General features: G+C 40.6%; 5 protein-coding genes across 5 annotated transcripts; 4 read left to right on the top strand and 1 right to left on the bottom strand.

Annotated features, from left to right (window-relative positions):
• The first annotated feature begins 25711 nt into the window (after positions 1 to 25711).
• Positions 25712 to 45236, top strand: tbca (tubulin cofactor a). The gene is made up of 4 exons (XM_030066063.1): positions 25712 to 25908; positions 40598 to 40703; positions 42844 to 42930; positions 44857 to 45236. Exons 1-4 carry the CDS (start codon positions 25856 to 25858, stop codon positions 44935 to 44937), a joined length of 327 nt encoding a protein of 108 aa, XP_029921923.1. The 5' UTR covers positions 25712 to 25855; the 3' UTR covers positions 44938 to 45236.
• Positions 45237 to 50373: 5137 nt separating this feature from the next.
• Positions 50374 to 55391, top strand: otpa (orthopedia homeobox a). Its single transcript, XM_030065702.1, has 3 exons — positions 50374 to 50410; positions 51009 to 51415; positions 54870 to 55391. The coding sequence occupies exons 1-3, from the start codon at positions 50374 to 50376 to the stop codon at positions 55389 to 55391; spliced, it is 966 nt and encodes a 321-aa protein (XP_029921562.1).
• A 10117-nt stretch (positions 55392 to 65508) lies between these two features.
• On the top strand, positions 65509 to 74266 carry wdr41 (WD repeat domain 41). The gene is made up of 14 exons (XM_030064633.1): positions 65509 to 65745; positions 65975 to 66035; positions 66212 to 66327; positions 68193 to 68241; positions 68453 to 68581; positions 69246 to 69308; positions 70479 to 70590; positions 70689 to 70751; positions 71315 to 71419; positions 71553 to 71737; positions 71869 to 71990; positions 72849 to 72934; positions 73580 to 73713; positions 73985 to 74266. The coding sequence occupies exons 2-14, from the start codon at positions 65988 to 65990 to the stop codon at positions 74123 to 74125; spliced, it is 1353 nt and encodes a 450-aa protein (XP_029920493.1). The 5' UTR covers positions 65509 to 65745; positions 65975 to 65987; the 3' UTR covers positions 74126 to 74266.
• A 1235-nt stretch (positions 74267 to 75501) lies between these two features.
• pde8b (phosphodiesterase 8B) lies at positions 75502 to 106169 on the bottom strand. Its single transcript, XM_030064598.1, has 22 exons — positions 105741 to 106169; positions 105579 to 105635; positions 99727 to 99917; positions 96966 to 97025; positions 96697 to 96754; positions 95818 to 95906; positions 95555 to 95633; positions 94556 to 94696; positions 94360 to 94448; positions 94210 to 94264; positions 91750 to 91801; positions 91491 to 91568; positions 90665 to 90741; positions 89147 to 89311; positions 87994 to 88039; positions 86794 to 86923; positions 85744 to 85942; positions 84605 to 84822; positions 83734 to 83872; positions 82303 to 82470; positions 81365 to 81494; positions 75502 to 79447 (listed from the first exon to the last, which is right to left on the bottom strand). Exons 1-22 carry the CDS (start codon positions 105765 to 105767, stop codon positions 79338 to 79340), a joined length of 2358 nt encoding a protein of 785 aa, XP_029920458.1. The 5' UTR covers positions 105768 to 106169; the 3' UTR covers positions 75502 to 79337.
• A 27371-nt stretch (positions 106170 to 133540) lies between these two features.
• LOC115369265 (myb-related transcription factor, partner of profilin-like) lies at positions 133541 to 134763 on the top strand. Its single transcript, XM_030065839.1, has 2 exons — positions 133541 to 133928; positions 134307 to 134763. Exons 1-2 carry the CDS (start codon positions 133541 to 133543, stop codon positions 134519 to 134521), a joined length of 603 nt encoding a protein of 200 aa, XP_029921699.1. The 3' UTR covers positions 134522 to 134763.
• Positions 134764 to 144179: the final 9416 nt, after the last annotated feature.

Genomic DNA, 144179 nt, shown 5'->3' with positions numbered 1-144179 from the left:
TGGTAAACAGAAAGTGGGTAACCTATGGTCCTCTCTGCAAGCAAGCAACCATCAGTGCAAACAAAACTCAGTTAGGCCTGTATTTTCACATTAAATATTAATAAATGTTTTCCTTAAAAGACCTTTATAACTTACAACAATTTGCTGCTACTAATTACTTCAAATATTTTGCTAGGTGTGCCTGAATTCTTGGGAGAGAATATCAAGTATATGCACTTTTCAAACTGACTGCCCTGCTGCGTTCACGGGCCCAAACTGAGTGTCACACGCTATAGGATGCAAATTGGCTGTTTTGAACCGAGTTATATAATGTAGACCATTTGTTGTATAAATTATAATTAGCCGAAGAATTGGGTCCAAATTAATATCAGCCCATAATTGGTCGACTATTAGCACATCAGCCTCAGATAATGGACTATTGCTTCAATTACACTGCTGATCAATTGATTTAACCTGCAGGTGCAAAGGCTTTGAGAAGCGACAGGATGCAATGTAGTAAACACACTATCTGCCCTGCCTATATAGTGTGTGTGAGAGAGGGTTTGGGACGGGTGTGTGTGTGTGTGTGTGTGTGTGTGTGTGTGTGTGTGTGTGTGTGTGTGTGTGTGTGTGTGTGTGTGTGTGTGTGTGAGAGAGAGAGTAAGCGGGGGGGTAGCTGAGTGTGAATGTAACAACATTGGGCCGTATGATTTATCGCAATGGGAACGCAGCTCCAGTTTTTTGGGCCTGGCCTGTCCTAACGCATTTCGCTCCAGCCATCAGCTATGATTAAACACCTGCTGTTGCGGGGGAACAAAGCGCACTAATCCAATATGTATTTCTGACATCTTAAATATCACCCAATCCCCTGACATCACGGGCCGCTTTTTCCGCGGGATGGAATTCTAAAACATATTTTTCTAATTTATGGACGGACTATAAATCAAAATTAAGCCCGTGGACAACGAAATATACATCAGTGCAAAAACTGACGATGAAGAAGGCTCATAGCTACAGCAACATGCTCACACAGACGACTGGAGCATATGCCCTTGCCTCTCTCTCTCTCTCTCTCTCTCTCTCTCTCTCTCTCTCTCTCTCTCTCTCTCTCTGACTTTTGATAGATTCCTTGATGTTTCACAGTGAATTTTGGTTGTGATTTGCAACATCAAGTCATATTTCCAAATCACAGCAGCATCAACGCGACACAACAGCACCTTGTAAGTGAAGTGCAAGATGATCTCTCAAGATCAGCCTCGTCCTGGTGAGGGCTAAAAGGGTCCACAGCCATTTCAACTCTCAAATGTTCATTTACTTCTATAAATCGAATCAGCACTGGTGATAAGTCATTCATTCGCGCCTTTTAAACGTGCTCTCAGTCGATTAGACACAATTTAAGGCCTAAACTGGACAGGGACCTGTGGGGTATTCCTAATTGGTCAGCGATTTACATCCCTAACTGTAGCCTATATACACGATATTCTCCATGGGGACCTGTCATTGATGGTGGTGGAGACAGATAATTTTGCACTCCTGTCCATTTTTTTTTTTTTTTTTTTTTTTTGCACTCACCACGTTTGGGCTGTGAGTCGGAAGAGGACAGCTGCTCAATTTCAATTCACATATAATGTGCTTTATTGGCTTTATTGAAAAACAAAAACAGCATTTCCTGCCAAAGCAAACTCACCAATATGAACAGATTTACCTGCAACCGTGAAGACATGAAACTGACAACCAATAATATCAAATCAAGGAATCAGGTAATCAGAGGACACATTTATCTATAAGGGTTCATCTTCCTGTGATGTGTTAATACATATTTTGCTGTGTGGCACGCCTCTCTGTGAGTAGGCTGTATTATAGCTTTTAATGAATTTATTTGTGGAAAATGTTTTAAAACTACTCTATAGACAAGTTTCTCCTTCTTCTTTAGATATTACACTGTATGAGGAGGTGCTGCTGTCTCTGCACACCCTCCTACCCCGTCCAGGCCACTGTCCCCCGTGAGGTGACGCTCATTGTATGTGACTCCTCAATTCCGCTGCTTCCCTGCATTTACAGCACATTTCTGGAGCTGTATTACCGCGCTATGAACTGTCTGGACAACCGGTGTTTGCACCAGATAATGGATTTTTTTCTAGAGTGTGCTGAAAAGCCATTTCTACTGATAAAAAAGAAACATAAAAGTCCTGACGTTATTCTATTGGTTCATTCCTGCAATTTTGCAGGAATCCACCCTCGGCCTTTGTACTGTCCTAAGTGGCATTATGTAAAATTAGTCCTACTGCGGTGTTTATTTTATCGGGACAATGACCCATTACAGGATAACTGAAAAACTAACCCAGATAATTGTTTATAGTGGCCTTAATGAATGCACTAATGATTGCATTTCATGCCTCCTAATGAAAATAAAGTATATTTTCAAGCATATAAAGTTTATGACCAATAGGGCGGGTAATTGTCATAATGTTTTGTTATTGATATTTATGTAAATAAGCGAGTGTCCTTAATTAAACCATTTGAATCAGGTGAAAACGTTGTGAAAAAGTGCAGGAATTCATTACAACGCGTGGAGAATCAAGGCGACATTAATTTTTAGCACCATGGACAGCGCCGCTTAAGACCGAGAACGTATTGGCCAATTTGCATCTAAAATGACTCTGTCAAACATGTTTTGGTAATGCGTTTGTGAATGTTATTCAACCATTAGTGCCTTTGATAAAGAGTGATATTTCTGTGGGCCTCCTCTTTCCCATAATACAATGGTATAGTTATATACTCTGCAAGTTACGGACAATAACTCTGAGGTACAAGAGAATATCACCAAATAGCTTAAATACATAAAAAGTAGGACTAAATTATGACCTCTTAACGTGATATTTGTATTTCAAGTTCATTCTGAGCTTCACAAGCCATTGGCAACATATGTCACACGGTAACCCTCGATTTGCTTGTGAAATTATTCTGAAAGGTAAACGGGTTTGGGAGGGAAACAGGTTGCATTAATTAAGAGGAGAAGAGTGACAAATGTAGACATTCCTATCCATTCAGCGACTTTTATGTAAGACAGCACAATTTAACGGCAACGTCAATGTCCAGAAAATGAATGCTTCCTTTAACTATAATTTTCATCTCCCTGACAAATTGGTTTCCTTTGCCTAACATGCCTCCCATGGCTGCCACTTACCTCCCGGGAAGCGGACTCCCGTTTCCATTTTTCAAGACGGGGCTACTATCATCAGCCTTTCTTCTTCATAAAGCTCCTAATACGAAATTAATGAGACGACATTTTACTCATCTCATATTTACAAAGCAGCAACATGTCTCACTGTATTAGCTTTATTGTATTCTTGAGGTAATAGGAAATATGGGCAAAATTATAATTAATAGTTTACAAGTGCCACAAGTGATAACACTGATATGTGTAGTTTTAAATGTATGTATATCAAGATAGATAGATAGATAGATAGATAGATAGATAGATAGATAGATAGATAGATAGAGATAGATAGATAGATAGATGTTATTTTGTGTATTTTCTATGAGTGATAAGTGACATAGTGTATATATGCAGGATATGTGTATATGCATATGTATAAGGCCATGAATTCTTTAATATAAAAAGAGGGTAGACACATCATATGAGCCTATCGGTGTGCCCACATGTATTATGTAATTGCTCACAGTGTTGAACCTATACTGTACACACACGCATGTATCTGTGTGCAAGCAGTACAAGAGAAATAGCGCGCAGGGAGATGATTTTTCATTTTGTGTTTCGCTTCAGCTCTGCCCCTTCTACAGAGGATCTAATCAATCTGCCAGCTATTAAGTTTGTTAATTGATAATGCATACTAATTAGGCTGTGCGCAGTTACTTTGGAGACTCCGAGGAGGTAATTGTAGGCACAAGTCCAAATGGAGTTTAAAACAGTCTGTGCCAGGTAAAAATTCATTAAGCAGATAGATTGGAGAGGACGAAGAGAGGGGAGGAGGTGGAGAGCAGAACAGGTGGAGGGAGGAGAGGGGGGAGGATGGGGGAGGATGGGGGTCAATGCCAATGCCAGTCTGTGGAGAATTTTTCTAGTAGGATCTAATCATTATTTCCTTATCATGTAACATTTCACTTGCGGAATGCATTTGTTATTGTTATGCCAAATTTACGTCTTTGGTGTTGAGCACAGTGATTTTATGGACCCACAGCTGCAAGGTCAGGTTTTTAAAGCAAACAGACGCCATACATTATGTTGGGTTTTCCATTCTGCTCAGGCGAAACCTCTTATTCTAACAATCTTATTTATTGATTGATTTATTTCCCCCCACAACCACATCCTAGCTTCTAGTTACCACACAAGTCGCCCCCTCTATGTCTTGCAGCCGTATGTGTTGTGTGTTGTCCAGAGGCTGCGTGATTGTCGTGCATTTAACATAATGAGACCCATCACGTGGATTTCTCTGACGGCTGTGAATCAGAGGCCCCGGGTGCTAATTGAGACGGTTGTGGTGCGTTTGGTGTCCCTTCCAGTGTCAGCCTGACGACCCTTTGAACTGTCTGTCAGTCTTCTCTACAAATGAATGTGTCCCTCACTGTGAGAGGCATGCCTGGGGATCATGTCAAAAGCATGTTTTACAGCTCGCTTCACCGTCTTTGTCATTGAGACTGAAAGAGAGTGACAGATACACTGTATGCGGCAGAGGAATGGAAATACATGTGGTCAGAAATGTTTAAAAATCCCTTCTTCATTTCCAGGAGAAAGAGAAGGAAGAGTCCCAACACTTCCTGCAGTTTTACATCGGACAAGAGTGTGTGCGCATATCAGCAGGTGTGAATATGCTGTTTAAAATGTTCTCCCTTATAGGACAGATTTGTTCTTTATTATAAGTAACTGAAGTGAAAAATTACAACATAGCGCGTCGTCCTTTCCCAGTATGAGGTCACCAGAGGGTTTTTTCTTCTTCGACGCTGAGGAGTACAGTGGCTGGTGTGTAAAAATCTGTCCATGTCCATGTTTCGAATTTGGTAGCTGACAAAATGGATTAGTTATTCCGTTTCGGTAATATGAAAAAGCAGGACAATTTTTGCCATTTCAAACTCAATGAAGAGAGACTGTAAACTCAACAAATTGGTTTGATGTTTTGCCGTTGTCACGTTATTTATGTTGCTGTATCCCCCGATTTAAACGCTGCTGGCCGCTTTGTGGGATTGATAATAATTTATGGTGAGAAATTTCACTTGCAATGTGAACTTATCCTTCACTCACTTCCCATGGCCACTTGTTAAATAATCTCTCTCTCTCTCTCTCTCTCTCTCTCTCTCTCTCTCTCTCTCTCTCTCTCTCTCTCTCTCTCTCTCCCTCCCTCTCTCTTTCTGTGTGTGTGTGTGTGTGTGTGTGTGTGTGTGTGTGTGTGTCGCTCTCTCTCTCTCTCTCTCTCATTCTCTGTCTTTCAGTTTTGTTTGTTTCCCACTTGCCTCGTGGGACACCCAGAGACAGACAGCCTTGCCAGATTCATTTTCTGATCAAAGCTGTTTGATTTGGTCAATTTTGCCACATTGGAGACGTTCTCTATTACTGAGATAAATAGCCTCGGGCTAACTGTCAACGAAAACTTGTAAGCTAATAAATTATTCCAATTTCTTCCAGCTGGATTTCTCTTGGGAGTCAGCCTCTAGGAAATACACTTTTTGATTAGTAAATTTCTGTGTGTGTGTGTGTAGACTATGCGTGTGTGTGTGTGTGTGTGTGTGTGTGTGTGTGTGTGTGTGTGTGTGTGTGTGTGTGTGTGTGTGTGTGTGTGTGTGTGTGTGTGTTTGGTTGTGTGAGCGTGTGCGTGTGCATGGTGTGTATGTCTGGACATTCGGATGTGTCGTTTTTGATTAGTGGGCAGGCTGCTGGAGTGGAGGGCGGCAGAGGGGGCTGTCAGTAGAAGGAGCCCTCTAATGCATTATGCATTGACAGGGCTTGGATCCTGCCACCTTCACTGGCACGCCTGGGAGAGGAGGCTGAATTGGCCCTACCTGAGGGGCCTCTGCTCGGCTCTCCCTCTCAGCTCCGTAGTCCTTGCCCGCACTCCTGGGAGAGGAAACTTTGACAGAAGCCAGCAGCCCCCACCATCTTGCACACTTCTCCCTTTGGACGGCCCCCAGGTGCGCTCTCTCTCTCTCTCTCTCTCTCTCTCTCTCTCTCTCTCTCTCTCTCTCTCTCTGTAACAGACACACAGACACAATCAGGAGAAATACACACATGCACACCGCTCTTTTCGCTCTTGGCCTGGAAATGGGCCGACGCACAGAGAAAGTGTGTCATCAGCAGAAACGGACAGAGTGAGAGGACGTAACTGATAGGCTGCAGGGGAAAATTGATCGGCTCCATGTCCCCTGGCCAGGCAGTCTGTCCTCCTTCCACCCCTCCACCTCCTCCTCCCCCCTCTCCTCCCCATGGCCCGTCTCTCCGCTCAGCTAGCCCTGGCGACTCAATAAGGCCCAGCATGCTCCACATCTCCAGCCCTGCTCGGCTGCGCTCGGGCCAGAGCAGATAAATAGGTGTGCGCGCGTGTGCGAGCACCAAAGCCACACACACCATTCATCAACCTACCAAAACTGTCCCTAGATGATTACCTCTTCCAAGCTCTCCAAAACCAGGGGGAGGGAGATAGAAGGGGGGGAGATGGTAAATGAAACTTTTGAGGGGTCAGTGGTTTTGTACTTTGGCTATTCATCTTCTCTCTCACCTCGCAGGGGCTGCAGAACGGCGGGAGTGCTGCTGGGTAATTACCTCTCAGCATGCTGCACTGCTTCATTATGTCCCGCAACTCCAATCCACTGAAACATTTGTAATTTAGTCTGGGAAGCTTCGCACAGGCCATGCTGAGAGGAAGATGGTTGTGTGTGTGTATGTGTGTGTGTATCTCTATGTGTATGTGTGTGTGTGTGTGTGTGTGTGAGTGTGTCTCAGAGGGTAATATGTGTATGCATATTATTGGTTGGGATCATTTCTATCTCTACCTAGCCCATTTAGGAAATGAATCGAAATTTAATCCATCAGCTGCAGAGATTGCTCATTATTTTCAATAAGTGTTGTTTTTCATATCACGGATTGGATTTGGATTGTTGACCCTAGTTGAAGGTGGTACACATAATGCATGCAGAAATCTGCTTGCTGTTGAATACCGTGGTGTCTTGACATGCAATGCGGCAAATAGTTAAAGAAACTGTCCAACAAAAAAAAAAAAACTGTCATCCCTTATTCACGCTTACTGAGATCTGGAAATGGAGCTGAATTGGAACTATGTCACCTATCTGTGTGTCTTCTGTGACATGACCTCTGTCTAATCTTCCTCTGTGTCATTTTGTTGGGCTATAATGCCACGGTATGTTGGAGCTGAAACTGAGGCCCCGGCCAGGGATCAGACAGACAGAGCAGTGACAACACACGTGTATGTCCAAACCCCTCAGGGCCATCCAACACACCAGGGATGACAACGTAACGTTTTGTCCCGACTGAGGCCCAGTCTCTCAGATGTGGAGTCAGATGAGAGAGAAAGGATGGATGAAGAGGCCTTTGTTTTGACGGAGCCTGTGGGACTGGGGTTACAGTCCCTGGCAAGATGTGTTTTCTGATCTTCCATACGCACCTCTCCTACGGAGAACAGGGTACTGTCACTCACATGGCTTTGGCTGGATGACACAGACATCTATTTTAGCTCTCACTTCTCTCTCAGCTCCAGTGGCGGCTACACTAAAGTCAAGAGTTACCTCGTTCAAGTGTGCTGTTTCATTTTATAAAGCACTTTTAAAGAAGAGAGGTCAAGCTTTATACTTTGAACTTGAAATTTTATAATTCAGATGATCCGTTTTGTGTCTGAATTTATATTATTTCTACTGTCTCAATAATGCCTTGCAATTTCCTCAGTTTTTTTCCACAATGGAGCTCTCACAACCCTATTCAAAACGGGAATCAGCGGCCTAAAGCTCCCTGGATACAGGTTACACCATCACACAACATAATTTAGTCTGACAAATACCAAACAGAAAGGATTTTTCAAAGATTATATTACAAACTGTGTGGAAAGGAAACACTTGGCACAAAAATTCTTGACTGGGAATGTATTTTTATTTGATTTAGTGTACACTGAATCAAGAATGAATGTATTAATTGAATTTAGTATAATTACATAATAAAGGCATGTGATGAAGCCAGATGATCAATCAAACCAAATGATTAAAAGATATCCTTTTACAGAATTTATTCATTTAATAATTGCTGGCTTAATTTAGGTATAATCTGTATAAATGGGATTTACAAGCTTTTGGCCCCTTGGTGAAAGCACTCTACCTCATATAAAAAATGATCTCTTATAAGAAATAGTGAAAAATATGTTTTGGTAGATTTGGCAGACTGATTCCTAATAAATGTTAGATTTTTAATTGGTTCTTCAGGCATTACGTCACCATTTTCACACATTCTCAGAATCATTAATAGTCTTATAACAGTCCATAAGTTGATACAACTTGCCTGTGTAACCATTCAACAGACATGTGAGCATCACTACACCAGGAAACCTACAGATATCCATAATTTATGCGATAAGCAATAATATGTAAACTTGACACTGGCAAGTTTTACACACAGATTTCAACAGAAGGAAAGTCAAACAAAATCACATTCTTGGCATGTTGGACTTTATTTGGGGAATATTGTCGCTTTCCAAGCAGAAAGGCTCCTTGCCAGTTTTGGTGCAGGACAGTTATACATAAAACACCAGCTAGCCAACTAAAATTTAGCCAGCTTCTTTGCATCCCTGAAAATAAATAAGGTGAGATAAGACGTACTTTTACTAATCCTCCATAAGGGAAATTAGAAACAATGGACAAATACTTGTGTTGCCTGATGGGCAAATGAAGGGTCATCACCTGTTAACAAGTAATGTAGAAATGTACTTCACATCTCCCAACTCAATAATAACCCCCCTCCTCTCACTTTGTTTCCTCTAAAAAACAGAGTTTGCTCTCAAACCTTTTTCTTACTTTTTTCTTTTTCTTTTTTTTTTCTTTCTTTCTTTTTTTTTTTTTTTTTTTTACATGATCAGTCTATGTCGGAGAAAAAAAATAAGACCACTGATGTCTTCAGAAATTTTTGGATTAAAATTAAGTTGTGTTTTTTTTTTTTTTTTCTTTTTGCATTACGATTTAAAAACCTGCAAAAATGGACTGAATTCTTATTCTTATTCTTACTACTACTACTACTACTGCTACTACTACTATTAACAACAACAACAACAATAATAAAACATTTATTTAGTTGAAGGAATAAGTTTTGACACAGGGTAATGCAGTTGGCTACTTCATGCATTGGCCTTCCTGACAAATCAAACATTGAAATGTGTGATTAGTTTTAAATATTTGATCAAACATTGAAAGATTTGATTTTTCTGTACTTTGGGTTGTGCTGAAGCTCCTTACAGACAGGTGCAAGTCTGAAATCTGAAATCTCTGATAACTGATGGCTGCCCTGATTTTTTCTTCTCAGCCAAAACAAAATTTCTGAAATTATTATTCCGGAGAGTAAAACTTTTTGATGAAAGTTTGTCCATCCACAAATGGATTTATTCAATTCATTTTGTAGTCTTTGCACAATTATCATTCAATGATTTTAATTTAAATGATTGCTTTCAAACTCAATATTAGTAAAGAGAACAATCATATTCCAATTCCCAATAGTTTCCCCTCCTCACACATTGTGCTTACACATAGTCTGTTTATTTATCAACTGGTCATTTTCTCACTTTCGTGTTAACATGGGAGCGACTGCCCTGCCCTAGTCTCACCTGCAGGACAAGACGCGGAAAGATACCTGTGCCCCTTGTTATTCAGTCAGTTCTTCATTTAAAAAGGCCCCTGCATCCCATTTATTTCCTTTTCTCATTGCTTCCTTTTCCTCCCCTCCTCTTTTGCCATCTGAGAGCCCCCTCTAACTAACCAGCTTTTGGACAAGTCCCTATTAGAGACTGCTGGCCTCTAATTTGCTAATCAGAAAACTCATTTTTTCCCTATGCACAAACTCCCAACAGGCCACAAGCACACACACACATTATGCTTGTGCACTTCCATGTTGACGCGCGCACACACACACACACACACACACACACACACACACACAGCGGTATCCCTGTAAGAGGAGGGGCCTTACAGTAGGAAGAAGACCCCTATCCCCTCCTCCTCGCCTCCTCCTCTCCTCCTCCCCTCAGTGGAGAGAGAGTGTAGGGAGGGCAGGAGCAGCCAGCTGGGTTGTAGGAGTAATAAAGAAGGAGAATCAATAGGGCATGCAATGGAGCCAAGGTGCTGCCATTCATCACGCCGCCTCCCTGACTCCCATCATTCATCATGCTCAATGAGGCAGCAAATAGGAAAATGACTATTTGTATCAAACACATCTGCACTCATCCACCAAGGTATTTTATTCCCATTAACTCCCAGAGTAAAATACGCACAGGGTTGTTGTTTTTTTCCCCTCCTTGTAGTGATTGTGTGTGTTTGAGTGTGTGTTGTCTTTGTGTCGTAGGCGCTTTCTGTTTGTACAGAGCAGTGGTGAAAAATTTCTCCGGCAAAGAGCGTATTTATGGTGGTGTACTTTTTTTTTTCTTTTTCTTTTTTTTCAGGTGAACATTTTTACGAGGCTCTGTTGAGCCATCCAAATACCCCCCCACACCCCACCTCACCTCCACCCTCCACTCACCTTACTCCCTCCCCACCCATGTCTCAGACCCGCCTCCGATCAGCTTGTATGTGCTGTCATTGGTGAATTTTTGTGCATGTCTTCATTCAGCTGCTTTGCTTTGAACGCTGTAGCACCAACATGCACACACACACACACACAGACAAAAGCAGGCCAATTCTATTTGCCTTTTGGGTTTACACTGCTGTCATAAATCTCCGTGGTTGACTCTAAGTGTGGGTTGTATTATTCCAGAACGGCTTATTCATGCCTTTGCTCTATAAATTACCCGTGCCAGGTAAGATGGAGGTGCAGCTCACTAGCTAAAGGCTGGATGGGATGCAAATGTAGAGGACTATCATCATTATAGTGTAATACCCCATGAAATGGCAGGATCATTACAGTCTATGGCAGGATCATTATTGTCTATGAGCTTTATGAGGTTCTGGGGAATGGGGGAGAAGAGCGACTATATAGGAAAATGTGCCCGTGTGCACGTGCGCAGGCAAACGTGCACATACATGCCTCTTCATGGCTCTGTGATCTCCCCCCTCAACCTTTACATTAAAGCGGTGCTGTTTGTTTTGAAGCTGCTCCCCTGGTGGCAAACCTATTATATCATTATGGGCCTACAATTTTAATTGGATCTGTCAAATTCTAATTAATGTGGATGATCCTCAAAACAAAAACATAAACAACCAGATTCTGATTAAGATAAAAATAAAGCAAGTTAATTTTTCCCCGCATATCAACAGAGAGGCCAGACAGTGAATTCAATTATACTATTGAGTGAGGTGGTGAGCAAACTGCCCTCTGCCATGGATAGGCTTTTTTTTCTTTGATTTGAAATTATTTGATTTTCTTTTAATGCTGTATCTTTGTGCTTTGTTTTGTATTATTCAGATTTTGTTATTTTGTCTCTAAACCTCTTATAATTAGAAATCTCCACTCTGAATACGTACGCTCGGTCGGATGAATCAAAGTTACCTCAATGGCCATATTATGGCTGCTAACCAAATTGGCATGGCAATCTGTGGGCCTTCATCTAGTCAGGAGGACGCATCAACTCAGTATCTGCCCTGTTATATGCAGGCAAGGTGAACACAGTGCAATTTAGGTCAGCTGGACGAAAAAACACCATGATTTTGGGAAAACTCCTGAAATTGGACTCCTATCAGCTGAAATAGGCAGACATGAATCCCAAATAACTATGAAGCACCTGTCAGCCTAACTCAAATATGATGTCTTCTTTTCATTCATGACATCGTTCTTTGATAACTTGCATCCATATCTGCTTTTTATCTGTGCACCATGCAGCTCTTTTTATTAGCACCGTAGTGCTTAATACTGTCTGTACATCAGGAACCTCGCTTTTCAAAAAATGTAACTATTTGTTTTTTCTTTTTTTTTTTTTTTCTTTTTTTTTGTGTAAGTGGAAATGGGCTCAAAGCTGCCCATTTTTGATGGCCATAATGAGAAATAAAACAACTTTACAGTAGGCTAAATATGTATAACAAGCTCGCAGTGCTGTAAACAACACTCTAAACAAGACACACACACATGAGCAGAACTAAAGGAACATAGCTGACTGCCAGTTGCTCAGCAGCAGCACCTAATTTTGCAAGTTTTGATAAGGAGACAATGGAAAACTAAGGACTAGTTTATGTAATGTAGTTGGAGTCTAGCAGAATTCATCTTAATCTGTTTTATGACTAATTTACAAGGATAATTGTGCATTTTTGAAACTGCATATTACCCTGTGGTCAAGGCCACTTCTCCATTTAATTATTTTCAAACCAATTAATTGTTAAATTGGTCCAAACTCAAGTGGCCTTAAAAAAAATCACGCCTGAGCAAAATAGTTTTTTAATCAGCTACAATGTTACTTCTTCTTCCTTTTTTTTTTTTTTTTTACCAACTTCTAATCTCACATAATAGGTGCTAGCTGATTCATTTTGTGCAATCACTTTGATTCTACTATCAGAGCTGACAAGTTGTTAGGGCTGCAATACTGAATTTTGATTGCTCGCTAACTTTGATGTAAGTATCACTTGGCGGAGTGAAGCCTATAATGTTCATCACACACCAATTTGTGATTTGTACCACAGCCTGCTGCTCACTGCACGGCTCCCAAGCTTCATGCTGAAGCATTACAGGCAGCTCCTACAAATAAGTACAAAAATGGAAACTAGCCGAAGAGTTAAGCTCCAAAACCCAACATTTGAACAGGTGACTCCAACTCTTAATGATTTATTGTGCAAAAAATACAGTGGGCTGACTTTTAAAACAATATTTCAGCCCGGGGTAAAGGACAAGGGATAAATGTCACACAGCCAATAACTCAAACTAAAAGATTTAGAGCAAAGAGTCCAATCTAATGTTTGCCTTTTGAGAGAAGGTTAAATGTACCGATTTTAACAGTAGTTCATCTTTCAGTATAGATGAGCATGCTTTGGGTTTATAAAGCCACAGAACAAAGAGCTTATATGATTTTGTCGCACTGACACTAAGATATGATTAAGATAAGAGGTAGAAAAGAAGATTATCTCTCTAAATCATGGTAATAGTATTTACAACTGCATCACATCACAACCCATCATTTTTATGCTATTTATTTAGTATATATAGAAAAAAACTTTAAAATAATAGGTATTTTCCTTGAAATTACATGAACACTTTTACACTGTTTTAGAAAGTGTAAAACTAGTGCTCATGTAATTTATTTCATTGCTTTAATTTCAGACAGCTCACTTAAAAAATCATTGTCACATAACATTAAGTCAAAGTGCTGTTAAAATAATGATTTTATCCTGTTTCCTGACATCAGAGTCTGAACACATGATAGTGAGAGATAACATGTAATTAGTTGGTTTTGAAAAGATTCAAAGATGATAATTGTAGGAGTTGTTTCTCTTAACAGCTCAAATTAGCCTCACTGCCTCAACATAATGTGAGACAGTGTGGCGACGAGACAAGTTGTCAGAACGAGTTAAAAAGTAATGTTTTGTGTTTGCAAAAAACTTATGAAAAAGATGCCCATATCAATTTATACACATCAATAGAAACAATTTATTAGCCTACTATAGAAACAAGGTCTCAGAAGTTACCAAATGCTAAAAGTACCTGAGTACAAAGCGCCACATCTCCTCAAATAACAGCTAAGATCAAACTTGAAGCGTAGCGCAGATGTAATCCAAGTCCAACAACAAATCCTACAATTCTGAAAAATAACCTGAAACTTCATCTAATACCCAAAGAGACCCCGAGGTGCAGTTACTTCAAGAGACGGATGCCACTCCACTTCTTATATTCATCTCTTCCATAGCATCTAAAGGCATTAATGACTGAAATCAGGCTGTTTTTAAATCCAGCAGATGTACATGAGTCTTGTCTTAATCACTTCCAGATATAAAAGATTTTTTTAAAGGCATGTGGAGGTGTCTCTGTTACCACTGGCACATTACAGGCCTACATAAATACACTCTGGTGCTCGACCGCAAACACCAAGTATTAGAACCCCCCCCTTGTTCTGTCTTTGCACTTTTTCCTTTCTTCTCCCTTCCCTTCCAAATTTCCTCCACTTGGCCAGATGCCTGCGCCACACTTTCCACAGGGCTCCTCAGGGAGCAGCCGGCAAAGTCACAGACTGCAGGAACAGACCTTTCAAATTCATAAAATTCATAGGATTTTTCACAAATGAATGAACACAATTTTCTACCAATTTCCTCATTATGCAAATATGCAAAATATCGCATTTAGGCCAATTATGGTTCCGCACAGTTCCAAATTTAACCGTTTAAGCCATAATTGCAGAAACTATCAAATAATTACTGTCGCTAATTGTGAATATTTGTGACAGATACAACAAATTTTTGCACAAATTACATTTTATTCAAGGAGCTGCCGAATGCCACTGCAACTTTTTTTCCCTCTGCAAAGTCTAATTTAACTTACATAATAAAGTGAATTGAGTGCTTGTTAACAAATTTGAACAATTCATAAGGCTCTAATGTGGAATGATGAAGTAAATTGGTCCGAGATCCACACAATATTTTCCTGATCTTCTTCACTGGCCATTCTATTCACAGGAAAAAATGTCTCCCACCATTATTGTAGGTGTCATAAAGTCTTTCTAATTGTGATAGAGGCTGATAAAAGGTGATGGCCTGTACCTCCACATTCATTTCTCGCTGGATCCTTTATATAGGCTAATAAAGAGGAAAGAAGCTGACTTTAGGGGCAGCCCATTTTCTTTTAAATGAGAGATTTATAACACAATGACAGTGTTTATTTTTTTGTGACATTGTCTCTAATCTTTTTCTTTCTTTCTCTCTTTATTTCTTTCTTTTAATGGCAAGGGCTGGTGGACACTGCATTCAGGGAAGGTCATTTTTGGGCATGGACATCTATTCTACCCCTGATACTAGACACAGGCATTTATAACTGTCTTGCTGGTGACCCGTTAGCAGATTATGAATGTCCCCCTCAGGCAGTGATTTGTTTAATCCGTGGAAATGGTCCTGGTGCTATGTAAACAAGCCAAGTGCAGAATGAAGGTGGCCACCCAAGCGTGGCAGGGAGGCCCTATTTGTCAGGGACCCTTCATAAAATACGTGGATGGTGTTGGAGATGTGATGTCTCCATTTCACACAGAGGGCAAAGACTATTCCAATTCGTTTTAACCCCAGGAGGATTTTAACCCGGTTATTTTAGGTGCTGCTGCATAAAAATGAAGTTGTACTCAGTGGACTTAATTTTACTAACGGTGCTGCAAGGGCAAACTTTAAAATTTATCCACTTAGACCAATGGCCTTTTGTGATATTTCCTATCACAAATGACAAAAATTATTGCACATTTTTCCTGACTTGTGTCGCCATGTTTAATAGGTTCCTTTATAACAATTATAGCAATATATCTGGTTGATCCCTGTGTTTCAGGATACACACACACACACACACACACACACAGTTGAAGCGCTGGACCCTTATCAAGCGTCATTTTGGGAGTGAATAGAGATGAAGGAGGCGATATTGAGTGACTCTATATAACATCCAGGACACAATGCCGGAGTGATTAATGGGGGACAAAGGACAAGGGGGGGGGGGGGGGGGGGGGGGGGGGGGGGGGGGGGGGGGATCCTAGGAGGCAGCAAGGGGTGTAAACAGGAAAGGAAAGGAAAGGAAAGGAAAGGAAAGGAAAGGAAAGGAAAGGAAAGGAAAGGAAAGAATATGTATCTCGGAAGGGATCAGGCAGAATTTGCAGTCTATTTGTATGAGTAATCAGCACCCATCTACCCCCTACTGCACATACACACACACACCTCTCCCTCTCCCTCTCCTCTCTCTCTCTCTCTCTCTCTCTCTCTCTCTCTCTCTCTCTCAACCGTGTTTACTCACTGATTTTCTCAACAAGACAGCCATTGACACTGGATGGATGGGGCTAATCCGACACAGAGAGGAACGGCTCTGCCGGGGTTACAGGTCTGAGATAGAGCACCCCCGACACACTCCCCTCACCTAATCTTCCGGCAAATATTTATCACTATCAATTTGGCTTGACTCTGTGACATTAAAATACCACGTATAGATAACCTCTTACTGGAGAATCGATCGGGCTTCCAGCCGGCCTGTCCGGCTCCATCTACCCGAATAGCAGACCAGGGGATCAGATGGAGAAGGTCACTATAGTGGCACATCACACCTGATACCAACCAGGTCAGCCATGTTGCCTTGGCTCCCAACTAAGCCTGTGCAGTTTTTTGTTTTACAAGGTAGCCAGTCCAAAAATGTTGTGCGAGGAATTGCAAGGGAACAGCCTGAAACCATAGGGAATAGTTTTATTTCACTACTGTTTCATTGTCCAAATTAGAAAATGTATAACTTTCCTCAGTGCAGCTCACACATTGTGGACAGTTACATAATCCACTACTAAATCAACAACAACAACAAACAAAATTCTCTCCAAATGGGGGCCCCTATAGGATAAAATGCTATCATGGCCTAGCATGATGCGCTTGTTGGAGGGTCTGTCTTATGAATACATTAGAGGGCCCCTGTCTTTGCTTCAGGAAATAGGACCAGATGGCAGATGATGACACCGCTTTTCTTCTGCCACAGTGATGGAATCGGAAATGCTATTCTCCCAACTTTATCACTATTTATAGGAAATCACATAAAGCATATGAGATAGAGGAGGCAGAAGGCTGGGCGTTGTGTTGTTAGAGGAGGGGAGTCTCTCCAAGCAAATCTGCTATGTGAGAGTACAGCTGATTTCCTCGTCCCCCACTTCTCGCCTCTCGCTAATTGACCGACTGCGTTCATGCACACATTTCACACTAATTTCACAATTGCTATTCCAGCAGTGGCCGAGGCACGTCTCAAGGAATACATCCCGCCCTCAGAACTGCAGAGTCCATCAACGATTTTTCCCCCCTTATAAATTAGCTGTTTTGTTTGATAATCAAATCTCTGTGATTCAGCCTTGTTCTCCCGCATGAAATAGGCCCCAGGATACGCGCGCACGCACACACGCGCACACACACAGACACACACACACACACACACACACACACACACACACACACACACACACACACACATATACATCTGATGGATCCTTTGAGAAAATTGTAAAAGGTGCGCGAGTTGGCGAGCTCTGTGAGTCAATGTCTGCTTTTTATGACTAAATCCCCTTCCTCTCTCAAATACACACACATTCATGCACGGCGTGAGCGCACACACTCACTCTACACGTACGCGTACACACGCACGCACAAGGCAACGCATTAGAAAACTCCAAAGTCATCCAGTTTGCTCTAATCATTACAATTAGTCGTGAATTATCACCGGACTCTGACAGACGTTCCTTGTAACTCTCTTTTATTTCCACCCTGTGCTAATCAGCGGCTCTCATTACAAACGCTGATTAAACTGCAAATTACCCAGCAGCGGCCCCGTCCGCGCCTACCAGTGCCTCGCTCAATATCAATTAAGTCTAGCAGCCCGTCTGTAGTCTCACAGCGCTTCCAAATGCTTGATAGTGCCACTTATTAGTTTGGAAAACTCGGAAAATACCAATAATCAACGGCCATGAAGCTAGAAGGAAAGAGCCCAGGATTTTCCCACAATTCAGAGGCAAAGGCATATGGCCTTGCCCAATATATATAGGATTTCTCTGTCACTGCTTCTACACAGACATGCCAAATACACTAGTAGGCAGGTTGGACATAACCCACCAAGCATGCACAAACTGACATGCACATAAGCCTTTGCCATCCTTTATGCATTCCTGCAAATACTGCAGAACAGGAAAAAAAAAACAAAAACAAAAACAAAAAAAAAAACATATAAAACAAAGAAATATCTTATGCCACTGGAGTGTTTAAAAAAAAAAAAAAAAAAGAATCACATTATTGCATGGCAAATCTAAAAATCAAACATCATTAGGTCGTTCCGGTGGCAGAGAGAATGAATAAGTCTCTCCCCTCTCATGTTAACCTCTTTAGCCTGGGTATAACAGAAATTAATAACAACTTGTTGTAATTATTTACTTAAGAGGGAAATCTTGCTCCTTTTCTAACCCTCACCACATGTTAACACATCTTCTCCATCTATCTTAACATCAGTCTGAAGTATGTTAGTGGAACTGACACACTTGCAGTAGGCTGGCACTGTAGTGGGAATTACAAATATCACTATAACAATATTGCAAATGGCTTTGTAGCCTAGAACCTCTGTTGACATTTTGCTGTAGTCAGAAAAGGTGCCGGACCTGGAAACTAAGCGCTCTGTTTAATGCTACTGTCAATAGAACTGCCGTTGATGGCAATTTTGGTCAGGGTTATATTTAACAATATTTAGTCAGCTTCAACTCAAAAGAGTATGTGTGTTTTGGATTGTGTATTTGCTTGTACTGATGAAGTGCGGTGTTTATGAGTGAATACAACTTTATATAGGGATTGTATAATTTTAAAGATTGCGACTGAAACAATGTGCTTGTTGTCTAGTTTCACGTCACCAATTGATGAATTAAAGAAGTTGCACCCGTCAGAGACTCGGCATTTCCTCTGTGAGATTGAGGGCTGCTACAGTGAAACTTGCAGCTGCTCTTGGAGGTATCCACCAGCCTGCACCAGCATCACTCTGTGGACACGAGAGCCGATGCCCCGCACATCCATGCATGGATGCAATGGCTGCAGTGAGAGACTTTGGCTGATAAGAGGTTAAACACAGCCACAACGACTCACACATAGAATTAAATTCACCAGATGTATCCAACTCCTCCACAACAATATGATTCCATCTGCACACCATCCACTCAGGCAGTTTCTTAAGGAGCTTGTAATTTTCCAAGTCCAAGTCTTGTTAAGTTCACAGAGTTTATACAAAAAGGAAGCCCGAATAGCTTGCAACCCCATTGTCTCCCCCCTTCTGATGGTCTTTGAGAGCCAAGACATTTAAAACCAATATTCAAATGGGAAAATCCAGGAAAGTCCTGGAATCAGACTTTAATGATAAGAGCTATGGAGAAAAGTTGGTGACTCAAGATGATCTTCACTTCATACATCTCCTGAGCAACACCATCAGGCAGAAGGAAGATGGACATTTTGAAATGCCCCTCCCCTTCAAAGGCAGTGGTCCACCATCATTTCCAAACAAGAAGAAGCTGGCTAGTGTTAGAAATAAGGCCAACCAGCAATATTATTACCATTAAACAGCCTTCATGGAAGAGACAATCAGGAGAGGTGATGCAGAGCCATCCCCTCCAGCCGCTGACAGAGAGACTTTTTGGTATATCCTGCATCACGGGGTGCACCACCCCAGTAAGCCAGACAAACTATGAGTTGTTTTTGATTGATCAACAAATTTCTGTGGAATCTCCCTGAATGACACTTTGCTGAAGGACATAATTAACTCATTTTGTGGGAGGTCTTTGTTGCTTCAGAAAGGAATCAGTCGCCGTCGTCTGTGACATTGAAAAGATGCTACATGACCGTTCACCTCTTCTGTCCTCCCCTGCGTGTGCCAACTTTGGTCTCAAGTATTTGGCTCGGCAGTGAAAGACCGACTGCCCTTCAGCATCATCTTTTGTTGAAAGGAACCTCTTTGTGGATGATGAGTTAACCAGTGTTCCAACAGTCAGAGAGGTTAAAGAACTGATTGCTGAAGCTTGGGGGCTCTGCAAGGGTGCAGGTCTACATTTGCACAAGATCAGCTCAAACCGAAAGGAAGCGCTCTCCAATGTGACCCTGTCAGAAAGAGCAGTTACCACTGATTCCCTCAGCCTTAACCTGGATGCAGAATCAGAAGGACACATACTTGGTATCCAGTGGTCAGTAGTAAATGACACTTTAAGCTTTAACATCAACATGAAAGAGCACCCTCAAACTCACTGTGTTCTCCTCTCAGTTGTTGCCTCTCTGTACGACCCACTTGGGTTTCTGGTTCCATTCACCCTGAGAGGAAAGTGCATCTTACAGGAAATGTGTCATAGGAGCATCGGATCAGATGATCAAATTCCTGAGGCCCTGTGTGCATGGTGGGAGAAGTGGAAGAATGGCCTCCAAAGGTTGAATGAAATCGTCATACCCAGATATGATCACCAGTATTATTTTGGCACCTTTATGTGGGTGGAACTGCACCACTTCTCAGATGCCAGTAATACAGGATATGGTCCATGTTCCTACCTCAGATACAAAAATGACAAGGATGAGGTCCATTGCAGTCTTGTATTGGCCAAGACAAGGGTAGCACCTATGAAGACCACAAGCATCCCATGGCTGGAACTTTTAGCTGCAGTCACCTCAGCGAATCTTATCCTCAGAAGTGCATTTTGTCAACTCTGTTGTGATTAGGGCACAAACTTTGTAGGAGCAAAAAATGAGTTCAAGGAAGCTCTCAAGCAATGTGACATCAAGGCACTGGAAGCTTTCCTGGGAGATAAGCAGTGCAAGATTGTTTTCAATGATCCTTCAGCAAGTCATGCAGGCGGCATCTGGGAGTGACAAATTTTAACCATCCGCAGCGTACCGGATGTTACAATCACACAGTGTCCAGGTCGACTTAATGATGCCTTGCTTAAAACGCTGTTCTGTGAAGCCATGGCTATTGTGAATAGTCGCCTGTTAAATGTTGATCGGATCAATGATTCCAAGTCAGCCCTTGACTCCAAACCATCTCATTTTGATGAAATCTAAGGGTGCCCTACCATGCAGTCCGAAATTCATGAAGGCAGTTGTGAATGCCACAAAAAGGTGGCGTCAGGTACAATACCTGACTGAGCAATTTTGGAGTCGATGGAAGAAAGAGTACCTTCTGGATGCTTCTTTGACACAAAAGTGGCATGTGTTTCATCGCAACGTGAAAGTGGATGATATAGTTATTATCAAGGAGGACACCATTCCAAGGAATGAGTGGCACCTGGTATGAGTGGTTGAAACTATGGAAGGGACCAACGGTCTAGTTCAACGTGTCAAGGTTCAAGTAGGGGAGCGGAAGTCAAAGACAGAGAAAGACTGTTGCTCTAAATTCTCAATCATTGAACGGCCAGTCCAAAAGCTTTTAACAATACTTAGTCAAGTTCAACTCAAAAGAATATATGTGTTTTGGATTGTGTATTAGCTTGTATAGATAAAGTGCGATGTTTATGACTAAATACAAAATTTAAGGATTGTATAATTCTAAAGATTGTTGTTGTGCCTGTCAGAGACTCTCTGCATTTCTTTTGTGAGGCCAAGGGCTGCTGCAAATATAAATGTAAAACAGACATAAGTTCCATAATATGGGAGTGACACTGAACTATTTAAATGGAGGGTTTAAAATTTTGACACTGAAAACAGCATTACAGTACCCTAATCCTGCTGACACTGATACTGTACTGCTATCAATAAAGAGCACTATAGCCACTACTAATTCTGCTACTAACAGCAGCAGCAAATACCAATACATTTAGAGCTTCCACTACTGAAAACATTAGGAACAAGAAAACAGACAGAGGAATACAGAAGCCAACAATGTTGCCATCTGTGACATCAGCAGTGCAACTTATTATGCATTCAGAATGAATTATATCAGTATGTGTATGTCTTTAAATTGTCTGGTTTTTGAGCACTTATTTAGTTCTATGGTATTTATTTATTTATTTATTGTCATTTTGACACAATTCAGAATAATGACATATTGAATTTCCCTCTATTTATAATTAAAGAACAGCCTATATTTCAACCATTTCTTTTTCGTCATATTTTTAGCCAGATAAACAACAACATGATTATCTATAATGAGACAACTGCTGCAAATGGTACTGTATAAGAAGGTAGACTGTTTTTTAAAACTTTTAAGATTTCTGTGAGTTAGAAAGAATCGCTACAACGATGGGCCTCTTTGGGTGAGAATATATTTATAGAAATGTGCTGCACAAAAGTTTCTTCCATCCATCAGATGAAGAAAAATACAAATGCTTTTACCAGGCCCTCTTGCTTAAACTCAACAATACATAGAGCTCTGATTGTTATAAGCAATTATAAAGGCCTGTAAGAATCACAATGAAGTGTTCCAAATACATAATAAGCATTATGTCATTACCCTATAGATCTATGAAGATATACAGGAGATATAGATCTTTCTGTGTTAAAGACGTTGTATGAACAGCTGTTGTTATTATTAATGTGCATCTGTGTAGTTGAGTAATACAAACTTTTAATAGTATTGGCAGGCCAAAGACTGGATGGTAATAAAATGTTTGCTGACTGGTTGTTTTCTTTTTAATGCAAGCGACCTTGGAAAATACTATGAAATTGAATTATTTTTCATAGATAACACAAATCAATATCAGATGCACAGAGATTCAAATGATATTTAATGTGCTGTCTCTCTGCCATGGCTTTATAAGCCATATCAATTGTTTAGCTTGACTGATATATTGTGTGAAAACACAGAAAATGGCTAAATTCTAAGGTTTCTAAAACCTTAACTTACGCAGAGGTAAGTACCATATTTTTCTATGGAGTTTAATGGTCATTGCAACAAAATGTCAAAATTCCAAATAAATACAAATCTATGTGAATACACTGGCATGAAAACAGAGTTCAGGTGTACCATTTACGAGGACACCCAAAAAAGTAAGGGATTTTATATTTAATCCAGTTCTGAGTCTATAAGTTCCATCTTTTTTTGAAGATTTTGGGGATTCCCTTACTAAAATAACACTCCAGATCAGATTGTCTATGTTTATACTAAGCCAATACAGTTTTGCCAGGAGTACATCAAGCTCAAAGCGCTTAAATTATCAGTTTGCTTTTGTTCTCTTTGATCTTAGGAGAGGTTCTGTTACCTGAAAAAATAAGGTCCATCAGAGCAGCAAAAGTGTGACAGTATTTAAGTGCTGGGTGAACTAAAGATTTGCATGTGGAGTCAACAGTACCAATTAGGGATGCACCATAATATCAGCATGACATTGGTATCAGCTGATATTGGCTTTAGAAATGAAACATCGGTATCAGCCTGAAAGAGTTCTGCCAATATGACATGCCGGTATGTGAAACAGGTCCAGTTTGCCCTGGTTGTGGCTGTTGTCAGGATTTTCTCAAGTAAAGCATCATCCAAGCCAGTTTCAATGGGATGACTCTTACAGTTTTGTTTGAATGTTATATAAAAATAAATATGGCATGTTTTACATAACCTAAGTTGAAGTAGTTTTTTGTAGTTGAAGTAGTTTGCCCAGTGGAAAGTGCACCTTTTGAAAAGCATTGTAGTTTATGTCTGCATCTGCCAGTGGGCCTTCAAAATAAGAAGAGGCATAGTAAAATGTTCATTCCACTGCAGGAGAGGCTTGATGTGCTCTGCAATTAGGTGGAAAAAATGTGTATATATCGGTAACAGCATTGACCAAGAGTTGGAAAATATTGGCATATTGGACGTCGGCAAAGAATCTAACATTGTGCATCCCCAGTACCAATAACGCTATTGTAGTTGATGCATGAGCCATGGTTGAAAAAAAGCTATCCAACAAGTTTCTAGTTCCTTGATAACCACACTCCACAGTCAAGAGACAGTTACATCCCTGCAACTTTTTGGATGGTGCAACACTCTGGTATGGGATTGTACTATTCATATAGAAATGGGAATTATAAGCTGTGACTTATTATGAATGTCATTCCAGATCCTGAGGTGAAAATATAAATCAATAATCTGTCTTGTATTCTGTGTTTGTAACCCCACACATTACACTGAAATGAACCATCTATAAAAATGTTCTCTCTGTGCTCAGGTAGCCTACTATAAAGTGCTTTCATTAGAAATGCACTGAAAGGGACATAATAAGAAAAGTTATCAAAGAAAAAAAGATTTCATTGTTCTAGGTATTTCTTTGATATATTTGTACTTTCTGATAAATTTCTTGAATTCCCTCTGTACTTTTAATAAATTAGAGTAATCAAACTTAAGGTATCCGTGAGGAGAAACTGCGTCATTGCTTCAGTAGAGAACAAGACATAGACAGAAACAGAAGAAATAGAAAATATGAAGAATATTACAAGTAATTAAAATCAGAAAAACATGCAGATAGTAAAACAAATGAATAAAGATGCAGCTTTTTCTTTAATAGATTTACCATGGATATTGAGATGGAAAACCTTGGCTCCCTGTAATTGGCTCATAAAGAAATGCACAGACAGTTCAGACAGAATTAAATGCAAAATGATTGAAGAAATTCTAAAACTAATACACTTTTTTTAAATATTTACAAACGAGGTGTATATACTGCTCTCTCTTATGAATAGTCCTTTTTTACTATTTAACCAAAAGAAATGAACAGAAATTAAAAGCATTTTACTATGACACATATTGATCAGCAAAGGAACAGAGAAAAAATAATGGCAACACAGTTCCTTATCTATTTCTGTATGACCAAAAATCTAAAATGATATACAATTATGTTAAATAATAATAAAAGGTTAAAGGGTTGTCATCAGCATACAAAAGGATATGCAATCCTATCAGTAGCTTAACCACAAAGTCCCAGTTCATTAAAAACTGATAACCTTAGAGAAATCAGTGAAACATGCAAAAGTTGATTCACAATTTTTAGTTGTGACTGTAAATCTGAACAATCTGCTCTCAGCTGCTTCCAGAAGTTGTTTTGCTTATCAACCAGTAAATACATTTACTCATGTTACTGTTATATTTGCTTTGAACTAGCACTTTTTTGTGTATGTTTATTACAGTCAATAAATTTACTTTATTAATGTTATTTTTTACTGAGGCGTTATATTTCACCACAGCACAAATTTTGTTGACACCATAAGCCTCAAAAACTGTCAGTCAGCAATGAAGCTGAAGGCAGAGGCTTAAACCTCGCCATGAAGCTGGTCCAGAGTGGCATATCTCCAAATCTATTCAGTAGATCAACATGAAATTTAGTGACAACATTTACACTGGCTAGAGGATGATGGCCCACTTTGCAACTGTGGTGAATCAATGACCTGTCCATGAGCAAGATCACTTTGCTTTTCACCAACCGGATATATTTACATGCACTAACAATTTTCCTTACTCCTGGCATTTCCATAGCAGCATATTGTTAATTTAGCAAGAGGAGAACAAAGAGTAATTACATGGGCAGATAATAATATATTGCACATACACTGTACACAGAGACTGGATTTCTGCAAAATAGTATTGCATATGCATATACATACAGACAGACACATGCATACATACAGAGAAGGAGAGGGAGATGTCAGACTGTAGATACTAGGCTATATCTATATATACTGCTATAGTGTACTGACATTGTTTAAGCTCTTGGAAAGTGGATCTGAATAGCATTTCAGTCAAATTTACTTACTTTGACAAAGGCATAATAGTAGATGTAAATGTAAAAGTTAAAAAAAAAAAAAAAAAAAAAAAAAAAACGAGGAAGAAGGGTTAGGACCAGATAGTGAAAGAACACGTTTTCTTGTTTTGCTGCCTGTTTATCTACATTTGGTTGTTGGTCGGTTCGATTCCCGTCCAAAAGAGTCGTTCAAAGTGATCGATTCATCCGGACTGGGGCTCGCGCGCTGCTGGGTAACTCACGGTCCCGGACTGAATGCGCTCACGATACGCCGTTACTGAGCAACAACTCGTTAGTGTGACATTTGTGAAATCCGACTAAACCGAACAACCATGGCGGATCCAAGAATACGACAGATTACGATTAAAACCGGTGTCGTTAGGAGGTAAGCCCATTGTTTGTCCCATTGAAACGTGTATTACCACTTCTAGTCGCGTACAAGCTAACAAGATAAAGCCAGGGGAACGAGTTAGCTTAGCGGTGTGGGTTCACCGGCTCGACCGCACGGAGAGCTGTTTTTTCCCGTTTAAATATCACGCTACCTCGGTGCTTCACAGAGGCCTAGGGTCAGTGAGTAGATATGTGATTTCATTTGTTGTGATGGTAATATATGTCAGTGTTATTTGAGTTCATTGATAAATATGTCGTCACGTCGTGCAGCGCAGTTAATTGCAAGTCGAGATGTGTTTTGTGTAACTTGGAGAGGCAGCTAGCGTTAGCCTGCTGATGCTTACTCACTGCAGAGAACAGTTATAGCCTGTGGCGAGAGGGCATGCTAACCCTAACCCGCAAAATGGCATGGGTGCTGATGAAAGGGGCCACTTTCAGTCGAGCACTAGCAACATTTTATCATTCAGATACCATGTTTAGTCAGGTGGTGGAAGAAAACGAATCAAACCCACATTTTAAAGCTGTTGTTTGTGTATCAGTTCCTCAGTAGATGGATGATGCTAACGTCTCATTGCTGTCTTAATACAGTTAATATTGTGCTGTCTGGCTTGTGGTTTGTTTTACCTTCATATCATAGCGCTTTTGCCCACCCAGACATAACTAATGATAGTCCTTTGTGGTCGTTTTGGTACAGAATGTTTGCAAACTCATTGGATTCAATGGAAAGCCCGTTTAATTTAAATAGTGTGGCCTAAATGTCAGTCCATCATAGGTAAGGCATGTTAGACATTGGCCTGCAACACATTACTGTCCGAACATGGCAAGTTTAGAGCACTTATGTGCATAATTACGAGCTTTTCACTATAGACATATGTGACATTAATGTATGTTTACTCTGTTTTCTTAAAAAAAAAAAAAAAAAAAAAAAAAAACAGATATTGAATGGTCTGTACACATTTAACACATTTGACATAAAATCTCCTTCCTAATGTTCCATTGGCTCCCTAGTAAAATGTAGATTATTAACATTACTGCTTTTGCAATAAATCAAGCCAAGGCTTGGTGATATATCGATACTGTGAGGTGTTTTCTTTGCCTTCCCGTGTCTCACTACCATAGTTTGCCACTCTCACAGTGAAATTATGGTTTCTGTCACAGTAATTATCTGTGAACGCCAAACTCCGCTGTAGACAGTCTTCCATCTTGGGTACAATGAGGTAGAATGGAATGTTTTTTTTGTTGTTGTTTTTTTTTACTATTTAAAAAGTCAAAGTTTCTCAGTGTTTGGTATGTTCACCATTTGCCTGACACACAAAGCTAGTCATCAGCAGTCAGATCTTATTGGGCCTTCTATGATTGTCTGAAGGGGTGTCCCACATAGGCATAGGTGATATATCGGCTATACTCAATGTTTGGCAGCTTGTTCTATGTGGGATGTAGTAAATGACTGTGATGTGAACATTTTTTTAAGCTGCTGGCATGAGACACACTTTAATATTTCACTTCTCTCGCTGTCTCCTAAGGATCTCTCGTTCTCACAGACACAGATACACACGTCACACACACTCGCCTGGTCAGTTAAGGACATATGTGCCAGTTTTACTCCTGGCACCAGATTGCGACCTCATTGTAGAGCCTGCATCATTGAAGCCAACTTGTGGTAAAAGCATAAGTACCCAGTGTACAATGTTATATTGAAAATAACCACTGTTGGTGTCTGGGGATCTGTGGTAAAACGCGGAGTGGATTTTTAAGGTGTTTTTATCTTATGTTGGTGAAACTGGACTTAACTGATTTGGGGTCGTTGGGAAAACAAAGTGGACTGTATTGGTTTAAAAAACATTAGTTAAAAAATTAAGCCTTGTAGTAAGCGCATACATACATCAGTATTTGAAAGAAAGGGCCCATATGCTGTGTCAACAATTTGAAAGAACCTGAAGGTCAGTTCCATACAAGGATTTGTAAAAGACCCAAACATCTTTATTTGCATCAGTTCTAAAGAATCTGTTCTTAAAAAAAAAACAACAACAACTATCAAGTGGTTAATTAAAAATCTGTTTTTGACAAATGATTACAATAGTTCTTGATTATGACTTCAGACATGTTGAACCCACTACACAAACTGTCCATCGATGTCAATACAGGGGCGAGTGCATGACTGGGGATTAGACTGGCTTGATTTCTATTCCTTACCAATCAAAGCAAGGAGTGGGATAAAGTTTAAAACAACAGCAAAACCTGATATTGGCATGAATTTGCCATTAGATTTCTTGAATTTGTACCAAGTGTCTTTCGTATTTGTTCAAGAGTTGAAGATGCACTGGTCACGGGAAAAAATGGGAGGAAATGCATCACTGTGACCATAAACCTGAACCAAGAGAGAAGGACAGAAACACCAAGCAAGACCCTAAGGGCAGTGAAGAGAAGCTGGCCAAATCCTCCTTTGTCCAGCTGCATAGCAGACCAGTGGACTGAGACAAATCCCAGTTAGTCGCAGCATTACTGAGGCAAGTTTCTCTGGCTTGCATGGTATTTCACACTTTTGATGTTGATTTAACACTTGACAGTTGAGGAGTTTACTTGCAATAGCTGGTAATTGCCTTAGAAAGCTATTTGTGTCATCCATATACCTGCACAACCAAGAACATCTGTGTATACCATTTAAATCTAGCTGGGAGTTCACTTGACTTGACTTGACTTACATGTAACTTAGACCTCATCCACTGTGATGCCACCGTCAGTTCCTGCACATGTTGGAGTGTAGCAAAGCAGCCATGTTTTAGGGCTTCCAAACACAAGTGAGTACTGTTGATGCCATTGATCATGCCTGCGTTTGACCCCGAGCTGCAGTGAATTTATTCCAAGCCAACCCTTTTTAGCTGGTCCTTCAGAAGTTACTACAAACGGATAAACTGCCCTAACAGGCAGACGTTTTTCTATCTATACCTTCGTGAGTTAGAGAGACTAGTTGGAGCCAGTTTGCAATCCACCAAATGCACTGTTCCCTAACAAGCCTGTAAAAGTGTATGTTGGATTTTAGTAAAATTCTGGCTATATTCAGTTTCTTCGTAAGTGGTACAGTCATAAAAGTAGCATTTGTCTTTCCATCCGTCATTGCTTCCTCTGGACTTAAGACTTTGTGCCGATTTTTTTACGCCGTCATCCAAGATTTACATGTCTACCTATTAAAGGAAGGTAATATTCATATTACTTGACTGTCTCCTTTTCAGTGTCTTTTTATTCTGATAGCGGGCCTCTGTTAGAATTATTCTATGATCGAGGAGTTCTTGGGGAGTTGTGCACATTTTTTGATGAGCACACAGAAGACTCTGTAGCACAATGTGAGGACATCATCTCTTAAATCAATACTGTGTGAATTGAATAGAAAATTGTTACAAATATAGAGGAGTAATATAAGAGGATGATCTGTGTGTCCCTGGCAGATGAAGAACAGTGACTAGCAAGTGCTTGGTGATTCACTTCTTGCCACCGGTCTTAGGTTTCCATTTAGATACTATAGGCTATGGAATTCATAATACAGCAGGGGCGTCACACTCGTATTAGGTAGTGGGTCACATTTGTTCAAATGAGACCTGTACGGGGGCCAGATTCATTTTTGCTGACGTCAATATGACTTGAGTCGACACATGGATAGTTAAAGCACCTTTCTGATTTCTAAGTTTAAATCTATCAATTTGTAGCCTATACCAATCAATGAGAAATTGCATGTTAGCTCATGAAGATAACACTAATAACACTAATAATAATGCAGTTACATTATAGCAATATATAGCATACAGGTTTGCCATTTACCTCCCAGAAGAAAATAATTGCTCTTTCCATCTTTCTTGAAAAATTCTACATTCCATGTCAACCTTTTGCTTTTTTGACAGCATGTTTGCTAAACGAACAGAAAGTAGCAACTTGTGCACAGTGCCGCAGGTTTTAAGTTTACTTCTGGCCAATGGATAGTTTGTAGTGCTAGGTCTAATTTATTTATCATAATTTGTCATTAATTATTTACTTATCAATTTATCATAGAAACCTCTTATTTTTTCATATTACACATCAGTGATGTTGAAGGATTTTCCATGTACTGAGTCCCCAGGACCCACAAGTGGTCATTTGAGTGCATCCCAGGGAAATTTAGTTTTGCGTCATAAGTGCAATTTTTCCTTAGGATTAATGAATAATGAGCTTTCTCACAGGTCTTTGGTGAACACAGCTGATGTGTGATGTTCAAGTGTCACCTTAGTTTAAAACAGTGAGGAAATTGGTTGTTGCTCATATTTCACTACAACTTGTAGATTCCTTGGTCACAGTGATATTGTCTTGTCCTGCTTTCAAAACATTTTCCATCTGCTTTGTGTTGTAGTCTGGCACACTTTCATTGTGCCATTTGACTTGCCACTGCATCATCATGTCTACGTCGACTTAAGACAGAGATGATTCAGATGCACAGTCGACATCAGATGCGGTCTAAACATCTTTCCCATTTAACTTGTGTGCAATGGTTGATCGTTCCGCCAAATCTTATGGGAGCTCCTTTACCATGGAAGCAGTTCCACATAAGGTGTTGGAATCCCCAAAGGAGTTGAAGTGTGCTGAGTAGCTACAAGTGCTCATAAATTCTCATATTGCATCATACAACCATCATCCATCAAGTAGAGAGCAGTTGCTGACAGATTTTTCGCCGTCAACATCATAATGAAGACTATCTCAAACGGTAGCAAGCATGCATCAGGACTGGTTATCTGATTGTCCAAGATACGTATATTCAGACACGTGTCAACTTTGTATTTCTTTTTTTTTTTATGCAAAATTTTAAAAATGACCAGTGGATTACTGAAATTCGAATGATTTTCTGTTAAGTAAGCACGCATGAGTAAACAGAGATACTTGCCTTCACACAGTACATCGTTCTTTCAGTTACACATCCCACTACCTCAAAACATCATTGACATGTACTGATAATAAATGTATGCACATCCAGCCAAATTTTTCAAGTGCAAGACAAAAAACTGCAGCATAGTATAAAGAAATAATGTCTGCACACTGCATTAACTTCCCAACAACCAATAATTTTATTCTCTTATATGTTTGGGCAACATTTCAATCAGTGAGATTTTCCTCATGTACTAAGCAAGCAATGAATTGAACAGAACTTCTGTTTTTTCTATTTTTTTAACAGTAAGGATGACATGGGCAATTTGTTTTTGTCATTAACATTATATAATCACCTTTGCCACTGGAATTGCAATGGATTTGCACAAAATGCAGTGGAAAAGTTGGCCAAGGTTGGTGATTAACTTGACACTGGCCAAAAAGGGATGTGGTGTGACAGTGGACATGGCTGGTCAATAAAAGAACACCATCAAACTTTGTGTTCTTGTCATACTAGTGATGATAAGCATGGAACACTTTAACTTTTTGGATGAAAATTGTACATGTGAAGCTGGCATGATCTTGACATTTGCAAAGCATTGGCAGAGGTATGCGCTCTACTGAGTGCCATTTAGTTTTTAATAGGGATTAGTTTCAAATGAACAGTTTTAGACATTTGATATTGGGTCCCTGTGGTGAATAAGGAGGATGCTGATCACCCCAACCAGTGTATCCTGTTCTGTCAGCTTATGTTTCTGTCCCTGACTTTTAGACTGTTGCCAAGTTGTGTACTGTTTTTAGCCAAATTGTTTGGCTTTGTAGTGTGTAGTCTGCATTCAGCTGCAATTCTGGCCTTGTCCTTTATTGGTAAAGAGTCAGAGAAAAGAATGCGTACACTGAGGAAGCATTTACCAATAGCAGCAAATATGAATATTAAAAAAAGATTGGTGATTAAAATGATAGATACAGCTCTTACAATTATTGTGCTTGACACTTTGTTTGGCCTACTAAATTATACAGAGGGTCAGGGCCAGATTTACTAATGTTTCAAAATGTGTCAAACCTGTTTTAGCACTTGCCCGATTTTACTATGGGGTTGCAAAAGCCCCAGCAAAATAAGTGGAGGTGACTAATCTTTTGTGCTTATGGCCTTAATACATGTGCATTTAGAGGTATCTCCCTAAGTGCAAAATTCTCAGTTGACAGTGGGTGGATCAGCAAAATAGGAATTATCAAACCTGATGGTAGTTTATGTCTCAGTAATTCTGGGCACTGACTGATGCCTGTGTCTTACTTGTGGAGCACACATGGCTGTGTTCTTGCCCAGAGACAGTGGCTCAGTACCATGGACAGCGTAGTGCTGATCTCTGTAGCTTGTAACACAGCCTTGCCTTCATATGCTCCAGTGTAGAAACCTGTAGGGCTCATGGCTGCTCACTCTAATTTAGTTATAGTATCAGTTGTCTCATTTTTGTCATAGCATGAGTAAACAGGGCAGACAAAAAAAAAAAAAAAAAAAAAATGACAAAGCAATATAAGCTCCCCCTTTCTGCATCATCCCTCCCAAGCTCTGGAGAAGTGTGTGAGTTCTATTATAATGGAAAAATAGGTCAACATTGCCATGAGAGCTCAAACTATATCTGTATCTTGCAGGCAGACATCCTTTTACTCTGCCAGTTTCTTTTTACAGTGTGCCAGGGTTATGTTGGTCTTTGGGTGGAGGGGTTGGATGGGGAATGATAAATGATTGCAGGTTGTGGAACTATGTTGACATGGAAGACCCCAACCTATTCACACCAAGGCACTGTTGTAGCACAGTTTTGTAACAAAATAAGTAACAAAATCTCTGAACAAAATATTTAATTCATGTGTTGACTAGGGGTGCAACGGATCAAAAAAACTCACGGATCGGATTGTATCACGGTTTTGAGTCACGGATCGGATCATTTGTCGGATCATTAAAAAAAAAAAAAAAAAAGACAAGACAAATATAACTTTGTCCTCCATTTATTTTGTAAAACACTTATGCCCATTAAATAAAAACATTCAACTAAAAATGTCCATCCAGTGTTTAATTAAAATTTTAAATTAGCCTATATAAAAACAACTTAAAGTGCAATTTAAGGCATGATACCTTCTAATTTCGCATGCCACAGTGCCTATACACCGTAATGGTTTTGTCCACCAGTGATGTTTTTTGCTATGGGCAATGTGGGCAACCGCCCAGGGTGCAATCTACTAGGGTTGCATGAGCGCCCTACAAAAAAAAAAAAAAAAAAAATCGCCAGTTTTCTAGACTACCATATAGACCCGCATAAAAGACGACCCTGATTTTAAGACAACCCCTCTTTTTTCAAGACCCTTTTTTGGAAAAATAGGCTACTTTTTATATGGACAAAATCTTGTTTGAATAAAAAAGCCACCGGCCTGCATCAGGCGCGTCGGCCGCGGCCACCGGTTCGCATCAGGCGGGCCGGCTGCGGCACCGGCCGGTACTGCACCCACCCGGTCAGGTCTGCTGGATCTGACAGGTGAGCGGCCGGTGCCGCGGCCCGCCTGGTGCCGCGGTCGACTGGCGCTGAGGTAGGAGTAGTAACATGGAAGGGCGCAAGCCAGTAATTTCGCCTAGGGCGGCAACATAGGCAGAAGTGCCACTGTTGTCCACCATCCACCATCCAGACCACGCCCGTGCCAAACCGTGGAGAGGGATCCGTACGGATCATAGATCAACGATGATCCGTTGCACCACTAGTGTTGACCTCAGACTTGTCACTTACACCATACTGTCTGGTGTATAAGTACATATTGTCTTTCCTTTAGGCAGGGCTCCGAGCAGTCTCAGCGGCTCACAGAGCTTTTTCCCCTTATCACTGCACTTTACGTTGAGCACAGAATAAAAACATGGAATTGAACTAACTCTTGTGCAAATGAATGCAAACATTTACATTTATCACCACATCTGTGTGCTCTCTCTAAGTCAGACATGGTGCAGGTGTTGGATGTGGCTGTACGTATTTTTGTGTTGCACACTGAGAAACAAGCTGAAATTGAACTGTTGACCATGGAGTTGGCAGGGAAGTGGTTGAATTGGTGTCAGATTTCAGTAGATACTTGCTCAGTCTGAAACTAAAAGTTTATCTTCCTGGGTGTGATTTTATTTGGTTGTGGCACCTGAAATCGTGTCTAGGGCTGTGGGGGCGATTCAGCTACAAAATTCAGTTTTTGTAAAATGATTCTTTTCTTGCCAGGCTAACTCTGAATTAATACTTTCTCCTTATTTTGGACATGCCTCTATTTCATTTAAGGTGGAAAAAATGCTGTTCATCATAATGCAACAGATGGCGGTGTGACCTATTCAAAAAAACATTTACTTTGGGATTTCAGATTTTTTTTGTACAGTCTTAATTGTCTTCAGAAGAATGAGTCAGCCATTTTCTATGGAGTTCCCCTGGGGTCAGGTGAGGAGAAACAAAAGAAAATCTGTACTCTCAGATTAGTAATCTGTGCACACGGTTTACAAACTGTGATCTTTGATTTATAATCCATCCCCTCAGATTACTAATCCATGCCCTCACAAATCATGGCATGGATTCATAATTCACATGGCTCTTTTTTAGCTTTTCAACTGACCCCATGCGGGCCCCATAGTTTTGTGAGTCATGAATAGTTAAGTGTCATGAATTGTATCTTATCAGGGGCCCCTGCTGAGTCCATCGCTAATATTTAATTTTCTTTCTGACGTAATTTTTTTTTTTTTTACATGATTTTTGCACATATTTTCATTTTCTACACTCACTTATCTTAATCAGGGTCATGATGGGGCTAGAGCCTATCCCCTCATGCATAGGGCAGAAGACAGAAAACATTGACTTTTAAATGGAAATAAGATCATTCCATAACACAGACCTGTTATATAATTATGCACACAGAGGTGAAGAAGTGCTTCAACAGTGGGGCACACCATGCCCCACTTTGTGCTTTCCTGCTGTGGTTCTAGTTCTTTTTACACCACAGCTTATAACTCCTTATCTGTCTTGTTTTCTGTTATTTAGCTTGTATACTCCCAAGATGTAATTAAATATGATAAGGGGCGTTCAAGATCATCAGCCTGTGTTAGCCAGCCTATTAATTAATTGAGCATTCATCATGACCTTACATCTAAATTTGTGTAGTGGCCAAATTTACCATCCTGTAATAGAAAATATAGCCAATATTAAGAAGTGTGGTGAGATAATGTTTTCAGTACAGCATTCTGTGTGGTGGTCTAAATGTATGTCTCCTCTATAAGGCAGACCTCTAATTCCCTATCGTCAATGGCCTTTGTGTAATGTGCTATCGATTGTGTTTTGAGTAGGGTCAGATTACTAACGGGCTTCCTGATGATAGCTGGTTATGATGGTGGCTGGATTTCCCATAGTGGAAGATGTCACAGACAGAGTGTCTGATGCAGAGAAAACAGCAAGCTTGGGCAGTGCAGTGGGGTATGATATTTTATCAGCCTGCACAAACCTGTTCAAACTGAGACATCTTAATGTGTATTTTTATCCTCATGCTCATTACCTCACTTGATTTTTTTTTCTTTCTTTTTTGGAGGGATGTATATACCATTTAATCCTGGGAAAGGTGACCACAATTACAAGTTTAGTATGGGCCCTTAAAATCGCAGTTAAGGTTAAATGTACACACTGTCATAGCCCTCTGTCTCTTCATAATTTCATGTTCCTCTCACCCTGTCTCGATCTCCTGTGTCTCCCTACTTCCCTGTCCTCTTATTCTAGTCACCCCCTCCTCCCTTTTTATATATGGGAGTTGAGAGGAAACCTGCTTGCTCTTTTAGCCAGGCCTCTTTCCAGTGGATTTTGCACATTCCAGTCAGTGCCTTTCTGCCCTAGCGAGGCGGATGCCCTTAATAAAATGACAACAGTAATTTGCCTTTGTCATTCCGGTCCCGGCACAGGCTACATCGTGGCTCAAAAATACAGTGCTAGAGGAGGCGGCCGAATGTGTGTGTCGGCTGGCTCTAATTCCCTTTTTTTCTATTTTCCAGAGAGCTGCCTTTTCCATTAAGCTTGAGGTGGCAGGTCTATTTAAAACCAGCCACGACCCCACCCCTCATTCACAGAGCGCTCCAAGTCTGAGAGAAATAAGAAATTAACATCAGGACTGGATGGGGAGGAATGGACATTTTGTTATTAGACTGTCCTTCAGTTTTATTCAAATTATTCCAACCTTCCTTCCTCCATTTTTTTCCTCTCTTTGCCGCCTTCTTTGATTCTAAACTAGTGATATCATTCATTCTGCATCAAGCGGGAGGGAGGAGGGCAGGAGCTGCTATTGCATATGGTCCTTGTTTAAAATCGTCTTGATGGAAACGTATTAAAATGAGCGGTAATTGATGTAAAATATGACAGAGTGCTGTTGGCTTCCTTGGCTAAGCAAGGAGCTGCGCAACACAGAGGGAAGGATCTTCAGTAATGTGACTGATTAATGAAGGATCACTCACTCATGCACATGCAGCTGATTTTATGAAAAATGAATTTTGTGTCGTCATTCCGACAAGCAAGCACTGCCGGAAAAAGACTATTAGTTGGAAATCATTATCAATAGCGATATTTTCAAACTCCATTATGCCAATCAGGGTCGGAATGTATTTAATAGATTTAGTTCCATTTGGCCCGTAATTGATAAATAATCAAAATTTATCAATGTACTCAAGCCCATTTTCACTAACAATCAAGGAAAAGTGGCCCATTTACCACCTGACTTGGTCCAAATTAGGGACTAAATTGATGATCAATTAATCTCTAAAAAGGACTAGTAGTGTGTGTGTGTGTGTGTGTGTGTGTGTTGGGTAGGTGGGGCATGGGGAGCAGATATAGGAGTCAGATAAGCATGGTGATAAGGCAGGAGCTGGAAGACACGTTACAGTTAAGCACACCGGATGATTCATAACGTGTTACTGTAGATGGGCGTCCAAGTTAAAGTTGAAACTTGCCATTACCAACTGAGAATGAAACCGTCCTTAAATGCATTTATTTGAGAAGCATATTGGTAACAATAAATTGTATTAACATTCAATTCACTTCACAGTAGGGATGTTCATAAAAAATCAATGGTTGATTGTTGTCTGTTGAATAATGACATTGATCAAGCTCATTGAATTAAACAATTCATAATCACTATTGTTGTGGAAATTATCCTGACTTTAATTATGTTAATGCAGGGTGTCTTTTTTTGAATAGTCATTATTTTGGGGTAAAAAGGGATGACTTTTAACTATGCAAGGCAGCCATATAGATAAATGCAGGGACCATTTTTACGTAGCTCTAGCACCCGAAATGACCACACTGAATTATGGATTATTAACATGGACAAAGGCAACATGAAGCATGGTCACATTCTGTTGTTTACTGTGAAAAATATACCTTTAACTGTGCCAGTGTGGCAGGTGTAAAATGCTGAACTCTGACTTGACACAGATGAACTAAACATTTAAACCTAAACACTTTTGTCCCACCTTGCTTCCTCCCTGTTTATATCACCTGTTCTCCATTTGTGATTCTAATGTGTTTCTTGGATCTAACCTTACCCCCCTTCAGCTTTCACTGCCCACTAGGAAAGTTCATGGATTGAATTTTATCAAAACTGAAGCCAGTTACTATTCCTTTTTCATGATTCTCATTTCTTATGCTTTACAAGATTTTGCAAAAATAAGATTGCAGAGTGCAAGAATCCACATACTTTAAGTGATTCCAAAAGAAGGTTTTAGCTTACAGTGAATTGGAGAACACATTTGCTGTAGTGATCAGTCTACTTTACATTGATATGCATCCATATTGCAGCTGCAAATAATGAGTGTATTCATTATTGATCGACCTATCGAACATTTTCTTGATTAGTCGATTAGTTGTTTTGTCTATTAAATGTCAATAAATGTTTCTCTATAAAATCCCAACCAACAGTCCACAACCCAAAGATATTCAGTTTACAAGAAACCAGAAAATATTCACATTTGGGAAATAGTTGCAGGAATCACAGAATTTGCAAATTTTCTTCTTGAAAATTACTGAAAACGATTTATCAATTACCAAAGTAGTTGAAGATTAATTAACTAGTTGGCAATTAATCAATTACTCAACTAATTGTTGCATCCATATGCCTATTAAGGATATGCTACAGGTCCAAATGGCACACAGTGTTGGGCTTGGCTTCTGATTAGATTGTGTGCTGTGCATCTAAAATGAGTTACCCAAAGCTTAGCATTATAGTTGTACAACCTGTTGAAGAACTTATTGGCCGGCTTAATTTGTCTGTAGTTCTCATCAACAACAAATAAACAAACAACATACTGATAGAGGGGATGTTAAAAAGTATTTTTTGAATGAATTGTTGGTCCTAAGAGAGGGCTGTAATTAACAAGGCTGTATTGAGATAGGCTCAAGAATGAGTGATTTTTGCTAGATTGATAATCAGTGTCTAATGAACTTATTCTGAATTTTAGGGCAAAGGGCAAAGTGATGCCAAAGATCAAGCTGTTTTTGGTCTTGCTCAGTGCTTGTTTTTAACATGGACCCTCAGTCTTGGTCTGCTTTACACTCTGTGAGTAATAACATATTTTAGATGAATGTTGAAATTTTAAGGTATATTTAAGACAACTTTGCACAACCTTCATAACATTGAGGAAATGAGGCAACTTTTAGTAGTTGACTGTTGGCCAGTCAGTCAACTGTTCTAGCTTGTCACTAAAGCAAATATTCAACTTTTACAAACAACTATTTTTCATTTTTTTACCCCATACTGTGTCTGGTCATCAAATATTAAAAAGCAAGGACAATAAGCCATATTCAGCAGTCAGTCATTTTGTATTAGTACATTTTAATTTATGTTTTTGGCTGGGTGAAATTGGGAAAACTACTGCGATTGCATCACAAAAATTTAGACAGATGTGGGTAGACTCAACCAGCCAGCCAACTGAGGAGAGGACAGAGGGTGTTCTGCTTTATTGGATGACAACAATAGCCACAGAGCATGGTGAAAAACAATGAATAAAAAAAAGAAAAAAACACATTGAAATAAAAGTGCAGTTGCTAAATCAAATCAACATTCAAAAAAATATTTGGGCCTGAAAGGTTAAAATATAGAAATTGAATGGGAGTAGAACAGACACTCTCATTCAAATCAACATCGCAGGATGTTCAAAGTGGTGGCCATTGTTATTAGAGTTGCTGCCATTGCAAAGAATTGTGACTGTTGTAGTGGGTCAACTTCCGTATAACCCTCCATATAAACCAACGTCTAACTAGACTGGTGGGTTTTACAGAGGGCTTTATTGCCACTCTGACATGAGTTGTCACCATAACAATTAACAACAATGGCCATTTTCCATTAAATTTGTGAAGTAACCACGCCTAACAGTTCAATTTCCGTTCTACTCCCATTCGGTGTCTATGGGTTTTTCGTGATAGCTTCTAGCATCTGTGGACATTGACAGCAGAATCATTGTTAGATGACGAATAAGAAGATAATAGACAGGCCGAACAAAGAGTAATCATTAATTGTTTTCGTCATGAAATAACTTAATGATCATAAATTGAAGTAAATTGCTAGTTTGTAAGATATGGCTTACAAGACGTTCCACCTGCACCATGAAGCATTTTTTGTGCTCCATGTTTCAAGGCAGTAAATTAGGCCAAGACTCCATCTCACTGATCAAATTACCGTATTGTAATTGTAACAGGACATAATATAGATAATTACCTGCCAACTAAGAAAGAACTGTAATGAAAGCTGTCAGATTATGAGAGGACCTTCTGCATTTTCATAATTCCTATATGGTGAACAATCAGAAAATATTTACAGTAGCAGCAGCCCTGAAACGAAACAGGTCAGATTTTTAGTCCCTACAATCAGAGACACAACAGCAAACAGCATCAACAGCATGTGCCTCGGTCCTTTTCGCTGTTTACTATTTAAGAGGTAGCATGACATAAAATCTGTTTTATCGTACCTCCATGTTAAAGCCAAGCATTATGATTATTTGTTTTAACAGAAATATTGCTCTGCATGATTTCTCTTTTGAACAATTTGCGTTGTCATTTACTATTATTAAATAAATGTCATTTACTATTATTAAATAAATGTTGTTCATTATTATTAAATAAATTAGATTCCATATACTCTTGATTGGACAGGCTTTATTCATAATTCACAAAGAATTGCATTTGTACATAAAATTGTATTAAGTTGGAAAGTGAGAACTATGCAAAAAGTAGCAGAAACCATGTTGGAAAAAATATTTTTAAAAATTGCGATTTTGGTGTCAGAGTGAAAATTCTGTCCCAAATAAAACATTTTAATTTCAAATAAATGTATGTAAGTGCTCATTTATCAAGGCTTTACATCTAAGATTGTTTTCTAAAGTGCATTAGATCACAATAATGTATCAAAATTCACATTGTGGCGTGATGTAAGGCTACTTTCCACTTGAATTCCAGTATGCTGTGTACCCGCACACCAGTGAGGGAGGAATGATGTGTTCAGCAGTTGTTATTGAGGTGTGTATCTAGCCCTCCTACGGGAGATGATCTAACTCTGTCCCCTCACTCAGAGAAATGTTGAAGAGAATGAGGATAGATGGCCTCGTCTGTAAAAGGTGACCATCACAGGCACCTTTTTATGGTTCGGCCTATATTGTCTGTCTGAGAGGCTGTGCATTTATGTTTCATGTTTGACAACACTGTGTGTCATCGGCTTTAACTTTGAACTGTCTTTTTCTTTCTTCCTGTTATTACTGTGTGTAGGCTGGCCAAAGAGGAGATTGCGTACATAACAGAGGCAAAACAGCAGGAGGAGAAGGTCGAGCGCCTGAAAGCAGAGGCGGGAGACGAGTATGTTATCAAGAAACAGGTATGCTGGTGAAAGAGACAGTAGTTTGAATTGACACACAGTTTTTGTCCATGTAAAAATGTTTGTCTGTAAGCCATTTGACAGATATTACCTAAAATTAGTGCTTTGCTGTGGATTTCAGCCACAGTTTAAGTGATAGAGGTTTTGCCCTTTACCCTCTTGATGATTTGAGAAGCTCCTCTTCCATATAATGAGGTCAGTCCACAATGATAATGAAGAATTAGGTTTTGAGAGAGAATCATTAGTGATTTTGTAATTTACTTGATGCAAATGTAATTATAGCATGTAACTTTGGAGGAGTTTTATAATTACTGACACATGCTGCTAATTTAGAGCCCCTAACAGATCACTGGCCCATATCCCGCTCTCTCATTCTCCCTCGCTCTGCCTCCAGCCCTCCATCATTTCCCCAGGCTGCTGTACACTGGAGACAGCAACAGAGGCTCTCAAAATATGAACGGCACATGGTGACTTTTGTCCTAGCACTACTCATCTCCAACACAGACGTCATGAAGGACCATGCCAGAAATTTTGAATGTTGGGCCTGATTACTACAATTTACCCACATTTTACATTGCAACAAACTGTTTTGCAAATCATGCATGGGTACTAAAGATTTCACAACATCAAAATACCCTGATTTTGAGATTTGAATTTTTGTTTGAAACACCCATTTTATAATGTTCTGCTTAGGCTAACAAAGTCGTCTCCATCATGATAATTTGGCTGTGTAAAGCAAGCATATCCCCAGGGACTATTTTCTGACAGAGAGACCCAATTTCAAGTCATCAAAACACAAGAAGAAGAAAGTTTGATGTATCTGAAAGTCCATTTTCATATCATAGTGGAATGAAAGGAAACCAGTCACTGAACAAAAGGTAGAAAAAATGATATCAGAGATAACAGACTTCTTGCTGTGGGAAAAGATGAGCAGAAACATCAAGTAGACATTTTGTAGATATCACACTAAACATGCAGAATGACTGGTGTGGTCCTTTTAAGTACTGAGCTGAACAGTTTGTTCTTGCAGTCCTGCATGTATCAAGCAGGGGGTGGTGTACCAGCAGAAATGGCAGCATAGGCAGCATTTTTATGTTTATCTGATAACATTAAAATTCTGTGTGTGTTTTGTTTTGTTTGTTCATTTATAGAGCTATGGCTCACACTGAGCGGTAGGCTTGGCTGGTGTTAAATGGGGGGATTGGGAGGCCAGATGGATTATGGTTGGAGATGAGAGGTCTGAGGCAGGATGGATTAGAGGTTTTTATTTTAATGGAATCAATACGCTGTAAGTGTCATCTTTATCCAGCGCTGATGGGATCATTCCACTGCACTGGGAGGGCACCATGACTTTTCTCTTTTTCACTACTCCTCTGCTTAGTCTGTCTCACCTTGTCACGTCGAGATGGAAACCAAGCCTACTAGTTGTCTGCTTTTCTTTCTGTGTGTCTGGTAGTGTGCCAGCCGCGGTCTGTGTATGAGTTCATCTCCACATGCCTGTTTGTGTGCACGGCCGTGTAATGTGTATGTGTGCAACGGTGTCCACATTTTGACTTTACAGGCCGACAGAGGGATAGCCGAGGAAGCATCTGTCATGAGTGAGTGTGTGTCTGACAGTGTTAGTGACTCTTCTCTGCTCTTTAGGGTGCCAGTTGGGGGAATTCCACATTAGCCATGGCTGTGAAAGTTACCCAGGCTGTAACACAGTTTCACTCTAGGCGTAGTAATACCTCTTTACGCCTGATCACAGTGTCCTCGGCTCAGGGTTTTCTTCATTCATCCAGGTGTGCAGTCAGAGCGAGGCGGTCCCCCGCTGCCCAACTCCCTGCCCGATCAATAACTCAATAACATTTTTCATACCGCGAGCTTGTTGGGGGATGTTAACCACAGCAAAGAGTATGTGGAACACACTGCACATTTTGTCAGGACTAGGTTGCATCAAAATTCAGAGGATGAATATGCCTGTATGTAGCCATTTTCAATCAATATGTCAGACTTACAAAATACATGTGAACAACTGCTCAATAATGTGTTGATTTTATGATTACACATAATGAGAAATGGTGACTGGGGCAGTGGCATGGGTAGTCCAGTTAATAGAGGTGGTGATGATACTGATGTGGTCTGTGTATGGTTTCAGATGGAGGTGCTGCAGGAGTCCAGAATGATGATCCGAGACTGCCACCTCCGTCTGGCCAGAGCACATGCAGACCTGCTTCAGATACTAGTGAGTATCACCAATAAAATCACTATCAAGTCAGTGTTTTCATGTTGAAAATTTCTCCAAACTCACAACAGACCAGAAATGTTCAGGGAAAACAGTTATTATTTCCTATGTGAAGCCCTCTGGGCCTCTTGAAGAATTGCATTTGCAGTGTCGGGGTCTGTGTTGTAATACACTCACAGTGACCAAAATGGCTTCATACATTTCAACAAGTCTGAGGTCCTCCTTGTACTTCACTCTATTACATACAGTACTTAAGTAAATAATACAGCTGATCATGTAAACAACTTTTACTTATAATGTTGAACACTCATTGGGGAAAGCTGGTTGCTCCTTGCAATAGATCTTTTTCACAGCAGCCATTGACATGGAATAGCAGGGTAAACAGTGCTAATGGCACTGAGTAAGGTTCCATTTAAAGTGATAATTAAGATTTTTACCCATATAGTGGTATTTGTTGGTCTATGCGAGTGTCATGCACCCACAAAGCTTGGTCCATTAAATCCTTCCCTGTCATGAGAGCGAGAGCTTCACCAGGACTGCTCCAAAACGAATGAAGATACAGACTGGAAAACATCATTTTGAGAGGCAGTACAAAGCTGAGAAATTGCTTTGAAGGATGCACAGCAATACATGTTTGTATTAGACAAACATCAAAACATCTGTATCAGAGTCTTTCCAGTGAGCCAGCATGAACAGCAGCAGGACCCTGGCTCTGTTAGACTTAAATGAAACACAACGTTCATTAATGTCATTAGTAACACCTGTGTTTGCGTGCTCTTTCATGTCAAAATGTCTGCTGTGAAAAAGGTCTGTTAAGTGTTGTTCTCTGTATTTCAGTAAATGTAGCTTTGAAATTGATCTTTAACTATAGACAGTTTCCAGATGTCAAAGTAACAACTGCCCTACATTTGTTCTGTCAAGAAAAGATAGAGAAGCCATGCAGCGATAACCAAATGCTTATGCTTAAAGGCATATTTTTTTAACTGAGAGATTGAAGAAAATGCTAAAGGCTTTGATTGAACAGTGACTTTACTAAAACATATGCAGTACTATATTTGTCTACAAGTATTGGATGACAGACAAATAAACACACTATTTATGGCAAAATGTTGTTGTTAAACATCCATCACCTAAGCAGTACCCACACCCAGAACTTGAACAGTTTTCTTCTAAGTAATAGATAATCTGGAATTGTTCCCCACATTTCTGTCTTTCTTTAGTCTTTATATAGCACTTGGTCTTAAGCTTATCCCTCCAAGACTTATGTTGATGGATATGGAGTAAAGCGAACATACGCATGTGTGTCTTAGGGTCATCCTAATTAATGCAGAGCAACAGCCGGGCAGCTGGCACTACAGAGCGAGTCACTCAGACGAGAGCTGATTGGTAGGGAGAGGGAGCTAACCTGGAATTAGTTACATGTCCCCTTCCCTATCACTCACCCATCCTTCTTTCCTCCTTTAGACACGCATGTATATGCACACACACTCATCACAGTTCATTAGCAGTGCTGTCACTGCAGTGACCACCACAGGAACTCACACACACTTGATTAGCAAAGGATGTGACCCCATACAGTCCCATGTTACCATGGCGCCTCTGCCCCCAAGCCAACTCTTTGCTGTTATATTCAGATCTCAGTAATGTAATACTGACTGAGATTAACACTGAAATATGCCACAAAGGTTAAATATATTACTTATTTGTATGGTAGCCTGGATGTATACAGTGTACAAAATTAGATAGTGTGAAAGTAGTGGTTAAATGTAATTTAATACAAAAAGAAAAAGTAGTGGATTTATTCTCGAGGGGTTTGCTGACTTTCTGCATTTTAAGTTCTCTTAGGTATTGGCAATCATTTTTTTGTTTTTAAACAACAATAAAAACAGAAATCTCAGTTCCTTGTGTGTGTTTGTGTCTTTTCAGGAAACAGAAGAGGATTTGGCTGAATCAGAGCAGTACAAAGAGGCTAGAAACATATTGGACTCAGTGAAGCTTGAAGGATGATGTTCTCACTGTGAGATTCGCTACTTAAATGTCCATTCCTTTTGTCAGGCCTTGTTTGGAACCACGGAAGCAAACAGAGTCTTTTCAAGCTTCTTGCTTTATAAGTAGTAATTATTTCTACATGTTAACGTGCCACTGAATTTTAACATGCTTCTCCTGTGTGTACAATCTCACAAGCATCTAAGTAAACATTCTCTATTTCTTACAGAACATGAGTAGTGGGTTTTTGTTGTTAGTTATTTTGTCATACAGTTCACATTTACGATTTCATTTCATAGATGTGATTAAATATACACTCATGTCTGTCTGTCTGTGGTCTTTTCTACAATAATAACAGTCGACTACCAGTGTTGGTTTGATTTGATGGATTTGGAAAGGGTTATGGGAGAAGAGTCATAACAAAAAGCATATATTCCAGCTGCACCCCTCAGAGATCACTATGTCGCTCTTACTATGTAGATGCAAGATCAAGTGACAGTTTTTCTCCATTTTAACATTCCCTTTATTAATATTTCAGTTGGGCAAGCTGTGGAGCTGCGAAATATTGCCTGCAAGAATACAAATCCTTAATAGTAGCCTAACTGGAGGGCTTAATTGCGCAGTGACTTCACTTGCTTGTATGCATGTTACAGTAATGAATTGGATTGTGTCTTCCTACCTGTGAAGACAAGACCACCTTGGGCAATCCTGTCAGCCGAGCCACACGTTGGTTGTGGCCATGAATGACAAAGTATTGCTGGTGCAGCATTTACAGCAAATAATTCAAATGGTCCAAAATAACAGCACCCTATCGGGACTCGGAGGCCTTCCAAAATAGTGTAGGCCCTACTATTAAATAAACTCAATGGCCAGACAAATTAAGGTTACATTTGGCTTGATCCTTATTTTACAGATTTCGATAATTATCGGGATCACCCCAAAGTCTCATTACCGCCCTAATGAGGCGCTGCTACTCCGTGACATCTATCCCGCTCCATCTCGTTAAGGAAATCGCTCTTCAATGCTGATTATTTTATTTGGAAGCATAATTATATTTCTTTCGGATAAATCACGGTCTAATCGAGTCCATACAGAGGGCAGCGGCGCTAATTGAGGCAGGGGATGCGGCGGCGGGGCGCAACACCTGGGTTTGTGGCTGGAGGACCGCTGCCGGTTACTTGTTACTCTAATAAGAGTAACGCCATTACTCCTTTCAAAAGTAGCCCAGTTGCTGACACTTAATTGCTACACTGCAGGCCTATTAGACTGTTTTTCTATCAGTGTCACATCCTGTAAACGTGGTGGCTGGCTTCCTCTTAACTAAAAAATTATAACCAGTAAATGATCTGGCGAATCAAATGTGCCTTAAAGAAAAAAAATCGACTTCTGCAGCTCAGAAGGCAGCCCGAATTTCTATTTCTAATACCAATACCCCACATTCAATCTGGTGTGCAGATCTTGGTGACAACAAAAGTAACGACAGCCTATTATTAGGTCTACTGAAATTGAAATAGTGGTGTAATGCGTTACAAAGCAGCGCAATGCCACCTGACGCAGGCTGGGGAGCCTCTCGCCTCTCTCCTCAAACACAATAACTTATTAGTCCACTTCTAATCCCCCAGACTGTCCCCATATCAAGTGCACGAAACAAGAATCTCATTTGTTAAACTGGGGCTTGTGCAGATGGAAGATCGATTGTTTTTCTCCTTAGAAATCTCTAATTGAGTGAATACAGACTGCACGGGCGGGCCTGGGAAAGAGGGAAAGGAGAAGGAGAGAAAAAAAGTCAACAAAAACCATCCCCTTGTTTCAGACGCACATCATGGGACAGAGAAATGGAGGCAGCGAGAGTGATGGATGACGAGGCGGAAGGGAAGAGAAAGTCACCGAGGTGGCCTGTGGGTTGAGAGAAACTGCTGCAACCTGAAGGTCCCGTGTTGAATCCCCATCCGCGACCTGGTTGTGTCCATCACCACCCCTGCGTCCCGCAACACCCCGGATCTGCTTTCTCGCGGAGGAGCGCGTCAGTTCAGTGCCTAAATTACACAAAAACACACGAGCTCAGATATGTATAATCCTCCAGCTCCAATCCAGCGTACAGTATTACATTTGTTTTTCTTGCACTTTTATTAAAAGTCACTCCTCATCTCCAGAGCGCGTGAAAATGTCTACTTTCCACTCAGATGCACCGCATTAACTTGCAGGGGGCGAATTTGTTTGTTTGTCTATTTTTATTTATATCATGGATAAGATTGATGCGGGCATGTTATTGGAATCTGCCGGGAGGAGGATGTAGCCTAACCGTGCTTTGGGTCCTTGTTTATTCTAATTACAGCCTGATCAACTCAGCAAAACCAAGACCTTCATCACAACGCGCGCGCGCGCGCGCGCGCACACACACACACACACACACACACACACAGTCACAGTTTCATGTATGTATGAGTATGGCTTGGTAAAATGACGCCTTGGAGTTAGTTGAGCTAATGTTGAGAGTTAGAATAAAAAGAATCACAGCTTTCTAAAAAAAAAAAAAAAAAATCATAGAAATCCTAGAAAATACATAAATAAATAAATAAACATTCAAATCCAGGGCAGTATAGCCTAGCCTACATAAAACTGCTTATAGGCCTAATTACAATAACAGTAGAATAACATTAAACACAAAATACTACCACTATTACTACTACTAATAATAATAAGAATAAGAATAATATTAACGCATACCCTATGCTTGGTGACTTTAAAAAATGCTTAGAAACGCCCTGTTTCCAGATGAAGCGAATAAAGTAGGCTTTTGTTTGTTTGTTTTGTTTTGTTTTGTTTTGTTGTTTTAATACCCATGTCCTCCAAACAAAGCTTGAAATCTCGGAGCTTAGTTCAGCAGCTGGTATTGGCGTCAACAGATTCAATCTATAGGTGTTGTACGAACTAAACCAGTTAAATAAATTGTATTACAGGGAGCCAATGTGTTCTCACCCATCGCTGTCTTCCCCTCTCCGTTTGGAGCAATCGGAAACTTACTTATTAGGAGGGGTGGGGTCGGGGGGTCAGTTAATCTACCATGAAAAAAAAAAAAAAAAAAAAAAAACCTCTGTATTACTCCCTTCTCTGCAACCTAAATATTATGCAAAGTTATTATTATTATTTTTTTTTTTTTTAAATTAAGTTAATATTGGTTTTTAGTAGCCTACCTTAGTTTTTTGTTTTTGTTTGCAACATAGCTCAAACTGCTTGACATCTCATGATTCCCTCTCGTTGTTTTGGATTAAATATGACCCACTGCCACGAGAGGAGTCATTCACTTTTGTTTGTACAGCTATAAAAGCACTGAGCTATTGAAAAGTCGTAAAATGAAGCGCGCGATCCATCATTCCGCAATGGGGACCAAACATTGTGATGGTTTTAAATGATCCTTTATGGTTTCAGTGCGCCAGGCGAAGCGATAGTTTAAAACAGCACATGCTATGACAAATTAAACAAGGATGATGTTTTTAAAAAAATAAATAAAAGTAAATAATAATAATAAATAAATAAACTATTTAGAATAACCTATAGTCGTCGACAAATGCCTACCCTTTATAGTTTAAATAATTTTCCATGTACCGCAGGAACGATCCAGCAAATATATTCTATAAACACTCACCAGAAAACAAAACATAGGCTAAATACAGGCTATATATCTTGAATTAACCACGCTCTTCTCCAACCTTTTAGCCTCCTTTAGGCCAAGTCCAAGTTCTTTGAAAATTTCAGATGCAATAATAAACCCAAAGGACAAGAAATTATTTCCATGCGCTCTCTTGTTCCTTTCCGCAGGCGTCGGCGCAGATCAGGGATTTTCTGCAGATGCGTCCGAGACAGACTCCAGTGTAGTGTACGCTACAGCCTTCCCGGTCTGTCGTACCAGCAGATTGCAGACAAATCAAAGATGAGCAGAGGCAATTGAAGCCTGGGGTGGATGGAGAAAGGGACCCAAAAGAGCCCCAGGTTCACGCTCGGACGCCTCCTTTGTGCTTCTATTCACTACATAATAAATAAACCTGCTTTGTCAAAATGTCTCGACATCTGTCTCAAGCGTGTCTGATTTTTTGCTCTTATATAGACTATATTTGGGAGGCTGGTAAGTGTCACAACACGCTCTTGTGCTAACTAAGTGTAAAAGTGGTTTATTTAATGACAATAAAACCTGCTTTTTAGCCGGGTTTAAAGGGCTTGCTCTTGCCTGACTGAAAATGAATAACCTTAATTTGGAAAGATTATGAAAAATCAATAATATGGGAGAAATTCTCCAGCTCGCAGTGTTTAAAACACGATTATGTGTTTCCCCATGTAAGGCTGCTCTGCTCAGGCGTCAGGTTATACTCCATGCCAGTCGTGGGTATTAACTGTGTCCCTTTATCAAAGGCAAACATTCACAGCTCATGTTAAACACCAACTCTCTTTCCATTTTCCGCCGAATTATGCACTTAATTTGCTCACATATCATTTACAAGTCGCTCCCTTCTTGACAGTTGGGCCTAAACAGTAGTAAATTACCACTAATTTATACTGATTTTACTCTGATAATTGCAATAAAAGCTTATAGATTTGGCACTAATTATATAAAAGCCTAATGGCCTTGAAAATTACCCTGGTTAGAAATATATAAACTTTGTTGTTTGGCTGACTAGGAAATCAGAGATATTAGAAGAGGTTCACTTCGTCTCAAAAAAAAAAAAAAAAAAAAAAGAAAAGAAAAAAAGACAGCTAGTGGATACATTATAAAGAGGACGAGTGTATCATTATGAAAACTGAAAATGTCATAATAAAAAAGGAGTAAACAAAGTAAACAAATGATATCAAGTTCATATGCGCCTCTTAACGAGGTGTTACACAATATACTATCCACTTTGAACAATGTAATGCCGTGTGCCATTGAGGCTTAAGTAGTCTGTTTATGTAGCCATGTGGCTCCTCGTGTGAATAACCTCACCTCTTGTTCAAAGCTAATGGGCAAAGAAGCTTACTATAAGAGAGCGCAGAAACAGCATGCACAATTAAACAAATATTGTGGTGATCCAACATTTCTTTGAACGGGTCGAAGCTCTCACACAGATATTAAATCAGGTTATTTTATTGGATGTAATTTGGAGGAGAAATCAAAGCCAATTACAGGAATGAGGAGGAATGAACTTGTGGATGTGGGAGGATGGGATAGCGGGGTTTGACTGGGGTCTCGGGGTATAGCTGACATACCTCAGGCTTCAACTCTGATTGGTCCTCGTTTGGAGAAGCTCATGGGTTCATTCCGTTGTTAAGCGCCTCCCCATTTCTCTAAACTACATTATAATGCAACGAGCCTTCCTTTTAACCACAAACCGAATTTGCTTTCATTTAGGCTATATATATTTCTTAAATAGGTTAAAGTCATAGAGATTTTTTTTGGAATAGCATTTCGCCCTGGAGCGGTGCGCAATGCTATCTCATGCCGACCTCCTGGATGCTCGCCTCGGTGAGTTATCATCACCAAACTCCGGTCTTCAACTCTACTGTAAGCTGGAGGCACTTCTAATCTTAAATCAAGCACAGAAAATTGACAATTTGTTTCTTATATTATCTTAATATGACTGAAGTGAGCTAAACTAGCCTAATTCATTGGAAAAGTAATTATTATTATTATATTACTGCGTAATTTGATTTAACAATTTTCGAAGATATTGGTGGGATCGAATTGAATTAAGGGTGTTTAAGGGGCAGATTATAACGTGCATGCTGTAGCCTGTTTTTGCTCGGAAAGAATTCCGTCCTGATTATCTGCATGTTGCCTTTTTTACATTTCGACGGGATCAGTTTACGCATGTTCATGTGGAGCATTTAATCAGCCTCTCCATTTATGATAAACTCACCTTTGTATCGTTTTCTACTGCAACCAAATAATGCTTCCACCACTCGCTATTTTCCCTGTTTTCCTGTAAAGTATAATGTTTGAATAGACTACAGTTTATAGTCTGCATGAATATTGCTCTGCCACTAACTTCTTCCATTTTCAGGCTCGCAAAGCAGCTTAGAGTGCACTTTAAAAATCTCACAGGGTCTTTTTGTCTGTACAGGGATGAAGGATGCCGCGGCGGAGCTCCTGGGCCACAGGGAGGCTTTGAAGTGCAGGCTTGGCGGAGGGGGACCCGACCCGGGACACTCCGGGGAGCTCGGCCCGGGTCCGGACGGCGTGGAGGGGGCCACGATGCTCCCGGGTGATGATATCAACAACGGTGGAGGATCCAACCAAGTGCAGGTCAACAGTAAAGAGCAGGAGAAACAGCAGCAACAGCAGCAGCAGAATAATAACCCCAACCAGTCTGGAGGGCAGCAGTCCCAGAAACAGAAGCGGCACCGGACCCGGTTCACCCCGGCCCAGCTGAACGAGCTGGAGAGGAGCTTCGCCAAAACGCATTACCCAGATATCTTCATGAGAGAGGAGCTGGCTCTAAGGATCGGTCTGACGGAGTCTAGAGTGCAGGTAGGACGGCTGGGCTTTTGCGGATTGTTATTTCCCCACGGCAGTCACAGTGAACACAGTCCATCCAGCAGCTTTTCAAAGGATCCAGTGGAGGACGAACCCGCCTTTAATTCCATCCATGGAACACAGTTTATTTACATTTCTCTCCCGACACAAATCTGCATCAGATAAAAATCCATAATAAACAACGTCACTGATATTTCCTCGGAATATGACAATTTCTATTTTTTAAGCGAAAATTTAAAAAAAAAAAAAAAAAAAAAAAGTTTTATTTTATTATTATTTTTTGGCATATAAGCCTGTATAGCTGGCATTTTTATTTTTGACTGACCACAATGTCCGACTTTTTTTTTTCTTAAATTTACCACTCAATAATGATAATAATAGGCTAATAATAATGATAATGATAATAATAATAATAACAAGCAAAATAAGGTAAATGTGGTGGACATAATTTGACCATCATAAAAATTTAAAATTCATTCGCCTAAGTAAAAGTATGTGCTATTTTAACTAATTGGATTATTCCCACCATTGTAACTGAACTGCAGACATATTTTGTTCGCTCATCACTTGACAGAACGTTTTGATAATTGTAATATTTATCTAAATTATCTTGCTGTAAATAAGTCTATTTCACAGCGAAATGCGCCCCCGGTAGAGATAACAAACTGGATGCATTTCTTTTCACAATAATTATTCCACTGTGCCCCATGAAATATCTTTCCCATAGCCTGAACCTAAGCTGAAACTGAGGTCTTTGATTTAGGCGGTAGGCACACCGTTGTCCGACGGCATAAAAACAATAGGTTGTTAAAGGAAAAAATTAGAAACCTAAATCTTATTTTTATTTATTTTTTTTTTTTAATTACAGCGAAAATAGGCCTAGATCCGATATTATCCGGTAAGCAGAAATTAAATATTCATTCTTTCATGCGCCTTCACAGAGAAATCTATTTATCTTTTTCATTCAACCGCAGAAATTATTAGCCTCCCACATAGCCTATATGCATGTTTAATGTGCAAAAAAATACATTTTCCACAGATCACACGATTTTAATGTGCATCCTGCAAATAATTTATTGGGCATGGGGCAGTGCTGTATAAAAATGAAATGACTGAATACTAAAAGACTTTGCATTAATGATACAGCTGAAAAAACGTTATTTTTATCAGGTGATGATATGGATCTCACAATTATTTTTAGCCCATTAAACCATGTGAACTGACTACATACTACAGCGTGTGTGTGTGTGTGTGTGTGTGTGTGTGTGTGTGTGTGTGTGTAGTTGTTTACGGAGTTGGCTGCTTTTTTTCCACTTTCCCACCTGGACTCAAACAGACTGATTCATTAGGTCTATATGGAATAAAAGGCCCAGATTACTTTGACTAATTCGTAATCCGTTACACGTTACCGTTTCCTTCCTTTGCTTTGAATAATTTGAATAATCGTGCACAAGGAGTTGACCTCCAATATTTTTTGTTTTGTTTTTGTCAATTCAGCCTCTAAACTTTTCTTTTTCTTTTTCTCCTTTTCTTTTTCTCTTTCATTCTCTCTTTTTCGTTTGAAAGGCATATATAAGGCATGCACATTTTAATATAGGCTGCATTTTAACTAAAATTGAAATAGCAGTAACTACATAAATATCGTTACAGCAACGGCATATTTCCTAGCTGGGTGATATTTTCAGAGCTACCATATTCTGACAGATCTGCAGCTGTATGACATTGTAATTGTGCAGTTGCGCGTTCTTACAATGGATCTACAAATGTGATACTATACATTTTGTTGTTTGGGGTAAAATTTGTCTCCATGGTCATATAAAACAGCAAACTTTGTATTAAACTTGAATTAACGATGGAAGCCTATAATGGTGTAAGGCAGTCCACAGCTTGGCAAAATTAATAAATCTGCTTTGTGATATAAACCCACCTGCTATTTTTAGTGGCTGGCGCACGTGCAGTGTAATATAGTGTCGACCTAAACACAAAAGGCTTTACTACCCTGAGCCCATAGTAAAAACAAAAGTTAACAGCTAAATTAAGAATTACGGCGTCAATGCCTTATTAACTGGCAATAGGAAAAAGCACTTGGCTCGCTCACTTGTGAAATATATCCCTAATAATCATTATTATTGCACGGGTCAATTCAGTTTCGATATATTATTTACATAAAATAAGAATTAGTGAAATGATGCTCATCAACAATTATGATAGGGTTGGAATAAGCAGGAATAGGACCGCTGGTGCTTTTTTTTTTTTTTTTTTTTTTAGCGATGGGCCTGTCAGTGGTCTCTACATCTTAATGGCGGACCTGGCGAGAGTGTACTCTGTCTTTTAAACGGAATGAGAAATTGCATTTTCTTTCCTTTGAAGTGTAATGCATTTCAGGCCGGATTTCACGGCTGGCTACACGGAGAAAGAGAGTGAGATTGGTCCGCTCTTATTACTGCGCCCCCAGTTTCTCAGCCAAATCGTCACATTAATCATTGACGCCTGCTTACTACCAAATCTATAGAATCTCAAGGACTCTCGGAATAAAGTCTGCTTGGCAAAAGACTACACTGTCATCGCCGTAACAATGCCATTTTATTATCTGTCTGCATCATTTTGGATGGCTACACCGTCCCGTGCAGCAGTATAAACAAACTCACTAAATGCTGATAGCATGATGTATTTTATTTTATTTTATTTTATTTTATTATTTTTACACTTTTCACACAATTTCTCCTCATAAATGCATGGGCGTCTTTGAAAAGTCATAGATGAAAAATATGGATGTTTTTAAGGAAATGCAAAAAAGCCTCGCTGAGCCCAAATAAACGATCCCTTAATTTAAATCATCATAATCTAAATATTTTTGTCGCTCTACTGCAGCTCGCTAAAAGTGCTGAAAGGTGCATATGTGAGATCACTAAGAAAACATCTGAAAGGCCAGTGTGCTGTCAAGTGGTTGGACGTTTGTTAGATGAGTGATTGTTGAGTGTGCAAGGCTCAGGTCCTTCTTGTAGGCCACGCTGAGAGTTTATTCGTCGTTTTAGGGTGCCATAAATCCTAATACAGAACAATAGCACACATCATAGCCTCATATTATAGCCCACTGATGTAAGCCACATGAAGATGGGGTCTTTTATGGTGTGTGTGTGTGTGTGTGTGTGTGTGTGTGTGTGTGTGTGTGTGTGTGTGTTTTCTTTTTTGGGGGGTGGGGGGTGGGGCAATAAAATAACCCCTAAATCAGTGATTGGTGGTTGTAGGTATTATATCGATGGATGTCTTCAGTAGGCTATTTACCAATACAACACTGCTGACTGAGCTGTCTCAATAGGCTACTAGCAACCATTGCACCTGTCCTTTTAACCTCTCTCTCTCTCTCTCTCTCTCTCTCTCTCTCTCTCTCTCTCTCTCTCTCTGTGTGTGTGTGTGTGTGTGTGTGTGTGTGTGTGTGTGTGTGCAGGTCTGGTTTCAGAACCGACGCGCCAAATGGAAGAAGCGCAAGAAGACCACCAATGTTTTCCGGGCTCCGGGGACTCTTCTGCCGACCCACCACGGCCTCCCTCAGTTCCCCTCCGCCGCGGCGGCAGCAGCAGCCATGGGCGACAGTCTTTGCTCATTCCACGCCAACGACACCCGCTGGGCAACGGCGGGGATGCCCGGTGTATCTCAGCTCCAGCTGCCGCCCGCTCTGGGCCGCCAGCAGGCCATGGCGCAGTCTCTGTCTCAGTGCAGCCTCGGCGCCGGCCCGCCTCCCAACTCCATGGGTCTATCCAACATGTCCTCAAACGGATCCGGGCTTCAGTCACACCTCTATCAGCCCACTTTCCCCGGGATGGTACCCGCCTCCTTGTCCGGCCCTACCAACGTGACCGGCTCGCCTCAGCTGTGTAGTTCCCCGGACAGTGATGTCTGGAGAGGGACCAGCATCGCCTCACTGCGTCGCAAAGCGCTGGAGCACACAGTATCCATGAGTTTCACCTAGTAACCCGACTCCGACAGGGTCACCTGGGGTTTCTTTCACTCACAGCGATCTCCTGATTTTAATTTTTATTCATCCATGTCACCCCAACGCTGCACCCGGAAAATTACAGCCCGGGATAGCTATCCAAGTCACATCAAATCGCAGAGCTACAGACCTGGCTTTCTTTTTTCTTCCCATATAACGGCCAGTCACCAACAAGATGGAAAACTGCAGCTACTGAGCAGGCCTATAGGCCTGGACTAGCGTAAGGCTGGCTCTATTTTAGGCTATGATTTATTGTTTCGCATGTAGCCGTTGACAATTATTTGTCTATTTTTTTTTATTTATTTATTTATTTATTTATTTATTTAGGCACATAGGCCTACTGCCCTTCTTCTATGGACTTTGAAATGCAAAACTAGGTTACAGATCTCCATGTCATCTGCTGCACAGCATGCAACTCTGACGGGCCATGGCATGCACAGTGGACGTGCAGCCACTTGGAGGTTTATTGTGAGAATGTAAAAGATTTAGCCTACAATGAAAGAGATGAAAACGTGGGACTGATATCACAAAAATCAGGACAACCTGGAAACGGACTTGACTGCATGTGCTGGCCAAGGCAAAAAATAAAAAAATAAAAAATAACGGAAATATTATAAATTAAGACACTGAAATTGATTTAACTATAATCTGTTATATAGAATGTTTTGTGTAGCGGAAGCACTCTTGTTCCCATTTGGTCAGTTTGTGATAACCTATGTTCCAAACTCTATCGTCTGTGCTTATTATTATTATTATCAAATATGAATTTCTTAAATGTTTGAACAAACCATTTCGTTTCATGGACATGTTTATATCAATTAAATGTAAATGATCAAATAAAATCATTTTCAATTATGTCACACCATGAATCAACCCTTCTTTCTTGGAGCAGTTTCTACTGGACCATGTGAAACATGCAGGTGTGTGTTCACACCTGCTTGCAGCCTGCATGGGCATCTAATTAACCCAAACAGTGACTGTGAAGAACAAGATTCTCAAAATGTGATCTGGAATTCAAACAAAATTACATTAGGATACATTTTCAATGCAATTTTCTTGGGCTCCAGCGCACTTTAGAAGAAGTATGCTGGATATTTTTCAGTAAATGAAGAGAACAAGGTGGTCTTGCATGTCTTGTCCATTAATGTTCCCTCTTCCACTTGTCTCTGACAGAATGGTCTCACACATGATGAATGCTAGCATATAGGTAATGTTTGATTAAATAGCCATATATTTTTCTATGACTAGGCGTGACCTCACCTAAGCCAAGGCATCAAGTTAATATCCTCAACAAAATGGTAAAAAGCCCTCTACAACTACAACCCATCAGTTATACAGGGCAAGCCCAAAACCACCATTTCAGCACTGGGGGGGTTAGGGTATACTGGAATATATTGCTAATATATTCCAGCAATATATATTTTTTTTTTTTTTTTTTTGGGAGGGGGGGGGGGGGGGGGGGGGGGGGGGGGTGCGCCTGAACATTGGGGGGGACTTCTTTTTTTTGTCAAAAGCAAGATATTGCTTTCAACAGTGTTACTGTAGGCATCCAAAAGATGATCAGGTTATCAGGAACCACCTGCACACTAAACACTCAGATTCATTGATCATTAAGGTGAGATCAGAGGTGTCAGATTAGGACAACATTGAGAAATTAGTCAAGTTGATGGCTAGACCTCTATTTATTTTATTGAGATTTAATCAAACAAAATATTCACTGCAAAATAAAGCCCATATAGACTACAAACACATATGCTGCTTAATGTAAAGCGCAGAAAAAGATGGCAAGTAGGTGGCTGTGTACTCTACATGTCATTTACTCAACTAAAATAGTGAATATTATTATTTATTATTATTACTATTATTATTATTTATTAGGGTTAAGTTTTTACATACCCCAACTGCTAATATGGTCCATTGGCCTGCATTGGATAAATGGGTTGTTTTATGCAACAGATAATTGCATAATGAGTCTTCCTTAAGTAAAAAAAAAAAAAAAGACAAGAAAAAAAGAAAAGAAAAGAAAAGAAAATCTCAACCCTGTCACAGCTCCCACATAACTACCACTGTAGTCTCCCTCCAAGCCAAAATATCACACATCAGTGGATGCAGATATGTAATCATGGGACAGCATAGTTGTTCTCTAATAAGTTAGCTCCCACCACAATCGGCATCTTCTTGCAAGCTGAAGTCATGTTGTGAAAGTTCATCAAATTGGCACTTGGGATTATTGATGCTAAAATAACCTCAGGAGGATTTGTTCACATAATCTGCATATGGGTGACCATGAATGAAGAGATGCAGGGTACATGACTGGGACAAAAGAGGCAAGACCGCTTGCCGAAAAAGTTGCAAACTTTGCCTTTAATGTGTTGTTGTCCTGTAACTGTATAATATCTGCATATATTTGGGCAGTGCCTTGACATCTAGCGTAATAGAGTCAGACTCTTGAAATTGTTATTGTTTTGTGGTCAGATTTTGTGCATGAATCAACTTTGGGAAAGTTGAAAGAAAGAAAGTTCAGGGCTAAGATTCAAGGGTTAAAGTTATTCCAGTTATTCCACAGGTTTTCCAAGGGATTCAAGTATGGGCTTTGGTCGGACTACCAACCAAGGGCTTTCACCTTCATGTATTGAAACCATTCCAGGGTTGATTTAGCTGTTTGCTTAGGGTCCTTGTCCTGTTGAAATAGAAGTGATTTATCTAAGGCCTACAACACTCTGATGTAGGCTCTTCTGAAGAACTTCCTTGTATTTGGATCCATTTATTGTTCCCTCTGTCCTCACAAGTATCCCTGGACCAGGGCAAAGCTGGGTGGGCAGTTCAACTGCCCCACCACAAACAATGAACTCTTCAAAACTGAACTCTACAGATGTAATGCTTTTTCATATGGCATTGAACTTTTTGCATCATACTCTGAGTTCTGCCTCCTACAGAAGGTTCTTTGGACTTAATGGTAAAGATTTTGTACTTACAGGTGTTGTCTCCGGCAAAGGTGCTGAATAATCATTGATGCAAAACATCAGCTTTTTATTTTGATAAAATCATTAACATCTTAATATTTTTTTAATATAACTTTTACATGGGTCACTGTGGTGTAGATCAGTGAGAAAAATCCTCATTATACCATTTTAATTGAGGTTATGACTCCACAACATTTTAAAAAAGTAAAGAAGGGGTTGAATACTTTTAAGATAGTATTCAAGAAATTGTAGGTGTTCATGAGTAAAAGGCAGGTTACCACTTTAAGTCACAATAGCATTATTCCAGTGTGTGAAATTCTGTTAAACTATTGAGAAGTATTAGGAGCGTACAATAGTATCTTTTTTATGGACATGAAAATATCTCAAACATATATTTACAAAACTATTTAGATACAACTATCATGTTTATGTACAAAGCATTTAATTGCATTATAGTGAGCTTCAAAAAATGTAGTCAGTCACTCACCTGAGAAAGATCATTGTTAAGGAAAGTGTTACCCTTGGTTAATATAGACCAATTAGTAAATATTAAACAGCTAAGCTTATAAGTCTCTTTGATACAAAATCCTCACTAATTATTCTGAACTAACTACCAATTAATTTGTTTATTAATTATTGTAAATTCCAATGTCTTGCAGTTATTTGAGAGACAGTGTTAGTGACTTAATTATTAATATCTGTTAGTAATTTGATATGACTTTGTCACTGTAGAGTTGGGATCTAATGATAGAGCTGTACTATAAACTGTCACCGTAAATTAAACTGTAGAACTGTCACTTTTGAAACACTCCATATGTATAATGAAAATAATTATTCGAAGACCAAATGATGTCAGTCTTGTTAAGCTGCATGCTCAAGATGCATAAAAAATAATTAAACAATAAACTATGTTCCTTTGTCAGTCCTATGAACAGGGATACAATCATTAGTTTTAGTGACACTGACCCTTCGTATGACATGATGATGATTATAAGGGCTGACTGGTTGGCTAGTCTTAGTCATTGGGTTCTTGCTCTACTAGGTCTTTTTTTTTTTTTTTTTTTTTTTTGGAGCACCAATGCAGAACAAGGCAACATAAAAACATGCTATTATTACCAAAGCTAATCACATATTTGTGTAACCAGTTACAATACCAAAGTGTGCTGGGGGCTCCAGGACATGCCCACTCCAGGATGTTGCACAGCCTCGTCTGAGGTGTGTCTGGGGGTCTGTTGAAGGTGTGGGACAGGAGGCAGGAATCTCAAGGAGTTCTGCCTTGGGCCAGGCTAGAGGCTGGTAGGGTGCCAGCTCGTCTTGGTGGAGCACCACTGAATCTGAATCACTTTACCAGCTGCATCCTGTAATCCACATCCACATTTCCAGCACAGAGCACAATTCAATCGACCGTCTATTCTGTTTGGGTGAGTGTCCCTACTTCCTTGCAAATTCATGGGTCTCATGCAGGATCTCAGTAGTTGTAGTCCAGTCCCATCCCATTACCCAAAACTCACGTGGCGTCCAAGTCCAACACCAAGTCCATGGGGTTTGCAGCTCATGTCCAAACACGAGAGCAGCTGGGTCCACTTGGTGGACTCCTACCCTGCAGTCTGGTGTGGCCACAAGTTTCAGGGGAAGATGGGGGTCCCAGCTCTGCTATCATGGGAGACAATCATGAGCAAGGTGGCCAAAGCATCACGCTGGGGATGGAGCGGGCTGTGTGTGTCTTCTTAAAGCCCAATGTCAGGGAAACCCAGCTGAAGACATTTGCCTCCTACTTGCAATGCTGACACTGTGGTCAGAAACGATTCAGGCTATTTGGTGAAGTAATCCATGGCCACAAGGACAAAGTCATTGCCCACATTTGTCATAAGGAAGGGGCTGGGGTTTTTTACATCCACACTCTCCATCAGGGCCTCCACTGCTGCAGGGGAGCATGCAAGCACCAGGTGGACCTCTCTGGGTTGCACACTGGTCATACCAATGGTCATATCAAGTGGCTCACCTCCTCCGAGCCATGCACTAGCTAAATCACCTGAGACTGAAGTGGTCAGATAATCAGGCACTGGTAGAAGTCTGGCTGACCTCTGCTATCTGCCGACATAGGCCCATTTTTTGGCCCATCTTGGTTGGTTTCTTCTGGTTTCCTATCTGCTGTCCAAGCTAGGGTTCCAGCTGGACTTGGACATCAATGCATGTAAGTGTAACATCTTTCAGTGAGCTAGTTGGTCTCAGTTAACTCATATTAAGTTGTTGTTGTAAGCCCTTGTTTAAGCCCTTGTTGCTCAGCCCTCAAAAACAAGGCTTAAGCGTATCATAACAGAGATGCTGAGGTAGCCTTGTGTTAGTATTAGCTTTGTAGCATTCTTTTACATTGGCTTAACTTAACTGGGTTTGAATCTGGCCAAAGAAAAAAAATATTTGCACATGCTTTTTTCTGCTTAATAGTGTAAGTTTGTACGGTGCAGGTGTGGAAGTGTATGCAGTATTGAATGACAGCAATGTAGTGAACTTTGGTCTGCTGAGATTAAGGGAAGTGTCCTGGGATGCTGGGATACACTATTAAACGTTGCTGAGGTGTTGTGGGCTTAATTCAGCAAATTATCATGCAGAGAAGGTACAATGACTTGCCTACACTCTCTCATGCTCAAAGTTATGTATGAGCATGTAGCTGGTAAATGTTGCCTGTTTTATAGTCCTGTTAATTATATAGCTTGTTTTTTTTTTCTGTGGGACTTCTCTGTGGGATTTGTCAAGTGGTATTTCATTCTTTTAACATATGAATAGGGCCTCCATATGATGTTCACTTCATGTCCTTAGTGTGTCAAACCTGAATTGTATAACTGTCTTAAAATGTGTCAGCACTAGATAACTTGATCAAACTCTTTGTCCAATTACTGTATGATGAGAATCAAAGTGATTTCAATTCAAAGTATTAGTGTAATAACCAATCTCAGATTTCTGTTAAAAACTGGAAATGAAGTGAAATCTTTGTAAATGAAATTACCTTGATGCACTAGCCTATGGATGCATATGTGTTTATAATCACAAAGAAGAAGAAATAAGGGGGTGGGGGAGCATGGAGATAAAGATTTCTGTAGTCTAGCGACAGATGTGAAATAATATTACATAAATGTAATAATTTGTTTCACTATCACCCAGGTTAATTAGTTTGTGGAAATGGGTAACCTATTTCTCATTGGGTAATTTGTCACACACTGACGAGGTAGCCAATCAGTGACCCTGCTGTTGGTGGGATCATTTCTCCCAGAATGCTGTGCAGCGAGTGTGTCGCAGAAAATGTGGGAGCGAGCCAATGTTTACCTGCTATTTATTTCACACAAATAAATGAAATCAGTCAATAAACCATCCAAGGGTGAATATGGCTCTCTCTATCCCGGATTATGAATGAGAGCTCATTAATTTTCCTGTGTGTATGTGAGTATGTGTGTGTGTGTGTGTGTGTGTGTGTGTGTGAGAGAGAGAGAGAGAGAGAGAGGGAGAGAGAGAGAGGGAGAGAGAAAGAGAAAGAGAGAGAGATAGTGCATGTTTACATTTGCATGCACATGTGCCTTTAAATGTACTTGCATGTTTTTGTTTGTGTATACATGTGTTTATCTCCACATGTTTATGTACATAAGAAAGGCAAATGCAGAAAGTATGCCTGAGTGAAATTATGTGAATATGTGAATATGCAAGATTAAGTTAAGTCAAAAGTTTAAAAAAAGATATGTTTTTGCAACATGCATCCTTTTCTCAATAAGAAAGAGTAAAACTGATTTGGGAAGTTAATTTAGGCTACACAACCCATTATCGATACAAAATCTAATCTGTCAGGTTGTTGTGTGGGTAGTGGTACGTTGGTTTCTTCATTATGAGTACAAATGTATGAGTTATTGAGGAGAACTTTAATTTTATTTGACAGGCAGAGTCTAGGAGTATCTTGGTGATTGTTGTTCCAGATGGCGGTGAGAAAATTCCATTTGAAGGTTTTATTAATTTTACTTTAAATTGAGAAGCTAGCTGGTGCTGTCTTTGGTTCTCTTCTGACAAGGCTGACTGACATCTCGCTGCTCCCTCCATCCGTCATTGTTTGAAAATGTCTTAATTGTATTACATGCAAATGAAGAGATTCGATTTTTGCCCATTATCTATTCATAAGAGACAATGAACAGAACATTAGTGGGTCGCCAAGTGAGGGTGCGGAGGGAGGGAAAGGTGAGAGACAGACGCTGACAGTCAGACGGAAAGACGAGACAGAGAGTGAGACAGGCACAGAGACAGAAACAAAGAGCCCGGGCAGTCTAGAGCATATTACTGCTGTCGGGTCACAGTTTGCATATCCTCTAATTTTTGGGAAGGCAATAGGACATTCTCAATCCCAGTGTGTGTATGTGTGCGCCTGTGTGTGAATTTGTGTGTGCACGCGCATGCATTGAATAGGTCAAGGTTGATAATTAACCTATGATGACTGAAACACTGCAATTACAGTCATACTCATGTGACAAATCAAAGTGACAGAGGCTTGAATGTAGTCATGCATCCTCCCTGGTCAGCTGTAGAAGGTGACTCAGACCATACCATCATCCTCCCGACCATGCGTCATCTATATTCTCATCAGATCCACACTGTCCGTTTCTGTTTTTAAAGTATCAATGATGTTATGGTATAGCTAGCACGGTACATGTCTCATTTCATTGCAGACCTGTCCTACTATACAACGCCGATATGCCACTATAGACACATTGGTCTTGTTCCAGCTGTTAGGAGGTTTAATGTTGAAGATCTTGTAGAGTTGACAGCATCAGTTAAGCTACACTCCTTGAGTTGGAGAGCAGCTTGGAATTTATTAAAAGACCATACCATTGATTTTGAATGTTTGGTCTGTTTACTACAGTTTATCCACAGTTTATCCTGCTTCTGCTGCTAACAAAGTCGTCTCCATTCATAAACCACAGAACTAATGATTGTTCTGAGTAAAGCAAACATTCACAGGGGGACTATTTTCCCTGACGGAGGGATCATTTCACTCTGCCCAATTTCAAGTCATCAAAACACAACAGTGCTGCTGCTTTTAGGAAAACTAATGTGGATGACTTTATTACGGTGATGGAAACTGGTGTGAAGAAAGTTTCTCTCTCTGAAAGTTCATTTTCATATCGTAGTGGAATGAATGGAAACCAATGACTGGATAAAATAGGAAAAAATATTTTGGAGTTCTGAAATATGACTGCTTGTTTTGAGAAAAAGAAATGTGAATGTGAAGTATGAACATTTTGTTGATATTAGGCTAAACATGCAAATGTTAAGCACTGGTATGGTCCTTTAACATACAAAATCTAACCGTGAAATCCAATACTCTTAAAAGGGATGGGACCTATAAGTCAAAATACAGAGATAATGTGAATCACGAGCCACATACCCTGTGAAAGTGCTTCCCTATGTGCACAAGCCTGAGAGCAGATCCCATTTGGAGGCAGCGACCAAAGTAGGTAAAGCAGAACACAGTGAAAGCCTGATGAAGAAGGACAGTGAAGTGTGTTGGTCAAGAATGAGCCTCTCTCTTCTACAAGACCCCACCAATACAGTGAGGGAGGGCCACTTATTGAATACTGTTGTTGGCCCATTGTTAAATTACAGCTTAATTCCTTTTCCATCATCATAACCATTTGTTTTCCTTTCGGGTGGAGATAGGGAATGAGACGGGGCACTCGGGGAGGGTGAAGGAGGAGGCAGACTTTTGCTTTCCCTGACTCTCGGTTGGTCTTTAGCGCTCGGTGGCTATCGCATCATGACTTCACCCCTCAGCTGATTCCCACCATTGGTCATATTTGACACCTCCAGACCAACGCTGCTGTTCTCAGGAACCACCTGCCTTTCCTCTTGTCCACCGCAGTCCTGAATCACAGATCTCTTCCCTAGTCTATGCTCTCTGCTCCTCTTCATATTTTTCTCTCTTCTGGACATTTTCATAATCCTGTTTGTCCTACCTGTCCCCTCTTTGTTCTTGGGATTATACCCTTCTCATCAAATATGCCCTTTGCTCTCAAATTCCTTCACATCTTTCACATTACAATGTTACTTACAACTAACTTGCTGATGTTCCTTGAGACAAACACATCCCACCCTCCAGAACCTCTGTGCACTTGACCCATTCAGCTCAGATAGCTGACAGATAGTTAAACACCAGAGCCCCATCCACCCCACCCTCCTCCTCCACCCCCACCTCTAAAACCCTTTCACTCCACCTCGAGCAATCCCTCTCTCTAACCCTCCTCCTTTCTCTAGCTGCCCTTGAGCTTTTCTATTACCGCATGGAAAGCACCTCGCAGCCCCTGACAAGCGCGGCGGATCGACACTAAATCAGAAATCAGTGCCAGCCGCGGATCTGAGCCACCATGAAGGTCACAGGCCCTACACTGCATGTCGTCTCAATCTGGAGAGCAGGAGTAGACACAGCCAGAGTGGTGTGTGTGTGTGTGTGTGTGTGTGTGTGTGTGTGTGTGTGTGAGAGAGAGAGAGACAGAGAGAGAGAGAATGTAGAATGGAGGAAGAGGACATGGATGATATGGATGCAGGGTACTGGGTACTGAGGAGCAGCTTAACATGAATGCAGAAGCCATCTGGAGGTGTAAGAGTAATGAGGGGCAAGAGAAAAGGTAAGGGTCAGGTCACAGTTTGTAGAAGCCATAACAGGCTTTTCAAAAGGGCATTGGTTAAAAAAAAAAGAATTTGCTTCCAAGAATGATGCGTAATAATAATAATAATAATGAGGTAAATGTAAGGAGAAATACTGTGGGCTGAGCAGAAAATGTCAAACTACCTCCTTTTTGCAGCCTGTACCTAGGGTGGGCATGATGTTTGGCTCGTCCCCTCATTTCATAGGATTATTATACACTGCCATCTAGTGGTAGAATAAAAAATAGAATGATTATGTGATAAAATAGCTCTTCTAAGATAAGGCGCTTTATCGTCAGAAAAGTAATGTTTTAAAACGAATAAGTAAATTACTACGGACTAAGTGACTTAATGCAGAAAACCCGTAAAAAGCAATAATCCTTATGAAGTAACCAAATAGGCACTTCCCATTCTGGGTATGCGTGTACTGTAATTTTGTCTGGCTAGGGCTTCCGTAGTTTGAGTCACATGAATATGTTGTTATGGTTCTGCATGTCATTTGCCTTACTTGGTGAGCGTATACGAGATTAAAATCATATTATATTACATGTACTACCTTGGGACTAAATATCCGGTCAGTTTAGTGTACAATGGCATCTTGAATTCAAAGCGCGAGGGCAAAAATCACGACGACATCCACTGTGTTGACACCGAGTGAGCAGTCTTCCTGTGTAACCCTACGCCAATGACTGGTAAGAGGAAAAAACATCACGTTACGCCTAACCTTTGTCAATTTGGTGTACCTTTGATGTTATTTGCATCTTTTAAAAGCCTATTTACGTCTATATTTGTGTGTGTTGTGTCTAACGAGTGTTTTACACGGCTTCATCAGGCCTGTTGTCACTGAGCAGATGGCAAAACACCATTATACGGGTTTCATCTTAATTCATACGCATCTAAAATGTCTTTCTTCCTAAATAGTGGCTGAGTAGCCATGCTGCGCTGGATACTTGGTGGACGAGACGCTCAGAGTGCCGTGGAGGTAGGATGCACCTCTCCTGAACGACAGTATGGCTGGAGGAGGAGTGTTTCTGACTGCAGGTGTAGCTCCTTCAGAGTCCTCCTGCTGGCCTCCAGTCTTCTCACTGATGCTGGATCTATGGACTGCTTCTGAAGCCGCGTCTGTTTATCTCACTGCTCTCCCTCTTATGTCTGCAGAAAAGCCCGGTGCTGTGCATTGGAGAGGAACAACCCAAAAACTGGTTCACTGAGCTGCAGGTGCTGAAAGGACATTTTGACATTGTTCGATTTCTGGTGCAGATTGATGACTTCAGGTAAAGCAGACCACCACCCCCTTCTCTCTTTCTTTCTCCCTCCTCTCTCTACCCTTGGCTGGCCTCTATCCCTCTGTGATTGACAAGAGATCCTCTCCCACTGCAAACTTACAGAGCATGACAAGAGCCCCATCATCACCACTACGGGATTGTGTGTGCACAATACAGTGTAACCTAAGCCTTTTATTACTGTCCACACACACACACACACACACACACACACACACACACAAAGCTTTTGCACCTGCTCTCCAGTCTGCCTTGCTTTGTGGAAGCATGCTGCACACCGGCATGGTACAGTGAGTCTGCATAAGTGGCCAGATTGTGATTTGTAACAGAACTAAATGTGTGTGTGTGTGTGTGTGTGTGTGTGTGTGTGTGTGTGTGTGTTGGGGTGGGGGTTGCTTCAGCAGGGCTTCACGCCTGGCCTCCCCCAGTAATAACCCCCTCCTCTGGGTCTCGTCCTCTCCGCACACAGGTCCACAGTCGGGGGCAAAGGCCAGAAAATTCTCTCCAGATTGCTTTTGAAGTCCGAAAATGTATCCTAGACAGTTCCTCTCCTCTCCCTTTTTTATCTCTCTTTTTTATCCTCTCATCCTGTGCGTTGTGTTTGGGAACAGGTCGTGTGGATGGTGGAGGGTCAGAGGGCAAGTGAGGGTGTTAAACCCCAGAGGACAGATGTTTTTTATCATTTCATGATGGAGATGGACACACTGGAAGTGATTCCTCACACACAGATAGAGCCTGTCTCTGTGTGTTTGACTACACTTAGTCAACTCACTACAGAAGCCAGCTCTGAATCTGCTCTAGGCCATCTGCACTTTCTGCTCCTGTTAGGCCAACTCGCCCTGATATGGATTACATGAATTTACTTAACTGAGTTTGCCGTCATATTCAAATTTCCATCGTTGAACATCACGTATGTCACAACATCAGCAGCTAACTTAAAGTCTCCATGAAATGACCTCATGTCCTCTAAGAGTATTTTAAGTAGTGACATCAACCTACATCAAAGTTATTACAGTTTTGTAATTTTCATTAGTTTTTATTTTTATTCTGTTTTTAATTTTTGTTTTCAATTTAGTTTCAGTCAGTTTCCAGAATGGGTTTGTTTGCTTGGCTTGTTTAGTTTAGGTTTTATTCGTTCCAGTATTAGTTTTACTTAGTTTTTTATTATAATATGGGGGGTGTTTGTCAGACTAGATATTACAATACAAATACAACACTTTGTGAAGGCAATTGACTCCCAGTCATATCGACGTCTGGGTCTCAGTAAACATCAGCACCAACACCTGCTCATGCTTGTTTTGTTGACAAATTTGAACAAATTCACCAAAAAGCCTAAAACTATAGATATTTTCTCTGTATTTCTATTTTATTTGAGGATGTTTTGTAAGGACACAATATCGTTTCAGTTAGTTTTTTTAAGTGTAGTTTTTATTTTTATGTCAGTGAACTAAATTGGCTTTTCACAATTAGTTTGAGTGTTTAGTTTTAGTTACCTGCAATAACCATGTCCTGCAGTAGTGGGTGTACATTCAAAATTTCAACCAGTAAAACCTTCATAAATTTTCAGACATCCTCTCTCATCCACCTATCCGTTCAAACAAAACTGTTTCCCTCCCAAACTGTAATCCTCTTGGTGTACAAGAGGATTTCAGTTTGGATGATCCTGTGTCCTGCCCAAACTTCCTCTTTCAACAGCAACTACATAAAATCCAGAAAGAGTCCATTTCATGGGGGCTTTAATTACATTTTTGGTCAGTTTGCAGTTAGTAACATGATTAATTCCCTGTATATACATGACAGTATGTAAAAATAAATAATGTCTTTTTTTTTTGTCTGGTACGGTTTGCTCTTTCCAGATGTGCCTCTGCAGGAGACGACGGTCTGGTTTTGGTGTGGAATGTGGAGGTGAGTGACAACGATTGGTTTCCACCTATAAACAAAATACTTATGAGCTGTGTATTGTGTAGTTGCACAGAGTAACACTAGGGGGCACTTTTGTATTTTTTTTGGAGTTGATTTTTTTTTCTTGTAAACAGCTCTAGCCTGTTGTGTGTGTGTGTGTGTGTGTGTGTGTGTGTGTGTGTGTGTGTGTGTGTGTGTGTGTGTGTGCTCTCAGACTGGGGAGAAGCTGCAGGAGCTGAGGGGCCATTCCCAGCAGATTACAGCCATAACCACCTTCACGTGTGTCAGTGGAGACACACAGCACACGTCTCTCATCACCGCCTCGTCGGACCGGACCCTCAGTGTATCCTCATTCAGCCACAAACACAAACACACACTGTGCAGGGATGGGCGTCAGCAGGGACCACGTGATATGACACGATTCACGACACTTGCGATTGTGAAAGTAGCCAGAGTAGCCCAATTCTGTCGAAGAGAATTATCATGAGTACTTCGGCCAAATTTACTTAACGCTTATAATATTTTTTGCAGGTCTAAAGATAGAAACCAGTCAGCCAAACAAAAGATGGGACCTGTTGTTTCCTTTTTTCCTGAGTAATCTTAACCTGATATGGGCAATATGGGCATATACCACAGTATTTGACTCTTCATGCATTAGTGCTCATGTCTAACTCACTTCTAAAATGTTGAAGCCAAAGTCATAGACTTTTAATTGAAAGTGTGGAGGTGCAGCATGAGTCTTTTTTCTTTTAGTCTGTAAGTCCTGTGATGATCTGCCTGATTCTCACGATGCTACACCAGAGACCGGAAGTAAATATTTGTTTGAATAGGTCAAAGTATTGATTCAAGGCCAGCAAGGTAATATGTCAAAACAAAATCATCATTTGTGACTCAATTTTTTCCCCATCCTTTGCTCTGTATTTATGCACTCATGATAAATCGATCCACATTATTGTAATTGTTATGTTCATGATCCATGCTTAATTCTCCTCAACGCTGTTTGCCAGCTGTGGGACCCTGATACAGGGAACAGGGTTCAGACCATTTCAGATCTCCAGTCGTCTGTAAAGGTAATGCTCTGATGGTGTCAGTGAAATCAGTCAAGTTATATCAGAGTGTGTTAAACTCCCCTGTGCAGAGAGGTTTACTTAGAAGTGTTGGTAAAATTCAGGAAAGTAATATTCACAACAATGAGTTTGCTGTAAACTTCAGTCCCTCATAGATCAGCAAGTAAAAAGCCTTTTGAGTGAACAATTCACAGAATAGATGCAGTGCAGCAGTAACCTGATCTTCCCAAATAGTGACCCTGACTTGTGTTATAATTGTTAATTAATGACTTATAAGGGTAGTCTTATTGTAAAGTGGTACCCTTTTCTCATTCTAAGAGTACATATTTTAACATGGGATGCAGGGACAGTGAAGAGGACTCTGTTAGGGACTGAATGGTATCTGCTGCTGGTTTTCCTGTCGGAACGCGATCCAGTGTACATTATGAGAATGAGACCAGGTCAACGTCCTGCTAAGCCTGTGCAGAACTTCCACAGAATTTGGGTGCAGTAACAGACGAATATTGTCACATTTGCTCAGATTGGTTGACATCCTTTTGTTGCCAGTGGCTTGAGAAGTTTCCATTTTGTGATTTCCCTGTGATTTCGAACGAGGGCGTCGTCCATGTCCTGTGTTTGGCGCTGGTGTTTTGTGCGGTCTTTGTGCAATCTTGAGTCTCATTTTACATTTTGGTTTCTGTGTTAACTATGTTAACATTACCAAGCAGTGCATCATTCAAACATGTTTTTACTTACATTATTAAAAATAAAAATTCAATAATAAGTTGATCTATGAGTGATTCAGAAAACTCTATGGTTTTTATGACCATAACTTTTGTATAAAGGCATGAGGTATAAAGTGTAAACCTTCTTACTCTTCACATGAGATTTTCTTGGATGGTTAGGTTATTTCCCATCTTGTGTTTGTTTCAAGCCGTGTCATCTAAATATTAAGAAATTACGTTTTTTATTAGCAATATATATGGCATATTAATTAAAATGTGACACCAAGGTGGTTTTGCCATTGAGTAATGTGTCACCAAAAAGCTAACTGCCTCCTCCTACTGACAGATTAAGGGCAACTGCAGTTTCAGTACATAATTTATGCATTGTATTTTATTGTATTGATATATATTGTGTATGTGTGTGTCACATATCTGTATTCATGCACTGATAAAGTTGTGTTTTCCACAGTGTTTGCTGGTGCTGGAGCGGCTGTGTGTGTGGCTCTCTGGTGGGGATGAGCTGTGTGTGTGGAACAAAGACTTTCAGCTGCAGTGCCAGCGGCAGAACCACAGCGACACCGGTGAGCACAAACAGGAAGAACAGCTGTTACCTTGTGCCCCAGACAGTGTTTTCTTTACACAAACAGATTCATGTTGTCATTGTGTTTGGCCTCTCTAGGAATCACAGCTTTGATTGAGTTGCCTAAGAACTGTGTAGCTGCTGCCATGGACAAAGAGATAGGTAAGAGGCACTTTCTGATGATATCCACTGCTAACAATCAGAGATAGTCAACACTGGGAGATTGGATTCCACCTACACCTACATATTTGGTTCCAGCTCCAAGTGGTGATGTGGAACCTGAAAATCAGCTCTCTAAATGATAATAAGTTTTTCTAATTTGCATTGGTGAAAATAACCAGACGCTGGTTAAGAAAATAAGTGTCTCTATGTGCATAGCTGAGTGAAATCAGGGGACGTTTATGGAAAACATGCTTTTATCCCTTTGGTTATGAAACCAGATATTTACACCCTGAGATTTTTGATAAATATTCATTAGTAATGCCTTTGTAATAACTAAGTGGGTAAAGACAAATAATAGAACAGCCTGAGCAGTCAGGTAAGTTGCAGCCTTTAAAACCAAGAAAAGACAACACTTTACCATATCATGATTATTATTATCATCATCATTATCATCACTATTACGACAAAATCCTAGGGGATATCTAGTCTCATATCAAGATATTGATAAAATATCGATATATTGCCCTGCCCTAATGAAACATTTTTCCCTTCCCTCCTTGCAGTCATCTACAGGCTGACAGTCTCTTCTGATTCCTCGCTGTCAGTGGCTGAGATCCGCTGTTTATCTGACCATCAGGACAACATCCGCGCTCTCATCAATGTCAATGGTCAGTCTCTGTCAGGAAATAACGAAACGTCCATCGACATCACAGTGAATGCCTTTGAGTTTCGATTTGGAGTTATGTGGCGTGTTTTTTGGGTCTGTTTGACCGCTGCTGGTTGCTGTCATGTTTTCGTCAGATGGGCTGTTTGCCAGCGGTTCTCACATTGGCGAGTTGATCCTATGGGACGCGACAGAGTGGAACATCCTGGCGTACGAGCACATCCTGTGGGAGGAGTCCCAGGCCGACACTCAGGCTGAAATACGATTGGGCGCTCCCAAGCCCAGTGAGATGTCCATTCAGCATTTGACCACAAATGGAAAGGTGATGAGAGAGAGAGCAAGAGAGAGAGAGAGAGAGCGAGAGAGAGAAAATGGGATGGTTGGATGGGCCTGCTGATGAAATGATGAGTATAATGTCCTGCCACAGATGCTTTGTGTCTGTGTGTTTTGTAGCTCATCTTGGCAGCTGTTGGCAGTGGCCTGTATGTGTACAGCATCTTGACCAAGACTGTGGTGGCTTACAGGAAGACTGCCCACGACTCCAACGTCCTACACACCATGCTGCTCTCTGACAGGTGATATACTTGATGCTTTCTCGCAGATGGTGCCTGTCCTTAATCATACTAACATTTACTAACATAAACCTTTGAGTTTATGGCCACCCCTGACTTCAGTGAAAATGGACGTCTATTTAATAACAGTATATATAGTGAAGTTCTGCAAATGTACACTCAGTTTTTCTACAGAAACATATCTGTTGGCAATCCGGCATCAATAGTAAAAAATAAAATAAAAAATATTTAAAATATAAAAAAAAAAAATTAAATATTGTTTTCTAGACATTTTTTAAACATTAATACAAATTTTACCAATTTTCTGGTAATTGTATCACTAATTTTCTGATACATTTTCATAATTTTCCAGTAATTTTCTGGTAATTATCTGGTATTTTTTTTTAACTGATTTCTTAAAGACCCTGTGAAATAGATAGATAGATAGATAGATAGATAGATAGATAGATAGATAGATAGATATACTTTATTGATCCCAACCAGGGAAATTCTGGTAAATGGACTTTTACATTCTTGATTTGTTGTTTTTCCTGTGCAAACAGGATGTTTGGTGGGACATGGTGCAGAGAAGGATCATTCACAAGTGCCAACCAACAGGATATCAGTTTGGGAGAGAAACACGATTTGATTTGAAGGGATAAATGGATGAGGGGGGGATGTTTGGAGATTTGTGAAGGTTGACATTTTAATTCACACCCACTAGTGCAGGATGATGTCACTATTTGAAAGTCAGTTTTACAGGAAGTAGAGGTCATGTGAGGTCATTTCATGGAGACTTTAATGGCTTGTGAAGCAGAACACACACCTCCACGTGGTCACAATAAAGATCTATTCTATTCTCTGTTCTGTTGTATCTCACAGTGAACTCATGTCCTGCTCTGAAGACGGCAGCGTGAGGATGTGGGAGATGCAAGACCTGCCTTTACCTGCAGAGCCAGCCTCTCCAGGTGACTCACACACACATACACACACACACACACACACACACACACACACACACACACACACACACACACACACACGCGCGCGCGCGAACACACTTTCACAAGCACACATAAATATACGCTCCGGTGTGACCCTCACATTGACCTGTCATTCTGCTTATATCGTGCTAAGTATATTGCATATACAATTTATGGATATGAGTTTATGTAAATAAGTGTAACATTGTGCAGTTTGACCATTTTTTCCAGTTGATGAAAACTAGGTTATTTACATTTCATTGTGTATAAACGTGGAGTTCATTGCCTTTTTATTGCCCATAAAATAAACGTTTTCCTATTTGAAATATGACAAGCCTATGGGCAGACTCTTGTAGTCCTGTCATGTTTGTGGTTTGTGAAAATATTTTTCTCCCTCAGACCTGCTGCTTTGGGTCTGTGTCTTTGATGTCCTGCTGTCGTGATGCCAGCGTCATTTTGCATAAATCCTGGCCGGCCTCCTCCGTGTCCACCTGAAAAAAAATTCACAGTTGCACTTAAATTTAGCAGAGGAACACGCCTCACATGTAGAGAGCACCAAGCTCAACTGTGTCTCATAAACCTTGTTATTCTAAATCTTTTTCTTTCCTCTCCCTCATTTTATCCAACAAGGGTTTTTTGGGATGTGGTCTTTTGGACGCTCCAGTAAACAGACCGGTCCTCCTTCGAAGAAGGTTATGGAAATGCCCAGTCTCAGGATGCTGGAGTTGACAGGCGATCTGATCGGCCACTCCGGTGCAGTCCAGGTATGATTTACAAGAGTTTTCCATTGGTCATGGAATTTCTAGAAATTTCTGGGAATTTCTGGAAATTCATGGAATTTTGAAAAGGCTGTCCCAGAAAGGGAAAGTCAGGGAATTAAATAAGTACTCGGGACAGGCCATGGGAACCCTGCATTTGTGATGTAGGAAATGACAGGAAATGTGTCTTGTTCTACCTCTAAATGCTGCCCTTTACTTCCTGTACGAATGCTACATGAACTTTCTCTCCTCTGCTGTTTGTGGGTGCACATGTCAGATGTTCGTGAGCTTCGGGGCGAAGGGCTTGGTGACCTGCTCCACAGACCACCTGCTGATTCTGTGGAAGAACGGCGAGAGGCAGTCCCACCTCCGCAGCCTGGCGCTCTTCCAAAAACTGGAGGAGAACGGAAGGCTCTGACCCTCAAAAAAGGATGTGCATGAGAATGTTTGTTAAAATTACTTTAATTTAATGATTGTTGCTTGCATTTTCACTGAAAATATTGACTATCTGCATTCAAAAGGCAGTACAATAATAAATACCTGTTCTTAGAAACAAAAGAAAAGATCGCAGTATTTTTTTTGATGATGTTTGAGGCATGTTGGGGTTCAGCAGGTGTATCAGCTGGCTGCTTTATACAAGCAGTAAGAGCCTCAGTCCTCTTCTCCTTCCCTGCTTACTTGCTTCAACTATAAGCCTTCATCACAGCTCTCTTTGTAGTCATTTAGTTAGTTTGTGAGCCTGAAGTAAGAGTTATTTTGCACAAAGCGTTTGCAATTTACCTTTTTGTTGTGCCCACTTTTCCATCAACCTGCCTCATCTACTTCTGCTCTGGTTAGTGATTTCTTAGATTTCCTACAGCCTTCAGAAAACAAGGTGCCGACTTGTTGCTTTTCAGCCGTGGGATCTATGTGACTGGAGTATAAAGTTGGTCTGCAACTCGGTTGATCTTTTTGGGTCGATATTTTCCAGTTGTTTTGGCAGTCTGCAATATCGATATATGCACATATTTTTTTCCGCCTAGTTTCTCCTATAGTGGAATCATTATGCCTAGTCTTATTGTGATGGCCCACTGGCACATGCAGACATAATATGCTTTTCACAATATGCACATTCACTGGGCAAAATAATAAAACAGCTTTAACGTTTAGGTTGAAGTAGTTGATTGGTGAGAGAGAGCACTCTGATTAGTAGAATTATTTTTCCTCTCTGCCTCTTCCTTTCTTCTGCCACAACCAAAAGACCAAGGGCTGACAACGACAGTGCCATTTGCAGGTTCTCATCAGACATCTTCTCAATTAGGAGCTATACTACAAAACCATCTGTGGTGTGTGAGAGTTGCGTGAAAATGGTAAACCAACTCTGCTTTGTTTATAGTCTGTATATCTCCGTTTCTGGGTCTTCTGGTTTCCCTTTTTGAACACAGACTGCCGCCACCTGCTGGTGTGTAGAGTTGTCTCCTCCCATGCAAGTACAGTCGGCCTTTGTCACAGTTCTTTGATGTCAGTTTGGTTTGTCTGGGCCTTCAAAGGACAATTTTAATCGTAGGTCTAGCTAGTGTGCTCACACCAGAGAATCGAAGGCGTGCTCCACCATTTAAGGCTTCCAACATTCATATAAAACTGTCAGCTCTGCTTACAAATATTTGGAACAGGATGGTTTGGATGCACTGACTTTCTTCACTCGGCCGCACGGCTGACGTTTCAGCAGATGGCCTTCTTCAGAGACTCTGACGAAGACTTCCCTGATTTGTTTACTTGTTAGCATTGAAAAGCTGATGCCATTCATGTAACAACTTTATATTTCAAGAATACTTTAATTGTCTCTCACAAATACATTTTAAGAGTTTTTGACAAAGAACATCAAAGAAAAAAAAACATCAGAAACTGGATAGCGCAAAATCCATAAAACTTTAAAAAAAGAAACATGGTGCATTACTTCTAAATTACGTTGATGCAGAAGTGTTTGTCACTACTATGCATCAGGCAATGGAGTCTTCCCAAAACACCAACATTACAGCAGTCATGGCCAATGATGATGAATATTTCTTAAAAAATAGTTTGACATTACTTTCAGATTCCTAATTATTCTTCTGTTTAGAAATCATACAAAACAACACAGAATTGGCACATTGTCCGCACCCACGACTGTCAGTCTCAGAGATGGAAGAGAGAGGAAGTAAAAGTCATTGTAACTGATGAAGGCTTATCGTTACATAACAAGCAGTAATACAATCTGCCTCTATCTCCGTAGACTTATTTAGAAACGAGGCGCGAGACACCGGATGTCACCACACCCCCGTCATTACTGCTTACATTAAAAGGCATGTTGTCTGTATGTGACATGTAAATCTGAAATATATGAATTGTCTTTGTGAATAGAAATCTTCATTATCATCTAGCAAAAATATCATCTCACTTGATTAATAACAGCAGTCATATGAAACATTCAAAGTTGGTGCCGCATTTCAAGTCACTGTACAAAACGGGAATCTTGTTTGGAGTCAAAGTTACAGGAATGCATCCTACAACGTATAAGAGACAAATAAAGTGAAGCAAAAAAAGATTACAACATAGTAATGCAAATTGAAACAATATGGCGGCCTAGCTGGATGCTTACAGTAACAGTAGATACAATAGGTAGTTTACAGTGTATTGCAACAACAGCGAAATCTACACAGTGAGACATGAGAAGATTAAGGCATTAAGACCTTGTTCAATAAAAAAAAAACAAAAAAACTACATAACCATAAATACATTGTACATGGGTGTGATTAATTTAATCTCTGCAAATCAGAAGGTGAACAGAAGCTATAACTGAAAAAAAATCATCAGCAGTGGAATTTTATGACTGGTTTGACAGAGAATTGATTCGCCTGCGCCTAATTAAATCACAACATGTCCCGTTCTTGCCTCCTTAAAGACCAACTAAACCCAAATCTGTGTGAAGCCTGACCTCTAGTGGTGAAAAGCAGGGTGCCTGCTCTTTGGCGGCACAACAGGTGGTGACATCACCTGCCACCAAAGAGACGTCACCCTGCTTTTCACACAGAGTTAGTTACTCTTTAAGAACCTCATGGATGTATAAAAGTGATAAAATGTCAGGACCGTCATGAGCTAACATCATGAACAAACAACATTCTCAAGTCCCATGATTTATTTCAGAGGTGTTCAAGAATAAAACACCTATGGCTTTGTTTTTTTGTTTTTGTGTGTGTGTTTTTTTTTCTTCTTCTTCAGTAGTGGACTGACTATTTCAACCAAAATACTTTTGTAATGATGACCAAAGAATAAGGCACCTGTAAGAAGCTCTCTGTGCCTTTGGTTAATACTGTAAAGTTTAGTGGATTAACACACACACACACACACACACACACACACACACACACAGCCATACACAGCCATACACAGCAGCAGCATGTCCCTCTAATTCAGCTGTGACCACTGTGCAGTTGTAGTGTTGGGATTCAATGTGGGAATGCATAATCAGCAGACAGCCTTCTTCACACGTCATGGTGATTTGTAAGAAGTAGTGTAATCTTGATCTAGACTAACAACTGAATTCATAGTGTTTCTTTGTGCTGCTGTTTCATCCAATAGTGCTCCACCATCATAAGACTAGTATGAAAGTGCTTGGACAGGTAATTTATGCCACAGGAATGCATAAATTTGCTGACTTCATAATGTAATAATGCTGGGTCAGTTCTCAAATATTAAAGTGTGTAGTTTGTTGACTTTCTGTTCCCATGCCTTTTCTGCTCCCAAACTGAGTAAAGTAATCCCTAATTTTCAGAGGATCTCATCCATCACTGTCTCACAGCTGACATGACATAGTCCTGCAGTACCTATATTTAACCACCAGAGGGAGCAAAAAGCAAACACATCATATGATGTAGTAGATGCAGAGCTCTTTTTTTCTAGCTCAAAATAAGTTAAACCTGAAATGCCACTGGATTTTGGGCAAGTGAGGGAAAAATGGGTGCAATGCAGTTGTAGGATTTATAGATATTGAGGTAAAGCATATTTTTGTTGTTAGTGCTTGGAATAAAACTGATGCAGGCCCAGCAACTTTTGTTTTCTCAGACAATGTTCTGCGCACGGGGCCGCAGACCAAACAGCTATGCTACTGATAACCTGATCATGATCAATTTTCAACTGCAGAGTGATGAAACAGATCATTATATGGTCCACCAGATGTTTCCCTTACAACGATTAAACACTGTGGAAACAAGCTATTCTTTAGAATCTGCCATATCTGATTTTTTTTTTTTTTTTTTTACATATTTATGGAGCAGCAGTTATATGCTGTAGGTGCCCTGTATCAAATATCACATATTTGAATGTAGGTAACCTGTAATATGCTTGCATTAGTGTCCAATGAAATCCAATGAAACAATGGCCTCTCAGTGTTGAAATGAAAAGAAGCATAAAAGCTCTGTGCCTCCTTTTATTTTGGGGGAAAAAAAGGTCACAGGCATGTTCTATGATTTAGCTAATTGGAGCTCAGTTGTCTTCATTGGTACTGATGCTGTGGAGCCCTCACAGTGCACAAAGGACTGTGGTATGGACCAATTTCCTGTATGACTAATGTCTGAGTGAGATATTCCACCAGCTTGCGTAGCTGCATGATCATCTCCACTATGCTCTGATATATTTCAGCTATGCTCTGATAAGTGGTGTAGGTGTGGAGCCAACGGGGACCTCTGAATTTCGTGTCAGACACTGTTCTGTGAGTGTGTATCCCGTAGGCCTTATCACAGCTCATCCTAAATTAATATCTCCAGCTGAACATCACCTCAAAACTGAGCCCAGAGCTGTACTTTAACACGTTGGCAATTTGAGAGACATTTGTTTTTTAGGTGCGAAAGTGAGATAGAGAGTGAGACATAAATAAGCATGAACGAATCTAACTAGATGCCAACATTCGGTCTTAATTTCTTTTTTTAGTCATAGCGCTTCCAGCTTTGGTCACCTTGTTTGCCATTACAGTAATTACATATGATGGATGCATGAATGAGAAGTCATTAAAAAAAAAAAATCACAAGAGAGAACAAAAAAACCAAAAACAAAAACAAAAACAAAATAGACCTTAAGACTGAAATGTCTTGCTTAGCTAAAGTGCAGTTTTTCTAGCGTGTTATTTATATTTGCCCTTGTCTTGCACAGATTGTCAGGTGAGCCGTGAGGTCCACAGAGTTTCATAGAGGTGCCGTTAACAATACATAAAGGGGCCATAAAGTGGCAAAGGAGGGCTGGTGGTGGTGGTGGTGGTGGTGGTGGTGGTGGTGGCGGTGCAGGGTGGGGGGGTGTCGGAGGGGCTCTAAAGGCCAGTCTCAAATGACAACCAGTTCTCCATTGGCAGCTTGTGACCTCCAGCCTGAGCCACACAGGGGAAGGGGCTGTGATTTGAGATGGGAAAGAGTGACTCAGCGTTCACCAGTCAGTGATGTCTCCGGGGCGGCTCTCAGGGACCTTGAGCCGAGCTTCAGGCCCCAAATACGTCCGGGGCCTGGAGGGGCGTGTGGAGCTCCCTTGAATCACAGTTGAAGAGACTAATTCCAGTGCAGGGCTGCGTTTGCTGTCTGCTCCGCTCCGAGTGAGGGAAGGAAGGAGGACACGGGGTGGGGTGCGGGTCAAGGAGGAGGGGGAGGGCGCAGGCTCTTACACTTCATTTCGTCCAAGTTCTTCCAGTACTTGTAGTTCTCTGACAGGTGCTCCATTAGACCAGGAAGGCTGGCAAAAGCTGGTAAGAGAAAAACATGGGGAAGAAGCAATGAGCAACTTAACAAGAATTTAGTAAAAAGTTACAAGAAAATGATGTGAATATTTGCCAAAAAAAAAAAAAAAGAAATGACCTTAAGTTAAGCAACAATAAAGAAGAAAATGTTCTGAAAATTAGAGAAAAAGAAACAAAGATAAAAACAAGAAAATAACCTAAAAATGAGCAAAAAAAAAAAAAAGCGAACAAAAAACCTGAAACTAAGCACCAATAAAAAGGAAACTGTCTTAAAAATTATTTTTAAAAAATAAACCCGTAAACAAATAACAAAAAACAAGAAAATAATATTTTTTTCCCCTGTCATATAATTTTAAATATACAATCATAATTATGAGTATAGATTTCTGGATTTTTGGGGGGATAATTTTCTCTCATTTTTGGCATTTCTCATTTCTTGTAACCTTGTCCAACGTTGTAACCTTTTCTGGCTCGGATCACTTCTGCTAAAATGCTCTTAATCTTTTTTTCTGTGTTGTTGAAAGAAATGAAGTCAGTTTGCTCAGGTTTCAAAGGGTTAATGCAGTGACATACAGTATGTAGATACTAGAAATTCTTGCAATGGAGCATTACGAAAATAAAGGCTCTGCAGGTGATGCTCAAATCCAAGAATAGCAAGAACAGCAAGCAGCTCCTGTGAAATGTCAACGCACAAGAAGACACCTGCTGTCACTCAACATCATGTTATCATTCTAAATGAGCTGTTAGTTGGGCTCAGGATGTGTGTGTGCGTGTGTGTGTGTGTTCATGAGAGCCTGTGTGTTTGTATGTGGGCAGCGGGGTATGCAGTTAGTTCATGTACAGTGGCTACTGTTATGTACACTCCACAATGTTGCTCCCACACAAAAGGACAGCTGGGGTAGAAAGGTCTCTCTATCTCTCTTTCACACACACACACACATACACACACACACACATGCACACACACACACAACTCATGGCCTGCAGTGTGTGTGTGTGTGTGTGTGTGTTTGTGTGCGTGAGTGTGTGTGTGTGTGTGTGTGTATTCTCAGAACAGGGCCCGCTTGGCCCGTGTTGTTTACTTCCTCGTTTCCGGCCTGTTGATGACCCATGCTGCATCTTCGCATGGGCCTGGCCCAACAGTGACCCCGCGGTGACCCAGCCGTGACCCTCGTGAATTGAAAGCATCTGTGTGTGTGTGTTTTTGTGTTTATGTGTAAGTAAGGTCTGCTTGAGTGCGCCTTCACCCCCTCCCTCCTACGTCGCCCCCTCAAGAGATTATAAACCCCTATCCCTCTGCTTTTTTTCCCAACTTCCTTTCCCCTGACGCCCCGGCAATCCCTCTCAGCCCCGCTGGCATTTGGAATCTTTCCGTGACATCAGAGCTGTGTTGACAGTAAACAAGTTCCCTCTTGGGGGCGACTAAGCAGAAGGGAAACTTAGTGGGAATCGGGGGCTATGAGCACCAAATTCCCACTTTACTTTACCCCTCTTCTCCCTTTCCTACAAGCTCCTGTCCTGCTCTCTGCCACATGGGAACTAGAAAAAGTAACTGAAGATTAATAATGAAGGCAGGAGTGGAGGACGGTAAAAAGACAAAATGAGCCTGGAGGGGAGAATGGGATGAAAGAAGCTTGCATACTTTTTAATAGAGGACAAAAAGGGCCCCCGCGGGCACGCTGTCCATCTGACTCACTAGATCTAACACCCTGACCTTTTATTAGCACTATCTGATTTAATAACAAATCAGTAGGCGGCTTATCCAGGAATGCAGGAGCCTTCTTGGAATGGAAGTGGAAGAGGAAGGCACTTAACATACTGTGTGCACACAAACACACAGACAAATCAAACAAGCAAGCAAGCAAGCGCACAAAGGCATTGCAAGCACACTGCAGCAAAGAGTAAATGTGTCTATGCTCTTACCATCCCAGGCATCAAACATATCAGTGATGAAGTAGTCTATGAAGGAAATCTGAGATTTGGGCACGCTGCAGGTGTTCCTGTCAAACACTGGCATCACCACCGGCAGCCCCTGTCTCTTCTCCTCGTCCGTCTGCAGGGCAAACACACACACACACACACACACACACACAAATACAAAACACAGTCATGTCATAACAGCAGCAATGACCAAAACGGAATGACAAGAGTCAGTCATTTTTAAGGTCAGGAGCGATAAATGTAGTACTGAAGAAAGTGAGCACTGGCTTTAAAGGATACTTCACCCATAATCCATAATTTTTATAAGTCCTCACTGTGTGCTGCCCTCAAGTTTTACTCACACTCATATTCATACATTCATACACTCACTCTCACATTCCAAAAACACTAGCCATCTCTGATCCAAAGGAAAAACTGGGTCTGTTATTTTCCAATTTTACAACAGCAAGACGCTATCAAAAGCTCTGTTTGAAAAGCTCACACTCCTCATGCAGTATAAATAATAAAGTCTGGTATCCAGTCGCATGCTCACTACTTCCCAAACATCTGTATATTTTATCAGATCTTGCTGTAATGACCACTTCTGTAAAATGCTCATGTGTGTGTGCACAAATGTGTACATTTGACTACACGAGCAGCTTGGGTGGACTTGGATTTGGATTTACACAGCATGACGAGTGTGAGCTTTTTAAATGGAACTTTTGATAGAGTTTTGCTGCGGTGAAACTAAAATAACAGACCCAGTTTTTTCCCTTGGATCAGAGACGGCTGGTGTTTTTGGAATATGAGTTTACCATAAATGCTTGAAAATTAAACTTTGTAAGGGATTGAAGGCAGCCCATGTTGAAAAGCATGCATGTCATGTGAAAATGAGATGTATGGCTGTAGATCCACTTCTCTACATCGCTCCGTCCCCATACCTGTGCAAAGTACTCTTCAGAGATCCGTCCGGCCCACTCGATGCAGAGCTCGAGTGGTCGGCAGGGGTTTGCCACATCTGCACACTTGATCATCATCCTCTTGATCAGCAGGCGGTTCTCTGGAGAGTTTCTGAAGTTAGCCTGACCTTCAGAATCACTGCTCTCACTCTGTAGGGTAGAGAAGACACAGGCGCATGCTGAAGTCCACACACGTGCACATACAGTAAGCAGTGCATGCATGTAAGCTGTAAACACTGTGGTATAAACACAAGGCCATGCTGCAGGAACATGTGTGCTCACAGCGACCTTGCCGTCAGTGTTCTTACTCTGACATTGAACTGTGTACTGACATGGAGGCTGATACGATGATCATCAGAGAGGACGCTTTGGAGTAATGCCCTGGAATGTAACTTTATCTGTATCAAAGAACTGGCTGTGCATGGAGATAACATCAAGCTGATGGTCTTTCATTAAGGACAAGAATTTTTGACACTGAGTTGAATTGGGCTAATTGTGGATTTTTTTTGCAGCAGTCCCCAATAAAATTATGCAAAAGTAAAGTTCAGCTGATTTATTCTCAAGCAATAGTCCTAAAAGACCATACCAGCGATTTTGCATGTTTAACATACTATCTGCACACAATCAGTCATATTTTAGAAATCCAGTATCATTGGCTGCCTTTTATCTAGCAATTCATTCCACTACGATATAAAAATGAACTTTGAGAGACTTCAAACTTTCCTCACACCAGTAATCCATGACCGTAATCAAGTCATCCACATTAGTTTTCCTAAAACCAGCAGCACTATTGTGATTTGATGACTTGAAAGTGGGTGGAATGAAAATGTCCCTCCGCCTGGGAAAATAGTCCCCAGGGAAACGTTTGCTAAGCACAGCCAGTTATCAATTCTCTGGTTTAAGAATGGTGACAGCTTTGTTAGCCACAAAAGCAAAACATTTTAAGGTGGGTCTCAACCAAAAATTCAAATCTGAAAATGAAAAGATTTTGAAAAATGCTCCGCTGCAGTGTAAAATGTGACTAAATTATAGTAAATGGTCTAAAAGTTCAAAATCACTGATAAGGTCCTGAAGGTCGTCAAGTCCACAGAGTGAAGTCTCTTGCACTGCATGCACCGAGACCAAAGATGTCAGGGTTCAATGTTTAAGTAAGGCAGATTTAGTCTGTAACACTCAAACCCTTTGACATTATCAAGGCTGAAAAATCTTTCAGAATTGAGCTTAACAAACTTGAAATCACGGAGGAGAAATCAAACATCTGCTACTCCACTGTGTCCCACCCTTTTTTCCCCGTCTTTAACTCATGACTATGCAGAACGGCACAATTCAAGGATATTTTGCTTTTGATACTTTGAAACAGATAGTACCTCAGTGCACACACACACACACACACACACACACACACACACTTACATTTGAGCTGGACTCTTCTATGGCAGCCATTGGCTTGTTGATGCTGTTGACAAACTTGTTGACATGTTCAAAGTGTCTGGTCATCTCTGTGGCCAGCACCATGTCAATAATGGCTTGTCGCAATGTTCGGAACTGATTTCTGTGTGAGTGAAGAAAAGATACAAGCAAGATTTCAGTTTAGTGTGAAGACAGCAGTGGTGTGTGTGTTCTGCGATGCACCGACACAAAATATGCTCAGGTTGTTTTGATTCCAGGATTCAAGGAACCTCTAGATTAGCATTGTTAATATGCTGCTATGCATCAGTATAGGAGTCAGTGCAGTTGCAGCACTTTCAAGTCATTTAGTCTCATATTCGGTGTTAAAATCCTTTTTTCTTCAAACAAGGTAAAAAATCTGCAAGTGGGATTAAATAATTTCATTTGTTTCCAATGCCAATCAACTTGTTTCCAGAATTTTCTTGAAACATGTGTCATTTTTTTTTTTTTTTATACTAGTGAGCTGATCTCTCTTATTCCTCCTTGCTTCGGCATAATTATACTTGTCCCCAGAAAAAAAAGCCCTGAAAGAAGCGAAACTGCATTGGAAACACATGGGATTATCTCATCCCACTGCCAGATGTTTTGTTCATTTGATTTAAGAAAAACAAGATTTTAACCCCGAACATGAGACTGAAAGGCCTAATAAGACAGATATGTTTTGCAGTGTATTTATAACTTTAAGTCTGTAACACCTCAAAAACAGGGTTTACAGACTGCTTCTCAAGCAAGACAACCAAAAGAGAGAAAAGCAGGATAAAACAAGCAAAGTGGTGGAAGAATTACACAATCAACTGTGGAAAAATAAATTCACCACTGAGTTCCCCTGCCTGACCTGTCAGTGTTCTTGAAGATATTGCTCTTGCTGTCTCGGACAGTGAGCTGAAAGGCGAGGGCTGCGTGGTGGCTCTCCAGCACGGCTGTGTCATTGTAGAGGATTGCCAGCTCACTGCCGGCGTTACACAAGAAGGAGTTGGTCCTGCCCGGGTGGTCCACGTCATGCACCGTGGCCGCTATCAACGCCGCCACCTCATCCAGCTGGTCGAGACTGCTCTGCATGAAACACAGCAGGCAGAGGGCATTGTCAGTACTGGACTACACAATCCACAAAAACAGCCTGTGACAAGTGAGTGAGGACATAACCGTGACACACATACGTACATATGGGTAATGGCATAATAATGTTCACCAATTTGTGTGTGACTTTGAAAATCTGTCATTTGCCTCTACATGCTTGGTCATTATATCCACACTACCAATGTGTCAAAAATCCCATTGTGTAAATATTTTGTTAAAGCACCAATAGTCATCACTACAATATCGTCTCAATATTGATTTTGTTCATATTTACCAGCCCAAGAGCAAGAATTTAAATGCTATGAATATGGAGCATGCTGCAATGCTTTATATTAAAGTCCTTGTAATAAATTAGTGGTTAATAGGTAATAAATGCTGATATAGTCACTTATAAACGTATAAACTTATTAATGTTACAAGTGTATTAATAATAGCATCATAAACACATTTATTATTAGATTAAAAGACTTTTATAAGCACTGTGGTTTTTGAAGCTCCGATATATGGAGTGAGCACTACATGTGGTCAAGGTTAAGCATAGTTAACTGTTAAGTGCATAATAAAGGATTTATCTACCTTGTTGCCTTGTTTAAAAGACTAAGCTGAAAGGAATGACCATTTTATGATAGGAGGTAAGATATTTATCGGCTGGGAGTGCGGGTAGATGCAAGAATGTGAGGATTTAAAGGAAGTTTATGAACATTCGCAGCACAACAGAAAAACATTTCCAGTTTGATCCACATCTATGCAAAGCATAGCAGTATCTCTAGTAAAATACATCTATGTGTTTGTCGGTCTATCAGCAAATCTGTGTTTCAAAGCAGGTGACTTTTTGTACAAGTGAGGGTGCATCTTTGCCGTCTTTGCAACGTGTGTGTTTGTAATGCCATAACTAACCTTGACCCTCTCTTTGCGTAAGAAGTAGGCAGTGGCGTGCAGCACGTCTGCAGCGTGGGTGGAGTTGTGGTAGGAGTTGGAGGAATGGTAGCTGGCCTCGATGAGCTGCAGCCAGGAGCGCAGCGTGGCCTCCGAACAGTTCAGGAACTCACACACACCAAAGCTGGTGAAGATCTTCAGCCCCAGGTATGTCAGAGGTCTGTGGGGATCGAACATAAGTCGAGAATTTAAATGCTAGTGGTGCTTTTTATGAACGTATTCCTAACATGAACCCAATACTTTTCCCATGTATTTTGCTTTACTCATTCTCAGTATTTTTGTTATCCTTTGTTCCTGCAGCTTCATCTTCTCAAACTCCCGTCTAACCCACCTAACTCTGCTGTGTTGGGTCACAATGTATCCTGAGTACAGCATCACAACAAGTGTAATAAATTAGTACTTCATTTTCAGAAATCATATCACAGTTGCAATCAACACAAATAAGATGTTACTTTTAGTATCACATCTCCATAAATATCAAACTGAAGTTGGCTTATTTAAAAACTGATGATCCTCGTCCTCTGACTCATTTTGATTAGCTGTCCTCTCACATTGGGCAAGCTTTGATAAAAAATGGCACAAAAGCTGTTTCTGTGGGTGGAAGTATTCTCACTCCTTTCATTTTCCAGTAAAAGAACAACAACACTGAACAATTTTTGGTCTCACTGAACATTCACAGCAGTGGGAAGTGACTTATCCTGATTTTTGAGTTGAATACCTCCTATATCAACCACATACACCAATGTTTGTTTGAATTTATTAATCAAAACGCATTAGCTTCAGTTTAAAGTACTGAAAAGTCAGAACTGACAAAAGTTTACTTGGGTCAGCTGTGTGACAAGGATTCTCTCTTGAGAATTGCATAGCGTTGGCAGAGGTATGCCCTCTCCTAAGTGCCATCTTTGTAGTTTGAGCATTGAGCTCAAATTGTCTTTCAAGAGAAAGACAATTAGGACAGCAGATGTCTGCTCCCTGTAACCAGTCTCCTCCCCCCACATCTCTCTGTTGTACCTCTTGTGCGTCGCTGCCTCCAACTCCAGGATGTTGAACTCCCAGCGCTCCTCGTCATCCAGCATCTCGGCAATAGACGGAGGGACATCATTGAGAGTCACTGGGATAGCCAGCTGGCTCTGGCTCATATCTAGCAGACAGACAGACAGATGGACACACAGACAGGCAGACACACACGTCAAGGTTATTCAAATGACCATCTAAAACAGCAAACCCAGAGGCAGTGATTTGTGGGGTTTTTACAGATAAAGAGTGGGGTGTGTGACACAGAGTCAGATTAGGAGACTTGAAGACTGTCGTCCTTGGTTGTCTACCTTCTGTCCACACCAAAAACCAGCAGGGACAAACAAAGTGTTTAAGTGTGCTTAGCTGATGAATCTGGTCCTCTGAGGCCAAAGTACAGTATAAAGGCAGGTTTAAGGAAATATGAGGAAATTTGTCAGGACAGATGGAGCAACAGCTCTGAGCAGAGCAGACATTTCCTACTTGATGAAAACTTTCACAGAAAAAGGTAGTTTCCTCAGAATGGAGAATAGATAAAATAGAACAGATAACTGGTTCAAATTAAGCCCTGCTTCCCTTGAATATGTCATTGTGATTTGAATAATTTTCACGGCATTATGCAATAAATTTCCTGGATTCTGATCAAAGGCTGTCTAACAGAGAACATTCGGTGCACATTGTAATGGGTTAATTATGACAATAACCGACTTCCACATGTTTATTCATTAGAATCACTTAAGGCAAGTTATTCTTTCGAAACATGTCTTCGGATTTGAAAATGCCACCAGTCACATTTGTCCCTGCTGTCCACTCATGAGCCTGTCCACATTTACATTACTAGTTTGATAATAAAAATGAAGGACATGATGTAAAACTCAAACTGTGGACTTTTCACGTGCTTTAAACCTGGACTGAGTGAGATGTAAATTTTGTTCTGATATAGGAACTAATTGGAGCAACTAAAACCACCCAAAAAAAAAAAAAAACACCCAAGGATGTAATTTTCTGTCTGCTACCATTTTAAGTACAAATTCATTCTGCTCAAATTTCATAAAAGAAACCTATTACGTTTCGGGTGCAATGATCTATGGGAGCATATTAACTGTACAGTAAGGAATAGAAGCTTTGATATATTACAGTAATAGATAATATGTTATAATGAGGTTATACATAATCAATGGGTTCTTTGAAACGTACTTTTGGAGAAGACATACTCGTTCCCAGAGAGTCTCCGCAACCCATCCTGGGGAATGAGAAAAAATAAATAGTTTAAATATTTAGAAGCATGAGAGAGCATTATAAAAGGTTCATTAGGTAATCAGAAGCTGCATTGACAGCAATACACTACACAGACAGTTATTTAAAAGGCTCTACAAAGCTCCATATTTCACAGAACGTTCTCTATAAAACTCAAACCATTAATATTCAAGGTTAAGGGAGCAGCAAAGCTAAAACACATTAGAAAACAAATGACCACTTTGTCTATCAAACTATTATTCATTAGATGGGTTTACATTAGAGCAAAGCAATGATTAATCACACGCTGGCAGACAGATGTTGCCACACTGAGATTAAAATCTTTAGAATAAACCAAAACCTCCATGTACAGTGAGTGACTCACTGCATAGTTGGACTTATCCAACGAATAACCCTTTGAAACCTGAGCAAATTGACTTGATTTCTTAAAAAAAAAAACACACACACACAAAAGTATCCCCAAAACTGTAGAAAAAAGAAAACAAAAAAGACAAGAAAATTACCATAAAATCATTGAAAAATATGTACAAAAAAAATAGTGTACCAAAAAAGGCTGCAACAAGAAAGAAAAAAGTAATAAAAATTACATTAAAAAGAAACACATAAAAATGACCAGAATATTATCAAAATTATTATAAAAACCACAATGGTCAAAACAATTGCAAAAAGAGCAGAAAATTATCAATACAATGAACAAAACATTACCATAAATTAAAAACAAATTTGAAAAATTAAAAAAAAAGAAAACTTACACACACACACACACACACACACACACACACACACGCACGCACACACACACATACACATGGAGAATAAAAAAATGTAAAAACCATCAACAACTACAAAAAACCCTTTCAAAATAAAAGCCAGGCCACGAGCTCCACAGGTTTCAAATAATCAAAAACTTTTTTAGCACCCAAAAAACACACATTTGATTCATTTGTGGAAGACTGGTGGCTTGAGTGAATGCTGGTTTCACTCAGATGAGGTAAGAGCATTTTCACGCGATTTTCAAAAAAACTGCTGCTCCGACACTTTTGGGAAAAAATGTTTGCAATGTAACAGCTCCTATATTTGCACTGCCTCTTACACTCATGAGCCCCCCGACGAGGTCGTTCGTATGGGGGTCGTCCTCTTTGGAGGCAAGCTGGGGGGAGTAAAGCTCAGTGGTCCTCAGGATCTCCAGCACCCGGTCCAGAGCCTCTGCCACTGTCACTGGACTGCTCTCCTGGGCTGCATTGATGATGTTTATTACCTGCAAAAATAGGGGGGAAAAAAATAAATGAATGTAACTTTTCTGTGACAAAACAGACGCCAAGTTCACGCAAACAGCACAGCGACATACAAACACACAGAAAAAGCCCTGGGCAAGACGTGCTGCAACAGAGTGCCTCTTTCTTTGTGCATCTGTCATGGAGCTGTGCATGTGATGCCAAAGAAATTCTGTCAGGGGCAAAACAGCTAAATAAAGCTGCTTCTTAAACACACAAGAACATCACAGGACTTACAGTAGGAATCAGACCCAAAAACAATGCGTCCAACTGTATGAATCCTTCATATTGTAACAGCCAGGTCATGGAGAATTCAGAAAAACGCTCCTGACTGGGAAGTACCATAATTAACTATTAATGTTGAATGGTATAGTATGTGATTTTTTTAGAAACATACATTATAAATCCTAAAGACAAACTGCTCCTTCAGTAAAGAAAAATCCATGTAGAACACAATCAAGTGACATTCAGCTTCATTTAGAGGACCATACCAATGATTTTGAATGGTTGTACTATAATGTACCCACATTTTACATTGCAACAAGCCATTCTGCAAATCATGCAGTGGGTATTAAGAACATATAATCATTCAACATAGAATCAAAATCCCTCTGTTTTCAAATAGGAATTCTTGTTTAAAATACCCATCTTATAATGTCATCACCATTCATAAACCACAGAACTGATAACTGGCTGTGTGAAGCAAATGTTTCCCCAGGGGACTATTTTCCCTGGCAGATGGAGCAATTCCAATTTCAACTCATCAAACTTTATAACAGTGATAGAGTACTGTTTGAAGTTTGAAGTTTGAAGTCTCTGGAATAGGGTTCTCAAAAGTATCAATAGATCAGTAAATATTGATCCGAAAAATTTGGAAAACGGCTTTTTCCACCCCAGATCCAGTTAAATTCAGCATGCAGTGTCAGCCAATCAGGGACCACCAGGAAAAGCCTAACATATTACACACACACTGCCATTGGGTGGAGAATACACCATTTGGCACACAGACAGAGAATGTAGGCTTTTCCATTTGTCATCACATGCTTCTGTAATAATGCATGATTTCTGTGAGAGTAACAAATGCCACACAACAATAACAAAAATGATTTTTCATTACAATATGTATTAGACCACACAATGCAGCTTAACTCCATCTGAGCATAATAGGAATAATTACAATTTTGTTTTTGGATTCCATAAAGAACTATTCCTACATTCTAAGAAACAGAATTGAGTGAGAAATTACAATTAATATAGAGTTGTCAAATTGAGGAGGGCCTCTAAAGATAATAGCTTTCCTTTAAATGTGAACAGAATAATACTTGGGTGCACTATACCTTGGTGATGGGAGCCTCTATAGTCATGGAGTGAATCCTGGCCACGGAAGAATATCTTCGGTTTTGTAAACTGGGGGCTGCAAGCCAGAAAAATTACAGTCTGATCACAAAAATATCCTTCAGATTATTGTTTTTTTCTGGGGAGTAAATGCACACCCACCTAACAAAACAGAAACTTTGTGATGGATCTCATAATTTCTACTAATCTATTTTATGAATTCCATTATAAGCATATACATATAATTTCATTTACACTAACGAAGAGGACTGTAGGGACTATAATGTTAGCTTTAATCAACGGTGGACAGATTATGGGTAAGGAAATGGACAGTGGGAGATGAGGTATTAAATGAAGTAAATAAAAATGAAGGTGAGGAGTTATGCAGAGAGACAGAGAGAAAGAGCAATTACGTTGAAAGGCAGGCAAAGCGGGACAAAAGAAGCGCTCGGCTCAGACACCTGAAAATAGCAACAGCTGTGTCAAAACGGCCTGCGCAGAGAGGCGTGCGATGTCGTCAGCGCCCGACATCTCTTTAAGATCTCTTTATAGTTCCAGTACCTACCATAGCACAGTCTGACTCATTCTCCTGCTTGCCATCTCCCATCATCTCCCCTCACTCCTCATTGCCCTCTTTGCCCATTCTCACTTCTTTAAGGTCACATCTTCATCATCTCACTCTTCAGTACTCCCTATCCTTTGCCTTCTCCCTTCTATCCGTTATTCTCTCCTTCCCCCGCTCATCTTCCCTTTAGAAAAGCAAACACTGCGGCTCCATTCATTCAAACAAACAAGCAAGCAGCAGTAATGTGTTTTAAGTGGGTTTACCGTCACTACCACGTGAGCTGAGCGACCTGGCGTCAATCGAGTCTTTCCTCCTGTCCCGGTGACGCAAAGAATGGCACTCTGTAGAAGGGGTAAATTAACAGAAATCATAAATACAGTACATGGGTTAGCCTCGTAAGGAGAAATAAAGAGAGATTTATGCTGACATATAGGCTCATTTGAAAGATAAAAGAATTAAATTTCTTACAACCATCTCACAAAAACAAAAACAAGCAAAAAATACTGATGTGGTGTGAATTACCTGACTGAGAATGTTCTCCGCTGCACCTCTCCTCCTTGTTGGATTTGTGAACCTGACAGAGAGGGAGCTGGTTAACTTGAGGTCTGGATAATGATAATGACAATAGCTGCTGTTGGCTCATATTTGCTTAAATGTGAGGACGTGAACATGCCTTTTCGTGCATATGGTGCATATGTCCATTTAAACAGATTTTTCTTCATTGGAAGTGGCTAAATCCATTTCCAGAAGGGGCTAGATTTTGGTAGCTTTAGCCAGCAAAAATGTATATCCAGGTGGGGAAAAGTTAGGTTTAGGCACCAAACCTGGAAACTGAACACGGTCTCAGTCTATGAACACTCACTCTAGTCTCACCTTAGACTTGAACCCGGATCGCCTGAGTGAAATTTGTATTGACTGACAAACCCAACACCTCACCTGCCTCCTTACACAGCCTTTATGCCAGCTCACACTACATGGTGGTACATGCACGAAATATACTTCCAAGTGAAATACATTACTTTGAAAAACATGCTGACTGTCACAAATTAAAAAAATGGACAATTCATATCCATAGACAAAAATCAATAGATTAAATTTTTGTGACTATATCACAAACTGCTGTGAGACTGGGCTGATCCAAGGGGTTATAACAGCAGATGGGGTGTGGACTTAAGGGAAAGTGTGGAGGTCCCCATCCAGAGAGGGCCTTGGGGTTGTATGACACTGGGACTGACATGGAGATACTGTAGGGAGAACCAGTAACCTCAAATCCAGTTACAGAAAATTTCTGCTGCCGGTGAGTGTCCCTGACCAAGAATACTGATGATAGTGTTCACACTGCATATGTATTTAACTTAGTAAGCACACATCCAAACATACTGTATATCCACACATACGTTTATGTACAAAAGCAGAAAAATAATAATTTTGGTGGGCACAGCAGCGTATGTTAAATGTTTGTTAAGTTAATTTGGGTTTTAAAATCCAAAGCACTTTCTCTCTCAAAATTGCTCATTTTCTCTTTTTTGCATCTCTTCTTCATCTCTGTCTCGCTCTCTCACAGGTCTCCGGTTTGTCCCATTCTGAGTAAATAGGATTAAGCCAGTATAAACACTTATAATGACATACAAGGTTGCCAGATTTAGTTGGCTGCATCTTAATGGGCTTCTTGGGCTGCAAAGCACAAACATATCTAAAAAAAAAAAAAAAAAAAAAATACATCTTTGAATTAACTTGACTAACGCTGGGAAATGGTTGAGATTATGATGGCCCTTAACTGAGGGCTAAAGACAAACAGAAATGACCCTTAAACCTGCTATATGTTTAGAATGCTTAGACAAATACTGTTAACTAAACATCACATTGAAATGGAAACCGTGGTCTACAGCCAAGCGTCTGGGTGGGAAATAAAAAGGAGTAAAGCATGGGTTTAAGTGCTTATAGGAAAAAGTCTTAAGCGTGGATATCAGATCAGTGCTGTCCTGAAGGCACCTCTCCGACCTTGGATATTCAACTGGATCATGCTGCCACTTAGAAGTTCCCCACAGCATACAGCTTTAGATTTCATCAAATTTTTACTAAATGTTTGTGCCTACCTTCCCTCAATTTCTTCTCATCATATAAAGTGCAATTGCATTTAAAATGATGTGCAACAAAGTGGTATCTAATATTCAGCAGCGAACATGGACACCATTCTGTTATGTACTGCATGATTCCGGTTGGAGGAATGATTAGATTCACTACCATGGTTTCGGGAATGGGATCATTTGTTGCCATGTCTAAGGATTCCCGATGCCAACGAGCGGGAAACAAATGCTGTTTGGCTTTGGCATGCAGACGCCAACGGCTGACTCACCTTATGTACACACGATGAAAGTGAGCAAGGGGCTAAGGCCAGTCAGTGTGCAGCTTTGCCTGGGGTATAAATAGCCCTGGCGCCTGGCTGTTAGCCTGCACAGGGTATATCAGGGGATCCTAGTGCTTAGCCATAGCTTAGCATAGCATGACGTTATTGGCCTGGAACCCAGTTGAGAGAAGCGGCACACCTGCTCCAGAATAGGCACCCCGCACAACGAAGCTACAAGCTACACGCCTTACACACTTACACACCTACATGCAATGGAGCGTATGCATTGAATGTGTTTGACACAAAACTGTAACCTACTGTTCATCTGTAATAGTAATGCAAGACTAGCTGCCAGTTCTCAGATATCTGAATTTGTTAAAAAAAAAAAAAAAAAAAATGGCAATTAACAAATTTTCATTGTGGAATTTACATTCTCGTTGCTGCTGTAGATGACAAAGATCCTGTTTTACAACTGAAAATGTGGCAACTGCAATCAGAATGTCTTCAACTTGTTAGTGTGAAGGTAATTACTAACTACCGAAGACTTCAAGCATCGCCAAATACTAGGAACCGTCTTCACAATCACCAAAAAATATTATTAAGTATAAAAGGGTAAGTTATCTATGGAAACTCACCTGTTTATTGTTGTCACTGTGCGGTCTCTTGATGGCTACAAAATGTCGAATCTTCCTGTGGACAGAAACGGGAGAATACGTGATTTGGTGATTTGCAGGCATATCTTGGAGATGTAAATGCCATGTTTAGGTTGTATAGAGATTTCTTACCCTCCCTGGCCAATGACAGGAGTGATCTTGACGTGTTGCTGTATACTATCTCCTGACTTCTTCCTGGCGTAGTAAATTCCCTGCCATTCCTTAACAGAGGACACATGCGTCAGCCAACAAAACAATGTCCCGTCAGTCAATAAATGGATGGATTGATGGATGAATGGATGGATGGATGGATGTGTGTGGGACTGACCTTTCCTTTTTTGATACACGTGTTGATGGTGTCCAGCAGGTCAGCTCTGTTCTTGTCACTCTTGGGGAGCTCAGTCAGTTCCTTCCCTATCAACTCCCCTTTGTGGTAGCCCATCATCCGCTCAAAAGCTGGGTTCACATACTGGGAAATAGACCAAGACCAGCTTTAAGCGGTAGCTCACAAAAAACGAAATATTTTGTCAATATTTACTCACCCTCATGTCAGCTGAAACAGCGGTGAAGTTCATATGTCAATATAACAGCAATTTAGCTGGGGCAATTTATAAGATGACTTCTCCAAAACAACTGGAGCGAAAGGAGACTGTTTCTTTAGATTTCCAGAAACGGTAAAAAAAAAAATACCAGGGTTATCATGTAAGATTCAACTTCCCCATCTGTCTGTCACTTTAGTGGGATGGCCAAGTGTGCTCTATCCATAACTGCAATATTTCCAACCGCATTTAAAGGTAATATCTGCTCGCTACTAAACTAACAGTTGGCCAATGCTGAACAAATTCTTGGAGATACTGAGGTAAATATTGCAGTTTTGGACCTACAGTGCAGTGGTTTAGACTAAGAGTACTTGGATTACAATGTTTTGGAATATTATTGTTGTCATTTTCCCCTTTTTGGAACTCTAGAGAAACAGTATCCATTCACTCCAGTTGTTTTGGAAAAGTCAGCTACAAAGTTTACTCACTGTGGTTTATTCACATAAATACTATTCCACTGTTTCAACTGACCTGAGGATGAGTATATAGATCCATATACTCATCCTCAAATTGAGGATTATCCGATCATTATCATTATCTATAATGATAATGAGCGGATAATCCTCAATTTTTGGTTTCTGTAGAAGTAGCTCTTTATGTGTGTATGGATGAGAAAGAGACTGAAAGAAAGAGAAAGAGAGTGAAAGAGAGAATATATGTTCGAGTGAATGTGTACATTTTATATTTATGTGTATACTTGTGTGTGGGTGAGTGTGTGTTCTCCCCACCTGTATAACATGGTCCTCACTGGTGATCTCCACAGCCTCCTGACAGTGCTCCAGAGCAGTAAAGACAGAATTGCATGCCCTGTGAATAAACGAAGCCACAGCTATTAGTCACGAGTATACAGGATTCACAGAGGAATACCAGTATTACCACAATGTAACTGCATAATAGATGATGTATGCGTATTGCGTGCCTGTGCATGTATGTGTGAGACTATGACAACATGTTAAGCGTGTGGTTGAGGATGTTTTTCCCCCCACTGTACCTGAGTTTGAACTGGCAGCGCACCTCTCCGTGTTCAATCTGTATGAGCTCATTATAGCAGGCTGACACACTGCTGTTCTCCACAAACCTCTGGAGGACAAACAAGGTGCAGTGGTGTTGGGAGGAGGGGGAGGAGGAGGAGGAGGAGGAGGGGAGAGGGAAACTGAATGAGTTGGGATGTACTCAGAAGCAACATGTTTTGCAACCTCCTATGTCATTTTCACACCGATGACACCAGTAACTGCCTCTCCAAACTTGAAAAAATGCTGTATTCTGCTTTTGGGTGTCTGAAAGCTTATAGCATCATAAACAAGAATAGCAAGAATAACAAGAATAAATTCATGCTTACTTATGGTATTACCAGAGCTAAGATTAATAGGCTCTCAACTAATGTTGTCTTGCATACTTCTTCTTATTATTCTGTACATTTCTTAGTTCATCTGTAACTTTAAAATGGTTCAATTGACATATACCATTCATATATCAAAACATGCAGAATTAATTCTGCATGTAATTTCTGCACATATAATTATATGTAGATTTCTGTAAATCCATATTTACATAAATCATTAACAACTGCATAAATTGATATATTTATGAAGTTATTGCAGATTTAAAGGATTTTTAAAGACATTTATGTTAGCTATTTTTATATGAAGATATTCCATGTATCAAACTATGTGGAATACACTGACTGTACACAGTAGAAATCCCATTCAAATTTCTAAATGCTCACTATGACATGTGTGTACTCTTATAATGATGACATGTAGGATTTCTGAGTTATGAAATACATGGAAGTCAATGAAGCCCCATCCACTCCCACTGTATCTGTAAGTTAAATTAGGAACAGGAAGTGCTATTTCTCCAGTGTACGTACTCTGCTGAATCCAGCACACAGGAGAGGGAGAACAGATGGCTCCTCCTGATCAGGGGGTCTATACAATGCAAGTCATATAGACAAAGACACGTTACCTTGTGCAAACACAAGACTTTTCATATACATTCTTAGTATGAAAGTGGTCCACAGTTATTGTATTTCAATGCAAAGCCTAATTATACACAAAATGTAATCCAGAGGCAAATATGATCTAAAACTTTTACACAAGAAGTTGACAAATGAATTCCTAGAAGTAAAATCACACCTACTTTTGTGGCACAATGGCTAGAATAACTGTGTTTTCAGAGGGCTTTGTGGCTCGGATCAACCTGTGAGGGAAAATGAACACAGAGGATCAAAGTCAGCAGAGGTGTATGTGTTACTGAGAGCATTTTGAGAGCAATATGCAGGGTTTCCCATTAATGTATTAAACTGTGGCAGGCCGCAGTTTTACATTGCCCTGCCCTATCATGTGGTCGCTGACACAAACATGCATATGCCACATGCATTATAGTGTGTGTGTGCTGACACCCTCCACCCTTCACCTCTTCACTGCCACAGTTAGATTGTCATTGTGTGGGAAAAACTGATATATATTCATTGCATCTACAGTTTGAGCCCATGAGAAATGGCTTAGCATCAGGTACAGGATAAACATGTGGGCAGATTTGGGGTGATGTCATTGCCACAAGAGAGGGAGAACATTTCTCTACTTTACACAGACCCACCATGCACAGCGTCTGCTTCAGAGGCTGGCCACAAAGCCACACTGCTGGCAGGTCATGAGGGAAACTGGTTTGGGAGTGGGAGGGAGAAAAAGACAGTGATGGTGGATGAGATGACAGAGGGAATAGGAGAGACAACGGGGGATGTGGATGGACGGAAGAAGGAAAGAAAGAGAGAAAATAGTGACAAGGAGAGGAGTGAAGGAGCTATGGCGTGACAAGGAGCAGTTGCTGTACTGCCTGTGGTAACCAGGAGACAGAAGAGACAAATGGATCGGCCCCTTTACTTGTAGAAAATCATGGTTTGGCTTATAGTATATCCATGAGCTTTGGATAGACTAGCACTGTATCTTATGGTATTGCAAGTGCAGCCAAACAATCATCACACATTTGTGGCGGTGAGAAAATTAAACATAAAGATAGTATTCAGCGCTGAGGAATATGGACTATTTCAGTGCTGGCGCAACTACAGCTTAGGCTACCCACGCACTGCAAGAAATAAAAAACTAACAGAGCACGAAATAAGGAGAATGTTTCACACTAATCCAAAGGCCTTTATTTTAAAAGTGCACATGCATGGCAATGAGACGAGCCACCCATTACACACCTTTATCGATCGGATCCCTGTTACAGGCCCTAAATGTGGCTCTTTTGTTACTAGGCTAATAGATGAAAAGCAGATGCATATCCAGGAATTATTAGGCTAAATTATTTTGCAGTAAATGCAGATCACCATTTTATAATTTAAATGTCATCACAAGACATTCCTGATAATGCTCACGTGCTTGGCATGAAAGTAATTTTGTTTTCATTTCAGTGAGTGTGCGTTTGTGCATGCTTGTGTCTGTGCAAACAAGACAATACAGCGGGTCATACAGGTAATGTAGGCTGGTGGAGGTAAGTTGCACGTCACTACACTAAACATCCTCTTGCCTTCAATCTGTGCACATATGTCCATGTTTGAGTTGAAAAATCATACATGCTTGAAATACATTTGGAATCAGCTGGATCAAACAGGGAGTTTTACAAAAGGTAAAAAAGTATCTGCACCAGCAGACAGTCCCAGCTGCCCCAAATTTGTCAACTCAGCCCAAATGTGGAAAACCAGTGAACATTAATTAGCAGAGGCTTTTTGAGCAGCACAGAATAGAGAGTGGGCAAGACAGTTTCTGCTGATAAACTTTTCCTCCTCTCCAGGCCAACCCACTATTCAGTTTATGGGTCACCCAACAAACTCACATCACACAACACAGGCTCACTCAAGTGCAACTGTGGTTCAACAATTTCTAGTATCCCGCATTCATTACTTTTCCTGCTACAGCCACACACACAGAAAACAATGGCTGTTTGTGTTGCTGCTTGATTCATACTAACAAGCTCAGCTAACTCCAGGTGTGTGGCCCCAGGTTGGAGATGCCTGTAGTGCTTCCGGTAGGCACCAGATGGAGCCAACAAGCGGGAGCAGAGCAACCCTCCACCACAAAGCGCCTTAACAACTCAGTACAGCTGTTTTTAGTATCCAGATATGTTTTCACCTCAAATGAAGGATTATATGATTCACTGTGGGCTTCCATGTCATAGAAAACAGCACTGAGGGGAAGGGGGTGAGGTATGTCAGAAATTTCAACCAGGGGCGGAGCAGACATGGAGAAATCGGGGCGGCAAGTCAATCCTCACTTCTGGAGCCTGTGTCCTCTGTCCGCGACACTTTATTTCACCCACAGAGTCCAGTTACTAAAATAGTTGACCCATTGTCACAAGTCAAAGAGTCCTGCCTTATCCCTTCTGAGTGTATTTTTCTTTCCTGTTTAAATGATTGTGAAAGAGTTGAGTTTGCGCTCAGACACCTTTAACAAGAATTTGACCCCTAAAAACCCGAGAATAACATGAAAAAAGCATGTGAAAAAGGTGAGGAGCAAATTAGTTTCTTGCTAACAAGAAAATGACCAGAAAATAACCAAAAAACATTACAGAAAATTAGTTAAACCTTTGATAAAGCAAATAAATAAATAACTAAATAACTAGAAAACTATTATATATATTGTATATAAATGTAAAGTATTTTTAAAATTTAACTGCAGGAAAGTCAAAGTAAATCCTTTCAGTATTTCAAAAGGCCACATGCAGGTTTCTGGGTTACAAAGGGTTAACATATTCACACAATAAAAGTGACACAAATCCATCACTTTTGAAATGATGATGATGAGTGCAACTAATTGATGGAGACGCAGACGGAGAAAATAAATGACAGACACACCAACAAACAGAAACACACTGAGGCCACACCAGACCGGGTGAGACTCACCGGCAGACAGCCTCAGGCTCAAAGTAGCGTGAGTGGCGTCCATCAATGACCACAATCTCATGGTGCTTGTCCAGGAAACACTCAACGGCGGACTCAGGTGTCCGAGCAATGTTACATCTGAAGCCGGCGCGGTCGCAGGCCCACCAGAAGGCGTCGCTCTGGCTGTCCTCCTTAGCGAACACCAACAGGACCTGATGGGGCAGGAGGGGTCGGACGCTCAGGTGAGACAGCTCGGTTACTTCTGTGATTACTATAATACCTAAGCTAGTGAGTCTACCTTACCTTTCTACACACAATGAACATATGCACACACACACACACACACACACACACACACACACACACACACACACACACACACACACAGTAGCTCAGATTTCATTCACCATTACTTGACACCCTCCAGAGAAGCAGAGAAACACCAGACACTGCTGAGATCAGGTCCACTGGACTGAAATTAAAGGACCATAGTGGTGATTTTTCATATTTAGTGTAATATCTGCACAATGTATAAACTTAATGTTCCCGCTAACCTTTTCCCAAAGCCAGCGGTCGTATTTTAGAAATCCAATATCATTTTTCTTTCCTTTTGTTCAGCCGTTGGTTCTCATTCATTCCACTACGATATGAAAATGAATTTTCGGAGACTTCAAGCTTTCTTCACGTCAATATTCCATCACCGTAATAAAATCGCCCACATTTGCTGAGTGACACTATCTCTCCACTGGGTAACAGACCCTGCGGAAACATTTGCTTTACACAACCAATTGCCACTTCTGTTGTTTATGAATCTTGATGAATTTGGTTAGCCGCAGAAGCAGAATGTTATAAGGTGGGTGTTTCCAGAAATTCAAATTTGAAAATGGAGGGATTTTGATTATATGTCGTGAAATCCTCAGTACCCCCATAAGATTTGCAAAATGGTTTGTTGCAATGTAAATGTTTGGTAAACTAAATTGATGTACTGGACATTCATAACCTATTCTGCCTCTGATTGGCCTAACCTTAACCCTAACCCAACCGTGAATTCAGCCAACCTAACCAACAAAGGCAATGATTATTAAGCAATCAGAGGTGGTATGCACGTTCAACATGTCAGTTTACTCTCTCTTGGTCTTTTAATGGTCTGAATAATGTTTCCACTGCTGAACCTCTTCATTCCAAACCTATAGGAAGCAGAATTTGGTGTTGAGCTAGAGCTAGAACTCACCAACAAAACATGATGTTGTGATAACAGTCATCAGGAATTCAATAGGAACTGATATCGAGTCAAAAGAGGTTTGTGAGGTGCTATTTAGCTTCATTTTGTATGATTGATTACTGGATTCCCGTTCCAGATCCAGCCTACTGAAAACAAGCTGACTCTGACTGGACAGTAAGCAGACATTGCACCGTAATGCACTGAACTGAGGCAAATCATGCTCTAAACCAACGCTATGTGAAGCATAGAGGGAGATACATATTTTTATGTGCTCTACTCTGTTTTCCAGCCATTTGAATTTTCATTACAGACGGCACCAACATTCACAAGAAGCCGACTTGTAAATTGAATATAATCCCAAGAGAGGAGTTGAGGATGTCACGAGGTGAGCTTTTGAAATGAGGAAAAGATAATAAAGTCTGCACACTGTGTGGATTCCTTGAAATGAAACAGGCTATAATTAGCTTTACGTTGGGCTATTGAAATAACAGCTTCTTTACAGCAGCAGCACTAGCAGGGGTTTGGATGAATGGCAATGAGAACAAGGCATTTGTTGATCTGGATAACATGCAACAAACAGAAAAACTACTAAAGAGGGAAGGGAATAAAGAGGGTCAATTTTTGAGAACATTAAAAAAATTGAGAGTGAAATAATTGTTGAAATACACCCTGACTGATCTCACCACCCTCTGAATAATTCCTTCTTTCCACAGCGAGCATTGAATTATTGCTTTATGTGAGCTGCGGAAACTGAGCAGCAGATAATCACAAATGAAAGCTGTATTTCACACCAACAGATGTGAAGCCTGCAGAGTGTGGACACATGTTTTTGATCCCACACTGTGCTTTGACCAGGAACACACTAACCACCTTTGGTAAAGTGGTGAGGAAATGAGACACACATACAGGCAGACATGCATGCATGCTCACACGCATGTGTATGTGCGTGCAAACATTCACACACACACACACACGCACGCACGTATGCACCCGTGCACGCACACACTCAAACACACACACACTCAAACACACACACACACGCAGCTGGGCTGTGGCCAGAACCAACAGTACTCAGCTCTGCCTCACAGCATCATCACCTCCTGACTCCCTGTAAGCACAACAAAGGATAGAGTGACAGAGGGAGTACATGGAGGTGCAACAGAGAGAGAGGGAGAGAGAGAGAGAGAGAGAGAGAGAGAGAGAGAGAGAAGAGGCTCAAAAGAGAAGAGAGAGACTGCTTAAGTCATTGAAGTACATCACTCTAAACACTTCCTACAGGTTCTTCAATTTGAGTTTGACAAGGAGAGTAGATCAGTGTGTGATATCTACCGAAGAAGTCCTTCACTCGGACAGAACAGAGTCACTGACATGTGAAAAGACAGGAGACAAAAGGAAAATGGAAGAAGAAGAAGAAGAAGAAGAAGAAGAAGAAGAAGAAGAAGAAGAAGAAGAAGAAGAAGAAGAAGAAGAAGAAGAAAAAGAGAAGAGGAGGAGGAAGAAGAAGAAGAAGTAGAAGGGAGCGAGGGAGAAAATGAGGTGGTATTGGTGAGTGCCTGTGAAAGGTCCACAGCCTTTGATCCTGTGCTAGCTTGTGTAACCATGGCGCTGGTTTGTGTAACCATGGTGCTAGCGTGTGAAATTCCACACAAACAGAGTCCAGCCGACCCTGGGACAACGTCGTCCCCACAGATCTCTGACCTGCCGCCCCAACACGGCATCAGTGACAAGTGTGGTGGTGTGCGTGTGTGTATGGATTGGGGGGGGACCATTGTTCATTTTTACATGCATGTAGAAAACACACTGGGTGCACAACCGCACATTATACACCTCTCTCACGGATGCACATGCAAACAAACACATGCATACATATATACATGCTGCACACATACATATTCTCGCTGATGCTTGAATGTTAATTACTGTAAGTGGATGTATGTTTATGCAATTAAGTGATGCCAGTAAAAGCATGTTTATACTGTACAGCCAAGTGTTTCCACACAGTCATGTAATGGCTTAATGGACACGCCTGTATGAAAAGGTCCTACAGCTAGTGTTCAGCTGGCACCGAGGCTTATCCTTGACTTGCTGTGGTGAGCTGACTCACATATTCAAAGTTCAGAGGTTAATCCACCATGTTTGCACACCCAGGCCAGACGCCATCTAAAGTTAGGAGATTCCAAAACACAGAGATGTGTCAGTGGGCTAACTGGCTTGGGGCGCTGTCTGCGGGGGAGTGTATCAGCCTTTGGAGTTATCTGAATAATGGCCCATTTCTTTGCCACGATTTTGTGCTACGATACAAAACGTTTGGGTAGTTTGCATAAAAGCCTGCAAAATGAACCCATATGCCACAGTTGATTGTGTCAGTTGTGATGCATATAGCATGTAGATTATGAGGCCCTGTACGTCATAATAAAGCTCTGATCACTGATTTTGATATTGCACATAATAAAAGCTTCACACTGCCACCTCAGGAGCAAAACATTTTTAAGATATTTGTGGAATCTGTGCAGAGAACATATCAAGGTCTTTATTCTTTTCTTTTTTTCTTATTTACTGTTCAAGAAGTAGAATTACTGAATTAAGGCATTTGTATCACCAGTGTCCACTTACTGTCAATAAATGTGGGTGAATTTGACTTTTTTTTTTAATAACAGTGCATTTTTACAGAAAGTCAGTCGTTTACATAAAGCAGCTGCTTTACCTTTACTGAGAGGCTTATCTAAAGCTGAAACTCTCCAGGGCTTTGAGGGAATAGTAAACGTCAAGGAAAACTTGCAACATATAACTCTCTCCTGCAGAGCATTTTATCTCTCTCTTTTCATCTCTCCATTCCTGTGGAGGGAGGGAAGGCAGGAGAAGGGGGAATTAGGTCATGGATCCAGCAGAAGGCTGGAGCATAAGAGTGCAGTGTGCTGCTTTGGGAGAGCAGTTCTGAGATTTTATGGGGCATGTGTTTAGGTCTTAGAAGGCTTTTTAATAAAGCCTCCGGTCCCTCCACCTGCCTACATGCTGCCAGAGATTCCTGATGTGATGTTATTTGGCCTGATAAATGTGGCTGGAAGAGGAGGGCTAAGGGATAGAGCAGGATACTATAGCTCTACGTGAATATGAGTGGCATGCCAGGCCTCTCACATCACTGCACCGGAGTAAGAGGTGAGCTGAACTCAGAAACCTCTGGAGACAAGTCAGAGCAACACAGCTCTAAGAGAATCAAATTAAAACAAAGCAAAAAGAAAGCACCTAATAAACTAGCTGATTCTCAGGGCAGGAGTTGCCAAAAGAGAGGAATGCTCTGGGGTACCTGAATCCCGACTAGCACAGTAACCTGTGCTAACACTTACTTTTCTCTGCTGCACAAGGGCATATCTGACTAACCCTGACCTAATCCCTACAGAAAGGATAAGCACAGACAATCCCTGCCCAAAGGATTGTCTGTTCCTCACAGACACTCTGAGTACAGAGTCACAGACAAGAAACATCTACAAGGATAGATTTAGGTGAACATTTATCCTATACACAAAAACAGTGTCATCTCAAACAAATCATTCAGATGCTATCAGTGATAACATGAAAAAAGCATCTCTGAGAAAGGATGATTGAGATGTAGTATTGAGATGTAGTTATAGAGGAAGAAACACTCCCTCCTCCTGGGAGGGCCATCCTGTCCTGTGATCACCAGGCAATTAAATTAATAGACACCTTCAGTTTAATTTGATCTGAACTGAGTTAATTTCTCATCACTTGCGGCAGGATCATTTAATCAGCTCAAGCTTGCACCATTTCTTAATTTCTGAGAGTAGCCATGAAGAGGCTATTTATAATAGATAATAAAGAATAGAATAAATTGGGAGTAAGCTTTATTCAAATGTCTCTGGGCCTTTTGACTTGTTATAATTACAAGCTACAATGTATGGTCGATGTTGTATTGGTTAATTCCTGGCCAGCATTGGATGGACAGCAACTTGCCAGCATGTGGCAAGAGTTCAATGTCAAGCCAACTGAGTCCAAAATTTTCCTACTATGTAACAGCTCCTATTTAAACAGTGCTGGAAACTATTTTGAACTGATAAGAAGGATATCTAGATCCTGATTTCACAAGTCAGCCCAAATAACAGACACAGATGCCGTCTCAGCTTTCATTTTGAAGCAATATTTTGACAGGTTCTCAGCTTCGTTCTCTAGGTCAGTAGATCAGCATCTATTCAACGTCAAATAGTTTCTGTGTCAGGAATATACATACATATAAATATCATATATAAGCATATACATATATATATTTATCTGGACAGATCACCCTCACCACTAAATTATCTGAGAGACTCTATCAGTCATTGTGCAGTTGACAAAAAAAGAGACATACCCCTGTTTTCTGATTGGCTGGCTGCATTTGGAATGCATTTGCAGGACAAAAAGTTACACAAGGCTTACAACTACCCCAAAGTGCTGCCAGTGTTAAAATGCACTGCCATGTTGGCATTCTGCTTCATTCCAGACCATTTCCTGAGCTGACTTTTATCAGTTCTCTGCCATTCAAAATGATATCAGTGCACAGCAACCACATGAACAATAGAAATGCGACAACGTGACCCAAACAGTAGAGAAATGTGATGAGGAAGCATCACTCTGCACACCACAAAGTGTGTCTTACCTGAATGGGTTCTTGGGTCAGTCGCATAGGTCCTATACATTCTTCTGTAGCTGAAACCTGCCAAAAATAGAACGGCAAATGATGAGAATGACTGAGTTACTGGCACAAATGGTAGTGCAAGAGAGCACACATGCAAAGCGAAAGAGTTGTGAGCCTATTTACCATTTTACTGTTGTTTTGGAGAAGCATATTGGCACATGGTCTTGCCTTCCACAGCTTATCTTTCTCTGTAACTCTTCTTTCACCACCTTCACTTGCCTTCCTTGCACTCCCCTCCTGATTTATTTTAACAATCCGTACACAAGTAAGGCATGTGTTTCCTTCTGAGAGTCGGATGCCGGGAGTGATAACTGTACAGCTGGAATCTTTACTACGGTAAACGCTTCATAATCTCCTACCGTCCCTCATACATATGCACGGGCAGAGACATGTGCCAACCGTGTGCACACAAACACTTGACACACACATAAACACTCACTCACTCACTCACTCGCACTGCATTAGTGACCCAACATGGAGCCGTCCACTGCAAACCTCTTTAGAAGGTATTAGCAGCGACCCGCAGATTGAACACACAGGTTTGCTTACATAATCCTAGCACAGAAACATCTCGTGTGTGTGTGTGTGTGTGTGTGTGTGTCTGTGTGTGCATGTGTGCATGTGTGTGTGTGTGTTTGCGCGGCCCGTCTGGGCAGCATCTACAGGCTTCTTAACTACGTGCGTCACTCTGTTGTGAATAAGCCACTCAAGTAGATGCATGCTTTAAACACACTCACACAAACATACACACACACACACACACCACTTCAAACACACACTCATACCCAGCAGTATACAGTATCATAGAAAAACACAGCGGACGCCTCAGTAAGCTGTCTGTGTTGTACCCAAGAATTTTCCCATCAGGTGTTGAGGTTATTTTTGAGCATATTTTGTGAGTAAGTCATTTCTCTCCAGAGAGCCACAGCAAAAAGGCTTTTGTGTTGCACTTTGTGGTTTGTGCTGTCATCGTATGCATAAACACACACACACACACACACACACACACACACAGAGACAATGTGATACAGTATGTGAGAACATGTATGACCGATGCAGTGACTCCACTACGAATCATCATGTGTGTCAGCAGTAATTAGGCTTAGAGGTGGATGTACTTAAACCTGCATCCAGTCTCAGCTGTACCACTAACAGAATGTCACCATGGCCTTTAATGTTTACAGCATTTACCATGACAACAATGACATATGAACGAACAACATACGAATAAAGTAATAGTTTAAATGCTGTAAACAATAATGAAGCAATCTTATACAATAATCGACTTAATTCTGCAATAGTCCAAAATAATATAGTGAAATTATTCCTACTGCAAAGCTCAACATTGCAGACAAGCTCCATCCCCTATATTATAATATCAGGCTTCTCAACTGGAATTGATGTTGAAGGGAAAAAAAATGCTCAAAAAATAAAAACAGCTCCCACTCACTGAGTTATTTTACATAACACTTTTTTTTTTTTTTTTTTTTTTTACGGTTTGATATTCAGTTCCAGATTTACTTATTAATTACTTTGAGTTTAATGTTTAGTGATCCAGATTTATTTATAAATTTATTTAGGGATTTATTACTTTGACTTAGATGTTCTGTTCAGCAGTTGTCAGGTGTCTAATAAAGCCAAAGACAGTGTCAATTCTATTTATTTATTTATTTGTTGCTTGAGGTGGTCCGCGGGGGTGAGGGAGGTGTATTGGGTGAGTAATCAGCTATCGGCTTTTTCCTGCCCCTAACTACTGTTATTGTATGGCCCTTTAAAAATCCACTATCGGTTGACCTTTACTTAAGATCACAAAATGTCTCCAAATCCGCATCAAATTTTATTTTATTTTTAAACACATAAGGTTGACAGAGTTTTGGAGATTGGATAACATGTAAACAATGGCATCACAATTAAAAAGACAGTGGGTTCATGTTAGTTGTAGTCAAGTTTAAAAAATAGTAGAAATATTGTCCCCCTGCTTTTTTTTTTTTTTTTTTTTACCCATATATGCCTTTATACTGGATATATCAAGGTTTTGTTTTCCAAGGCTATTTCTCTTCCCAAACTATAATCACGGGGCTATTTCAAGTCTTTCTTTGATACACTAATAAATGGAGATGGAATGTACTCAGTTTTATTGCCTGTTCTGAACATACGCCACGTGTAATTCATAAAAGGTAGGACAATAGAACAAATTAAAGACTGTTAAACCGGTGGGGTTTCTATAAGCTTGGTGTAATAAAACAAATGGGCAGCATTTCTACTGAAACACCCATGCATGGATATGCTGAATTAAAGTTGAAATGAGTTTAAACAATCTCTACAGAGGGATGTGCATAAAGTTATGTGCATATATCTGTTCATTTTCCATTTTGTATGTTCTCTCATTACAGAATATTAGAAAAATATTCCAAAAAGTTCATAGTGAATATGCAAGGCAGTCGTCCAAAGCAAGTAACACAGGAAAACAGGTCCATTTAGCAGAGGATGAGAAGTTTATACATGTTTTCTGTAGGCACTAAGCTGTGTTCTAGAAATGTGCTGTTAGTGCACAATTGCAAAGTACTGTATATCCATAGGATGATCTGAATCCTCAGTGACTCAGTCCTAATCTGGTTGCACAACTTGGCCAAACACTTGGGGGCTGTCTGCAGTATGGCTGCCTCGAATGATGAGAGAGTTCGACCTCCTAATGTACCCCACAATACATAGCATCTAATTACTCCTCTTTTGCTCATTTGCGAACATTGTTATGTTCATAAACTGAACGTTTGGGCTCATGGTGGTGGTAGGGTCCAGTTACAGAATCGGACATGACGCTCCTGGCTGGAAAAGTCTCTCACATGTCAGAAGAAGCCGCTGGCGAGACAGAGCTTAAATGCTATAAGCCCTCAAAACCAGTGGTGTAGCCATCATTTCAAAAGTGTGGGAGGTGGAATGTTAAGGAGTCAATAAGCCAACGGGTTCGTGTTAGTTTTATAGTGTTTATACAAAAATAAGGGTAAAAAAAATCATGAAACTCAAATTTGTGGGTTTAAGTTTTATTTATTTATTCATTTATTTTCATTTTTGTGGTAATTTTGTAGTAACTTTATGGTAACTGTCTTGTATTCTAGTTATGCTAGTTATTTCTATTTCTATGAATGACGAATGATTTTTTTTAACAGTTATGAGCTGATTTTCAGGCTATTTATTTACTAATTTGCTCGTTTGAATGTTTTTTTTTTTTTTTTTAATCTTTTTGTGGCAAACTAAGTGAATTTCTCTTTCACAAACAAGCAAAAAAAGAGAGATAGGGATGAGGCAGGACAACTGACCTGTGACAGTGGGTTAACTATTTGGTCTAATAACGGGATGAACTCTGACAGTTTGTAGGTGGTGGAGGCCAGAGGGGACAGGCTCCAGAGTTGAGGGGGTCATGCCCAGAACTCTGGTGGGATTCATAACAGTGCATTTTTTCCCCATCTAGCTTCCGTCTTGCCAGAGGCTTCCTCTCTGAGTGTGCGGCTGAGAGGTGTTGGATAACGGAGCTAGAGGTCACCGGGTCGACAAAATCAATAGGGCTCTTTCTCTAGGAGTCATCAATGCACACTGCAAGCCTGAAAAGACTGAAATGAAAAGGTATTCAAATTGATGCGCTACAGAATTTGCGACATCAGGAGAGACAAGTAGAGTAGCAAAGAAATCTATAATATCCCCAACCAGTCATTTGGGGGATATAACTTTGACTTTATTGTCACAACTGGTATACTGCATGGCTATCCACCAATGTCCACTATATGATAGATACTTTATAATATATCAGTACCACCATTACACTGCAAAATACATCACACAGTGACAATCTGATGGAAATGTGTTCTAATAATGGTACTGACAGCCCATGATCTTGCTCAGGTCACCTGCCTCTTTTTTGACTGACCTTTACTCATTTCATTGTCTTTCTTCCCCTTTTCTTTGTGCCCTCACTAATGAACCTCTTGCTTTCCTTCTACTCGTTGCTATGTCAGCTGCAAAGTTGAATATATTGATTCCCTATTCACTGACTTGTGCAAACACATAATGTGTTGACACACAGACACTCTCTCTCTCATCTGAACACACATATTGAAATGTTTCCATTAAGAGCATAGGGCAACAAATAAGACTGTGCTTATGTGTACTTATTATGTGTGGGTGTGTATGAGCATATAATGGGTGTGTTTTCATTAATTTAGTCTGTTGATAGAAAATATCAACCTTTCAGTAGCACTACAAGTTTAAGGTCACATATATGAGAAATATGCAAGTTAATTATTACATTATGCAAGGAAATTATTACATTATTACATTAGTACATTATTTTTATCTGAAAGTGATGTAAGCATTAGCTATGTAATATCCTGTGTTCTTTATAACCTCGATTATATTCTTCACATTACAGTCACTGCGAGGTAACTTAAAAAAAAAAAAAATCTATTCAGTTTGCTATGTAAAACAAGGTAGTGAAGCTGTTTATATTTCTCTTATAACTGAATTATTAATCATTGATGACTGTTTTGTTTTGCTGTTTATTTGTGCTAACTGAGCCTTGGGTAAATGCCAAAATGTTCATGATTTTATCTGGTACGGTGAGATACATAACATATTCTCCAATGCTGAAGGAATGACACTGAAGGTTTGTGATGACTAATTTGATAAAAACATAGAATTGTGAAAAAAACAGCGATCAACTGAGTCACGGCGATGAATGATTAAACTGTAAACATACTTGGCCTTCTGTTAGTCCAGCAAAGTGAAGGTCTTTGAGTCCTCAGGGTGAACTCAAACATTCAGGTGGAGTGCAGGACAGAATAAAACATGGACACCATAGTGAGGAATGCATCATTCATGATCATGTCTGCAACAGAGTGCACATTTTTAAAAGCTGAATCTTATTAACACATTTATCTTGAAAACTGAGTATCTATTTGATCAGAATGCTGACAGCGATTGTGAAATATTATTTGATCAATCATCAACAAACAAAAGATCAAGAATGACTGTTATCTCAAGATGTTGTTGTTATAGAAATAGCCACACATCCAGTATAATTCACTACATTGATATAAACCAAAAATACCATCATACCATTGGCTTACTACAGTTCATTATTAACAAAAAGTTTTAAATGTTCACAAGATGTACATAAAAGAGTGTGGATCACACATTTTTGTCCAAAACCAACCTGAGACATAACCGAGTAGTAACCGAGCCCGACCCAAACCCAACAGGCATTCTTTTTTATGTATGAACCCAACCGGAGCCCGAGATTTTGTTCGTCCTCCTTAGCTAGGTTACATTTTCTGCCTGAAATAACCTAAGTGTTGCCTTAAGTGTCATCACATAAACTCCATGCCCACTTTATGTTAATCACATGCAGTTTGAGGCACAAAGCATGCAGTTGTTAGCATGCAGTACAAATGTGTTCTTTTGGCTTATTGTAAAATTATGTATTTGTGCACACTGGGGCCTAAAGAGTTGCATAAATTGGGTTTGACTGGAGAGTTGAGACTGTTGTGGATTCAGTGAGTCACATTTTATTCACACATGATGATGTTGGCCCCCACAGGAGGCATTTCATTGTAGTGAGACCACTTTTTGAAACTTGACATGACTGTATAAAATGACTTGATGGGCCTCTAGGATAACCACAGCCCCATGAAACTTTACATCCACAAATTAGAGACCGTGGGCATTCAGAGGATGTCTGGTTTTTCTACATATATTGTCCAAAAAGGAGAGTTTCTGAGCAATTTTATTAACAGAACACTCACCATCACACTGAAATTTGACACCAAATCAAAGCATGAATTTTTCTATGGTGTTCCTCAAAGTCTTGGTGTCCTAATGTAGAGGGATTTTTAACCATGTGTGTCAGTCAAATCTGTGTAACAAATGGTAACAGCCCAAAAATTGCTGCATCAACTTAAGACACATAATCGAGCATGGGAATGGCCATCATATACTTCCAACATAATCATCACATTCACTGTCATGCCAGAAATTTTCATCATATCATTTTATTACCCTCCTAGAGAGTGAGTTGCTGAAGTGACAAACAAATAAACAAACAAAAGATTTCTGAGGGCGTCATACCGTAGTTTTGTCAGTACATAGGAAGCTTTATTATAACTCTATAACTTCCCAGTTGTCAAATGCACTATCACAATACTTCTCGTTTTATGTCTTTCCTCCTCCCTAAAACCATTTGAGATGTTTGGCTCAATGCTGGGAAGCCATCTGTTTTTCTAACTGAAGATTGTTGGATCACAGCTAGACTTGTCTTTTTCAAAATCATAAACTGTCAAGAACAATAAGCATGTATTCTAATAAAGAGTTTAGCCATTAGGAACAACTTACTTAACTTAATTTACATCAGACCCCAAAGGCCACGCTAGCCCAGGCCACATGATCAGTGCGTCTCTGTCCTTTTTTATCCTGTCACCTCTACTCAGCCAGGAGCCTGGTGGTTAGAAAGGCTGCCTCACAAACTGCGGTACCAGGTCAGTGGTTCAAGGTCAGGTTGTCATGGGAAATTATCTCTTTCAATCTCTATTCCCACTCTGCAATATTAGACCTTGGCTTCTTCATCCCTCTATTTATAGATGTTAAATTCTTTGAATGTGCTGAACCAAATGTCACAAATGCCAACTACACTTTATCTTCTGCCTCTGGTTATTCTGCCGGCTCTTTGAACCCTGCAATTATGGTTTATGGCCATAATATCCACTTGAATCTGCTGAAGTCATTTTGTCAAGTCAATTAAAATTCAGCTCAAGCCGTGCTTTGTGACCTGCACATGGTGCTGCTATGCTCTTGGTGTCATGATTTTTTAATTTCTTTTTTAAAGGTGTGCTTGGACTCCACTTGCTGCCGCTTGCAGCTGGATTTATCTTGTTTGAACTTTGAAAATCAGTTTTTAAATGACACAAATTTACCTCCACACTGTTTCAATAAAGCATTTCTGATCCCTGAATTGCTGTTAAATTATTATCAATAATAAGGCCAATGTTGTGGACAACAATACAGCACAGAAGAACTCTGTAAAACTCAGTGGCGAGCGGTGACGTTTTTGTGTAGTCATGCTGTGGTCGAAACTTGATGCGAGCGCCCGCGAGGGCTCGAGCTCGAACATTTTGGGCATTTATTTATTAGTAAAAACGCACAATATGTTTTTTAACTGTACTATATCAACTCGAGAACTCGATTTTGACAGACACGCGTGCGCATTTTGCCCCAATGTCACCAACAACAATGTGTTGGAATTTACAGTGTAAATGAAAGCGGAAATTATTAGAACGGACGGATGATGCAGTAATAACCAGTTACAGAGTCGAGCAAATGACACATGAACATGCTCACAGTGTTACCAACAAAATGTTGGAATTTACCATGAGGTCGGAACTATTGGGACGTGCCAAGGGGCGATGCAAACACACAGCAATGTCACCTGCTAGCCTACATGGTCAATGAAATGACACACACACATGCCCAATTACCCATCAGGCTACGCACCAACGTGATAAACGTCAGAGAACACCTCTTTTTCAGAACACCTGCAATAGCCTAAATCGATGAAACATGGCAGGTTACTCAACTTAAGTTGTATTTTCATCCATTTTGATTGGCACGATGCAGATGAAAGAACAAACTAATGTTAACGTTCCCGTACTAGCTAGCCAGCTAACGACGTTAGCGGTAGCTAGCTGTCAAGTGAATGACTTGCAGTTGCCGCTGAACATTTCAAGCGAGCTTTCTACGTAGCTACTCGTGTTTCACATGCGTCTTCTGAAAAGCTGATTCGCAGACAGCTTATTTTCCATTCAAAACGCCCACGTAAGGAAACACCGGCTACAAAACTACTGTAAATACTCGGTTACTAAATGCGCGCGTCAAGCTGTCAACTTTCCAGCATTTCGCTAGCATATTGAGATAGATACGTGTATATAGGCAGCGGTTTGCAACCAAAATGATAGAAATAAGGTATATTATAAAAGGATACACTAGGAGACCAACATTTTAAAGATTTTAATTGAAGGGCTTGGGCATGCGCTGCATTTATAGCTTATTATGACCGCTCGCCCCTGGTAAAACTCCTGAACATGAGCCGCATGAGCCGAGAGCCGCTAAGCACAAAATAATCATCCACACTTACTCCCTCCCCTCAACACACACAATCAGTCACACACTATTGCACTGACTGACAGGGGAAAATCCAATCACAGCAATATCTATTATGGATCAGACACACACACACACACACACACACACACACACACACACACACATTATTCATTCATCCTTTTATATTGTAATTGTAACCCAGGTGCAAAATGCAGTCAGCGCCGCATAAGGTGTATGCGGAAGTGGCATTGCGGGTTTTTTTGCTAAGCCACAGGTGTGCCAAGTTGCTGCAGGAGCCTTGTTATCCGGTCCGCAGAGAGCGAGTGTGTCCGGTCCGCCGAGAGCGAGTGTGTCCGGTCCGCCGAGAGCGAGTGTGTCCGGTCCACCGAGAGCGAGTGTGCTGACGTCGTTCATAGCGAATTGGCCAGAAAAGCTGGTGATTGTTTGCATAATTGTCTCTATTAGCTTTGCGGTTAGCGTGGCCAACACGGTGCGGCTAGCATGGCTATAGCGGCTAGTTGTTATGAGTGCCATAGCGGCTAGCTTATATGAACTGGATTGATTGAGTTACTTTATTTTTCTTAATTGTTATTTACTGTATTTATTATTTATTTTACACTTTAGTGGAAGTGTATTCTGTGTTGAATGCTTGTTAAAATGAGTATATAATGAAATGTGTGCACAATAATGAACCAAGGATCCTGTCCTATACGCAGGCCAGGTTGATGGCGAGCTACCAGGACTGTTGATTCCATAGCCAAGCCTCTACTTCTCTCCTGCCGGTCCTGGTAGGAGGCTCCTTGCAGCCAGTGTGTTTTTTCCCTTTTGGAAGGACTTTTCTTTTGGAGGACTCTATTCTTTTTTTAAAAAAAGAAGTCTGGTTGATAACTCGAACCCCAACAAATGACTTTCATGGACTTCGGATTATACACTTATATGGACGGTTGCCATAACTGGCAGTAAGGGTTGAGTATATGAAATGAAATGTGAAAAAAAAGAATTGAAGAATTTAGTTGTGAACTGTGAATTTATTTAGAAATTTTTGTTGTAACTGCAGAACGCTTAATGGCCATTTTCCCAATGTAATAATTTGTTGCATATACACTATATTACCAAAAGTATTCGCTCACCCATTCAAATGATCAGAATCAGGTGTCCTAATCACTTGGCCTGGCCACAGGTGTATAAAATCAAGCACTCAGGCATGCAGACTGTGAAACAAGACATTTGTGAAAGAATGGGCCGCTCTCAGGAGCTCAGTGAATTCCAGCGTGGAACTGTCATAGGATGCCACCTGTGCAACAAATCCAGTCATGAAATTTCCTCGCTCCTAAATATTCCACAGTCAACTGTCAGCTCTATTATAACAAAATGGAAGCGTTTGGGAACAACAGCAACTCAGCCACGAAGTGGTAGGCCACGTAAAGTGACGGAGAGGGGTCAGCGGATGCTGAAGCGCATAGTGCAAAGAGGTCGCCGACTTTCTGCACAGTCAATTGCTACAGAGCTACAAACTTCATGTGACCTTCAGATTAGCCCAAGTACAGTACGCAGAGAGCTTCATGGAATGGGTTTCCATGGCCGAGCAGCTGCAGCCAAGCCACACATCACCAAGTGCAATGCAAAGCGTCGGATGCAATGGTGTAAAGCACGCCGCCACTGACCTCTAGAGCAGTGGAGACGCGTTCTCTGGAGTGATGAATCACGCTTTTCCATCTGGCAATCTGATGGACGAGTCTGGGTTTGGAGGTTGCCAGGAGAACGGTACATTTCAGACTGCATTGTGCCGACTGTGAAATTTGGTGGAGGAGGAATTATGGTGTGGGGTTGTTTTTCAGGAGCTGGGCTTGGCCCCTTAGTTCCAGTGAAAGGAACTTTGAATGCTTCAGGATACCAAAACATTTTGGACAATTCCATGCTCCCAACCTTGTGGGAACAGTTTGGAGCGGGCCCCTTCCTCTTCCAACATGACTGTGCACAAGTGCACAAAGCAAGGTCCATAAAGACATGGATGACAGAGTCTGGTGTGCATGAACTTGACTGGCCTGCACAGAGTCCTGACCTGAACCCGATAGAACACCTTTGGGATGAATTAGAGCGGAGACTGAGAGCCAGGCCTTCTCGACCAACATCAGTGTGTGATCTCACCAATGCGCTTTTGGAAGAATGGTCAAAAATTCCTATAAACACTCTCCTCAACCTTGTGGACAGTCTTCCCAGAAGAGTTGAAGCTGTAATAGCTGCAAAAGGTGGACCGACATCATATTGAACTCTATGGGTTAGGAATGAGATGGCACTTCAGTTCATAGTATGAGTAAAGGCAGGTGAGCGAATACTTTTGGTAATATAGTGTATATATATATATAATTTTTTTTTTTTTTTTCAATTTTATATGAACATTTAATATAGAATTATAGACAAACACATTGTTTTCTTCCTGAAATACAGTAGACCTCAAGAGCACTCTGCTCTTCCTAAAGAATGTAACATTTGGGTGTCCTCCCCCTCCTTTGTAACTCAGTCTTTTATAGTGAAAATATACACATACAAAATGTCTCAATTCTATGTCAACATTGCTTCACCACGGGCCATCACATAATTTTCAGTGGATCCAATCTCTGACTTTTCTTTCTGCTCCTCGTCTTTCTCATGGCGCTCCCCATCAGAGTTGCAGACATCAGTCTCCTCCAAATACTTCTTCATGTGCTCGTGCATTGCTTTACCATGGGCCGTCACTCCATGTACAATGGATCCAACCTCCTCTGACTTTTCTTTCTGCTCCATTGCTTCACCACTGGCTGTCGCATCATGTTCACTGGATCCAATCTCTTCTGACTTTTCTTTCAGTGAGAAACACAGCTCCTCATCTTTCTCATGGCGCTCCCCATCAGAGTTGCAGACATCAATCTCCTCCAAATACTTCTTCATGCGCTCCTGCATTGCTTTACCATGGTCCGTCACTCCATGTACAATGGAACCAACCTCCTCTGACTTTTCTTTCTGGGTTGCACTGCAGAAGAGCTGAAATCTTTCAAAACCTGTGCAGATGTAGCAGAACACAAAGCAGGATGATGCAGAAACCTCGAGGCCAGTTCAGAAAAGTGAAGTCCATGAAAGTCGAACGCTTAATGGCCATTTTCCCAATGTAATAATTTGTTGCATATATTTTTTTTTATTTGTTCTCAATACATGGTACCATTTCTTCACCAAATTGCGATCTTGTGTGATTCAGTACTGTTCATTTCCTCCCTGAGCCGAGCCCTCTTCTGATTTCTAGTCCAACTGTTATTTAAATTTACTTTATATTACATATTTTTATAATTTCCTATTCATATAGGTTACATAATGCATTATCTCTATTTATCTGTTTGACTTCTGTTGCACAACACAGGAGGAACGGTCACACTGAATCTCTAAAGGGGACTATCCAAAAAAAAAAAAAAAAAAAAAAAAAAAAGTGTTATAAGAGGAACATAGATCTGTGTGTGCATGTGCATATACAAGTGTGTGTGTATGTACAAATGCATGTATACACTCAGTGGCCACTTTATTAGGTCCACTTGTACAGTCTAATGCAGTTCAATGCAACAGCTCTGCCATAAATTTTACCTTGTAAGAAAGTTTATAATTTTCAGTTTTTGTTGACATTGTGGAGAATGTGTAAAATTTCACAAAAGTGGAAACAACTCTCAATAAACTGCAGTCCAGCACAACAGCACACTAACTATGAGCTCAATGCCAAACATAGAATTGAATGAACACCTCTATTACTGTGACAAAAAGAAAACCTGAGCATTACAATCATCAGAAAAGTAAACCTGGTGGCAGAACAGTTGTACTGGATTGTATTAGTTTGTATTAGTAACAGGTGTACCTAATAAAGTGGCCACTGAGTATATGTGCAAGAGAATTTATCAGGATTAGGTGCATTTAATACACTTGATACAAGTGTCAAATGATTTGATTTGAACAAAGACATTCAATGAGTCCTGATATACAGTGTAACAGCACATTTAACTACTGTGTGCCATGCTGCTTTACAGGTATTCTGTAATAACTGTTAATTACACTAATTGCCATGATCTACTTGTAACTTCAGTGCAAAAATTCTGGCAAGCTATGATGCGGAAATGGTTTCAGTTGTATTCAGTTTTTAAAATAATGTGTTTATCTTCGGCAAGTGTCATTGTGCCAGCATCTGAATCACAGCCGTGCTGATATCCAACAGAACTTGCTCTTGTGTGACATTGCTTAAGTAACAACAAGACATTAGATAAAGGGTGGATTCAAAATAATAGCTTGTTAGTTATTAATTAGACTTTAAGATTTTTTTTTTTCAATTATTCATTTTGTGTATCCACTTTTTCCAATTCAGGAGAGGAGGGGGCTGCACAGCACACCTTGGACAGGTCATCAGTCCATCAGAATAACACGTAAAGACATGCACACTCACACACTCGCATTCATACCTCTGGGCAGTTTAGCATCTCAAATTCACATGACCTGCTTGTATTTTTGGGGAATTTCTAGCACCTATAACGGAAACCCACACAAACACAGAAAGAACCTGTAAACCCATTTTATTATTGTTGTTGCTGTAAAAATAACAGTAATAATAGTGGTATAGTAGCACTATTGACACAGGTAGACCATTGTGCGGAAAAAAAGTCCCTTTAGTTAAGAGGAATTTTATTGTAAAGCAAATACTTTGCTTTACTTGGAAACAGCAGGATGTGCAAAATAAGTCCCAAACCTAAGCTATTACCAACACTGTGATTAAAACAATAGTCTGATTCAACCATTTATCTGTTTGCAGAAACTGATATTGCCCCATTATAACCATATTTACCTATAATATTTAGATTATCCAGAAAGATTTATTTATTTTGGTACAGGAAAAAAGAGTGAGATCATGTAAAATGTGCAATATGTTGATGGATTTACAGAGCAGATGTGAAAATGTGTATTGTTGGCTATTCATATTACTGGCTCTTCAGTTGTAAGATAAATATGGAAAGGCACCCAGAAATATACTGGCTCATGTACATATGCACAGAAAATGATCAGGGCTGATTGTAGAGTAGCGCCACGAGGCTTTGGCACCTACATGGCTGACACTTTGCGTAGCAGGCTGGTGCAATGGACTGCTTAACAAGCTCACTGGCACACGTCAGGAGGCTGAGTCACAGGCTAAAGACACTCGTACAGAGGCTGGTATCTTCCCTCGCAGAGAAACAGTGTGTCAGCCACTGCCATTCTACATCTACTGGTGGTAGATGTAGAAAAGCCTGTTGCACATGAATCCTTAAAGGAATACTCAAATGTTTTTGGCAATATACCCTTTTTCCGACTTACCCTCACTGAGACAAGATGTTTGATATCATTTTTATCTCTGTACGTCCAGTGGTTTCATTCCTATGGGTAGCATTTCATCTTAGCTTAGCATAAAGACTTGAGGTCTATGGGAGTCATTAGCGTAGCTCTGTAAATGTAAAAAAATAAACCTCACAGCAGCTCTGAAGCTGTCTTATTTACGCAGTTTATCATACTTATCTAAGTTGGGAAAAGGGTATTTTGTCCAAAATGTGGGTATAATCCTTTAAGAAGAACACTCTGCTCTGCACCATGTTTGCCCTGGAGGTGAATGCAGTGAGTGCCTCTCGTGTGTTGAGGCAGTCATGTGAAAACTGCCACAAACAAGGTTTGATTTGACTTGCATCCAAGCTGTTCTTCAAGCTGTGAAATGATCTTGATTGAATATTGTGAGAGCCACTTGGGCACGTGTTAATATTTAGTGAATTGGTTCTGGTGTAATTACATTTAAGTTCATGCAACTGTTAACTGCTTTTCCTGTGTTCCAGGGCGCTAGAATGCAATAATATATATACTTTTGTTGTTTGTGACAGGGGATTGTCCTGTGAAGTAATTTATTGAGCGTGCGCAATACTGTCATAGGAGATGTGCCACTAGGTACGTAAAGGAAACTGCAAACTGCAAATGGGGCTTTATGTGACTTAAAATACATTTTCATTATAAGTCCCTGTCTCCTATGGACTACTGAATAATGGGGTTTCACAAGCAAATGGATTTAAGTCTTTCCCTTTACCATGTTTCAAGTTTAAGCTACAAACTTGAAACATGGTGAACGGATGCCATAAATATCTTACGTGACAAATGCCCTATAAAGGCTATTCTCAACCTGATTGATGTTATTGCCCCTTCTAATGCATGGATTATGGGCTTTGTAACAGCAAATTGCTCATGTTGCTTTCAGCAAACAGGGAAAAAAAATGAGGAGGAAAACTGGTCGGGCCAAGCATCCACCAGACTTCACCTCAGCTCACTTAAGAATTATATTGCCTCCTCTGAGAATCAATACCTTTCAAAAACAACATGATTGGTTACAATCAGTGGTTTTTGCCGGTGCCTTGCATAAAAACAGGGACTAGATCTTTCCTGGCCTTGCCTTGTCCAGGAATGCCACTGAAATCCTTTCATCTCTCAAAACAGGAAAATGACAAAAAAAATGAGTAACTGAAAATATAAATGCACCTACATCAACATTCAGCAGTTTCATAACAAGCCATTTTACTGTACATTAAATGAAGGAGTGAAAACCGGATGATGCCGGATGACAAAAACACTAAAATGATTCAAACTGTGTGATGTAACTTGTAAGATTAACGGACAGTCAGTCGTGCTTTGGCGGACTTTCTGTGGCTTATGTTACAGTTTCAGACTATATGCATTCACAAAAGACAGCAGCTTGACTCAGCCAACAACCTACCAAGAACAATACTCAAATGTCATGGCATAAATCTCTCACAAACCTTTTTCTCTAATTTGAGTGATGTCATTTAGGAGTGGCAGCAACTTGAGCCAAGGTAAGTCATTTTGGGATCTGCACATAATTGTCATAGCAATTAACTTGGGTTGTCCAATTTGTTCCTTAAATGGTTTTATTTTTCTGTATTTTATTTAATCATTAATACATTAAAAAATAGTCTTCTACATATTTTATTTGTCTTTGTGTGTTTGTGTTGATTTACTGTTTGTTCTCAGTTTCTTTTGCACAGCATGTTGTGCTCTGCTGCTTGAGAGGTGCTCTATGTGTTAATGTTGTAGTTGTTGTTGTTATCAACACAGACAAATAAAATTAGGTTTAACCCTTTGAAATCCGTGGAGTCCATGGGCTGGCTTTAATTTTGAAAAGTGTTTTTTAAAGTTGCTGAAGGTTTATACTCTCAATTTTTTATTTGTAATTTTACCTGTAATTTTCTAATTTATTTCTATTTTTCTGGTCTATTGTGCTGGTCTTTTGCTTATTTTCTTGTAGCTGTTTATATATATCTATATCTATCTATCTATATATAGATAGATAGATAGATAGATAATATTATGCAAATGTTTATGTAATTTTATTGTATTTTTCAAATTAATTTTTGTGCTTTTTGGAGGCACAGTATTTTTTGTTGTTGCTGTTTTTTGTTCGTTTTTTTATGGTAATTTCTTTTTTTTAATTTTGTGGGTAATTTTGTGCTAATTTTTGGAACAAAATCAAGTTAATTTGCTTAAGTTTCAAAGGGTTAATTACTGTATGATTTTGAAAGTATTTGCAGTATTTGCAGTGATGCCAGAGATCAGAAAGGTGACTGATTAATATTACAGCTACAACAGGAGGAGTGAAACTCTGACTGTTGGGTGTACTCAACAGCTGATATCTACTCGTTCTGAGTCAGGGGGAAAGAGCGTCGCATTGCTCATGTAGACTTGACCTTGTGTGTGGCTCGTGCTTTGAAACTCAGCAGACTGTTTGGAGACTGGAAATGATACAGTATGACGCTCCGGTGGCCTTCAGAGCCGGGTTGCCATGTGAGGCCCGACGTGGAACGTAATTTTGATGTACAACCGACCTGACAATGAACTGAAAAACCTGTCATATGTATTTCCTGAAGTGGCCAATAGTATTTTCTCTTTGATTCGTATTCTTCGTCGTTGTTAACAGCAGACCTTGATGTTTACGTGAATCACAGTCCTTGCAGTAAGGACTCAGTACATCTTATCTGCTGTGCTGGTGGCCTTCTGCGAAGCCTAGACGGGCTAGAGGTCACTCTCCTTCTTAGACAGTCTTCATTACTCTGATTCTCCACTTTGCTATCATGAACATCATCTGCTTGCTGTTTTTCTATGGTGGATATATACAGTATAACCCATCATTCTGCACATTTGTTACTCTACTGTGTTGCTGACGCTTGTCTCTGAAAGCCAAAAACCAGTAAACAATTTTCTCTTGATTCTCAGGACCTTGAGTGTGTCTTTTATTTCCAACAATATGCACTGCTTCTGAACCATTTGAAACCTGAGCAAATTCCTTTCCAAAAATCACCACAAAATTACCCCTAAAATTTAAAAAAAGACCAGGATATTTCCATAAAATTATTGTAAAATGTGTTTAAAAAATTGTGTACTCAGAATTTAAGAAAAAATTACATTATATTGAGCAGACTGTATTATGTAATGTAATGTAATGTAATGTAAAAAACACAAGACAATTATCAAAAAAATTGAAAAAGGCAACACAAAATTAGTGATCAAAATACAAGAACATTACCATAGATTAACCACAAAACACATGCACACACACACAGAGAGAGAGAGAGACACTATAAATAAATAAATAAATAAGCATCTAAAATGCTTCAACAACTTAATATTAAAAAAAAAAAAAATAATCAAAATAAAAGTCAACCAACGGGCTCCACAGGTTGCGAAGGGTTAATAGGATAAAATGCTTCAGTAAAATATAATCTTCCTTGTAGGTTCTACTGTGACATTACCTTTTATTGTCTTTGTGAGATAACGTTCAGTGGTGAGTTTACAAGCAGTCTGATATTATATTTACATGACAGATGTGAGCTGTACGACAAATGGAGTGTCTGTGTTCAGACTACAGTGTCCACATTAGTGTCAATATCGTCTCACAACGTCCTCTGTTCAGATCCCAACCCTGGTACTTTTCTGTGAGTAGTTTGCAGTTTTGTGTGGCTTTGTTCTGTTTTCCACCCACAGCCCAAAGACCTGCAGGAGACGTGAATCAGAGACTCTAAGGCGTGAGTGTGTTTCTCTATGTGCTTGTACTGCTACGTGTTAAACCTATGATGGACTGCTGGTGTGTCTGGAGCATGCTGTGATAGATGAGTATGAAAAACGCTGGTATGGAAAATTAAATGATTAAAGTGCATCTAAATGAGCCGCAAGACGGTTAAAATTTCAGTGTTATTGAAGGACCTTGGTTTGCATTTTAAATGCCAGTCTAAGTAGGAGCACTGTTTCATACTTACTCAGAATGCCATAGAAGCAATACACAATACAGATCTGGCTAAATCAATAACTGAGAAAACCTGGGTTTAAATGAACCATTGAAAGAATAAACCCACAAATCACATGCATGTGCAATAACACATTTGCATTTGAAAAATTAAATGGAGTGGAAAGCCCACTGTGCAAAAACCACTCATCCTCCAGTGTTTAAGTGGCACCCCCATGAGCCAACACTAATCTGTATGACTTTATAGGCGACCAAGTAATGTGTAAGAGCAAGGAGGCATGACTGTGCATGCCAAAAATCAGAGCGCTCTCCAATGAGATGATTACATGCATGTAAGCAGCTACTTGTGTGAACTCCCCTCATGCAAGCGATTACTCCACTCCAAGACTCAGGCTACTTTCATAACACCTTCCATGTAACTGCTGTCGGTGACACTGACTTGCTTACATAAGATTCAGTCAGACATACAGCAGAACAAGGATGCATCACATTGCTTAGTGTTTTATATTATTACATGTTATTTGGCAGGGTGTAAAACCAAACTGTAAAAAAACACACTGTTCAATACACAAAACACCCTATAAAGTTCTCACCAGTGATGTTTGAACCTCCAGAGCGACTCAGAGTTACCTGACCGTGAGAGTTCATTATTTTTTTGAACTGGGAGATGAAAAGCGCAGTGTTACAAACACATGCACTGTATGAGAGCCATACAGCCACACACTTAGCTGATGAACTGATGAATACACTGAAAGTGTTTTTAAGAGTTTTTGTTGATTTCATATTGTTATCTAAAGTCTCTGAGTCAAAAACATGTTAATTTTGCAAATACGAAAAAATACAGAGAACATTGGGAATGGTAGTGTTTTTTTTTTTTTCTCCCTAATGAATAAAACAAACTGAACTGAGCTGAAACACAAAAATCACAATACAAACTGAACTGTGGGTTTATTGAACCATTATATCCCTAGTTATTTGATAAATTAACTAGTTGTAAAAGTAAATACATTTTTATATTAAAGATTATCCACCTTATTCTGTAATGCGGTCAGACTTCGGTTTGATTGCTTCCCTGATAACTTGCTTGACTAACTTATTTGATTTATTTGTTTTAGCTGCTGCGGTGAAAAGCGACTTAGCCAATGATCCAAAGTGCCTGACCAGAAGTCCAGCACACAAAAACGCAAAATGGCTGCGTCCGTATTTCTGTTAAAAATAAGGTGCATAATTCTGGTCAGTGTTGAGAGTCACCATGGCAGGGATCAACTGAATCTCAACTGAATCGCCAGGAGGTGTCACAGGTTTAAGTCAATGAAGCAAATGGGATGATGCGAGGTGTCCACTTCATAATCTGAATATTGCTGCTCTCAACGGTCCCTTCTTACATGCACACTTGGTTTCTACAAGAGACAGTTACATCACTAGCTGCTGCTTGACACCACTGACATGTGGAAACAGAATGGTCCTGTAATGCTATTTATCATTTTGTGAATGTCTCAGTATCTGTGGTAAACTACATTTCCAATGAGCATAAATACAGACTTACAGTGACATTACAGTGAACTGTTACACTGTATAGGGGCAAATCTTCAAAAGTGATTATTTTCCTTTTGAAAATATGCTAAATTAGGAGATTTTCTTGATCTTTATTTTACACTAAGCTGCTTTGTATGTAAACTGATCATTTGATCTACATAAAAAATTCTCTTTAATGCAGACTCCCACCAGCAACATATTCATCAAGTTGCATGTTAACAAAATGTATTTGTCCCCCTGGTTTAGGTTTTCTTCACACTGCTTTTTTGGAACAATTCAAGGCCAATCATCAGTTCATCACAACTAATGAAATTACAGCTAATATGTATAGCTTTCATCATCTGCAGATCTGAAGCCTCATAGTATTAGTACTATTTTCTACCTCCAGATGAGGCCTTTTCTTTTTTTTTTTCTTTTCAAATCCTTTTCCTCCACCTATCCTGCACATTGTTTTATTTGTGTACTGCAATTGCATTTCAATGCCATTCATCCCTTTTTTTCTTTGCTTATAGAGAGTAAAAACTCTAACATCAAAGTTTTATCTTTGTTTGAGCTACATGGGTTTAATGCGCTCTCACAAAGAATCTTTCAAAGTACAACTGCAAAAGTGATGATCCGTGGCCCATGCAGGCTAGATGTGGTCAGTATTAATATACAAATGGAAATGTTCAAACTTTGTAAGATCACACACCAAGCCAAAGCTCAGTTAGGTCCAACATCAGCAGAAGTGAGAGCCTGTTATGTTGTTGTTGGTCTGTATGCTGTATAAGTCGCTGCTTGTGTGAGAGGCCCTGAAGGAATATCTGTACAGGCCACCAGCATCAGCTCTTTCACATGTGACTGTTCACACCCCAGCCTTACTGTCCAGAGGGGTAAACAAATGCTTTGTGTATATAAACATGCAGGCACATACTGTATGCACTCTCTCTCTCTCTCTCTCTCTCTCTCTCTCTCTCTCTCTCTCTCTCTCTCTCTCTCTCTCTCACACACACACACACACACACACACACACACACACACATGCTTGGGAGAGTTATCAACACCATGGCAAATTATCAAGATCCTGCAGGGAATGGCAGAAGGTTTTAACACTAAATGGTATCATTGATACCTTCTCAATCCTATGAGATATAAAGGAATTGAGGGAGAGCAAAAAAGCAGCTGACAAACCACACACTTTACATCTCTCTCTCTCCCTCTCTCTCTCTCTCTCTCTCTCAGCACTTGACTATTTGTGCCACCCCAAAACTCATGACACAAATCCATAAATGGTATGAAATATGAAATTACAGGTTTTAATAACACAGCGGTTGTATTTTATGAAATGTCATTCTGCTTCATAAGCCTCCTGTTAAGTTACTGAAATGATTCTGATTCCATTCAGTGACTCACATTGTGCAAATCTGAATCCAAATTTGGTGCAGTCGAGCCAGATGCGGTTCTCATCCCAAAACTGTTACTATGGATCAATTTGAAGGAGAGGCTTTGGTCCAGAATGGCATTAATCATGCAATATTTCAAAAACACATAGTGCAATCACATAGTGCAATCACAAAGATAAAATATATAATACCATGCTTGGACTGCAATAATCAGCTTTTTTCAAAGTTGTTAGTAATTTCAAATGTGGGTATTCAGATATTATCCATGTCCGAGTGGGTTAAGCTATTCTGGGGATCTGATGTCATGATCATCTGCTGCATTATTTCTAGACAACACAGAGCTATCCTCTTGGGTTCAATCACAAAGAAGAAGTATCTGTTCACAGGCTCACTCATGAGACGGATCCCACAACTTAAGGCATTTCCACTGCTCTGCAACTTTGTCGTTCTTGTAAAGTTTTGTCTCCCAAACGTTAGACACAGCACCGGCATAATGTGAAGAGGCATAAACAAAATGAGTTTCCAACCACTCTGTCCTTTCACTCAGGATGTAAAGATTGAGTTATTTCATGCTTTCGGCTTAACTGAACAGCTCCTGACATTTGAAACTTTTTGAAACCATTTCTCCCAGTTCATCAGTCTTGGCTTTGAAGCATGAACCTCTCTGTACGCACATGTATAACATTGGGGAAGATGCCAGATAATAGTATCTTGTCCCTGCACAAACAGGACAGCAGAGTGACAGCTGCAGTAAACTGATCACCCACATAAGCATGAACTTATTTTCAGGGGTGTACACAAATCATCAGTTAATCCTTTGTGCTTATATACACCCACTGTCTGTGCTTACAGAAAAGAAATGGTTGTGTAAAACTGTTACTTGAGTACTATCCATTTAGTGGCTTGCTACACAGACACATTTTTGCTGGTGCACAAACTCAGGATTACACAGCCTTGGCCCTGTGGCTGCAGGACTGTACATGGCGCACTTTGGGAGATAGTACACTCCTGTAAACAAGCTTTTGTTCATAGTAGATGACCTATCACATTACCCCTTACTTACTCACCAAAGACCTGATGCTGACACAAGTAGCACTTGGTCCTGCTGGGGTACAGCTGCACAGTCATCTGTTATGTCTTTGGCTGTCCACAGGTTGAATGAATTTAATGAATTCACTCTGAATTCTGGGTGAATGGCTTTATCTTGTCCCGTATTTTGCACTTTCATTCATGCCTAAAAGCGTTATTCGCATATATCTAACAACAAATGCAATAATAATGAAATGTATCCGTGCATCAGATCAGATTTAGCCTACTGTCACAACCATTATCTAAATTAAGTGAGCCTACAAATGTTGCACGGGGCTCCATTAACAGCTGTGTCATCAATAAGGAACAGGTTACAGAATTGCAATTTGACAAAGCACCTTGCCAGGAGGCCCGGGCCTCAGTTGTAAACAAAAACCCCAGGCCTGCTCACACGCGATTTCCAATGACAGCCCCGTGGTGATGATGATGATGATGCCGTAAATGCTGCAACACGCAGTGATTAAACGCTCCCTACCTTGACGCTGGTGTGGCTGGTTTGCGTCTCGGCCTCGATGCGGATGTGTCCTCCGCTGTTTTCCTTGCGATCCCGGTGCGAGTTGTTCCGCGAGTGCCGACTCTGATAGGTGATGACGGAGGGGATGGTCTCAGCCGCATCGGTCTTGATGAAAAGCCCGTGGAGGGTGGCCGCGGTGCCCTGAGAGATGGTGGTGGTCTGGTGGGGGGAGTTGGATTCGTCTGAGTCTCGGCAGTAGATCACCCCGCTCTGAGAGACGTGGATACTGGGAGCGCAGCCCATACCTCAGCGACGCGCCTCCGGAGTCAGATCCGAGATAATAAACACCGACACTGTCTTGGGTACCACCTTCTTCTCTTCCACAGCTGCCTGCGCGGAGGCTGCTGTTTTCTCTGAGCATCAGCTGAGGCTTAAAATCACTCTCACCTCCACACCTATCCCCGGCTCCTCGTATGAGCACATTAACAAGGGGGGTCGGGGACGGTATATGCAGCTGTACCCGTTAATTCATGCGTCCTGTGAATCCAATTCCTCCCCGCTCCTTTATTGCAACCAGACGAGCAGAACTGGGTTTTTCGATACCATATTCGGAGCTTTGATGATCTAAATCTTGCTGTCGGCCTGCACCACTCGCTTGCGCATCTATGAAATCCCTAATGAGTAAAAAATTAATAAACAGACTAGCCCACCTGGTTGCTCATTATTTATTTGATCACCTCTCGCTTCATATCCGGCTTCGTATCTTTCTTCATCCTCTGCGCCATGCTCGCATAATTTTAGGCCCGCTGAAAGTAACTGGCTGTGTGAAATCCCTGGTTCGCTACTTTAGTTAATCTTAAATGAGTATTCCTTTCAGATCATTGGCTACAGTCCATCTCTCTCTCTCTCTCTCTCTCTCTCTCTCTCTCTCTCTCTCTCTCTCTCTCTCTCTCTCTCTCTCTCTCACTCACTCACTCCCCCCATGTTCACTGCACATGTTCAGTGTAATCATCTCCATCTCTCCTTCATGGCACTTTATTCTTCCCCATGGCCATACATTTAGTGCACTGGTCATTTGAAACCACAACACGCTCAGCAAGACATGTGCTGTCTAAGTTGTGGAAGCTGTATCTCATGACTTTTGATTAAAATCATCGCCCAAATGAACTACCACTCACTTCCTTTGCTTATACTTTATGTGGATTTCACGAAAGGATGAAAAAGAGACACTTTAAGGCTCTCAACTTTATGTTTTTTTTTTTTTTTCTTATTTTCCTATGGGCTATAGCAATCTGAAAATCTGAATGTGTCTGTGTCTGTGTGCGTGTGTGTTACATAAATCAGTACACCACAGTTTCTTCAGGCTGAACTTCAGGCTGACCTCCTTTACAGTGCTCTTGACAACAGTGCCAAAAGTCTGCTCCTATAAATGTGCCATTTGCAATTAATTATATGGTGTTTTAGCCTAAAGTTCCCAAGGTCTCCTTTATACGGGGAACATTAGGTTAACTTAGGATATTTGACTCTTGGTATAAACACAGCTGATCTGTCATAAAGGAAATTAAAACATATCTTTAAGCATGCACACAATGAAAGCATGGTTGACTTTTATTATGCTCTGTTTTTCCAGTCTGGATAAAGTCAAAGTAAACATTTAGTACTGCATGTTGGACCAGGCCTGACTAATGCCCAGGTTGGGATTTTACCAAAGCATATTATTCAGTGAGTGACACTGAAAAGACCATCAACATCAGCTCAGTCCACAGTTTCAGCCACGGCACCGCATGATTATACAGAGAAAGGTAATTTATTCTGGCTTACTGGTTTTGCTGGTGCCCCTCAGGACTTAGATATCTCAAAAAGAGGTGGAAAAAGAAGTCCAGCTCCAAAGATTTTTGAGAGAATGGCCACTTTCTATAAATCAACTGTAAAAAGTGACAGCAGGGCGAAAAAAAAAAAAGCACAGGGGGAACTCAGAAATTGGACTGTCTGTTCTCTTTCTATTGACAACAACCTTTAAGAATGAAATCAAGTCTCCTTCAAGTGTTCTCTCTCTCCTCTGATCGCTCATTTACATTTACACAACTACACAACACATTTGCACAACAGATTTTTTTTTTTTTTTTTTTAAACATACTCAACACTTTTCCTGTTTACATAGCAGACAGCCCCCTGGTGGCAGGCATAAAAGCTTTTCAACTTGTCTCACATCACACAGTCAAATCTGGTACACCAGTATCACTCTGCTAAATCAGCATATTCAAGTATAACCTTTAAAGGCTAAATCTAGCATGACGAGTAATTGCATGTCAGGTTTCATGATCAAAACTTAGCAGCCACTAGAAAAGTCAGGTGGGATGTGATAATCTCCCCTACCTACTATTCAATTTTAGAAATATTGTATAGCAGTGAGATTTTTCATATTTTGCTGCAGCTTACAGTCAACAAATCAAAACCTCAACAAAGCAAAGTGCCACAGCATCTAATATCATAATCATAATACTGATAAGTGTTAAGTGTCTGCAATGGTTAACTTGTGCTGTGCTTCAGCCCCTATTTTGATTTACACTGTTTGACACCAGACATGCAAGCTGTGGACAACACCAAGTAACATGAAGGAAACAGCTTTTGCTCTTAAGATTGAACTGCCTTTGTCTTAGGTTGCCCATCTGACATGAGTTTTTTGTTTAACTTCATAATAATCATTCTAATGAAAAACAAATATATCTTCATCAAACAGGACAGATGCTAAAATGTGTCTGTCTTGGCTTAGAATACCATCATCTTACACTTGAAATCATGAAATGCCAGCAGCTTTTTGCTGGAGGGCAAAGTTGCATACAATGAGGATATAACCTTTTTTTTCATGACATATTTTTCCTGACCACACACTGTTGTTATCCACATATTTTGAAGTCAATCGTCATTCCTGTTCCAGGCAATAAGACTTGTTCAACACTGGATCTATACTTTAACAGATAAATCAGTACTGGAAAGCAAAATAATGGGTAGTAGTTATGTGTGGCCTTATCCCTCTCTCGCTCTCCCTGCGTGCGCGTGCATGCGTGTGTGATCATGCGTGTATCACAGTTTATAAATCCCATCTTCCTTGACACCAGCTTCATTACTGTATCTATGACTGAGATTATAAAATTAGGATGAAACATATAGTAATTTAATTTAGACACAAACAAGGGTTTTACAGTTTGCACAGGCTGCATGTGATCTAAAAGAACAAAACATTTATTGATCAGACATAACCTATTGACTGATTCTGAGTAGCCAGAATTGATGCGACCTATACAAACTGTCGAGTTAGTTTCCTATTTCTAGAGTGGCACTTTTATTGCAGCACCCAGGTTCCTACCTTTCGTGGTCCATTGGGTAAATGACTTTCCTCTGTTGACAGTCCACTCATGTCTTCAGCCACGTTGTTCGCTCCTTCAGTACGAATAGAAGATGTTAGGGGGAAAGGGCTTGTTTACATGCGCGATACAGTGTCTGATATTAGTCTCCGTTTTCTAGCCGCTGTAGCCATCGAGGTGGTGCCCGCAGGGGTCCGAGTGGTGGATATCGGTGTGAACTTCACAAACTGTATTGGCCCGACCTTCACCAAGGGAATGGATGTCCGTGCGGCCCTAGTGTCCTCAAATTGCAGCCACAACACTGGTAAACAAACACTCAGCTGCCCCAGTACGTATAAATAAAGGACATACATGGGGAAAACAAAGAACAAAAATGCATAATAAATGATATGTGTATATGTAAAAATCTTTGAGAATTTTTTTTAGGCATTTACCTTTTCTTGAACAGTGACCCAAACAAGAAGAGGAAATTTTCTTAAAGGTGTTCAGGTCGAGCCAAGTCTTGGTCTTGATATTGTCTTAAACAATACACCTAATTAGTTTTCTTTTTTAGTTTAGTTCAGTTATTATTTTTTTTTTTTTTCAATTAACCACTCAACAAAGTGCCACTTTTATTCTTAAAAATGTGTCCCTCATGTGCCCCTTAGTCATGAAATGAGCTACTAAATATATAATATTTGTAATATAAATACATATAAAAGCACTCGCTTCTTTGTAAATTTTCCTTTTCTATACACACACACACACACACAAACACACACACACACACACACGCACGCACGCACACGCACACACACACACCATGACATAACTGTGACATTACGACAGACAGTCAAATATGATTGGTTTATTAGCATGAAGGTCCTGGATCAATATTTATTTTATAATTACAGGAAAATCAGGAAAACAAGGATTAGAAGGTGCATATCTCTATACACAATACATAGCCTATACATTATGCTACATTATATACACCATGCTACACTGCTGCTACTACTACTTCTATACTTGACCTACAGGTCTTTGAAAGGAAACTCATATGACACCCCCCTCTGCCCCACAAAAGGAAGAAAAATAAAACTCCTTTGCTTTGGCATTGTGGTGGCCACCTGTTGCATCGTTGTCTGATAGCTTGGAAGCCCAGCCAATGACAAAGGCATCTATGTGAAGAGTGAGAGCTTCAGGTTGTCAGCCTGCCAGTGATTTCTCTCTGCTAGAGGTCTGCTACTCGGACAGCATAGGAAGAGTTGGAAGTGTGTTTGGCATGAATGGCTTTCCTATAATGTTTTTATCATTTTCATTGACATTATATTCTGGCTGCCTTGGCAGAACATCATGTGGCTGTTGATTCTTGTGAAAATCAGATGTGAATCTGCATGAAACTCAATCCAAAAAATAAAAAGACAGCAGGAGATGAGATGATTACACTGACCAGAGAAGTCACAATCTGTAACTTTTCTCCTTTCTTTTTCTGTTTTGAAATATTACATAAAGCATTTCAGACTATTATGTGTGAGCATCATCGTGTTTTGTTGAACAGAGTACTCCCTCTTGTGGTCACTGCATGACATTTCACTGGTAGACATACATGCCTGTATGTAACTTATCTATACACTGTGCATCTCTGTAGGGCGGTGCAAGGTTGTGTATGTGTGTGTGTGTGTGTGTGTGTGTGTGTGTGTGTGTGTGTGTGTGTGTGTGTGTGTGTGTGTGTGTGTGTGTGTGTGTGTGTGTGTGTGTGTGCGTGTGTTCTCTTGCCTTTACACATGGTGTAAAAACCAAGCAAAATAGATGGCACTTCACATAAAGTAGGACTACCTCCTGAAACAGTGCTTCGAACCATTATCCTAAACTGGTAGGATTATCAGAATCAGGGTTTTGAAAAAGAATACACTCTGTTGATTATCAAGGCAGCAGGCTGCATATTGGGTATAGTATACTGAAATTGTTTTCTGCTGTAACAACAGTGCAATGTACTACTATGAAACAACTATAACAAAGGTAGAAATGTTAGAGAGCAACATTAGCTCTCATGTAAGGGAATAGTACAGTTCCATGCTGTCTTGATAGGGAAGATCCTTTGATATTCCAAGGGAATACAGAAGGATTATTGATGAGATTCATTTTGGAGGAACCTGAGCTGCCGTACTGCAGAACTTCCACCAGTGATTACATTGTATGTTCAAAAAGTTTGAATACAACCACAGAGGATTAAATGATGTATCCTCCTCCTTATTTTATTGATTCATGCATTCAGCATTACATTGATTTGTGTCTTATTTATTCATCCTCATCATCTTCATGAGATCATCAGGGTCCCGGGGTCTTTGCTAAATTGGATCCAATAATACACTCATTGGGCTCTAGTTTCGCAGACCTGGCGAGGCGCGGGCGCAGCGCAGCTGCGCTTCGCCTACTGGGTGTGGCCAAGTGGATTTTGCAAGTTTGGCACGCCGTGCGCCTTGGCGCAACTACTGCGCCGTTCCTCCTACCGGCGCAAGGGAGGAGAGAAGGCGTGGTGTGGGTTTGACACAGCCGATTCACTTTAAACCAATCAAATGAGCCCCTGTCCTCGCCTTTAAAATGCGCTGCGCGAAGGCGTATTGAAAGTCTACACATTTGACATGGAAGAAGAGAGCGGCAGATGTCCAAACTTCTCCCAGGAGGAAACTGATGTGTTGGTCCGGGAGGTACAAGCTCGCAGTACCAGAATATACGGAACTGCGAGCAGAGCTCCGCGGGCCGATGATGCAAAGGCAGCCTGGGAGGAGGTAGCCTCACTAGTAAATTCATGTTGCCCGGACACACTGAGAACCGTAGCCCAGTGCAAAAAACGGTTCAATGATGTAAGAAGAAGGGCTAAACATAAGCTCTCCGAGCACAGGAGGCAGGCGGGGGCAACAGGGGGTGGCCCCTCCACCAGCGTGCCCCTAACCTTGGCGGAGGACATTGCGTCCTCCATGCTGTCCTCCGTCAGCATTGTGGGTTTTGGAGGAATTGAAGTTGGGACAGGTAAAACAAACCTACTTCCCTACCAACAAAGATATTTGGTGACATGTTTAAACCCGCTGCAACAAATTAATTGTGTGCACAGATCACAAATACCACACGCCACGAGGATGAACTCAGAACCACCTGTGCGTAAAGCTGTGCCAAGCTCCGTGGCCTGGCCTCAATGTGTGCCTGTAAAGTGAACTTGTCTTTCCCAATTGAATTGTGGTCATTTTGGCATGTAAATCACAAATCAAGGATGTGAAAACGTTTGATAGACTTTAATTGCACATGAAAACAATAGTCATCTTATGTGAACTAAAAAATGTAAACTCATAACTCTACAAGTACAAATGTCTAAAAAGTTTTTATTTCGTAAAATTAACGTCATTTTCCCAGCTCCACGTGCCACACAGCAGCAGCAGCAGGAGGAGGAGGAACAGGAGGAGGAGGAGGGTGAGCCAGCCGCACCACCCGCGCCAGCCGCACCTGCCGCACAGCCAGGGACACGGCCTGCTGCGCAGCAGCCGCGCACCCAGATCAGACGGGCCCGGGTCCAATCCAGGGACCAGCCCTTCCTGGACATCCAGACGGAGGGGTTTGAGATGCTGTAGAGGGAGCTGGGCTCTCTAACCTCCCGGGTGCAGGGATTAGAGGCCCAGCTCCAAGCAGTGGACGACCGCCTCCGGCGTGTGGGTGACCGGCTGCTCCCGCTGGCGTCAAAAGACGTTCACCTGCGTCGGCTGGCGGATGGTACAGCCTCGGTCCCTACACGGTCCCCCCGATTAAGGCCACGCATCCGTGGAGGAATGCGGAGGAGTGGAGGAAGAGGCAGAGAGGGGGGGCGGTAAATGTGTGTGTGTGTGTGTGATTTGTATATGTAGGCCTAGTGGCCATTTATCACATTTAAATAATAATAAACTGAAATCAAACTTAAGAGTGTATTGTCCATTCAAGATTGTCATGTTCTGAACAGTTTATTTTATAAAGGCAAACAAACAGGGAACAAAGAAATCCTGCTCTGCCTCTCTCGCTCTGGTTAAAAAAAAAAAAAAAATCTAAAATCATCAAATACTCAGGGTTCCTACAGGATGTTCAGGGAAAAACTCACATTTAAGGACAGAGCTGTGCAGCCAGGCGGTCCCTCCTCTCCCGTGCGCCTTGATGCTCTTCCTGCTGGTTCGGCACATGCAACTCGGCCTCTCTCTGTCTTAAGTCCTGTAATGTCTCCTCTGTGAGGTCAAAGTGGCATCCATGGCGTGAGGCTATGTTGTGTAAAACGCAACATGCACAAAGAATGCACTGACTTTCTGGAGGCTGTATGTTAATGTACCACCTGAACGGTCCACACATTTGAAACGCATTTTTATCTGTCCAAAAGTGCGTTCAATGACTGACCGAGTGCCACTGAAAACACTGTTAAAAACATGTTGCCTTCTTGTTGTGGGTGTAATGTATATACCGTAATCAGCCACGTTTTCAGTGAATAGCCGTTGTCACCTAACAGCCACCCATCCAGAGGGGGGTTCCCCTGAAAGACTGTAGGGATGATGGAATTCGCCAGGATGAACGAGTCATGAGCGGACCCAGGAAAATTAGCATACACGTGTCACCAGGCAATTGGAGTCACAAATCACCTGGATATTAATGTAGTGTACTCCCCTACGGTTCACATAAGTGATGGCTTGGGTATCTGGGGCGCACAACTGTACATGTGTACAGTCGATTGCTCCCAGTACCCGAGGGAATCCACTTTTCAACAAGAAACCTCGCTTCATTTCCAGCTGGCTCTCAGGTGTGGATGGAAATATTATGTGCTCATTTGCATGTCGGACTAGACTAGACGTCACTGCATGTATAGCCGAACTGACAGCTCTCTGACTGATCCCCGCCACAAGGGCCACGGTGTGCTGGAAAGACCCGGTGGCGAAGAAGGTCAGAGCTACTGTCACCTTTACAGCAACAGGAAGAGCACAGGTGCCACGGGGCTGCGCATCAGAGGCCACAATGCGCATCACCACATGGACCATCTCGCGGGATAGATGTAATTTGTTCCTGTGTAATGAAAAAGAGTACGAAATAGAGTAAAGTGACAATTAAATTGGACACGGCGGTATTCCAGTCATTATTCGTGTGTCCCACCTGCATTCCAGCTCTGTCATGCCCAAATACGATGTCCTTTGACGGTACACCCTCTCTGTACAAGTCCTCCTCCTCCCTCTTCTCCTCCTCGCAATAATGTACTCCATCTTTGTAGATCAAGTTAAGCAAAACATTTTTATGGGAAATCATATGAAGCACATAAACCCATAGGCCACCAAACATAACTTACAATTTGCTGACAACCTTTCTGTCGTGCGCGCCCGCGCTCTCTCTTTCTCTGTTTTCTCTTCTCTTTCTCGCTGTTTCTTTTTGTTTGACTTTTCTAAGATGACAGATGCTGAATTACCCTTCCTAATTGATGTTTGTGATTGGCTGAGAGGGACGTGAAGTAAATTAGTTTGCGGCTGTGTTAATTACATCAGGTTAGGTTCCATTAAGCATGCCAACACTGCAAAAATGCAAAATCTTACCAAGATTATTTGTCTTATTTCAAGTAAAAAAATGTCTTATTTCAAGTCAAAAATGTCTTAATTACTAGTCAAAATATCTCATTACACTTAAAATAAGACATGATCACCACAGAAGTAAATTGTTTTTAGACAATTTTCACTTGAAACAAGTGAATTTTCACTTGAAACAAGTGGAAATTTGCTTGTTTCATTGGCAAAATTTGCCAGTGGAAAAAGTGAAAATTCACTTGAAATAAGTGAAAATTAGCTAGAAACAAGAAACAAATTTTGCCAATGAAACAAGCAAATTTTCACTTGTTTCAAGTAAATTTTCACTTGAAACAAGAGACAATTGTCTAAAAACAAGTTACTTCTGAGGTGATCATGTCTTATTTTAAGTGTAATGAGATATTTTGACTAGGAATAAGACATTTTTGACTTAAAATAAGACAAATAATCTTGGTAAGATTTTGAGTTTTTGCAGTGAAACGTTGCCAGTCTCCTTTGATCTGACATCAGTTGTGATGGGACAGTTGATATGCAGATACATTTATGTATTGATTTAGATAATAGCATCGAATAGTGGTTTTTGTGGATATTTATTGCATTGTTAATGTGCCTGACAATCTGTGAGATTTTGGTGACGTGTGTGCACTGCGCGCTGGTCAGCCAAACTTCCACTACGCCGGCTGCGCTCTGCCTTGCGCTGAAAGTAGACCTGGTTTCAGATGGCGAGCTTTGGGCACACCTCGGCGAAGCCTTTTGGCACGAAACTGTCACTGCGCCAAGCTGAATCTGTAGACACCTCCCCCTGCTGCGCCGCTGGTCCAAACTAGCTCTGCGCGGGGTTTGTCTCAGTGCGCCACCCTGTGTTGTGCCGGGACACTAGAGCCCCTTATCTTTCAGGAAGGTGTGGAAGCTGAGGTAGGACTTACACCTAGCCGACGCTGTGCATAAGAGTACACAACTGTGGTGGCTGGCTGTACTACCAACACGTTTCTGGAGTGTAACTTTTGTCTGTCTACACGACATCGTGAATGAAAAATAAACTAAAACTAAAAACAAATACAAAGATGAGGAGACATAACGACATCGACGTGACTACAGAAAGACTAGCATCGCAGTTAGCATCGCACTCTATGGGCGCCGGAAGTAAACACGCATCCTGAGATTTCAACGGAAGTTACATCATGTTTCTGCGTGCAACTAGCCTATTGCCCAATGTTATTATCAACCCCCACCCACCTCTGTTGCAAGTCTAAATGGACTCACTGCTTGGAGGGTATTAGAGAGTGGCTGGATGGTCACGGGGGGCCACATTGATCATTTAGTCTTTTCAGACAAGGTGCATTCATCAGACATGTTTTGTTGCCGTCGCATTAATGAAAAGGGGTGCATGCTAAAGTGGCTTTAGACTGAGGCTATATCCACACTAGTATATTTTCAATTTCAAACAGAAATGATCTCCGTCCATCCAGCATGTAACCACACTACAAAGTATGGTTACATGCTGGAAACAGACGAGCTGTGGCTGTATAGGAGACAATGCAGGCGAACACGTGCCACCTCTATCACATAATGTGTTGGTTACATACAAGTTTTAAGAAGTCATTCTTTTTACTCCAGAAGTTTATGCCATTTACAGGAACGTCCATTTCAGCCCATATAATATATCCGTGGGGTTTCACCCTCTTCGCCTCACTCAGCTCTGCTGCAGGGCAAGCTCTGTGTGTGTGTATGTGTGTGTGTCCTTGTCTGTGTGTGTGTGTGTGTAGCAGCAGAGCCTGCAGCCCCAACATGCTCGTGCCTGCCCGCTCCAGTTCCTAGGTTTTTCAAGCATTAACTTTACAGAAAGATTAGCCTTATCGTACAAACTTCCCCTTATTATTTTCTTACATGACAACAAAATAACATCAGCAACAACTTTAACTTTGCACTTTTCAAACAGAATACGGAGGCATCTCCCTTTACATGATAAATAAATGTGGGTTTACCGCTAGCTAAACCCTGGTTTAGCTAGCATTAGTGTGCAAAATACTAGACAGTCTTTAAAGTAAAGTTAGCTGTCCATCCTTCCGTTAACCATAAATGTCCATGGAAACCCCACGTTCACCGTAAAGCAACACAATTTTGAATTCTTACCTTGTTAAAACAAGTTTTTGAGGCACAACACTTTCCAAGCGAGGGAACAGTAATGGCGGACAGCAAATCTCGACGAGAGCCTGCTGACGTGACGTCATATGGTCACGTGACCATATGACGTCAAACCTTTTTGCGTTTTTTTTTTCCACGTCAAACCTTTTAATTTCATCCGTGGGAAGTGTCATTTGCTTTTAAGTAGGAATGCACCAATCCGCTTTTTTCGTTTCCGATACCGATATCTGAGGTTTCATATCAGCCGATACCGATACAGAAAAACAACGGTGAATTAGCCAACAAAAGGTATGTCTCATTGTGTAGAAAAGACTGGGCTCATTCTTTTGTGCAAGGCAACATCAGACTTGACTTTCTTAATTTCTCTCTTAATTTTTTTAAAACAAATAAACAGATCTAAAATTACTGAATTACTTACTTATTTAATAATTGTGCACCAGTACAGCAATCTTAAATAAACCAACAGCTTCACAAGCTTGGTCAAACATGTAAAAAATATACCAAAACCTCTCCTGGTTCAGTCAGTGTAATTAGGAGTACAACACCCAATGCAAAATAAATAATAAAGGAGCTGAAATTGTGAAAAAACAAAAACAAACAAACAAACAAACAACAACTTCACTCGCGGTTTGTAGACATCAAAATAAATAGCAATCAGTTCTTTACAATGGATTGGTACAAACAGGAATTAAACATCCATTACAAAAGCAGCTGAATAAAACAATAGCTTCACTAAGTTTGGTAAAAAAAAAATAAAATAAAATAAATAAATAAATAATCAGAGGTAGACCCAACTTATTAAGTTTTTTTCACACAAATACTACTCAGTGTCAGTGACCTGCTCCAGCAGATTTCTCAAGCTCAGGCTCAAGCATCACTGGCAGTTTCTTGCTTAGGAAAGCAAGCATTTCTGCTCTCTCTGCTGTGAGTCTGCGGTTAATTAGCAGCCTTGTCCCCAACAACCAACAGCATCAATATCCAGAAATTCCGCGAGACATTCCCCGTCGTGTTACGGTGAAATTTCTCGAGATGCTTGATTAAGTTAGTTGTGTTACAGCTAGATCTTTTACCTATTTGAAAACAATGTGAGTCTCCGCACGGCGTGTTGCTAGTGCATGATGTCACTCACAGTGCACAGTATAAAATTAGATTGAATAGATCGGCCCCTATGGATCGGGCCCATTGTCACTGATACCCCATCTAGAATTTTCTTTAATATCGGAACCAATACCGATACCAATTTTCGGATCGGTGCATCCCTTCTTTTAAACAAAGTGAAAAAAGCAGCTTTAAACCGGAAATCACGATTTTCCATTAGACCAATATAAAAATACACTTTAAGTGAATGACACACAGTTGTTTCACTTTTTTCAGTGCACGTCCATGACCTATCTGCCACAGCCATGAAAAACAACACACCTCAACACTGGTACGAGTGAGCGTGAGGCCATGTGGCAGCCCCTGATGCCCAGGACTACGTGGCAGGAGCTGTCAGACGTGGCTCAGCCCCATGGAATCACGTCATCATCTTAGTCTTCACGTCATCGTCTTAGCCTTTATGCGTTGCAACAAATCGGACCCGTGTCCGATGTAGCCAAGTGACATCGGTGTTTTTGACATCACAAATTCCCCACCAGAAGTTATATACAGGGTTCCCATGGGGTCTTAAAAAGCCTTAAAAGCATTGAATTTACAAATTTGGAAATAATACCTTAAAAAGACTTGAAAAAGTCTTAATTTTGATATCTAGGTCTTAAAATTTGTTCTGTATGTAACTTCTCCATATCGCATTTCTTGTCAAAGTTTCATTTGTCAACCACAATTATTTTGATAAAATAACGTAAACAAAGAGCGGCGGAACCAATAATTTCTAACGCAATTCAGCCCCGGGAAAATGCTATGAATATGTCACTGAAGACCTCGTGCTACAGCAGACACAAGACTACGAACGACAAGTAGTTGTTTTTTTAATGTTAGATAGTTAATTCACGCTTGGAAAATGGGGAAATGTAAATTCAACGAAGTGTGGATGGATAAAATTTCTTTCCATCATTGGTTAAAACATGTGGTAGATAACGTTTTTGAAGCCTACTGCACCTTGTTTAAAAAGAGGATTCAGCTTGGAACAATGGGGGTGAAGGCGTTGGACTCGCACGCCAAATCGGCCAGGCACATTAAATACGCCAGAGGAAAGGAACAAACTCCTTCCCACCAGCTAACACTAGCTAGCTAGCTGCTAGTGCTCCTTCAGCCCCTCCTGCTACGACCGAAGCTAACGTTAGAGTCGATCTAGCACATTTTGCATGAGCACTGTGGATTACTATTTTGTTTGTTGAATAAATGATCGCTCGAAATTCAAGGAGTTCATTTTTCTTTGCCGGTAGGGCTGTGAAATAGGTATTAATTTTTGATATAAATGATCTTAAAAAGACATGAACTTGAAGAAACCTTCACCCCTCAACTTCTAAACTACATTGTTTAAGCGTTCCCCAATAAAGCGTCTTCTTTTAAGAAGACTGTGGCAGAATCACATGGTTAGGAGGCTGTTGCAAAACACTGCCACTGTCATGGTTTTCTGTTTGTTGTGTTTTGTTTGGTCTTGTATCTGTTTCATGTGTGTTTCTTTTGCCTGGTTCTTTTTAGTGATATCACCTGTGTCTTGTTTGCTTCTCCCAGTGCCACACCTGTCCTGAGTCTGTCAATTATCCCTCCCAGTGTTTAACCTCAGCCTCTCCCCTGTGTTCTCCTGTCTTGTGCTCCAGCCCCTTCCCCAGGTGTGTCTTCTTTGATCATTAGTTCTTGTGCATTTAAGTCCTGTTTTGAGTTCTGTTCCTTGTCGGTTCATTGTATTGTGTTATGCTATGCATTGTTTCCTTCCTTGTGTTCCCTGTGTTTCCAATGAGTCATTAAACATATTTCGTTTGCCATTGAGCATTTTTGCCTGTGGCTCCTGCATTCGGGTCCTCCATCCACCTCCTGTGACAGCCGCAGTAATACTTGTTCAGCTACCTGGTCAGAATGTTGCTTGTATGGGGTGCCGAATGTAAAAATTCGGTCACCATTTTATAGACAACATATTTCGAACATTTATCTCACTTTCCTCACATTTAGCTCATTTTTCTTTCATTTTTCTTTCATTTGAGACAAAAATTCATGTAAAACAGCATAAAAATGTGTACACATGAAAAATAAATGCTAAATATAATTGTAAATGTTAAATGTAAATGTTAAATGTAAATGTAAATGTTAAATGTAAATCTAAATGTTAAATCTAAATGTGAATGTTAAATCAGTCGCCAAGTGTAAAGCTAAATATTTAGAAATTATGCAAATTGGGCAGGTCAGCGCCTGTTGTCCACGCCCCTGGCAGTAGCCGCCTCACCCACTGAGCCGCAGTCGGTGGTGTGGGCGGGGCCACATGATCTGAGGCAGAAGGGCTCCGTCCGTATCCGGATCCATAACACAGAACAGAGAAAATAACACAAAAGCCAAGGGAAGTTGTTTGCATTAAAAGGAGATTTATAAGGTTGAGGTTGCAGAATGAAAAAAAAAGACAGGAAAAAACACTTTAAAATGACCAGGAAGGTGAAGACAAACAGTAGCCCAGTTAATGCCAGGCAACCCTGGAACAGCTGAAGGTTCTTCAGGACAGTGCTGCACAAGGGAAGAGTGATATACAGCTGAGCGCAGGAACAACAACACTGCAACAAAAATATTTTAGCCCCTAGAAGAAGTCCCACTTTAGTATCTCTCTGCTTCCCTGCTCTTATGTTGCAAACAATCAAGTATAATCAGCCACTTATGCATAATACATTTTGTTAAGTTGCCTCAGGTTCTGGTTATGTTTTATATTTGCAAAGATTTTAAACATATCTACTAAGGGTATTGTGCTATCTAATACTGTGTATTCAACCACTATGTGATATATGCCAGACATGTCCATAGTGCCAGATAAAAGTGAGCTGTTGTGTGTGAGAACTAAGGTGAAGTAATTCTGCAGGCACATTTTGAGGCTGACCAGTTCATTAAGACCAGCAGGGGCAAGACGAGGCTGAGAGAAGATGCAATACCCACCATCTTTGTGCATCGCCCTGTAGTAAAAAAGAGGAAGGCCCCAACTCCACGATGCCCTCTTTCACCTGCAAACACAGGGTCATAGCTGCTGATCACAGCTACTGTATTAAAGATGACACAGGTATAATGTATATGAACTCCTGATAATTATATCAATATTTCTTGTTTAAGTCAGTGACATATATTATTTTAATATTACAAATGAACAGTGCCATGTCTTCTACTTACAACAGTTTCCAAGACTGAAGAGACTGAGAGAAGGGAAAGTGAGACACTAGAGAGACACAACATGGCAGATGAGGAGAGACAGGGAGAGCTCACATCAGTCACTCAGCACAACAGGGAACCACCAACCACAGATTCACAGCTATTAAAAAAATTGAAAAGACAAGAAAATCTAATTGAAAACACCAAAGCAGAATTGAGAAAATTGAAAAAGGAAAATGCAGGTCTTAGGAGGAAAATGAAAATAAGGGACAAAAGAATGAAGAAATTTTTAACAACTGATCAAATTGAAGCATTAGGGAGACTAACCACAAGAAGGATGAAATGGAGCAACAATACACTGAAGAGAGCATTGAAACTTCGATTTGCTGCAGGTTCCTCTGGCTACAAGGCCTTGCAGGACATGCAGCTTCCCCTGCCAGGAATTAGAACCCTGCAAAGAAGGATGTAGGCAGTTAGATTTGAGCCTGGTGTTTTGAAGGAGGTATTTGACTTCCTCAAACTGAAGGTGAATGAGTTTACAAACCTGGAGAGGGAGTGTGGGTGGACCCTGGATGAAATGGCAATAACACCAAGTGTGGAGTTACACACCCTTTCAGGAAAATTGTATGGTGATGTGACTTTGCCAGGTCACACAGCAGTGGCAACACATGCGTGTGTGTTTATGTTGGCTGGAAACACCACATGCTGGAAGCAAGTTGTGGCATACCATTTCAGTGGCAATTCGACAAATGGAGCAGAGTACAGGTCAATAATTACAGAAATAATTCAGAGGGCAGCATCCATTGGGCTACATGTGATGAATGTCACCACCGACATGGGTAGCCCTAACCAGGCCATGTGGAAATCCTATGGGGTCGACCACAATAAAACATCAGCGACACATCCAGCAACACCCGACCGGCAGCTGTCCCAAATCATTATTATTATTATTATTATTATTAATGTTGTATTTATTTATCATGTCCACTGTCTGATGAGTTTTATGTCCATGTATGTATGGATGAGTGTTCTCTCTGCTGGCTGCACAACAAATTGCCCCATTGGGGATAATAAAGTTACCTTACCTTACCTTACCTTATCTGGTGAAAAACCTAAAAAGTGCCCTTATCCGTGGACAGGTGTTTGTAATTCCTCCAGATGTGGTGCAAAAACATAATCTCCCCTCAAATGAAGTGTCTGTGGTCCCAATTAAGGACTTAATTACATTTCAGGAAGGAAGGGCATTAAAAATAGCTCCTCACCTGTCAGCTGCAGCCATTGGACC

This window comes from Myripristis murdjan, chromosome 12, assembly GCF_902150065.1.
Source record: "Myripristis murdjan chromosome 12, fMyrMur1.1, whole genome shotgun sequence".
Classification (NCBI taxonomy): Eukaryota; Metazoa; Chordata; class Actinopteri; order Holocentriformes; family Holocentridae; genus Myripristis; species Myripristis murdjan.
This window is presented reverse-complemented; position numbering and strand designations above follow the sequence as displayed.

Coding starts and splice junctions, on each gene's coding strand:
- otpa (XM_030065702.1), top strand. CDS start 50,374: ATGCTATCTCATGCCGACCTCCTGGATGCTCGCCTCG. Junction 50,411..51,008: donor CCTCCTGGATGCTCGCCTCG/GTGAGTTATCAT, acceptor TTGTCTGTACAG/GGATGAAGGATGCCGCGGCG. Junction 51,416..54,869: donor TGACGGAGTCTAGAGTGCAG/GTAGGACGGCTG, acceptor GTGTGTGTGCAG/GTCTGGTTTCAGAACCGACG.
- pde8b (XM_030064598.1), bottom strand. CDS start 105,767: ATGCTTCTCCAAAACAACAGTAAAATG. Junction 94,697..95,554: donor GTGAGGACCATGTTATACAG/GTGGGGAGAACA, acceptor TCTATTTCCCAG/TATGTGAACCCAGCTTTTGA. Junction 89,312..90,664: donor TAGAGGCTCCCATCACCAAG/GTATAGTGCACC, acceptor CTATTTTTGCAG/GTAATAAACATCATCAATGC.
- LOC115369265 (XM_030065839.1), top strand. CDS start 133,541: ATGGAAGAAGAGAGCGGCAGATGTCCAAACTTCTCCCAGGAGGAAACT. Junction 133,929..134,306: donor AGGAATTGAAGTTGGGACAG/GTAAAACAAACC, acceptor TCATTTTCCCAG/CTCCACGTGCCACACAGCAG.
- wdr41 (XM_030064633.1), top strand. CDS start 65,988: ATGCTGCGCTGGATACTTGGTGGACGAGACGCTCAGAGTGCCGTGGAG. Junction 70,591..70,688: donor GCAGAACCACAGCGACACCG/GTGAGCACAAAC, acceptor TGGCCTCTCTAG/GAATCACAGCTTTGATTGAG. Junction 70,752..71,314: donor TGCCATGGACAAAGAGATAG/GTAAGAGGCACT, acceptor CCCTCCTTGCAG/TCATCTACAGGCTGACAGTC.
- tbca (XM_030066063.1), top strand. CDS start 25,856: ATGGCGGATCCAAGAATACGACAGATTACGATTAAAACCGGTGTCGTT. Junction 40,704..42,843: donor AGTATGTTATCAAGAAACAG/GTATGCTGGTGA, acceptor GTATGGTTTCAG/ATGGAGGTGCTGCAGGAGTC. Junction 42,931..44,856: donor CAGACCTGCTTCAGATACTA/GTGAGTATCACC, acceptor GTGTCTTTTCAG/GAAACAGAAGAGGATTTGGC.